This window comes from Nicotiana tabacum, chromosome 11, assembly GCF_000715075.1.
Source record: "Nicotiana tabacum cultivar K326 chromosome 11, ASM71507v2, whole genome shotgun sequence".
NCBI classification, from domain to species: domain Eukaryota; kingdom Viridiplantae; phylum Streptophyta; class Magnoliopsida; order Solanales; family Solanaceae; genus Nicotiana; species Nicotiana tabacum.
The window spans coordinates 131,068,084-131,212,262 of record NC_134090.1 but is presented as its reverse complement, the minus strand read 5'-3'; the positions used below and the strand labels follow the sequence as shown (position 1 = coordinate 131,212,262).

The window sequence follows — 144,179 nt, the reverse complement described above, 5'->3', positions numbered from 1 at the left end:
CCTTAGGTCTGCCTATAAGAAGATCTTTTTATAATTCTATAGGGCAGAGAGGAGAGCATAAAAGAAGTATCAAAACGGCTGAAACATTTTCTTCTGAAAATACAGATTTCAGAGCATCAATATCTTCACATATGTTTCTAAAAATACACACAGTGATATAGATATTGAGGGTTGAAACACACTAGAAAAGGGGACTTCGAATTACTTTCTGATTTTCCTCTTAGTACTTCAAGGGTGGTCATGAGGATTCCTGGGTTTTCAAGCTGAAAATAGCTGGTTTTGAAGTTATTCTTTGTTCGATTATCACTGTTGTTCTATTGTTGATCTCCTGCTATTGTTCCTTCAGCTGATTTCAGAATTTTCTTTTTCTTCTATTGCTGTATCCAGGTATCATCATTGAGCCATGAAATGACAATTGAAGTTTTGATTGTTTGGTTTAAGATGAACCTTCAGATCATCTTCTTGTTTTGATAACTGTTAGTTGTTAGGTGTTGTAACTATTTGCTTCAATTTAGACTAAGGGTTTTATTTTTTTCTAGTATGTTTCTCGAGGTTTAAATCAGTACCAATGTGTTAGCTGTAATTTGTTGGGACTGCTACAGAAACTGTGGATTGTATATTATAAGTATGTGTATTACCAATTGAGTCACGTTGAGTCTAACACTATTAGATTAATTACATGTTTAAGCTTATAGTAGTATATGAATGAGCTCAAGAAATAAGACTTTGTTGGTTTGATCTAGTGATAAGTAGTAGACATCTCCATTTTTACTGTTTTTTTATATCTTGTCTTTAAGGCTGTTTTGAGTATGCTTTTCACTATGTCTGCATCTCATTTCTGTCATTAGTTTAATTCTCATTTGTGAACATCTGATTTTTCATGTATTGGGTTAAAGTCAGATGATGAAACCTTTTGTTAGTCCTGTTAGAGTTTGTTTAGTTATGGGATGACTCTCAACCCAACGTTGGGCTTACTTGGAAGGCCAGGAAATGACTATATAATGTCATTAGCCCATTTCTTGAGCTGCTTGCTGTGAGAGTCACTTGAATAGCATGGTATTATGATCTATCTCTCTTCTTTTACATTCTGAAGTCTAAGTTCAAACATTTTCAAAAGTGTGGTCAATGGTCAATTATCCAAATCATGATTATTCTTTTGAATTGCCATTATGGTTGAAACGTTCATAGGGTTGATCATAATGCCTCATTAAACAGTTTAAGATTAACTTTATGTCACTGTTGACCTAGTAACAAATTGGGAAGGTTGCAAAATAAAATGTTCATCATGTGTGATTTTGTAGAACTTGTGCAAAATGACGTTATGGGCCTCATGGGCTGCATGTTGAGTGGCTCTCCTCAGAAGTGACCAGGCCTGTCAATGGACTAAATAAGGCTGCTTGGTCCAGTCTAGGTTTCGCCTGCTCCAGGCCCATTTGCACTCCTTCTGGTTCTGTCTCTAGGGCTTAGTTTTCCATTTTATTTCAGTAATCTGGTCACCTGAATCCTATTAGCTTAAGGACTTGTCCGCTGGTTTTTTTATATCTAATCGCCCAATGTGTCACCTCATGCATGATTATATTAGATTAAACTTTCCCACCACTAATAGTTATATTAAGTTCAAACCATTTGTAAGTAAAAACATAGTTAGATCTTTTAAAATTAAATTAATCGTGGCTTTCTCTAAAATAGATTGAGGTGTGTCATCTTGATTAAAATCGCACATGTCCCTCACAAATATTATAATTTAGATACTAAAAAATGAATTTCGTAGATTTCTTTAGGAGCGTTAATTAAATATTTATGATGGCTACGGGTATGGCTCTCGTGACATAGTTGTGATTTGTAATTACTAAAACCCGGGTGTACATTTCATGTGACCCGATTCTAATTTCCAACAACGTTAAATAGAATGTGTCGTGAACCACGGGTGCATGTCATGTAGCGTGGCTCACGATGTGTTTTAAATAACCTTGAAATAATTTCTTAAATAATTAAAAGTGGTTTATAAAGTTAAAAATACACAATTGGTTTAAGACGTATAAAATCAAATAATTATGTCAATATTAACAGTTGAGCGACCGTGATAAAACCACGGAACCCGGGAATGTCTAACACCTACTCTCGAGTTAACATAATTCCTTACCTGGATTTCTGTGTTTGCGGACTGTAAAATAGAAGCAATCTTTCCTCTATTCGGGATTTAAACTGGTGACCTGGGACACCATAAATTATCCCAAGTAGCGACTCTGAATATTAAATAATAATCCCTTTTTGATTGCCACTTTAATTGGAAAAAGTCCCTTATATACCGCCTTCTGGGGGTGTGCAAAAGGAGGTGTGACAGCTCTGGCGATTCTGCTGGGGACAAGAACCTAGAACCTATGGTTCAGGGTTCAGAATTCGAGCTTAGATAACTGTTATAGTTGACTTTTATTTATTATCTGATTTTTTTATGTTTGAGCCTATTGTGTTAATTGCCTCTTTTTACCGCTTTGATAGTGTTTGGACTGTATATAAATTGTTACGAAGCACTCCTCTCTCTGAGTCTTCTAAATCAACTTGAATGGGTGCCCTTCTTGTAGCTTCTCTTCTTTTAGAGTCATATCCCAATTTTAGAACGAGGTTCGGACAAGTTGCAAAGCCGGTGAAGCTTCTGTATTCCCGACACACTGCCCTCCCCCCCTCCCCGGCTCGAGCTGTCTGCTCGGGTTGCCAGGTATAGAACAAATAAACCCAGGTTTTTAAACATAGTATAACATAGCTTCATGCTGGATCCCTAGTAGGAACGCTTGTTTGTATCACGTGCATTTGACTTTGGAGACTCAACACAGGGGTTGGGTCCATCTAGGACAAGTGTACCTGAAATCAAAAGACCATCATGATGCATTTTTACTTGCTACTTGCACATTTATTTGACTCGGATTGCATGTTCACTGGCTTCTAAGAATAGGGAAAATTTGGGAAAACCAAATTGAGGTAAGAGAGAGGAAATTGCCCGCTTGTGAAAATAACTTGGTGTCCAAATATCCCGAAACTCTACCGAAATTTCCGGAAAAAAGGGTAAAAGCTATTTCAAAATGTTTATATTTTTTTTTGTGTCAAAATTGACCGAACTATGCAAGTTTGATTCTCACCGTATGTGGGATACGTAGGAAATCCTCATCGGGTCCAACTCCATTTTTGCAAAAATAACCCAAAAATATGAAGTGTCGCTATTTTGTCATAAATAAATTAGGTAATGTCGTTCTTGTCCAAAATAGCCAAAATGACCCAAAAAGGGCACATGAAGGCCGCTTTTGCAAGAATAGCTACCTAAGGTCCTATTTCAAATTTTTGGTTGATTAGCAAACACAACCCTAAAATCTTCTTTCCTGAGGTGCTGAAGGGCTGTGTTCGCAAAGGTGTTTTGTTTTAAATGGCAATTTTTGAAAATTGATAATTTTCTCTTGAGTCAATGTAAATCATGGTGTTTTAATCGATCACTTTAAATAAATCTTCACTTGAAAATGAACCTTTCACAGTCCTCGAGGAAATCCCGTTAGAACTCCATATGTGGTGGAATGATTTAGGGGAAGTCATCATAGATACTGTGATAACAGCTTTGGGCGGCCTTGTTGGTCTTCTGAAGATTAAGCCAAGGACAGATATAATTGAGGCTGTGATACCCTTTTGGGACCTAGCGCATAATGTATTCTATTTTGCTGATTTTGAGCTAACCCCTACGCTTGAGGAAATAGCAGGCTACGCTTGTTTTAGTGGGAATCTCAGAAATCAATACCCAGTGGCACCTAGAACAGTGACTCCTCATAAGTTTCTAACTCTTCTAAGCATCAATCGGGAAGTTAAAGACGGAAATTTGGCTGAGGGATTTTGCACATTCTACTTCTTGTATCGACGTTACGGGAATCCCCACGGTTTTGAGACTCCAGATACCGATCTAACTAATTCAGGAAACAAAGATAAATGGGAAGCTCGGCGGGGACTGGCTTTTATAGTGTCATTCCTAGGCATTTTAATTTGCCCAAAAAAGGATGGAAACATAGAGTTGGGGCTTGTGGGAATAGCCGACTTCATGACTAAAAAGGCTAATGTCAACATTGTACCTATGATCCTAGCGGAGATTTATTAAGCTCTAACTGTTTTCCAAGAAGGAGGAAAGTTTTTTGAGGGATGCAATATGCTTCTACAACTCTGGATGGAGGAACACCTTTGACACCGTTTGGGGTACATGAACTGTGTTATGACCGTTCTTACATACATTGTAGAACATGAAAACTGGTTGGAGGGCCATGAGTTTCTAGAAGGTACGGAAGCATGGTTCGCCCATTTGATCTCCCTCACTGCAAGCAAAATTGAGTGGACATTCGGGTGGCTCTCGGTCAGTGAAGTCATTTACATGTCGGTTGAAGTATGTTTTCTTTTATTAATGGGTCTCCGGAGCATTCAACCTTATGCCCCACGCCAGGATCTACGTCAGCTAGGCAGGTACCAGAATATCCTGCATGATGAGGATTTGAGTCGACAGGTCATCACACTAGGACCAAAAGCTGCTTTCCCGGAAGAAAAGGTGCACCGAATTTGGCATCAATGTAGTTTCCTAGAGCCAAAGACTCAGGTACGGGATCTGTCCAAAGGCGTGTTGGAGCCTAGATACACAACTTGGAACGGTAAAAGGTCTCAAATCCATCAAGAGCCCAAATGGCCTGCGAAAAGGCCCAACATGAGATCTTAAATGAGCAATGGGATTGGTTGGCAAAAGAGACAAGCTACAGAGCCACAACAAGCAAATTGGAGGGGCAAATATGAGATCTTAAATTTGACAAAAGTGTACAAGCCGCCACTGATGAAGGGGAGAAGAAGAAATTTGGCCCAAGGAAACAAGGCCCTTCGAGCCAGATCCAAAAAATGAAGATAGCTGCTGAGAATCAAGAAAGAAGCCGAAAGGATAAAAGACTCATAAATGGTCTTAGGAGGAAAATAGTTGAGTACGAGGATGATTTGAAACAATCTAAGGGTAATTCTGGTGAGAGCCCGGACACAGTTAGCGAAATATGTAGAGGGACGAGCAGAGTTTGTACGACAATTAAAAAGGAAATATAAGGGAGAAGCCACCAACTTGAAGAAAAAACTAACTACCCTCGAGAACGAGATGGCAAAACAAACAAAGAGCTTCAATGTAGAAAGAGAACACTGCTACGCCCTGATGTATCAGCTAGAAAAAGACCTGCAGCAGCTTCAAGAGCAAAATCATATAGCCGAACAAGTTGTGGGGGCTAGATCTCAGTATATCGGACGGTTGCTACAAGAGAATAGTATTATCAGAGAAAGGGTTAGGAGGATTGCGGACTATATTGTGATGAAGTGCAAAGAATGTGAAGACATGACCAGGTCCATGTTGTTCGCTTCCGTTATGATTTTTGTCCGACAAATCATGGATGACCTATTTCTCCTTCTAGAAGATATGGCACATAGGCCCGCGCGAGACTAACTGATGTCCCGCGGGCCCTAGGAGCAGTAATTGAGGCACTTATGTATTCATGATTTTTATTCGAGTCTATATTTTCATCTTTCTTCCGGAGTTTGTTAGTCCATTATTGAATTTGTATTTTCATTTTTCTTTTGGAGTCTGTTAGTCCACCTTTCGAGTCTGTTAGTTTTTATGATTAACTCTATAGGAGAAGTCGTTGTAATCAGGATGTTTTGCTTTTATTTTTATTGTATGAAAAATTGAAAACCCAAAAATGTATCTTTCTTTTATTTTACAATTATCCCCTGAACTATGTAATGATCTGATTCATGCGGCGTCATGATACATAGGCAATCCCCATAGGATTCGATCATAACCCTAATAATAAAGGAAAAAGTGAAAACAAAGAGAGAGAAAAAAAAGAAGGAAATAAAAGAAAGGAAAATTGAGTAAAGGAAATAAGGCAAAACAAGTGAAAAATAAAAGGGAGGCAACAAAACAAGTGGGAAAGGCCAATAGTGATCAAAGAAGGATTGGAGTAAAAAGAAAAGAAAAAAAAGAGAAGAGAGAAGAGAAAGCGCAAAATACGAAGAGTTAGTTAAAAGCCGGGATGATGCATGCAGCCGTTCAAATGCACGATAGAAGCTTTATGTATGCGGTGAAATCAGGGGGATCTATTTCCCGCCTTTAAGGTATATTCGGAAAATCATGTCAGCACCTCGAGGCTGTGGGATCACGATCGAGCTCCCTATCTTGAGGATCATCCGTGATTTTGCAGAGACTCCGAGGTTAAGGGGACTATCCGCGACCCAGAAAAGGTTACGAAGATTGGGGACTCCCGAGGCAAACAACTAGATTCAATAGGCACTAGTACCATACCTAGCCATCCCATCCCCGTTTCTTTACATTCAATACACCCTATACTATATGGTATTCCCTCTCCTATATAAGGGGAATCCATGTTTTTTTAAGCGACTGATGTTGCTCTATATCTCCACAAGTGCAATAATCTCTCTCTCTCTCTCTCTCTCTCTCTTTTCTTTCTAACTTGTTCGTCTCACTAGCCCGAGGCCACCTCGTTCTTCACCGTACGCCTTAGTATTGGCCATAAAGAGCCTTGATTAATTATATCATCAACTGTTATCCCATCCCCGACTATACCCGATAGCTCGAGCTCGACCCCGACGTCGACCCCGAGGTCCTTCATTGATCAGACCTATACCTGTGCAGCAGGCCCTACGGTTCAATTACTATCTTGTTTTAGTTACCTTTTCATCATTAGATTCCATATTATTAGCATCAACTTCTCTAACAACTAGCTCAGGAATAGGTCACGTATTTTTAGAATCCCATTCACAAATTTAATTGTTGTTACCATTTTCGCCTCCAGTCTGAGGGATTTCTCCCTATCTCGAGCACCCCATAATGGGGCCTCGCAACGGAGCAGTTCGGCTTTGAGCTTGTCAAAAACAAGAGAAAGAAAGCCAGGTAAACAAAGGGAAAAGAGAGGAGCGCAGAGCCAGAGCATCCTTGTAGCGGCCGAAACTCACCATAAGGCCAAAGCAACATCCGATGATGCGCCAACTCTAGAAGACTTTCGGTCAGCCGAATCGCTTCCCCTCAACCACTGCGAAGAAGGCGCCTCATGGCAGGCCTTCTCGCACCCCGGTGCATCTTTCCTTTTTCCGGTGTTCCTTAGCCCCCAGGCCAACGATCTCTCCCCCTCCCTCGAGGGACTGGACCTCACTTCGAAGAGACTCCCGACACCTGCAACAGATAAATCAGATGAGCCAGCAAGAAGGAAGCCTCCCTTTAGGGGAGCAAGACACCAGACACCTACAATGATGCTTCGCTTTCCATCTCCCTTTTGATAGATCTCGCTAGTAACGCCTATTGTAAGACAAGCAAGTTCGACTAAATCAAGGATCTCGCTGGGAAACCAATGAGTGTCTATAGCAAAAAACTGAAAGACACTGTTACGGGGTCAACCCCATTCTGAGTTAAAAGACAACTCAAAGGAAGCACTTACGTGTGAGGTTCCATCTCTCAAGGAACAACAAAAATTCTCCGAGGATAACATCGATCGTCCGGATTCAAACAAACTGATTCATCCATCCACGGTCCTCATCATCCTCGCCGCTGATCACGGGATCTCGGGTGGATCTACATTGAAGAGCTATCTGCCCCCGATAGAGCAATGGCCGATACAGCCTCACAAGGTGGCTGAGGGTGAATTCTATCCAGACCTTGTCAGCAAAATATCTCATCGACTACACTATTCTCCAAAGAAAGGGATGAACCTACGCCAACGTTACTTGATATTTCCTGTAGAAATCAAACACGACCCGGTCTGGGGAACCCGACGCAAGAACATGAATATACACACTCAAGAACCCCTCAACATATGTCATGATACTCTCGTCGGGGAAGGTGCTCGCAAAATAATGCCTTCCCCCTATCCGCATTCTTTCCTGATCATCTCTAGGTTTAACTCCCTCACTGATGAAATAATTCTCGACGCATGCTCTCGATGGCTTGGAACGTTGGGAGGTCTCGTCGATGTGACAGCCTTCTGTGAGGCAGGGCGACCCGAATCACGCTCTCCCGATACCGAGGGCGAGCCGCTGGTACCAACCAACAACGAAGCACAGTAGGGATTCCGCTACATCCGAGGATCAGTCGTTGAAGCGGCGGCCATGATTATAGCAGAATAAGGGGAAGAATATGAGAATCTAGGAAAAAACTTTCTAAAACAGGGGAGTGGAAGGACTCACACAAAGAACCAGGGTCTGCAGAGGAGATAGGCTTATCCAAATACTACAAAATCATCGCTTGAAGAGTGGATGAGCAAATATATAGAGGCTAAGAGACAACTGCTTGTTTGCACAAGAGGGCTAATTAATTCTTGCCGTATTAACATCACACTCCTTGGGGAGTGCACTGGCAGAATCATTCCATGCTCCCACATAACTCATAAAATCGAAGGACCTCGAGAGATCCCCGACGTCATAGATATTTGTTCGGGAGGAACTAGATCCCATCTTGAGATGTGGCTAGTCTCAGCGCCCCTGGTCTGCCCCACGAAAAGGCCTCGAAGGGCCTGCGCCGAAACATAATAACAAAGAAGCAAAGAGAAATACTGACTGCGTAAAAGCTCCTTTTTATACATTGGCAAAGAGAGAAAACATCTTTACACTATTTGTTTCCCAGGGAGGGGACATGTGAAGCAAAGAGAAAGGCATACAAAAAAGGGCTCAGAGACTACTCCTCGCCACTATCATCTTCACCCCTATCAGGGGTGATCAATAGAGCCAGTCTTCCTTCCACCACACGAGCCTCCTCCAGATCGGCAGAGAGATCGAAGCCTCTGATCTCGCGTTCTTCAAGGGTCTCCCTTTTCGCCTCCGCTTTGGCGTGCTCGACAGCTCAAATTAGTCTCTGCTCAGCTGCCGTAGACATGTCGCGAACCATTGTATGTGCCTTTGTCGCATCTTCCTTATAAGCGGCAACATCTCGTTCGACCTCAGACTTAGCCGTGGCCAAAGTAACAATCTCCCTACGAGCATTCGTGAGAAGGTCCCGGGATGTCGCCAATTCCCCAACCACAGTTTCATTTCGCTGTTTCAGCCTAGAGACCTCCGCTTTCAACTGACTAATCTGCGAGTTACACTGCACGACCTACTAAGAAGGGCAAATCGACGAATACATGAATCCAGAACATGTGTGAATACGAGGTATAAGGGTGGCCATGGGTAAGGCATAATACCTTAGTAGCAAGAGAGGCCTTCTCCTGGAGCGCCGCCTCCAAGGCAGTTTGATCTGTCTCCGTGGGCGCAATGGGCCTCCAAGTCCTGCAGCTTCGAAACAACATTATTACGCTCCTTCTTGTGGCAGAAAGGTTCCCCTCGGAGCTGAAGAATGCTTGGTCATACATCTTCTTACACTGCGGCACAATGATAAAGTTAAGAAAGACGACTGATAATGCCCGAGAACGAAAAAGAATACGCAAGGGAAAACTATCACCTATTGCATGGAATTCTCCACCGCTTTAACGACGCCGAAAATATCAAGATCGTCCCTGTTGATCACGCCGTCAAAAATATTGGCAATAAAATCTCCTCCTTTTGGAGGAGTCGCGGTTGTGACACCGACCATCCTTTCGGCATCCCTCAGCTCTCCTGACGAAATCGGAAAGCTCGAAAAGAGGTCGTTCGGTCCGTCGATTTCTCGAACTAGCGACCCACGCTCCTGAAAGGCCCTGAGCTCCGGACCCTCAGGAATGAGGCCAATGGTCCTCCTAGTAGAAGCTGTATCAGCGTTCTCTTCAAGGACCCTCTGCTCACCAGCCCGGCCGGAACCAACCGTCCCGGATTCAGCAACCTCCGATTGGGGCGCTTGCAAATCTCTCGCACTGGACTTTGTTCTCCTCCTCAACAGACTTCCATCATCTTACTCCCCCTCGACGTCAGGATTCGATCCGGAGGTTATAGTAGCAGTCCTATCAGGTCGGGCAACGACTTCCATGCTCCTCCTTTTCTTGTTCGTATCAGGCTCCAAGGCCTCTTCTTCACCAATACGGGGTGACCTCATCTACATGTTCTCACCAAGGCCTGCACCAGCACAATAACCGCGATACGGTTTTTCTAGGGGCTTGGAAGGAAACATAAAATGCGAAGCACAAGCGGTAATGGAACCTCATCGTGGTTCTTGGTCACCCAACACTCCTTAGCCATGAAGGTCCAAGACCAAATGCGGTACGGGAAACTTTCGTCCAAATGCCTAATCCATCTCGACAAATTTGGGACCACCTCTAGATGCCAAGTAGCGGATGGAGAAAGCACAAAAAGATTATTATGTTGAATGAAAGAGTATTTGAGAAGTGGTTAAAGGGAAATTTGCTTAAGTCGATCGTTCCACTACTCTAGAAAGGGCATCGTCCAGGCTGGGAGGATATCCGAGGTCCTCACTCAGACAAACCTGCTCATCCATCCTCGGTCCTTCCACTCATCAACGCTCGTAAAGAAAGACTTTTTGGACCGATGTCGAAGCTTGATTGAGCCTCAATACAGCCGAGGGGGGTACAGTCTGATGAAATGGCTAAGGGTGAAAACATCACCTCTAACCCCTTCGGCGAAATGCCTATGCATTAGCACTATCCTCCAAAATGATGGGTAGATCTGACTGAGGGTCAACTGATATCAGGCGCAAAAGTTAAGAATGACCGGGTCGATCTCCAAGGGGGGAGATTCGACAGATTTATTAGGGCCCAGGGTAAATGGGTAAGTGTATATGTAAAGGAAGGCAGCCTTGAAGTCGGTAATGCTATTGTTGGGGCCAGGAATCTGTACCTCCACTACCTTAATCCATTGTCAGTCCTTCCTCACTTTGCTAACATTGGTCATGACGCTAACATATTGAGACACGTGCTTACACTGACCCGGTGTAGATGAGGGAGTCTCGATGTCGAAATCCTGCGACGTGTCAAGGTCAGAAGGAGTTTATTGCTCTAAAGTGGGAATCGATTTGTTTTCCCCCTCAGGTAATCGGGATGACAATGCAGCATCGTTCCGTCGGGGGATCGTCCTGGAAGTCCTAGCCATGAAAAATGATAAAAACCATTATGTGAGAAGAGGGAAGGATGTCAACTAGCAAAATTTTGATTCGCGGGCTTGCAAGAAAGGTGAAGCTAGGAAGTATCTAGCAATCGATGCATTTATAGGAATCACTGGGGAAGCAGAAGAGATGAACCTATGGCAGTTCGTGGGTTTCTCGATTACCGCATCAAACGGCGGCCCTGCACGGTTATCTGGGGCATGGAATATAATGCCCTTAGACGGTGGACATCATGGTAATAATGACATTGAGACGACGATTCAATATTGTTTCCTATTACTTCATTCTAGGAAACGCAGAGACTATATGTATGCGGTGAAATCAGGGGGATCTATTTCCCGCCTTTAAGGTATATTCAGAAAATCATGTCAGGACCTCGAGGCTGTGGGATCACAATCGAGCTCCCTATATCAAGGATTATCCGCGATTCTGCGGAGACTCCGAGGTTAAGGGGACTGTCCGTGACCCAACAAAGGTTACGAAGATAGGGGACTCCCGAGGAAAACAGCTAGAGTCAATAGGCACTAGTACCATGACTATCCGTCCCATCCCCATGTCTTTACATTCAATACGCCATGTACTATATTGTATTCCCTCTCCTATATAAGGGGAATCCATGCCTCTTTGTAAGCGACTGATGTTGCTGTATTTCTCCACAGGTGCAATGATATCCCCCCCTCTCTCTCTTTTCTTTCTAACTTGTTCGTTCTCACTGGCCCAAGACAACCTCGTTCTTCATCATACGCCTTAGTATTGGTAATAAAAATCCGTGTTTAATTATATCATTAACTATTATCCCATCCCCGACTATCCCCGATAGCTCGAGCTCGACCCCGACGTTGACCCCTAGGTCCTTCATCCATCAGACCTATACCCGAACAGCAGGCCCTACGGTTCAATTACTATCTCATTTTAGTTAACCTTTCATCATTAGATTCCATATTATTAGCATCAACTGCTCTAACAACTAACTCGGGAATAGATCACATATTTTTAGAATCCATTCACAAATTTAATTGTTGTTACCATTTTTACGGTAAACACCTTAACTATCTAGGTGCATTGCATCCCAAATGTGCAGTTGCTTATCTGTTAAATTTTTAACACTGATAAGGTGGTTAGTTTGTGTGGCATTCTGGCAACTCAACAGTATAATACCAGGTCAAAAGACAAGTTTATAATGATTGGCCAAGAATTGGATGGAAACATTATTGATCCACCGAGGGAGGTGGAGGAAACTGAATCCGATCTGAAAGAGGAGTTGCATAAGTTGAAACACCAAATGGTAAAGATATACCAGGCGTGGATGAAAGGGCATCCCCCACCATCATACCCTGCCAACCCTACTTTCATCCCACCGCTAGATCAGTCCCAAGAACCTCCCACTATAGATTTATCCCTACAACATGCACCAAACTTCACCCCATACCACCACTACTATGGCACCACCTCCCAAACCATACAAGCTCCACCAGCCAAAACAACACCATACCCTCCTCCAGCAGCTACCCCCGTTTTCGTAACACCTCCACTAGCTACACTCCATCCATCTTCTAGTGAGCCATTATTCCAGAACCAAGATAATTAGTATTACCCCTTAGAGCCTACTTTCAATGCCCTAGATCATTACTTATACACTCCTTGTTTCGACCTTCCCGTTGAGACTGTGAAACCACTTAAAACCCCGGAACAAGAGGAGGTGTTTAGGAAGGTGAGAAGCCTGGAACAATCGTTTAGATACATGCAAAGGTTAGGGGGTCAAGTAAGTGTAGCCTAAAAAGACCTGTGTTTGTTCCTTGACGTACAGCTACCTGTTGGGTTCAAAATGCCCAAATTTGATTTGTATGATGGGCACGAAGATCCCATGGCCCACTTAAGGGGATTCTGTAGTAAAATGAGAGGAGCTGGTGGGAAAGATGAGCTGTTAATGGAGTACTTTAGCCAGAGTCTGAGTGGTGCGACACTAAAGTGGTACACTCGTCAGGATCACATCAGATGGTACACCTAGGATGATTTGGCCCAGGCATTTGCTCGTCATTTCCAATAAAACATTGAGATTGTTCCAGATCGTTCGTCTTTGACGAAGATTGAGAAGAAGCCTAATTAAAGTTTTTAGGAATACAGATTCTGCTGGAGAGAACAGGCAGCAAGGGTTAACCCTCCAATAGAGGAGAACGAAATGGTGGAAAACTTTCTTCAGGCCTTGGAGCCTATTACTTTGGTCATCTGATTTCGGCCATAGGTAAGTCTTTTAATGAAGTAGTAAAAATAGGAGGAATGGTAGAGGAAGGGCTCAAATAAAGCAAGATCATGAGCTACTCTGCCATCAAAGAAACTACACAAGCAATCCAGAATGGCACCGGAGGCGTACTTGGGAAAAAGAAGAAAGAGTATGTCGCTATAGTCATTTCGGGATCATGGCACGGTCCAGGGGATTCTCCAACCCACTATACCCAACCTCGACCCCAACTTCAGGCCTATACCCCAACTCCATATAGCCTACCCCAGCACTACTTCCCACTACCAGAGCCTCAATACTCAGTCAGGCCACCCCAATATCATGTCCATCATGCACAGTCATATGCTCAACCCCCTCCTCACCTTCAATGGCGTGCACCAGCCCCACAAAACCCTTACCCACCTCCACAAACATACTGAAACCCCACTGGTCCAAATTTTTGAGCCAAGCCAGAGTTGATGAATAAAAGGTTGCAGCGGAAGAAAATCTTCACCCCGCTTGGGGAATCTTATACTAGCTTATTTCAAAGATTGAGGCAGTTGGATATTCCGAGGCCAATTGAGTCAAAACTACCAAACCCCCCTCCAAAGAACCTAGATTATTCTCTCGGGTGTGAGTACTGTTCTGATACCACGGGGCACGACATGGAAAAATTTTGGCATCTGAAGAACACCATCCAAGAGCTCATTGATACGAACTAGATCGTGGTCCAGAGCATAGAAGCACACAATATCAACTAGAACCCATTGCTGGCCCATGCTGAAGAATATATGATTGAGATAGTTCACAAAGATGGGAAGCCCAAGAAGCCTTCATAATCTGTCACGATTATCTGGTCTAGTAAAAGTAAGCCAGTCAAGGACCCGGTAGTCACAAAAGCAACCTCTCTGATAGCTGAAGGATTGATGGACAAGTTGAGTATGCCAAATGATAAGTCAGTTATGGTAGTTGAAAAGAGGTCCCCAAGTGATGTTATAGCAAAACAAGAAAAGCCAAAGGTGATCATGATGGGGGTCGCAAGTAAAATAGTCATAATTGTAGAGGGTGCTCGTACAAACCCTATCATTATCAAACCTGTGACTGAACTGCTAGTAGCTGACACCAAGAGTGTCACATGGAACTATGAGTGAGTGATAGTGACCTATAAGGGGTAACATGTGAAAGAAGAAGTTAACAAGGCCCAGGGATTAACTCGTTCGGGAAGATGCTTTTCCCCAGAAGAGTTAAGGAAAGCTAAAACATCTGAGATAATCTAGTTCTAGTGAAGAAACCGGTCACTGAAGAAGAAGCGGAGGAGTTTTTGAGAAAAATGAAGGTACAAGATTACTCTATCATAGAACAGTTGAGAAAGACTCCTTCTCAGATTTCCTTGTTATCATTGTTGGTGCATTTAGATGAACATCACCGGGCCCTGATGAAGATTCCAAGAAAAGCTCATGTCCCCGACAAAATCTCTGTGAACCATCTAGAGAAGATTGCCAATAAGATATTTGAGTCTAACTGGATCACATTTTCTGATGATGATTTTCCTCTGGAGGGTACAAAACACAATCAAGCCCTCTATCTCACAGTGAAATGCGACGAGTCTGTGGTCACCAGGGTGTTAGTTGATAATGGTTCTAGTGGAAACATCTGCCCTCTCTCTACTCTGAACAAGTTAAAAGTTGATGATGAGAGGATTTACAAAAACAACATATGCGTCTGAGGTTTTGACGGAGGAGGAAAAGACTCTGTCGACGACATCATGCTAGAGTTGACAATAAGACTAGTCGAATTCACCATGGCGTTCCAAGTACTGGATGTGGTTGTTTCTTACAATTTGTTGTTGGGTAGTCCTTGGATACATGTTGACAAGGCGGTCCCGTCCTTTTTACATCAGATGGTAAAGTTCGAATGGGATAGACAAGAAATCATCGTGCATGGTGATGAGAATTTATCCGCTTTCAATGATACCCCCGTCCCATTTACTGAAGCTGAAGAAGATAAGGGGTCGTGGGTTTATCAAGTGTCTGAAGTGGTTTTAGTTGAAAATATTCCGGAAGGGGAATACATTCTGGGCCAAAAGTTAGCTTCTGCAATTGTCATGGTGGCAATCGAGATGTTGAAAAATTGTTTTATTCCCAGCAAGGGTCTGGGTGCATCTCTACAAGGTATCGTGTAGCTAGTGTCCTTGAGTGAAAATCTGGGCACATTTGGTCTGGGTTCAAGCCTATAGGGGATGATGTGAAGAAGGCTCGAAAGCTGAAAAACAAGGCATGATCGCTCCCTAAGCTAATCCTAGGTCTCTCCAGTTCTTTCTTTAAGGCAAGAGTTATGAAGCATCTAGTGACAACAGTTCCAAGGCCTATGGTTGAATTTGATGAGGAACTGGTTAAAAGGTTCCAGAGTCTGTTTGATGAAGTGAACATGGTAGAAACTAGGGAAGGTTCCAGCAAAGCAGATGTGCAGTTTGTAGGGCCAAAAGTTAAGATTAACAATTGGGATGCCAATCATCTCCATACCGGGAAGGAGTTTTGGTAGTTTTTTGTTTTCTTTTCAGTTTATCTAGATTATTCCAGGGTTGTAATTCAGATTTTATTTTCCGTCTATTTTGATGTACAAACCCTTCTATCCTTTATTTTAATGAAATGCAATTTCCCTTTTCCATTACTCCTGATAGTGTCATTTTCTTTTCTTTCTTTGTACAGTTCTTTTTATGATGGTTTCAATGACATTACATGCATGAGGAATCTTTAGTCCAGTCTTAAAAGCCAATCTAACTTTGAAATAATAATCCAAGAAATAAAGTGTGATGACGAAATAGAATATGATGAAGATGAAGCATTTGATGAAATTAGTAAAGAGATAAGTTACTTTGAAGAGAAACCCAAGCCTAATTTGAATGAAATTAAAGCAATCAACTTAGGGGATCCAAATAACATCAGGGAAACCAAGATAAGTGTACACTTGGAAACACAAATCAGGGAGGAAATAATCAAACTGTTGTTTGAATATAAAGACATTTTTGCATGGTCATACGATGACATGCCGGGTCTAAGCACTGACTTGGTGGTTCACAAATTGCCCACTACCTAGCATTCCCTCCCGTCAAGTAGAAGTTGAGAAAGTTCAAAACTAACATGAATGTGAAGATCAAGGAGGAACTCACAAAGCAGTTGAACGCAAAGGTCATTTGAGTCACGCGATACCCCACTTGGTTAGCTAATGTTGTGCCAGTGCCAAAGAAGGAAGGCAAGACCAGGGTGTACGTTGATTACCGCGATCTCAATAAAGCAAGTCCAAAGGATAATGTTCCATTGCCAAATATCCATATTTTGATTGAAAACTGTGCCATGCATGACATCGGTTCTTTTGTGGATTGCTATGCGGGGTACCACCAGATCTTAAAGGATGAGGAGAATGTAGAATAGACAGCATTCATAACACCATGGGGGACTTATTGCTACTGGGTAATGCCATTTTGTTTGAAAAACGTTGTGGAAACTTACATGAGGGCAATGAATAGTGTGTTACATGACATGATACACAAGGAGATTGATGTTTATGTGGATGATGTGATCGTAAAGTCAAAGAAATACGCCGTCCATGTCGGAGAATTGAGAAAGTTTTTCCAAAGGCTCCGCAGGTACAATCTTAAGCTCAACCTTGCCAAGTGTGCATTTGGTGTTCCATCTGGAAAACTATTGGGATTCATAGTTAGTCGTCGAGGCATTGAGTTGGACCCGTCAAAAATCAAAGCTATCCAAGAATTGCCACCTACAAGGAACAAGACTGAGGTGATGCGTCTTCTCGAGCGTTTGAACGATATTAGCAGGTTTATTGTTCAACTCACAACAACTTGTGAGCCCATCTTTAAGCTACTGAAGAAGGATGCTATGGTCAAATGGACTGACGAGTGCCAGGAGGCGTTTGATAAGATCAAGGGGTACTTGTCAAACCTACCCGTGTTAGTCCCACCGGAACCCGAGAGGCTTTTAATTCTTTATTTTATAGTCTTGGACAATTCGTTTGGCTGTGTATTGGGTCAACAAGACATCACTAGCAGGAAGGAGCAAACCATCTATTATCTCAGCAAGAAGTTCACATCCTATGAGGTTAAGTATACTCCCCTTGAGAGGACATGTTATGCCCTGACTTGTGTGGCACAAATGTTGAAGCATTATCTGTCGTCTTACACTACATACCTCATTTCTCACCTGGATCCTCTAAAGTATATCTTTCAGAAGCCCATGCCTACAAAGAGACTCGTGAAGTTGCAAATTTTGCTCACAGAGTTTGACATTATCTATGTGACTCAGACTGTGATGAAAGCCTAAGCATTGGCCGATCATTTGGCTGAGAACCCGGTCGACGAAGAGTATGAAACTTTGAGAACTTATTTTCCCAATGAAGAGGTGATGCATATTGACGAGGTGGAGTAGGTTGAAAAACCAGGTTGGAAACATTTCTTTGATGGAGCTGCTAATATGAAAGGTGTCGAAATAGGGGTCGTGCTTATTTCTCTAATAGTGAATCACTACCCTGTTACGACCCAGCTTCGTTTCTATTGTACCAACAACATGGCTGAGTATGAGGCATGCATTTTCGGTTTGAGGTTAGCTATAGATATGATAGTTCAGGAAGTCTTGGTCTTGGGAGACTCGGATCTTTTGGTGTACCATATTCAAGGATAATGGGAGACTCGGGATCTAAAGCTCATATCGTATCAGAAATGTTTGCATGATCTTTGTTAATGTTTCCGATCAATGTAATTCAGGCATATTCCAAGGATCCATAATGCGGTTGTCGAGGCTTTGGCTACCTTGGTGTCAATGTTGCACCATTCGGAAAAAGCTTACGGTAACCCTCTGCATATACAAGTTTGTGATCAGCATGCCTATTGTAATATGGTTAAGGAAGAACTTGATGGTGAACCTTGGTTCCATGATATCAAGGAATACATCAGGATGGGGGTATATCTAGTACAAGCCACAGGTGATCAAAAGAGAACAATTCGGCATTTGGCTAGCGGATTTTTCTTGAAAGAGGGAGTTTTGTACAAAAGAACTACAGATCTTGGGCTACTGAGGTGCATAGATGCTAAACAAGCCACGACTACATTGGCAGAAGTGAATTCCGGGATTTGCGGTCCACATATGAGTGGTTATGTTCTGGCAAAGAAAATTCTTTGAGCAGGATATTATTGGCTAACCATGGAACGAGATTGCATTAGCTTTGTCCACAAGTGTCATCAATGCCAGGTGCATGGAGACTTGATTCATTCTCCGCCATCTGAGTTGCCAACAATGTCCGCAACGTGGCCCTTTGTTGCTTGGGGCATGTATGTCATTGGACCAATTGAGCCTGTGGCATCAAACGACACATGTTCATTCTGGTGGCCATTGATTATTTCACTAAGTCGGTTGAAGCTAAGACTTTCAAATATTTAACCAAGAAGGCGGTGGTCGATTTTGTTCATTCAAATATTATTTGTCAGTACATAATCCCAAAGGTGATCATCACAGATAATGGTGCTAATCTTAAAAGTCATTTGATGAAATAAGTATGTCAACAGTTTAATATTACGGATTAGAATTCCACTCCGTATCACCCCAAGGCGAATGGAGCTGTCGAGACAGCCAACAAGAACATAAAGAAGATACTTCGGAAAATGGTGCAAGGTTCCAGGCAATGGCATGCGAAGTTGCCTTTTGCTTTGCTAGGTTATCGCACTACTGTTCACACTTCAGTACGCACAACTCCTTATTTGTTGGTATATGGTACTGAAGCAGTGATACCCGCGGAAGTTGAAATTCCATCTCTTCGGATTATTGCTGAAGCTGAATTTGATGATGATGAGTGGGTCAAAAACCGTTTTGAGCAATTGAGTTTGATTGACGAGAAAAGACTGGCAACAGTGTGTTATGGATAGTTGTATCAAAAGAGAATGGCAAGAGAATACAACAAGAAGGTGCATCCCCGAAAATTTGAAGTGGGTCAGCAAGTATTGGAATGCATCCTCCCACATCAGGCTGAAGCAAAAGGCAAGTTTGCCCCAAATTGGCAAGGGTCGTTCATCGTAACGAGAGTGTTGTCCAATGGTGCTTCGTATTTAATAGATATGAAGGCAAATGTGCAGATATGGCTATCAATTCTGATACAGTCAAAATATATTATGTATCATTCCTTTGTTTTAAATTGTGTTTGTTTGTACTTGACATGTTTTTGAAGATTGGAATGAAGAAGGTATTTTATTTTGCTATCTAAACACTTTACCCTTTGTTACCCCTTTGAGCCTTATTTATTTTCTTTCATATCAGTAGTAAATTTTAGAAACACGGACACAAAAGGTGAATAAAGAAGGAAAGGAGGAAAAGATAAGAGAAAAAGAGAAAGAAAAGAATGAAAAAGAGTGAAAAAAAGACGAAGAAGAAAAAAAAGAAAAGAAAAAAAAGAGAGAAAGAAAGAGAAAAGAGAAAAGTAACAACAATAAAGCAATTCCTATTACATGAACTAAGTTCGACCTGATTCCTTTTAAGGATACGTAGGTAGCCTCACGGTTCGGTCCCACCAAAATAAAAAATTCAAAAGCCCCCAAGCAAAGAAACTGGGGCAGAAGTTGTGGTTTTGTAAAAGTTCTGATTCCAAAAGATGTAATTGTAAACCGATTCAAGTTGTTTTGAGCCTTTATCCTTTCTTTCTAACCCCATCCAAAATCCCACTTTATGGTCCAAAGAAAGATCTTCCGAGTAATATTTGAGAATGCCAAGTCGAGTGAGATAGAGGTATGATTCACATCAGGGGAAACACTCCGTGCTACAAGAGGGAAAGTGGATAAATGAGAGAGTCCTATTGGTGAAAACCCTCACGGCACCCTAAGGCGACGGAAAGATGAGAGAAATCAAAATGAGAGAGTCTTATTGGTGAAAACCTTCACGGGCACTGTAAGGCGACAGCGAGTTGAGAGATGAACAAATGATAGAGGTTTGTTGGGGAAAATCCTTCAGGGCACCGCAAGCCGAACAAGGTCAGTGACTTGGCGAAGAGATTGGGATATGGATCATTGGTGCTAGATTCCTCACTCATACAAGTCTCTTTTCCTTTTATCCCTCAAACAGTCATCATGTTTCGAGTTTTCTTCTTTATTCCTAATTCTCAAATTCATTGCATTTCTTTTCTTTTGGGTTACTTATCTAAGGCTTTACCAATGTCAGCCTTGTTTAAGCAAGTAAAGAAGGATTCCAAAGCTTACTACCAATTTCCAAATTGCACAAAGCAAAGTGCGGCCAAAGCACACCAGAAATAGCACAATGCAAAAATGGAAAATAATATGTTAGTGAAAGTTCTATCGGTCAAATGGTTTGGGAATTTTATGGAAGATACAGAGGTTCAGGTAGGAAGGACAGAAATGTAAACAAGCGGGTTCAGTGTAGAGCACTCGGGTCATTCAGGGTCATGTGGTTGAAATTCAGTCATAAAGGCAAACAATTCTTGGCTAGTTCAAGGCAACCAGTCAAAACAAAGCATGACAGTGAAAGGGCCATCTTCAGCAAGAATGCCGCAAACTAACCACCACATTTTCAAACAGATAAAATTTTCTTTGATTGAAACAGGGGCAGGAAATTTCATTTATTCCGGAGGAATCCTCCGTGGGGAATATTCAGGACCCTCCTAGATAATGGGATTTAGTTTAAAATTTTTAAGACCCTCCTAGATAATGGGATTTAATTTTAAAAGTTCTCAGGACCCTCCTGGATAATGGGATTTAGTTTAAAAATTTTCAGGCCCTCCTGGATAATGGGATTTTAGTTTAAAATTCTTAGAGATTTTGGGTAACATGATTCGATTAACACGCACCGATGTGCCCAGTTACCAAACTGGGGCAGAAAAGTTTCTTTGTTTGTCTGTTTTGTTTCCTACCTAGAGAACAGAGGAATACAGTTCAAGTTTTTGGCAATCAGGCTCCCACCTGGAGAACAAGGGAATACAGTTCGAGTTTTGGCAATCAGGCGCCCACCTGGAGAACAAGGGAATACAATTCGAGTTTTGGAAATCAGACGCCCACCTGGAGAACAAGGGAATACAGTTCAAATTTCGGCAATCAGACGCCCACCTGGAGAACAAGGGAATACAGTTCAAGTTTTGGCAATCAGGCGCCCACCTGGAGAATAAGGGAATACAGTTCAAGTTCTGGCAATCAGGAGCCCACTTGGAGAACAAGGGAATACAGTTCAAGTTTTGGGAATCAGGCGCCCACCTGGAGAACAAGGGAATACAATTAAAGTTTTCGCAATCAGGCGCCCACCTGGAGAACAAGGGAATACAATTCATGTTTTGGCAATCAGGCGCCCACCTGGAGAACAAGGGAATACAATTCAAGTTTTTGTAATCAGGCGCCAGCTTGGAAAAACAAGGGAATATAGTTCAAGTTTTTGCACTCAGGCGCCCGCCTAGAGAACAAGGGAATACAGTTCAAGTTTTGATAATCAGGCGCCCACATGGAGAATAAGGGAATACAATTCAAGTTTTGGCAATCAGGCTCCCACCTGGAGACCAAGGGAATACAATTCAAGTTTTGGTAATCAGGCGCCCACCTGGAGAACAAGGGAATGCAGTTCATGTTTCAATAATCAGGCACTCACCTGGAAAACAAGGGAACCCATTTCAGAATTCAATTTGCGTTAGCAACAACAGAAATTTGCCTAGAGAGTACAGGTCAATAGTTCAAGTCGCACAACAAAAGGTGTAGAAGCAGCAAGACCAAGTTGAAGATGGTAGATAGGATTCTTGTAATTTATAAATCATAGCTTAGCCTAGCTTCTTTTTATTTTGCCTTGGTGTAATAAGGGGTTCAGCAAGCAGTAGCAGCAGCATCAACAGTGAAATCACAGCTTCCCGGTAGTCCCAGCTACCAAACTTCCTGGCTACACTGACATGATTCCTTTATAGCCGAGGATATATAGCAAACCTCGGAAGCAAGATGCGGCCAAAGATTTCAAAAATGCTTCCCACGGAGTAGTCAATCGGGCAAAAATCCCTCGTATCCGCTCAGTTTATCTCTTCACGAAAACTCTTCATATTTCCAAGCAAAGAGGGGCAGCTGTGAGTACGTGATTTTTTCCCTATAGGAATTAATCCCATAAAATCTAAGAAGAATAAATTTCTCCTATTTTTTTGCATTTTTATAGGCTTTTGTGAGAATTTGTATTGATTGTTTGCATTTTTGCACGTTTGAGTTTTATTAAAATCTTGAAAAAATACAAAAACAATACCATGCATTGCATTGAGGTTGTGTTTTTATATTTTAGGATTAATTAGTTAATTAATTTTTGCATGAAAAATATTGAAAATTACAAATGGCCTATTTTACATTTTTCTTCTACCTTTTAAATGCTAGATTATTGATTTTCTTTTTGATTGATGATTTAGGAAATTTTATAATTTTAGGAAAATTGGTTGGTGTTATAATTTAGGTTAAATTAAGATTTTAATTAAAGAAAAATAAAAGACAAAAAAAGAAAATGGAATTGAAGAGTTTGATTTTAAACCCAATTTGGGCTAATTAAGCTGAAGCCCTAACAATTTTCTTGCCCAGATCTGCCCCAGCCCAACCCTGTTAACCTGGTCCAGTCTGCGGTATAACCAAAACGACGTCGTTTGGCGTCCTTTAATCCTGACCCTTCATCCCTGATAATATAACGGACCGGAACTTCCCTTCCATTTCCTATATAACTTTCCTAACAACCCCCATACCCTAGAGACCCCCCTCACTCTTCATCTCCCCGTCTCTAGCTTCCTAACCCTAGCCGCCCCAAAATCCTCTAAACTCACCGGCCGGTGGAGCGACTTCGATCGACCCCAAACTTACACCCTATAACCACCAAGTCTCCCCAAACTCAAAACCCTTGGCAATTTCCCCAAAAAACCTTTGGAATTCGTCGAATCTGGGACCTAGATTTGACCTAATTTCGGAATTGGGATTTTGTTGAAGTTTTCTGCTTGTCGTGACTCGAAATTTGCCCTGATAGATCATTCTTAACTAGAGTGTTCATTAGGGTCAGCTTCAAGATTCGTCGAAGCATCTCGAGCCTGGCAATGTCTTCCATCCCTTCTTCTCTTGGTCATTTATGTTCTCCAGCTTTTGGGTCAGTTGTTCATCTCTGTTTTCATTTTGTCTTCGTCTCCTCTGTTCATTCTTTGTATTTCTTTCTTTCCTGCTCAATTGATTTCTATTTGACAAGCAGGCTGCTTTTGTTTTTGTTTAAATATTTAATTGTTAAAACATTTTTAGCATATTCTAGTTCATGGTCAATTACAACTCGCATCGATTAATTCAGTTTCGATTGTTTATTGAATCGGCTAGTCTTAAGGTTTTACTTTTGTTAAATCCATTTAATTTTGATGCTTAACATTCTCTTGGGTTGTTGGTTCGTTCCTGTTTGGACAAGAGAGGCCCATTGGTTTCTTTTGGGTTCTAGGTCAGTGTTGAGGAGTAAAATACAGGGGTGTCAAGGGATGTCTTGGGTATTTGAGGATTGGGGAATATTTTCTGTTATGGGAGAAGCTTTTAGAGGATAAGGGTAGACTTGCATGTTAAGAGATATGGAAGGGCTCAAATATTTTAAGGGGATAGGGGTAAAATAACTAAGAAAAACAGGGGTGGCTAGGAGAATTGAATAGAAAGAATCTTCCCTACCAATCTAGGAAGATGCTAGGAAGGTGGGAATTGGGAGGTTTAATAAATAAGATTGAATATATGGCCTGAATTGAACAAAAAGAAAATTGGGATGGGGTAATAGTGAATAAACAAATCAAGTAATGTTGCCCTAAGGTCTGCCTATAAGAAGATCTTTTTATTATTCTATAGGGCAGAGAGAAGAGCATAAAAGACGTAACAAAACAGCTGATACATTTTCTTCTAAAAATACATATTTCAGAGCATCAATATCTGCACAAATGTTTATGAAAATACACACACTGATATATATTTTAAGGGTTGAAACACACTAGAAAAGGGGACTTTGAATTACTTTCTGATTTTCCTCTTAGAACTTCAAGGGTGGTCGTGAGGATTCTTGGGTTTTCAAGCTGAAAATAACTGGTTTTGAAGTTGTTCTTTGTTCGATTATCACTGTTCTTCTATTGATGATCTCCTGCTATTGTTCCTTCAGCTAACTTCAGAATTTTCTTTTTCTTCTATTGTTGTATCCAGGTATCATCATTGAGCCGTGAAATGACAATTGAAGTTTTGATATGTTTGGCTTAAGATGGAGCTTCATATCATCTTCTTGTTTTGATAACTGTTATTTGTTGGGTATTGTAACTATTTGCTTCAATTAAGACTAAGGGTTCTATTTTTTTCTAGTATGTTTGTCGAGGTTTAAATCAGTACCAATGTGCCAGCTGTAATTTTTTGGGACTGCTGTGGAAACTATGGAGTGTATATTTTAAGTATGTGTATTAACAATTGACTCACTTTGAGTTTGACACTATTAAATTAATTACATGTTTAAGCTTAGGGTAGTATATGAATGAGCTCAAGGATTGAGCCTTTGTTTGTTTGATCTCGTGATAGGCAGTAGGCATCTCTATTTTTACTGTTTTTTTATATCTTGTCTTTAAGGCTATTTTGAGTATGCTTTTCACTATGTCTGCATCTCATTATTGTCATTTGTTTAATTTTCATTTCTGAACGTCTGATTTTTCATGTATTGGGTTAAAGTCTGGTGATGAACCCTTTTGTTAGTCATGTTTGAGTTTGTCTAGTTCTGGTCTGACTCTCAACCCAGCGTTGAGCTCACTTGGAAGCCCAGGAAATGACTATATAATGTCATTAGCCCATTTCTTGGGCTGCTTGCTGTGAGAGTCACTTGAATAGCATGGTATTATGATCTATCTCTGTTTTTTTACATTATGAAGTCTAAGTTCAAGCATTTTCAAAAGTTTTATCCATGGTCAATTATCTAAATCATGATTATTCTTTAGAATTGCCATTATGGTTGAAACGCTCATAGGAATGATCTTAATGCCTCATTAGACATTTTAGGATTAACTTTATGTCACTCTTGACCTAGTAACAAATTGGGAAGGCTATAAATTAAAATGTTCATCATGTGTGATTTTTTAGAACTTGTGCAAAATGACGTTACGGGCCTCATGGGCTGCATGTTGAGTGGACCTCCTCAAAAGTGGCCAGGCCTGTCAATTGACTAAATAAGGATGCTTGGTCTATTCTAGGTTTCGCCTCCTCCAGGCCCATTTGCACTCCTTCTGGTTCTGTCTCTATGGCCCAGTTTTCCATTTCATTTCAGCAATCTGGTCACCTGAATCCTATTAGCTTAAGGACTTGCCCGCTGGTTTTTTTATATCTAATCACCCAATGTGTTATCTTATGGATGCTTGTATTAGATTAAACTTTCCTACCCCTAATAGTTATATTAAATTCAAACTATTTGTAAGTAAAAACATAGTTAGATCTTTTAAAATTAAATTAAGCGTGCTTTTCTCTAAAATAGATTGAGGTGTGCCATCTTGATTAAAATCGCACATGGCCCTCACAAATATTATAATTTAGATACTAAAAAATGATTTTCGTTGTTTTCTTTAGGCGCGTTAATTAGATAATTATCATGGCTACGGGTACGGCTCCAGTGAGGTAGTTGTAACTTGTAATTAGTAAAACCCGGGTATACATTTCATGTGACCCGATTCTAATTTCCAACGAGGTTAAATAGAACGTGTCGTGAACCAAGGGTAAATTTCATATAGCGTGGCTCACAATGTGTTTAAATAACCTTGAAATAATTCCTTAAATACTTAAAAGCGGTTTATAGAGTTAAAAATACATAATAGGTTTAAAACGTATAAAATCACATAATGAGGCCAATATTAACAGTTGAGCAACCGTGCTAAAACCACAGAACCCGGAAATTCCTAACACCTTCACCCAGGTTAACAGAATTCCTTACCCGGATTTCTGTGTTTGCGGACTGTAAAACAGAGTCAATCTTTCCTCGATTCGGGATTTAAACCGGTGACTTGGGACACAATAAATTATCCCATGTGGTGACTCTGAATCTTAAATAATAATCTCGTTTCAATTATCACTTTAATTGGAAAAATTCCCTTATATACCATCTTCGCGTAGTGTGAAAACGGAGGTGTGATAGTATTTATCACTTAGTTCGGGTTCAGGATGTGGATTTGTAGTCGCCAACCATTCAGTCCATCCCTGTGGTGAATGAGTTTCCTGCTGAGCTTCCGGGTGAGTTTGCCATTGACCTACTACTGGATACTCATCCAATATCTATTCCTCCCTATAGAATGGCCCTCGCAGAGCTGAAAAAGTTGAAGGAACAATTAAAGGACATACTTGAAAAAGGCTTTATCAGACCTAGTACGTCACCGTGGGGAGCACCTGTGTTGTTTGTGAGGAAGAAAGATGGTTCCTTATGAATGTATATTGAATATAGGCAGTTGAATAAGGTGACGATCAAGAATAAGTACTCGCTCCCGAGAATTGATGATTTATTTGATCAGTTGCATGGTGCCAAGTATTTTTCGAAGATAGACTTGAGGTCCGAGTACCATCAGGTAAGAGTTAAGGATGAAGATATTCCGAAGACAGCATTCAAGACTAGATATGGGCACTTTGAGTTTTGGGTTATGTCGTTCGGTCTGACCAATGCCCCAGTAGTATTTATGGATTTGATGAACCGTGTGTTTAGGCCTTTTTTAGATCTGTTCGTAATTGTATTTATCAACGATATATTGGTGTGTTCTCGTTCAGAGGATAAGCATGTTGATCATCTGCGTATTGTGCTCAGAGTTATAAAAGAAGGGATATTGTATGCAAAATTTTCTAAATGTGAATTCTTGTTGAACTCTGTACCTTTTATTGGGCATGTTATTTTGGGTGAAGGTATTCGGGTGGATACACAAAAGATTGAGGCAGTAAAGACTTGGCCTAGACCCACAACACCGACGGAGGTACATAGCTTTCTCGGTTTGGTAGGTTATTATAGGAGATTTGTGGAAGGATTTTCTTCCCTTTCGGAACCTTTAACAAAGTTGACTCAGAAGGGAGAAAAGTTTCAATGGACTGATGCTTGTGAACGGAGTTTCCAGACATTAAAGTACATATTAACTTCAGCACCGGTTCTAATGCTCATAGAAGGGACTAATGGTTATGTTATCTTTTGCGACGCTTCAGACATTGGATTGGGTTGTGTGCTGATGCAACATGGTAAGGTTGTGGCTTATGATTCTAGACAACTAAGAAAGCACGAGAAGAACTACCTGACCCACGATTTAAAGTTAGCTGCGGTGATTCATGCACTAAAGATGTGGAAGCACTACTTGTATGGCATTCATGTTGATATCTATATGGACCATAGGATCCTCCAGTATGTTTTCAAGCAAAAGAAATTGAATCTTCATCAAAGGATATGGTTGGAGCTACTTAAAGACTATGACATTGATATTTTATACCATATGGGGAAGGCGAATGTAGTAGCCGATGCCCTTAGCTGTAGATCTATGGGTAGCCTGTCATATTTACAGCCAGAAAAGAGGGGATAGCTCATGAGGTTCATCAGCTAGCTAGTCTTGGAGTTTGGTTACTCCACTCAGGTGATATTGGAATTACTCTTCAGGATACGACAATATCCTCTTTAGTAACTGAAGTAAAGGAATGCCAGTACAAGGATCATATGTTAGTTCATTATAGGGATACCACCATTCAGAAGTAGAAGACGCCATTTGAAATTACAGAAAGTGGGGTCCTTAGATATCAAAGACGGTTATGTGTGCCTAATGTTGCATTGCTGCATCGACAGATTATGGGAGAAACTCACTATTCTCGTTATTCTATCTATCTAGGAGCAACAAAGATGTATCATGATATCAGGGAAGTGTACTGGTGGGATGGAATGAAAAAGTATATAGTAGAGTTTGTTGCTCAGTGTCCTAACTGTCTGCAGGTTAAAATTGAGCATCAAAAACCCGGTGGATTATTGCAGGCTATGGAGATTCCTACTTGGAAATGGGAAATAATCAATATGGACTTCGTCATAGGCTTACCTAATACCCAGTGTAAGCTCTATTCGATATGGGTGATTGTTGATAGTCTTACAAAGTCAACCCATTTTCTTCCCGTTAGAACTACATATTCCTCAAAGGATTATGCGAGGCTTTATATCAAGGAGATAGTACAACTTCATGGTGTCCCTGTGTCTATTATCTCATATAAAGGAGCTCAATTTACAGCTAACTTCTGGAGGTCCTTCCAAAAAGAATTGGAGACTAAAGTAAGTCTTAGTACAACATTTCATCCCAGACAGACGGACAAGATGAGCGTACTATTCAGACACTGGAGGATATGTTACGAGCTTGTGTAATAGACTTCAAAGGTAGTTGGGATGACCATCTGCTGCTTATTAAGTTCTCATATAATAATAGTTACCATTCTAGTATTTGGATGTCTCCATACAAAGCTCTTTACGGACGAAAGTATAGGTCCCCTATAGGGTGGTTTGATGTTGGAGAATCTGGATTACATGATCCAGACCTGGTTCAGCGAGCCATAGAAAAAGTAAAGTTGATTCGAGATTGACTATTGGCAGCTCAAAGTCATCAAAAGTCATATTCCGACGTGCGACGACGAGATTTAGAGTTCGGGGTTGATGATTGGGTATTCTTAAAGGTGTCACCTATGAAGGGTGTGATGAGGTTTAGCAAGAAAGCAAAACTTAGCCCAAGGTATATTGGTCCTTATAAGATCATTCAGAGAGTGTTCCAAGTAGCTTATAAGTTAGAACTGCCCTTGGAATTGGAGTTTGTCCATCCGTTTTTCACGTATATATATTATAGAAGCACATTAGCGATCCTACCCGAGTGGTGCTCACGAATGATGTACATATTACAGAAGACTTATCATACGAGGAAGTTCCGGATGTCATCCTAGACTGACAAATTCGCAAGCTGCAGAATAAGGAGGTAGCCTCCGTGAAAGTACTTTGGAGAAACAACAATATGGAAGAAATGACGTGGAAGGCCGAGGAAAACATGAAGTCTAGATATCCCTACCTATTTCCTTACCCTTGTGTTGGCTATTATTGTTGGTCATGTGAGGCCATTGTCGTTATTCATAATTATGGTCATGTGTGTCGTTGGGTATTAAGCTTCTACGGGGAGAGTTGGTAGTGGTGTTGTTACATAGGTAACCTTGCCAAAGTTATATAAATCACGGGGAGCTGAACATTCGAGGATGAATGTTTCTAAGGGGAGAGGGATGTTACATCTCGCGTTTTCGTACGTTAAAATTTTGTTTTCAGTTAACCAACGTGGGCTCGGGGATGAGATTATCTTGAGGTTAACGTATTTACACTATTTGTAACAAGCGATAAATAAGTGTCATGAAGGATAAAGGGTACACGGATTAAAGAAAATGAGTTTTGTTGAAAGTGGCCAATTTGGTGTGGGAAATTCTTCTTCAATACCAGCTTCCCTGCTGCGAACTGTCTTGGTTTGACCCTTTTGTTGAAAGCTCTGGACATTCTATTTTGATACAGTTGGCCGTGACATACTGCGTTCATTCTCTTTCCATCAATAAGGGCCAACTGTTCATAGCAAATTCTTATCTATTCCGCATTGCTGAGTTCAGCTTTCTGTATGACTCTTAAAGAAGGAATCTCTACCTCGGCTGGGAAGACAACCTCGGTATCATAAACCAGCATGTAAGGGGTTGCCTCGGTTCATGTGCGAACTGTGGTGCGCTACCCTAACAGAGCAAAGGGTAACTTCTCATGCCATTGTTTGTGCTTCTCTACCATTTTCCTTAGTATCTTCTAAATGTTTTTGTTGGCGGCTTCTATGACTCCATTTATCTGAGGTCTATAGGCGGTGTAATTCTTGTGCTTGATTTTGAAAGTTTCACATATAGCTTTCATCAGATCACTGTTGAGGTTTGCGGCATTGTCAGTAATAATGGACTCAGGAACTCCGAATTGGCAAACAATACGATCCACTTAACAAAATCTGCGACGACTTTCTTGGTTACAACTTTGTAAGATGCAGTTTCTACCCATTTTGTGAAGTAATCAATGGCTACCAGAATAAACCGGTGTCCGTTTGAAGTCGCGGGCTCAATCGGACCAATAACATCCATTCGCCAGGCGGCGGATGGCCAAGGTAAGCTTGTTGCATTAAGCTCATTTGGTTGAACTCTTATCATGTCGCATGCCCTTGACATTGAAAGCATTTGCTGACATACCGAATACAATTCGCCTCCATGGTCATCCAAAAGTAACCTGCCCCGAGTATCTTCTTGGCTAGAATGAAACCATTCATGTACGGGCCACATGTCCCAGCATGCACATCCTCAAGTAGCTTAGAAGCTTCCTTTGCGTTGACACACCTTAGCAAACTCAAATCTGTAGTTTTTCTATACAATTTCCCTCCGGTGTGGAATAAGTGATTTGACAACCTTCAGAGCGTGCGTTTCTGAATGTGATTTGCGTGCTTCGGATATTCTTCCTTTGATTAGTACTCCTTGATTTCATTGAACCAAAGCTTTCCATCTGCTTCTTTCTCTACATGAGCACAATATGCCGGCTGAGTATGGATCCTCGCCGTAATAGGATCAATATAGTTCTTATCTGGATGATGTATCATTGAACTCATCTGAATTTTGGGCATGTGTTGGAATGCTATCTTCGTGAACCTCCTTTTCAATTCTTGCACATGGTGCAGATATGGCATTATCTTGGAATTCTTGGTAGCCCATTCTCCTTGCACCTGGTGCACAAGAAAATCTGAATCGCCGATCACCAACAACTTCTGAACGTTCATGTCGACTGCCATGTTGAGCCCTAGAATGCAGGCATCATATTCTGCCATATTGTTGGTGCAGGGAAATCTTAGTTTGGCAGATACCGGATAATGCTGACCCATTTTTGATACCAAGACTGCTCTAATGCCTACTCCCTTGAAATTTTTGGCTCTGTCAAAGAACATCCTCTAACCCTCATATGCTTCCGTAATGTCTTCTCCTACGAATGATACTTCTTCATCAGGAAAATATGTTTTCAAGGGTTCGTATTCTCCTCCCACCGGATTTTCAGCGAGGTGATCTGCCAATGCTTGTCCCTTGACTGCCTTTTGAGTTACATAGACGATGTCAAACTCACTCAGTAGTACCTGCCATTTAGCCAACTTTTCCGTAGGCATGGTCTTCTGAAATATATACTTCAGAGGATCCATCCTGGATATGAGGTATGTAGTGTAGGCATAGAAATAATGCCTCAACTTCTGGGCTGTCCAGGTCAAAACACAACAAGTGCGTTCAAGCAGAGAATACCGTGCTTCATAAGGTGTGAATTTCATACTCAGGTAATATATGGCTTGCTCCTTTCTTCTTGTCTCATCATGTTGTCCCAAAACACATCTGAAGGCTCCATCTAACACAAATAGATAAAGTAGCAAAGGACGTCCTGGTTCTGGCTGGACCAGAACTAGCGGTGTAGACAGGTATTCCTTGATCTTGTCAAAAGCTTTCTGACAATCCTCGGACCAATATGTATCAGCATCTTTCCTCAGCATCTTGAAGATTGGTTCACATATTACCGTGGACTGTGCTATGAATCAACTGATGTAGTTGAGCCGTCCTAGGAAGCTCATCATGTCCTTTTTGCTTTTGGGTGGTGGTAACTCCTAAATAGTTTTGTATTTATTCGGATCTAGCTCGATCCCTTGGTGACTGACAATGAATCCCAATAACTTTCCTGCAATATCCCTGAATGCATACTTTGCGGGGTTCAACTTCAAATTGTACCTCCTAAGCCTGTAGAAGAATTTCCTCAAGTCTGCTATGTGATCTGCGACCCTCTTAGATTTGATAATGACGCCTTCTACATATACTTCTATTTCTTTGTGTATCATATCATGAAAGATAGTTGTCATGGCCTTAATGTAAGTGGCCCCTGCAATCTTTACACTGAACAACATCGTCTTGTAATAGTATACACCCCAAGGCATAATAAAAATTGTCTTCTCGGCATCTTCTTCCTCCATCCGGATATGATGATAACCTACGAAGCACTCTACAAAGGATTAGAGTTCATGCTTGGAGTAGTTATCGATCAGGATGTGTATATTTGGCAGGGGGAAGTCGTCTTTGGGACTTGCTCTATTTAAATCCCGATAATCAACACATACCCTGGCCTTCCCGTCCTTCTTGGGAACTGGCACAATGTTGGCTAACCAGGTTGGGTATTCAACCACCATGATAACTTTGGCTTTGATCTGCTTGGTAATTTATTCCATGATTTTCAAACTCATGTCTAGTTTGAATTTTCTGAGTTTCTGCTTGACTGGCGGGCACGTGGGATTGGTAGGCAACTTGTGAGATAATATAGATGTGCTCAAACCAGTCATATCGTCATACGACCATGCGAAGATATCCTCATATTCCTTTAGAAAACGGATGTACTCTTCCTTTTCTATTGGTGACAAGTGAATGCTGATTCGGGTCTGTTTGACGGTCTCGACGTCTCCCAAATTTACTTCTTCTATTTTGTCCAAGTTGGATTTAGGCATGTTCTCAAAATTCTCAACTTCTCTAACGATTTCCCTGGGTGTCTCATCTTCTTCCTCTGAGTCACTATTCTCATGCCGCGTTGCCTCATTACATGTCACAGTCACTGGTTCATCAAGAAAAGTAATAACAATATTGTAGAAGGGAAAAGTGTAAAATAGCAATGAATAATGATAAAGAATAAATGCGTTTAATTAAAAGTAAGAAAATTGTTCAAACAAAGCTTGGCTCAGTGGATCGAGCATTTATTTTGAAACAAAGAAATATTAAAAAAAAATTGCTGAGACATTTAAATGCCTAGAATGGCTATGAATTCTGCCAAGCTACCCAGGGACTCGGCGGGCTCGGGATGGTATGGCGGTCCAGTTTCTGAGAACAGCTCCCTTTGCCACAGTCTGAATGGAGAGGCCTTCTTCCTCCTCCTCCTCCTCCTCCTCCTCCTCAATTATGGCACTGCAGTCCATATCCTCATTTTCCAAGAACAGGTCTTTCAGCCCAGCTAGTGCTTCTTCTTCAGCATTTCCCCGTATTGTGTCCGCCTGATGGAAAGCTTGTTACAAACGGGGTACCAGTTGCTCAAGAGGGTAATACGGTCTACGCCATGGAGGCGACCACTCCCTGTATTCTTGCCATGTATACTAGTATCTGATCCCAAAGGTGGTACCATGATTTTTCAGCCGTATCAGCTTGGTGATACCCTGGAGGTTCTTTCCCAACCCTTTGCCGGGTTCATATCCGGACCATGCTAGTATGATTTCTATTTTATTGCTCCACCACTTATCTTTCTCGACGGCATTGACCCATTCAATGTGATGATAGGTTTCCCCTCCTAGCCTCCTTCTATGTCAAATGGCCATGATGGTTTGACTAGTGTAGATGGGGTTACTCCCGTCTCCATGAATTATTACCTCCTGACAGTTACATTTTAATTTTACGACTTGATGTATTGTGGAGGGCACGGCTCCAGCAGCATGGATCCACGGGCAGCCCAAAAAAAGATTATATGAGGCTGCTATGTCAAGCACTTGGAATTCAACGTCGAACCAAGTTGGCCCCATCTGCAAGCAATGGTTGATCTCCCCAATCGTGGCCCTCCAGGACCTATCGAAATCTTTCACATTCATGTTTTCAGTTCGTATTTCCTGGAAACCTTTGTCCAACATTTTCAAGGTATCCAGTGGACAAATATTCAACCTAGAACCTCCATCAACCAAGACCCTAGCAATGAACTTGTCTTCAAATTGTACTGTAATGTGCAAAGCTCGATTGTGATTCAGACCTTCGGGCGACAATTTATCTTCGTGGAAGATAATCTTATGGCTCTCCAACACCTGACCGACCATGTTGGCCGTTTATCCATCGGTGATATTATTGGGTACATAAGCCTCGCTCTGTACTTTCATCAAGGTGTTCCTGTGTACCTCTGAATTCGGTAATAGTGACAGGACAGATATCTAAGCAAGGACTTTGTTTAGGTGATCAACAATAGAATACTCTTTCGCCTGTACACTCCGCCATAGGTTATACAGCCCGGTCTCAATGACAGGTTGCCTAGCAGTGGCATCCTTACTTGAACCTCCCACTATTTTAGTCGTCCCTTTTCGTCGAGCCTCGGCGACATAATCCCAGGGTATTTCTTTTGAGTTGAATAGGGGTGTGGTTGATACCGTTACAGTAAAAGGTGTGACCACTTCTACTTCAAATGGAGCGGAGGTGGCTACGGGCGGAGTTACTTCCACCTCCAATGGAGCTGATGTAGTGACCTCAACATCAATAGCTGTCTAGGTCTAAACCATGATAGGAGTAAGTGTAACTGCAACCTTAAAGTCATCGCCTTCTCATATAAGCCCGATTGACCTCTCAGGGTCCCATTCCTCATTTGTTTCTATAACATGTACACCGTCACCCCTATGATCAGAGAGGGAATTGTTGCGTACATTAGGTGTGGCTTCCTTTGCTTGTATGACCTTATTGTCAATGAGTGTCTGGATCTTATCCTTCAATTTTCGGCACTCAACAATGGTGTGCCCTTTCATACCGGAGTGGTATGCACAGGTTTTGTTCGGATTGACCCATTGGGATGGATTTTCTAGTGTCACAGCGGGAATAAGAGTGACGCAACCTGTGGCCTTTAACCTTTTATACAAATGGTCGATAGGCTCAGCGATGGCGGTGTATTGTCTAGGTGGCGTACGGTCAAAGTTGGGTCTTTGTCTTGGATAATTTTGGCGAGTTGGTGGTGATTGGAAATGGGATGGTTGGGAATTGTAGGTATGATGGACAGCGGCTGGTTGGGAATATCTAGGAGATGAAGGTTGATATGTAGGTGGCAACGCTTGATATGTGGGCGGAGGTGTTTGATATGTGGGTAGAGGTATTTGGTATGTGGGTGGGGGTGTTTGGTGTACAAATGGAGATTTTGGACCGTAAGCCACCATTACTGTTCCAACCCCTTTATTCTTTAACATGTCACCTAATTGGAGTGCCTTATTCGTGGCTTATAGTGCCTTAAAATTTGTTACCATCCCGCTTTTGATTCCTTCCTCGATCCTTTCCCCGAGCTTGATGATATCCGAGAATTTGTGATTTTCGATGACCATCAGTCTCTCATATTATTGTGGATCTTGTGCTCTGATAAAGAATTTATTCATCTGTTCTTCATCCAAAGCGTCCTAACTTTGATGGCTTCCGACCTCCAACGAGTAGCATATTCGCAGAAAGTCTCAGTAGGTTTCTTCTTGAGATTCTGAATGTAGAACACATCCGGTGCATTCTCCGTGTTGAACTTGAATCAGTCCATAAAATCCGATGTTGTGCTTACCCAATTGGACCATTTCTTGGGATTATGGCTGATATACCAAGACAAATCATCCCCAGTAAGGCTCCTCATAAAAAGCTTCATTCGAATTTTTTCATCTTTTCCATCCCTGGCAAGCTTGTCACAGTAGGTCCTTAGGTGAACCCTGGGATCACCTGTACCGTCGAACATTTCAAACTTGGGAGGTTTGTACCCTTATGGAAATTCTACATCAGGCTGTATACACAGATCTTCATAGTCTAAATCCTCTATTCCTCTGTCGCCTTCAACACCTTGAACTCGGCTTGTTAATTTCTGGAGTTCTTCAACCATGTTCTTAATGAGGAAGTCCTTTTCGGAGGGTTCTGGTGCACAGGAGATTGGCTGGGTAGAATGCGGTATAGTTTCCACGTATATGGGGTTGCTTTGATGGGTTCCAGGGACTTGAGTATAGTTGTGGTCATTGGTGGAGTTTTGTGGATCAGGAATGAGTGGTGGTGTATTTTGGGGAGTGTGATAAGTTGTGGAGTTGGTATCGGCAATGGATTGATATTTTGTGGTGGAGTTGGTATCGACAATGGATTGATATTTTGTGGTGAAGATGCATATTGATTTGGTATGGAAGGATTTTGCGGCTGTTAGTTTTATGTGTTCTGAGGAGGTGTTGGATTCTTTGTGTTTTGTTGGTGGATATCAGGGACATTGAAGGTGAGTGACAAGTTTGCCAAATTGCGGACCTGCTCAAGTTCTCCTTGCATTTCTAGTATCTTTTGTTCAAGTGTCAAAACCAGGTCATTCGGGGCCGGAGTACTACGACCGTCGGAAGTCTCTACGTTCTCACCGTTTTCCTTTCGTATTCAACTTAAGTCGCCCATATTTGCTTTCCCTCTGATTTTTGTGTTGCTTGAAGGAAGAGGAGGTGAAGGGCCTCTAGATCTGGTATGATATGCTGACGAGCCCAGTATGGATGAACCGACCTATGGGGATTGGAATAATAATAAAAATAAACAAAAATAAAAAGGTAACAAGTTATTGAGGATCCTGAAATGTTTGCAGTATTTAAACCATATTGCGAAATATGAACTTGTATCCTTATTCGGGAGCCTCGTTGTGCCCGAGGTAGGCCTAGCGACAAATAAATTTGGAGAACTTCAAATGCCAATAAATGCCTCATTTCATAATATAAAAGTAGACGAATCCAAAATAGATGCTAACTTTATGAAAAACAAGTCACTACTGGCCCTTGGTCTTATTAAATTTAAGAAAAGCAAGTAAATCTAGTCTATTTGGTCCTAGAAGGACCTTCTCCAGATTCGATATTTCGAACTCCATCAAGCGAATCTCCCAGCTCGCGCAGTCCCAGCAGCAAGTAGGCTCGGGCCAGATGTCCTCCCCCGGCTCCTTCAGCATTCTGATAGTTTTCAATCTTTTTTATGACTTTTCCCTATAGCTCCTCTATTCCTCGCTCCAAGTATTCTAGTTTCCTGTTGGAAGTGACTGCCATCTCTTTCCATTCCTCGATCAACCTCACGTTCCTCTCATGTATCTCCCGATACTCATTCTTAGAGTCGTGGACTCTCTTGCAGAGCATGTTGTATTTGACTTGGGCTTCAGCTTCCTCGTCTATGATTTTGTTCCTTCGGCCAGTCCCTGGTGTCACCGTTCCTTTCAGATTGTCCTCCAACCATGCAGGGTAGAGAGGCTGCCACCCTGTGTGATATCTGTCCGGCTCAATAGTGCTCTTTTCCACAATGATTTTTCAGTGCCACATGTACTAAGCCTGACACTTGTAAGGTATATCATCGTCTTGTAAATCTGCCCTGAAATGACTCATCTTGACGACCCTTAGTACAACCTGTTTTCTACCTACTTGCCTGATAACTCGCATAGGTACATATGGATATATCCCTCTTAACCCGATCAATACCAAATGCAGAGCATCCCTGGACCTGATAATGAACTCGTCCGTTGGAAACCATTTAACCATCCACTACACATGTCCCTCGGTCAGATTGTTGAAACACTTTACCCATTTACTGGCACTTTCCGGCTTAGCAAATCTGTCCGGAATATAGGTCATCTGCTTAGGGTGATGGAAATAAATGTGGTTGTTCCAAGCCCTTCGTGAAATTTTTTGGTGATAGCGACCCTTTTGGAGATGCTCCAACAACCATAACTGCAACAATAAATTGCAACCCTTGAAATGCTGACCCCTCTCTGAAAGCGCTTCAGGGCCCTGTAGATATTAGCTATGATCATGGGGACTATGGTATATGTTTGTCCATTAATCCCCTCTATTAGAGTTTTGGCGACCATGGCCAACCTAGTGTGGATTCTTCCATTTTCATTGGGAACACTATCATCCCTAGAAAGCACACAACGAACACGAACACTCTGTGGTGGATGTGACCCAGTGAAGTGAGGGAAATCTCATCATGATAAGTGCAGAAAGACTTTCTATGGCCATACCTCTTGTAGAGATATTCGAAAGGTATGTAGGAATCCTTCAAGAACACTAGGTCGACATTCTTTATCAGCCCCATCATCTTCAAAAATCCTCTGCTCGTACGGTTTTCCGGCACCCAAACCCCAAGACTGTCCTAAGTCAACCCTGCAAGTCTTCATATTTCCTCTAGAAGCAGTGTCATTTCTATGTCACCAAAACGGAACACAACTCTTTCACTATCCTAGAATAGGGTAACAACCTCGATCAATTTGTTGTTTGGTTCAATATCTAGCAAGGATGGCAAGTTACCCAGGTACTTTTTCATATGGTTCTTGTCAGTTGAGGAAAGATCTTCCTACCAATCTAGCAACAATGGAGAGATATTGCTAACCATACCGAATCTGGGGACCTCGTGCCTCATTTTTGCAAAACAAAAAAGTTAGGCCTTACCCCCACCAGACTCGACTATTTTATACATTTATGATCAGCATATACGCATTTAGTCCTTCAAATTAATGCATAGAACGTGGTTGCATCCGTTGGGATTATGGAAAACCCGATGGACTTTGGATAAGGCTTATCTAAAAGGATCATTATGTGGACAACATAACTGACTCGACTAGGTTTCACCATGATGCATGCACAATTTAAACAGAGTAAGGATTCTATGGGGTTTTAGACTAGTACCCTCAAGCGGACAACTTGACGGGAAAGGCACGGAACCGTCGACTGCATCGCTGATCGATGGTTTTACCGAAAATAAGCCTTTCCGAATGTAAGGGTTATAAATAGGAAGAGTGCAACCACTCATTAAAGCGTTTCTATGGGATTTGATACGCAAGAGTGGAATATGATGTGGAGCATGATTTATGCAGCAGTTAATAACATGTAGGCATGTATTTTTATGTAGGAAGAAATAAATACAGCATTTAAATAATTGAAAAGACATTTACAGAAAACGAAAAACAAAGAGACAAGTCAGTTTCAGGGATAAAAAATCATAAATGCTTAAAATAAGTAGACAGTGGAATTCAAATAAGGGAGAAGGTACGGAATAAAACATGCTTGGACTAATTCATAAGAAGATAAGTTTGTTATGGTAAGAGCCTAAAGGTATCCCCAGCAGAGTTGCCATGCTGTCGCACCCCCTTTTTTCCCTCCCCTGTTTGATAGGGGAAAGGCCCGGGTTTCGACATTCACGGGGTGTAATGACTCATTTCCTTTTGGTAATTAGGTATTTGAAGAGTCGCCACCTAACAGATTATGGTGCGTTAGGGCACCTAGAGCGATTAACTCTTGAGTTGCTTTGCATTACCAAAGATTAGGGTAAGGGCTCGAAGTAACCTCGAGGGGAAGGTGTTACGCACCCCTCTTGGTCCACAACTGTGGGTCCCGACCGAACTTATATTTACAAATTAGTCCATATAAATAGTTGAATCAAATAAGTTACAAGTAAAACACTTTAGATAATTCGAGTGACAAGATAAAGGTTTGAACAATTTTAAATAAAGAGAGAGGATTTGGTAAAGAGTGGTCCTAGGTTGTTTATCCTATAGGATCACCCCACGCAATATCTGGTAAACACTCCTCAATGAGGGACTACACGTGACATTAACGCGTAGTCATCATATCACATGTCTACTCTTCCCATCCCCTTATTGGTCATGCAAAGCAAGTGTTTGGTCATTGATTCCTATTGCGTGTTGCTACCCGCCCCTTCTTAATGGTCCCAGAGGGAGTTAGGAACTCTACCTTTAGGTAGTTCTAGATGTACCCCTAAGGTTTAGAAAGGCGAAAACTCTAAGGCGACAATCAAAACATTTAGGACTTTCACACATAATGGGAGTAAATAAGAGGCTCAAAGTTTCTTCATCAAACAAACATACAAGCAGCACGACTAAAACACAGTTAAGGTTTTTATTAATCAAAATCCTAAAGTAGGATCTCTAAGTGACTATGCAGAAACAAACCAAACTTTTATACCCAGAAGTTATAACCTAGTAGTTGCCTAGGGACATTTTTTAAAAGCTTATTAGAATCAGAAACGTTAAGCGACAGAGACAGCTTCAGGGAAATGCAGTTTTTGAAAACGCCTGAGGCTTGCCTATGTGCAGAATACTGGTATTTATAGAAACAAACAGGTTTTCGAAATAAACTCCTTTAATACCTATAGGCATTATATCTAATGAGATTGAGGCGATTTTGAAAGAACTTGTTTCAGGAAATGTTTAACACTTAATAACACCAGTTTTAAAAAAAATAAACAAGGCGTACTGAAGTTGATTTGTTAGTCTAAATTAAATTACCAAACAGAATTGCGAGTAGGGATCCCTATAGGCATGATATCTAGGCGTATTACTGATTTAAGACAATTTGCAGCAACATACAAAAAGACTTATTAGAATTGAATCGGAGTTGATTCCTATAGGCATGACATCTGACATCTATATTTGAACTTATTTAAGGCATGATTGTTTGTGACCTATAAGCATGATTTCTAGTATGACAAAATGCAGAACCTTATGAATGTGATTTCTACTTGATGCAAACGGAATTAGAAGTGAGATCTTATAGGCATGATTTCTATTAGGCAAAGCAATCAGATTCAAAAGAGCAAACCTATGAGCATGCTTTCTACTTATGCAAGCAGTCAGACTTAAAAAGATAAGGTCCTAAGAGCAGGATTTCTACTTGTATTACCCTTTAAAGTATGCATCTACCCACCCTTTACTAAATACCCCAAATATCTGTTTATAAATTATTACATGCCAATGAATGAATTACATAAGTAAAATAGAAAATCAAGAAGCTATTCTATAGAGAGCCTGCAATTAGGCCCATGTTTCCCCAAAGCCTCCAATGGTCTCATAAGCCTCAATTCCATAGACAAATCTGAGTCTAGGTGCATCAAAGTTCCCTAAGGGTCTCAAGGACCCGGGGTAGTGCTTACACCTAGACTTAGCAACCAAGAACTGAACCAGTGCAGTGTGGAAAGGCCAACCTCAGTATGGCAGAGTTTAGAGGGCTCTCAAAAGGATCCCAAGGCAGTACACATGTTAGAGGGGGCAGAACTTATTGACAAAGAGTAAAGTGAAAGTGCAAAACACAAGTTGAAAAAGGTTTATTAAAGACTTTATTAGAAAGCCTATTTTGAAAGCAATTAGTAAAGCAACAAAGATTGTTTGAAAAAGAGGTTGGAGTAGTAAACAAAGCTTAAACACCTTAAGATAGGATCACACACAGCCAGTTTACATAATCCAAATGAATTCAGTAGTCACACAGGGGTCAAGGGGTTTGGGACACATAGACATTCGGCTGCAAAAACATGACCCAACAAGGGTCTTAGGACTTGTTTAGACATGCTCAGAAACAATTGACACTAGCATAGTCACAAACTAGTCAGGAAGAACACAAACATATAGAGGGGTAATAGGGGTTTGGGGATTCATAGTATATAGAATGGTAAGTACACAACAAGTAAATACTAAATGGTAAGGCATGCTCAGAAACACACATAAGGGGAGTATACTAATTCTAAAGGAAGTGGAATAACAATAACATGCTGATAATGTAACTCAACTACAAGTTTCACAATAAAACCACAAGTAGAAGCAAACTAGAAATAAGAGAAACTGAAACAATAAGAGAAACATGTTGTTGTTGGAACATCAAATTGAAACTAAGACATACTGGTGAAGAGAAAAGTAAGCAAAATGAGCGAACAAGATAGAACAAATGATTAGCCTTGGCTTGCAGCTGGCTAACAGTAGAAAATAGCACAAGAGAGAGAGAGAGAGAGCAGAGATTTTTAGTAAGAGAGGTAGTTTTTGAACCCAAGTGTTCGTGTCTGTTAATGAAAGACTTAGGATATTTATAGTTTTGAAGATAGGCAGAAAATAATGTAACAAATAAAGGTTTAGCACAATTTTGAAAGTAATCACAATTAGAATCCAATTAATACAAGTACACCCTATTTAATCAAGGAATCACAACTTAAACGGATACCAACAGAGACAATCAAGGAAAGAAAATCAGTTGAGAAAGACTGATTTTTACCATATAAGTGGTGGTAAAAGTATAGAGCATATGATTGAGTCTAAGTACACAATATACCAATTAAGGAAAAGATTCAATAACAATGAAGTACCACATCAAATAAGGAAATGGAATCAGTCAATTTAAACATACAAGTAGAATTTTAGGGTTTTGAAAGAAAATCTTGAAATCAAACAATCAATTAAGGAAATCAGAATCAATCAAGAGGGAGTCTTGATTCTGTACTTCAACATATAAATAGAGAAGAACGATCAGGCATAGCAAACATGCAAGGTCATCCATATGGACATAAAGAAGAAAGAGATGAACAAACAAAATGAACACAATCATACAGAAGTGACATAAGTAGGCTAAAGACTTAGTAGAAAACCCATTAGAAGCATGGTGACAAACAGAAACTTAACAAAATCAAGTAGTCATGCCAACACACAGAACCAAAGCAAAGAAGATCTTAAAAAATTAGGCTTTTTAACATAGGCGAGTTAAAAAGCAGTAGGAACATAAGATCAGTCAAAATAAGCAAGGAAAGAGGTTTAATCATAAAGAGAAATTGGTTAAAACAAGTGTAGAAGAAACTCCGAGAAACCCTAATTTTAAATAAAGTAAAACGGCTTGCAGTTGAGGATCTTTCAGAAGAAGTTCGAGAATAGAGCAAAACATAGGAAGAAACAAATTTAAAGCATTAAAAATAGCACAAATCTAAGATATTCAAACGAGAATTAGGGTTTCAAAGGAAACCTAAATAGAAACGAAAGAACCTATTGTAAACTTCACAGATCGTAACATATATGGTGTGATTTTTCCCAAAATCACACCGGAGAAGCCATGAACAACAGAAACAGAAACCCTAAATCCAAATCGGCATGGACCAGGACCCTTGAAGTCCTCAGAGATGATGAGCAATGCGATGAAAGACCCATTGGAGGCTTGGGGTTGAAAGGTGGTCGTCGGAGATAACCGGAGAAGGAGGCGGCGGTTGAAGAATGATTAGGGTTAGGTTAATATAGAAGAGAGACGATAGCATTTGAAGGAGGTGGGGGTTTGGAAAATGAGTAGGGTTAGGGGGTCGATTAGGAATTAAAAAGGAAAGGGAGTGGACCGTTGATCTCCCAGATCAACGGTCAAGATTCAACCTGGTAGGTGGGTTCCGGGTTTGGGTAGGTGTTTATGGGTTTTGGATCAGTTTAATTGGGCAGGAGATTGGGCTGGGGAGGGGTCCGATTTTGGCTAAAATTGAAAGCCAAATCTGGCTATTATTTAAATAGCCACTTTCCCTGCTTTAATTTATAATAAATAATAGGTAATTTCTGAAAAATAATTTAATGTGCCAAAATGATTTAAAATACATAAGTACCAATTTTACGCATATAAAATATAATTATACCTTAAATGGGCTAACATTGCAATTATATGCAATTTAGCTTACAAAATACCAAATGTAATTAAAAAAATGCATAAAAATTATATTAGTCATATTTTGGCATAAGTATAGAAATTAAATGAATAAATTATCATAGCAATAATTTAGAAAATATTTATTGGGGATTTTATGAATAAAAGGGGAGAAAATAAATCAATTTAAATCCTTAAAATTATAAAAACCTTGTGCATGCTCATATATGCATATATATGCTAAATATATAGGGAAAAGTGAGTATCAACAATACGGTGTTTTCCCTACTCCTGGTATGTCAAGGTCATCCCTTCTTTCTTTTGGTATGGTCCAAATTATACTAAAGAAACGAGCAAATGCACAGTTTTCATAAAATACTCTATTCATAGCGATACTAGGGGTGTCCATATTCTTGATTCCCCATGAAAAATATTATTATCTTCTGCTCATGGGTCTTAGAATAATGCACAGTTGAAAAAGTTTATCTGAAAGAAATATTAAGATTATTACGTATTTTTCATGCATTTCACTCATTTATACATGGCGTTATATACGCATATATATGTAAATATATGTATATGGGATATGGGAAAAGGTTACGGCATTATATACGCACCACCACCTGATCAGCTGGTATATGTTGATGATGTTGCCCATAGTGGCCAAGACGATATGATGGGATGCCCTTAGTGGCTTGATGATATTATGTACACCCATACATATTCATAGCACAACATTTATACGAACGTTCATGACATTATAAATGTTTCAGAATTAATAAAGTTATTCAGATTTAAAGATGTGTTTCTGTATTTTATGTTTCATATATGTCTTTTACGTACTAATTTTCATGCCTTACATACTCAGTACATTTTTTGTATAGACGCCCTATTTCACGGGGCTTGCGTTCCATGCTCGTAGGTATAGGTAGGCAAGCTAACGGTCCCCCTTCTTAGTATCCCTGATCAGCGAAAGTTGGTGTGCTCCACTTCATCCGAAGCTGCTTTTGATTTGGTATGATACGTTTGTATATATATGTGTATGAGTATGATGTGGCTCAGTCCCGTATTTGTAGAGTTATGTTTCTATTAGAGGTTTGTAGACAGTATGTCTAGTTGGGTTGTATTTAGCCTTGTTGGCTTTCAGTTTTGGATGTATAGTTGTCTATTGCAGCCATGCCGGCTCACCCACTGTATTCTGCATGTATACATACATATGCCTTGATGGTAGGTTTCCTTCATGTAAGTTATTTTCGTAATGCATCAGATGTTATTCAGATTCATATCTTAGACGCATGCTTAGGGGTTTTTGACAGGTAGGACTCAGGCACCCGTCTTGGCCCATCAGTTTGGGTCATGACATATTGCACAACTAGTATCAGGTTCAATACTATCGTATCTTGATTTTGAAGAATAACATGCCTTTTGTATTATGATTAGTGTTCAGCATGCTAAGATTTCCCTGTTTCATTAAGCAGTCGTCTGATCATGAGTTTTGCTCTATTAAGTTGTTCTTTTCATTGGTTTTCTATGATGAACCTTCTATGTGTTGACTGTACTTTGATTGCTTCTTGCCTGAATCTTCTAGACGTTCATCTAAGGTTCCCTAGAATGACTCTGAATCATGTTTCATTATAGAAACTTTTCAGAATGGTTTACTATCCTATGTAGTCAAATAAGCCACTTTCAAACTTTGTCATTAGAACTATGAGTATAAATTTGCCTTATATGTGTCTTGTATGCCTTCCAATTTAGCATGATTTTGTTTATACCTTGACCGGAGTTGCTACTACTTTCACTTTTAAGAACTGAGTGTTTAAGTTGTCCAATTGATTCTATTAGTCGTTTGCTACTCGTTTGGTCAAGTTTGGCATCTATTTGGGTAAGTAAGTTAACTGTTGGGCCTGGAAGAGGGCCATATGTGTTGTTGAACTTGGTCACTGGATTCAAAGGAACTCTAGTTGTTTTCTTGTGAGCCTATGGTTTGGGCATGCTGCTTTGTCCGGGAGTTAGGCTATTGAAGGCCTTGGATATCCCCAGATTACTTTGTATTTGTCCTATGATTCCCTTAGCGGGTTTGTACTTGTTTTCGTCTATAGTTTTTCATCTTTAAGTATGTATTATTTCATTCTAGGCCTGTAACTATTTGTAAACTGAATGATGGGGAGATTAATGAAAAAGGGGGCTGGGGTATTCTAGTGCTTGTGTAAAAGGGTAGAAAAAGGGTTTATGTGTTATATTTGCTATTTCATTCAGCATGCCTTATATGTTATTTAGTTTAGTGTGTTGTACACTAATAGAAAGCATGTCTATAGTAATCGTGCACACACTTCACTTAACTTGTCAAGACATGTTGGCTCAAGTAATTGCTATTTTTATTTCCATGTGTACTACTAAATGCTTCTAGATACCATGCCTATATGATACAATAACACATGTTTTGCTAATGTCCACCTAGATACCATGTCTATAGAGTTTCAATTAATCAATCAACTACTTCTATTTCTCTTAGCACGTTGCTCCTTTAGACATCATGACTATAGGATCTCAATCAACTAATCAATAACATTGTCATTCCGTCGCATTGCCACACTTGGACGACATGCCTATAGGAGTAAAGTAAATAAAAATCAATTTTAGTTGTTAATTACTAGAAATCCTACCGATAGGACATTGTCGCCTGCCTAATAAACATGCCTATCACATCAGCACATGTAATTCGGACAGTTTTACTGCCTCCTTGCACCAACAATTTAGAAATCACGCTTGTAGAATTTGCAACGCCTTAATATGCTAAAATTCATTGTCTGTACATTGCTGGAAATCTAGAATCATCTAGAAACCCTGCCTATAGGACTTTAAGTTATGATTCTAAAATTATATATTGCCTAAATTGCCCGTGTGCATTTGTTGCTTATTTGTGATGGCTAACTTGAGCTACGTGAAGTCCTATATGTTTTGATTGTCGCCTAGTTTTGTCATTTTAAGTAACCTAAGCTGAGTCTAGAACCACCAACTAGAGGTCCAAAGTCTCATGTACCATAGGCATGGGATTGTAGTGCACACATAGGGTATGAGATGAAATAATTGCATAGCATGAGATGATAGTATGTGTCCGATGAATAATATGAGCAACCTTGTCACGACCTAAATCTCTCTCCGTAGGATGCAGTGATGGAACCTAGCCTCTAATACTAAGTAAGCCTAATAGTTGCAGAATAAATGAAATAATAATAGAAATAACGGCTAAATCTTAACAACATCAGAATATATTTAGATAAAGAAGGAAAGTTGCCGCTTGGCATATGAAAGTAAACCAAAAATTCGGGTATAGACAACTCCCAAAACCCGGTAGCCACAAGTCACAAGCTCTAACGAATTGTTCTAACAGTCTCTATACAACAACATCTAGGAAAAATAAAGAAGAAACAACATAAAAGGATAGAGGGGGACTCCGACGTCTGCGGATGCTAGCAAATATACCTTTTAGTCTCTGTAGCAGTAGCACGACTCTCTACTAATAGTAGCACTGTTGGGAGGTACCTGGATCTACATACAAAACATGTGAAGAAGAGTAGCATGAGTACACCACAACGGTACCCATTAAAGGCCAAGCCTAAGCTCGGTAGAGTAGTGACGAGGTCAGTTCAGGGCCCTACTTGGATTTAATAATTAAAGCAGTATATAGTAATATAATGAGAGATTGAGATTTTAGCAATGAGGAATATAAAAGAGGAAACTGCACAACAAATAGGGGTAAACAATAGGGGGCACTCCCGAGGTACCGCATCGTAGTCCCAAAAGTAAATACTCAATAGGGGATCTCTCGAGGTACTGCCTTGTAGTCCCAAAAGTAAATATGCAACAAGGGATCTCATGAGGTACCGCCTAGTAGTGCCAAAAGTAAATATGGAACAGGGGATCTCCGGGATACCACCTCGTAGTCCCAAAAGTAAACACACAGTTCGAAACCGATGGAACAACGAATTCACAGCAGCTAAAGACTAAACACAAAATGAAGGAAAACATGAATTCAACTAAGCATGCTGCATAGATTTCAAATAAAGCATTTAAGACACGTAGACATGTGAAATTAGACTAAACATGATAACTACACATGCAGGGATAACTCAATTAAGATATAAGAGGTTACTATTCAGCAAAAATTGGAGTTTTAACAATTCGTCCATCTGCACATTCGTCACCACACATACATGACACTTACATAAAACAAATTATCATAATAATACCAAATCCTATGGGGATTTCCCCCATACAAGGTGTGGCAAAACGCTTACCTCAAACCAAGCTCAATCAATCAATAAGAATGCCTTTTCCTCGACTTTCCGACTCTGAATGGCCTAAATCCAGCCAATAGAAATTACATACTACAAATATAACTATAAGCAACTAACCTAATTAATGAAATCAAGACTTTAACAAGAAATTAGAAAATCACCCCAAAAAGTCAACTCGGGTCCACATCTAGGAATCCAGTAGAAGTCACAAAATACGAACGCCCATTCAATCACAAGGTCACCCATACCAAAATTAGTCAAATCCGATACCAAAACCTCAATCAAAACCCCAAAATTCGGTTTAAGAACTTTTCAACTTTTTCCCCAAAATGTTTAACCCAAATACTTAATGAGACGACGAAATTAACGATGGATTAGTGGATATTAATAAAAAAACAAGTAAAGAATCCATACCCAAATGTTTCCTTTGAAAAGCTCTCCAAACCTCGCCTCAATTCGAGTCTCTATCTCAAGTTATGAAGAAAATGGCAAACCCTCGATTTTGAAATGTTTAAATCTGCCCAGGTGCTATTTAATCGCAATCGGGAAATAGCCCCGTGTACACGAAGCACAACTCAGCTGCCCAGAAATTAACCTTACTCGAAAATGGAAAACTCTTTGTGAACTCGACGCACTGGCCCTCAGACTTATGCGATCGTGAATGACACTATGCGTTCGCAATGAACAAAGTGCGTGGCCTAGCTTCTGCCTCACATAAGCATAAGCATATGGATAAGCATAGAGACACACCTAAAGTGGTGAAAATATGAGGATAAGGGATGCGCATATCATGCTTGTCTCCCAAGTCGCATCCTCGACCGGCTGACCCCTCCACTGAACCTTCACTGAAGTAATTTGATTTCACCTTAACTTCCGCACCTGCCTGTCCAAATTAGCCACTGGCTCCTCAATATAGGACAAGTCCTTGTGCAACTAGACTGAGCTACAATATAACACATAAGACGGATCACCGGGATACTTCTAGAGCATAGAAACATGGAACACTAGATGAACTTCTGCTAGGCTAGGAGGCAAGGCAAGGTCATAAGCAACCTCCCCAACTCACTGCAACACCTCGAACGGGCCAATAAATCTTCGGCTCAGCTTTCCCTTCTTACTGAACCTAATAAGACCCTTGTATATGGCAAAATCGACAGTTCTATTTTACGATCATCGAGGCATCTCGAGGATTTTCAGCGTTTGACTCCAAGGGTTCTCGGAGGTCGACTTCGAGGTACCGTAAATGAAGACCGGCCACGAGGCAGTGCAAATTATTGGTCTTGGCGGATCAAGGTGAAGTTCCTAAGGCGCGTGCATATAGCTGGCCAAGTCTAATGGACTAACCAAAAAATCGAATCAAGGCATTAAATGGTTGTACCAGCCCCATATCTTTGTAATTAATGTTTTTTGTACTATGTTGGGATTCACCCTCATATATTAAGGGATCCTTGTCATTTTGTAGAGACCTAATGCTCAATACTAAATACACAAGAACATTCTTTCTGCTCTCTAACACATTCTCTTGGTCTCATCACTTCATTTATTGCTTATATCTATTGTGTTCTATTTATTGTTTATTATTGGCCATAAAGAGCCATTATTGATTTTATTATAACTGTTTGTCTCCATCGACCACCCCTGGCGAACATCAGTCTCAACCCCGAGGCCCTGAATAAGTAATCTCGAGGCCTCGATTGACAGTGATTCGGTTTGGTTAACATCTTGTCTTAAGCTCATATCTTGATTCCAAGTACCTCACTTAGCATCTATTGCCTTAATAACTAGCATTAAATCAGATCACGTATTTTTAGAACTACAAAATCAAATTTAATTGTTATTACCATTTTCACGGTAAATAGTTTGGCGCCCACCGGGGGGCTAAATATAATAGTGATTATTTTCTTGCTGGTTTTACTACACAACACAAGTCATCTTTCACACTTTTTCTTGTCCGAGATCTTTGATTTCAGGTCAAAATGTCTGACTCGAAAAATGGAGGCAGAAACAACAATCTTGAGGACCACGGAGAAAATGGTATGGATATTCTAGGCATCGGTGTACCACCACGAAAACCTGAGAATGCAGCAGAACCAATTCCCGTGGACGCGGTCTCACGCGATGACCAACATATCGATATAAGCTCCCACACTAATAGGAGGTGCACCAAGGAGACCACCAAGAAGCTTAGAAAACCCCTGCTAGGGAAGAACGGGAATAACCTTCACGTTATTTTTGAAATATTGCAGGCACAATAGCTATCGATTGCTCAGCTGCAAAGTCACCAGAAAACTCCTAGCACGGTAGCGCCGAGGACGGCTCCCCCAGCCGAGCAGGTACCGGAGAGATCAAGCAACAACGGGTCAGAAAACGACCCCACCATCCACAACAACAAGGACCTCACCAAGAGGATCCAATCAGGCGAGAAGAAGATAGAAGCCAACGACAAAAAGGTCGAGACATACAACTCCAGGGTCGACCAAATTCTTGGCGCACCCTCGATCCTGAAAGGTGTAGATTCAAAGAAGTTCATACAAAGGCCATTCTAAGAGGAAGCGGCTCCAGAACTCATTTCAAAGAAGTTCAGAATGATAGACCTTCCGAAATACAATGGAACCTCAGACCCCTACGAGCACATTACTGCTTACACTTGTGCAGTGAAGGGCAACAACCTAAAAGACGACGAGATCGAGTCTGTCTTGATAAAAATGTTCGGGGAAACACTCTCGAAAGGGACAATGATGTGGCATCACAACCTAGCTCCTAACTCTACAGACTCATTTGCCATGCTGGCAGACTCTTTCATAAAGGCACATGCCGGTGCCATCAAAGTAGCAACAAGGAAATCCGACATCTTCAAATCAAGCAGAGGGAGAATGAGATGCTGCAAGATTTCGTATCTCGCTTTCAAATGGAACGGATAGAACTACCACTAGTCTCCGACGACTAGACAGTGCAAGCCTTCACTCAAGGTTTGAATGAACGAAGCTCGGTGGATTCGAAGCAGCTGAAACAGAACCTAGTCAAGCATCTTGATGTGACCTGGTCGGACATTCGCAACCGATACCAGTCAAAGATCAGGTTCAAAGATGACCAACTAGGAGCTCCCTCGGGCTCAGTATATTCCAGCAAGCTTTTGGAAAAAGAGCCAAAGCCAAACAAAGAAAGATACCCACCATATACTGAAGATAAAAGAAATACCCTTGAGGCATAGCATACCCCGCAATGATCGAAGGATGGACCGAGGCCAGAATCCTCGGGGACTTGTCAATAGAGCTAGGTTCAATAGGTACATAGAGCCAACGGAGGTACCTCGCCAGTCAGAATATAACTTTAATGTCGATGTATCAAACATCGTGTTTGCCATCAGTAAAATCAGAGACACCAGGTGGCCTGGCCTGTACAATCAGACCCTTCACAAAGGAACCATAACTGAGTGTGTGAATTTCACAACACGCACGGTCACAAAATCGAAGATTGTCGACAACTCCGGGAAGAGGTAGCCCAACTACTCAGCAAAGGTCATCTCCAAGAATTCCTCAGCGACCAAGCCAAAAATCAGTTCCAGAAAAGAGAGACGTTCAAAAAGAGAGAAGCAGATAAGCCGCAACACGTCATCCATACGATCTTTTGAGGTATCGGTGCCCTGCAGGAACCCACGGCTAGGAGAACAAAAACATCCCTCGACAGGGATAAGTTTTATCGAGGCTCTATCCCAGTCCCATAATGGTACACTAGTAACTTCTTTTCTTGTGGGTCCAAGTAGCTCGACCAATATTATTAGATCGAAGGTGACAGAGCAGCTCGAGCTGCTTGACCAAATTATGACTGCCTTTCGAAGTCCTCAATGGACTCAACACGGAGAACAAAACAACGAAAGGGAAAACCGCCAGACCAGTCAATGTGGCCGGTGCAACCCAAAACACCAATATCTCCATTATCAAAGGGTCTAAAGGATAAACAAATAGTGAAATAGCGACCACGAGGCATGTTCTTGGCTGTACCCAAATGAACAAAGCAGAGGACTGTACCGCGTCCTCATCACAAGCGACTAAAACATATCAGGGTTCGAAACACCGCCGACACATCCTACACTAAGGTATGACCGTCTCCTTTTTTTCTTTCAATTACATTCTACACTAACCTGAATACAGGTATCCAATTGAAACGGCCAAAGCACTTTCCAACTCGCAGGCCTTAGGTTTCAAAAAACATGTGTTTTACTTTTTTCCTTTGACCGAGATTTCATCCCAAGAATGGGTTTTACCGGTAAGGTTTTTAACGAGGCAATACACATATGCTACCTAAGGAAGTCTCAACAAGTATTCAAGGCTTCTTTTGTAATCAATCTCGAATACTGGGGAGCATTCCCCTAGAATGACACCTACTCGGAGAAGCCAAGATATACCGAATGGGGTCTCGATAGGAAAATAATGTACCAGGCCAAACGGTCGAATGAACCGTGTGCGCATAGAACAACTGGGCCCTTAACAGCAAAGGCATGTATACTTCTACCATGTAATCAAAGAATACTTACCAAAAGCATCCTGCGTTTCAAGAAAGCTCGATATGTTTTGCAAAAAATGGCCCTAGAGCCGAAAAAACGTTCTGAATACTCGCGACTAGCGTCAACAACTCAAAATAGTATGACCCCTAGGTCGGAGCTTCAAACTCGTAAGCCCTCAATGAGGCAACATCAAGATCACAAAGTGGTTCCATATCCAAAACTGTCCCGAACACTCGGGGATGGCGTAAAAAACTCAAGGCCACATGGCCTCCTGGTCGGGAACTCCGAAATCGTAAGCCCTCAATGAGGCAATACCAAGTTTACAAGTAATGGCTCCCAAGTAGAGAAATCCTCAACGACTCGGGGACTGCCATCAACTACCATCTACATCGACTTATCAAAACCCGAGGCCGTAAGAACACATGCGGGTAGCCTCGGTCTCGTATGACCTATATAAGGCAATAACAATATCTGTAAGACCTCAAGCAAGGCATAAACCATACTTGTACCAAGTATCCAAAACTATCAGACCTCCAAGGCATGTAAAACTTGTAAAACCTTACTAAAGGCATAAACTTGATCTCAATGTTAAGGCTATATATCGAACTTGTAAGACCCCTAAAAAGGCATACCCTCGATATAAACACCGAAACTACTTCACTCGGGTCTGAAAGGCTCCATCCAAACACAAATAACTACGCTCATTAGGCTGTACTAGCCAAACTAACGCAACTCGGGGATGCTCGACCATCGCTATAAAATTGCAGGCCTTCAATTACTTCGAATATACTTCGATAAGAACCGGTTAAACAGGCTACCCTCGACATAGGAAAAAGAGCTTCGACCATGTCAGCTCCTAAACACAGGCTTCGAGATACTCAACCTCCAAGCCAAACCTCCCAAGGTGCTCGATCATCGCCATATAACGACTCCCAATCGAGGTTTTTTATTAAACTGTCAAAAAGCCAGGCAAACACTATTTCAAAAAAATCCTTATCGAGGGAAAATAAAGCCTACATAAAAGGTCGCATTAACCCAAGGCGTAAGAGCCACTATCGCCAGCCCACGTAAAAGGTTGCATCGACCCAAGGCATAAGAGCCACTATCGCCAACCCACATAAAAAGTCACGTCTACCCAAAGAGTAAGAGCCACTGTTGCCAGCCCAAACAAATGGTTGTACTGACCCAACGCGTAAGAGCCTAAGGGCCAGCTTGAAGTTCAAAAACATGAGGGTCAAATGAGCTCTAGTCAATACCTGACTCAGAGACTAAACTGAAAACAGTTGAACAAATATAACTAAGAGCACAAGCATAAGAGCTTGAATGTCGACTTATACTAAAAGGTCGCATCGACCAAGCGCGCAAGAGCTTATGAGCAAGCGTAATGAGCCCCAAGGCCATACTATGTATCTAAGGATTCCTTTTTACTCAAAGACCAGTTCATCTAGCTAAAATATAGGAAAAAAGAAATACAGGAAAAACAAAACCACGAGGTTTCCTCTTTATACATACATGCGAAAAATACAAGCTCCATTTACAACGTAATCTGAAAGAACTATATACGGATATAGAAAAGAAAATCTACATCCCACTTGGGGACTATGGCCCGTTAGCCCCATCCTCGTTACCCTAGACATCGGATAGAAGGACTTTAGCATCATATTCTTCCGCCTTCGCCTGCTTTATCTCTTCCGAGAGATCAAAGCCCCTGGCATGAATTTCCTCGAGGGTTTCCCTCCGAGATTTACACCTCACATACTCGTTATTACTGCTCTCATGGTCAAGAGCCTTCCTCATCTCGATTCTAGCATTAGCAGTGCCCTTGAAATAGAACACCACTTTCTAGTCAGCCTTAGTACGGCTCATTATAGCCTCATCCTGGGCATGCACAACCTTGGCCTTCACCTACAAAAGCTCAGACTCGAGCCTTGTGATCACAATTCGCTCGGACAGAATCGTTTTCACGAGCGTTTTGGATTTGCACCACAAGGGCAGAAGCCTTAGCCAAAGCACCCTCCTTGGTTGCAACTTGGGCATCTACCTGAGCCTTCACCTCGTTAAACTCACGCTTGACCTAGCCAACATCGCCCCAGAGTTGTTCCAGCTCCTCTATATTGCTCTCTAACTGAAATATCGATATATTATTCTCCGAAAGTGAAAAGGGAAGCATACAACAACACAAAATGGAGGTTACCTATTTTTCGAGATGGCTTTCATAGTTTCGACATTGATCCACCTCGCACCGCAGGTGTGAGCACGTGATTTTGCCCTATATGAATTGCTCTTATAAAATCCCAAGAAAAATAGGTTTTTTGGTTAAATATTTGCCATTTTAGGAATATTTGTAGAATTTTCTTAATTATTTGCATTTTTTCTATCCCTCAATGTCGTTAGCGCTTACGCGCTGCAAACGGTCATGGATGAGGAGGTTAAGAGGCGCTTTTGGGAGGGCTTGGACGAAATTGTATGTAGTATTCCACCTACTGAAAGGTTATTTATTGGAGGGGATTTTAATGGCCATATTGGGGCGGCTGCTGGTAGTTATGGCAAGGTGAATGGTGGCTTTGGCCTTGGGGATAGGAACGGAGGAGGTATTTCGCTATTAGACTTCGCTAAGGCTTTCGAGCTGGTGATTGCGAACTCGACTTTCCCGAAGAGGGAGGAGCATCTGGTTACTTTTCGAAGTTCGGCGGTGAAGACTCAAATCGATTACCTTCTTCTCAAAAGGCATGATAGAGGGTTGTGCAAGGATTGCAAGGTTATCAAGGGAGAGACCCTCGCAACTTAGCATATGCTATTAGTGATGGATATCGACATTATGATGATGAGGAAGAAGAGGTATACTCATGGCCAACCGAGGATTAGATGGGGAGCTTTAACCAAGGATAAAGCCCAAGATTTGGAGGGGAGGTTATTTGCTATGGGAGCTTGAAGGAGTAGTAGAGACGCGAGCACTATGTGGTCAACGACGGCAAACTATGTGAGGGAGGTGGCGAGAGAGGTGCTAGGTGTATCGAAGGGTTTTTTGGTAGGCACCAAGGAGACTGGTGGTGGAATGGCATAGTCCAAGGTAAAGTGGAGGCGAAGAAGGTAGCGTACGCAAAGTTAACAGGGAGCACAAGCAAGGAGGAGAGGAGTGAAAATAGAGAAGGGTATAAAGTGGCTGGGAAGGAGGCAAAGTTGGCGGTCACGGAGGCTAAGAATGCAGCGTTTAGCCTTCTATACGAGGAATTAGGGGAGAAAGGCGGGGAAAGAAAGTTGTTTCGGCTGGCTAAAGCGAGGGAGAGGAAGGCCCAGGATCTGGACCAAGTAAGGTGCATCAAAGACAAGGATGGTAGAGTATTGATGGGGGAGTCCTAGATTAAGCAGAGATGGTAGACATACTTTTATAAACTCCTAATGAGGAGGGGGACCGGTATATAGCGCTAGGGGACTTGGGGAATTCGGAGAGTCTCCGAGATTTTAGGTATTGCAGGCGCATTAAGGTAGAGGAGATCATGGAGGCTTTGCATAAGATGAGTAGGGGTAGAGCGACCGGGCCAGATGAAATTCCGGTTGAGTTTTGGAAATATGTGGGTAGAGCAGGATTGGAATGGCTGACTGGGTTGTATCAATGTAATTTTTAGGACGAAGAGGATGCTGGAGGAATGAAGGTCGAGCACAGTGGTGCCGTTGTACAAGAACAAAGGTGATATCCAGTGTTGTAACAATTATAGGGGTATCAAGTTACTTAGCCATACCATGAAAGTCTGGGAGAGGGTGGTAGAGGTGAGGGTGAGGAAGACAACGTCTATGTCCGACAATCAGTTTGGGTTCATGCCGGGCCGCTCCGCTACGGAAGCTATCCACCTTATTAGGAGGTTAGTGGAACAGTACAGGGATCAGAAGAAGGATCTGCACATGGTATTTATTAACTTGGAAAAAGCATATGATAAGGTTCCTAGGGAGCTGCTCTGGAGATGTCTTGAGGCAAAGGGCGTTCCGGTAGCCTACATACGAGAGATCAAGGTCATGTATGATGGAGCTATGACTAAGCTTAGGACTGTGGGAGGCGACTCGGAGCATTTCCCGATTGTTATGGGATTACACCAAGGCTCTACGCTTAGCCCGTTGTTATTTGCCTTGGTGATGGATGCTTTGACACACCATATTAAAGGGGAGGTGCCATGGTGTATGTTACTTGCTAATGACATAGTTCTAATTGACGAGATGAGGGTCGGTATTAACGAGAGATTGGAGGTATGGAGACATACTCTCGAGTCTAAGGGTTTCAAATTGAGCAGGTCTAAGACAGAGTACCTGGAGTGCAAGTTTAGCGTTAAGTCGAGGGAAGTAGGCGGGGTCGTGAGGCTTGGTCATAGGTCATCCCCAAGAGAGATAGCTTCAAGTACCTTAGTCGATGATTCAGGGGGACGAAGAGATCAACAAGGACATCACTCACCGCATAGGGGCAAGCTGGATGAAATGGAGGCTTGCATCTGGATCCTTGTGTGACAAGAAAGTGCCACCGATACTCAAAGGTAAGTTTTATAGAGTTGTGGTTAGACCAGCCATGTTGTATGGGGCAGAGTGTTGGCCGGTTAAGAACTCCCATATCCAGAGGATGAAAATAGCAGAGATGCGGATGTTGAGGTGGATTTGCGGGCACACTAGTATAGACAAGATTAGGAATGAAGATATTCGGAGGAAGGTAGGCGTCGCCCCTGTGGATGACAATATGCGGGAAGCGAGGCTCAAATGGTTCGAGCACGTGCAAAGGAGAAGCCTTGATGCACCGGTGATGAGGTGTGAGTGGTTGACCGTGGTGGGTACGAGAAGAGGTAGAGGGAGACCTAAGAAGTATTGGGGAGAGGTAATCAGGTAGGACATGGTTCGACTGTAGATTTCCGAGGACATGGCCCTTGATAGGAAGGCCTAGAGGTCAAGCATTAGGGTTGTAGGATAGGGGTAGTAAAGCTTTCCGGTAGTAAAGCTTTCCTCTTCATACCGGGGGTGAGGCGGGGTTGTATTAGGGTTGATCTTAAATGGCTTGCAGTTTATGTTAAACCCACACTATTCTTGTTGTTTATCTTAGCCCCGAGCCTTAGATTCTGGTTACTGTTATTGCATATCATTCATCTTTTGGTTTTTATGCTTCTATTACTATTACGGTTTCTACTGGAGTTACAAATGAATTTTTTTTTCTTGTTTTTTTATTTTATTTTTGTCTTTCTGAGCCGAGGGTCTATCGGAAATAGCCTCTCTGCCCCTATCGAGGCAGGGGTAAGGTCTGCGTACACATTACCCTCCCCAGACCCCACTATGTGGGATTTTACTGGGTTGTTGTTGTTGTTATTTGCATTTTTTCTATGCATGTTTAATTTATTTAAATCACAAAAAAATACAAAAAATATTATGCATTGCATTTAGGATTTGTTTTTACATTTTTAGAATTAATCAGTAATTATTTGTTTTATAAAATTTGAAAATCACAAAAAATAACTCATTTTACATTTTTTATCTTTTAATTTTTAGTTTATTGATTTTTCTCTTTTAATTTAGAATTAAGTGGTGTTTGTAATTTTTATAATTAGTTAAATAGTTTAATTTCATATTTTTAGATAATTTAGAATTTTTAATTATTGGGATTTTTAATTAAAATAAAGGGAAAAGAAAAGGAATTAAAAGGATTTTTCAGAATTAGGTTAATTAACCAAAGACCCCAAAATTTGACCCAAACCAGTCCAAATCCTACCCAAACCCAGGCCAAAACACCAGCTAACTCGGCCCAGCCCCGTTTAACCCCAAATGACACCGTTTCATGTGGACTTGATCAGAGCCGTTGGATTTTATCAATCCAATGGTACGGAACTAAACGATCCTTCATCTTATAACTATCTGAATCGAGTCGACCCACCCCCAAAACAAACAATTCACTTTATTTCTTCCGTATCTCACCTTCACCCTAAGAAGGCCTAACCGCTCATAAATCCCACGTCACCTCCACCATAAACCACTACAGGAAATCGCCTCACGGCGGTTCCGGTGGTCCAATCGCCCCAAAAATGACACCATGAACTCCCCTTCACCTCCCTATTCCAAATCTTCACTACCTTTCCTTCGAATCATGCCCAAGCTGTTCGAATATTGGATTGAAAATCTGGCTGAAAACCCTAAATGCTCCAAACCTCACCATTTTAATACCACAGACTCCCTTCCCCTCCTCGTCTTAGATTCCCAACTAGTCCTTCCAAAATCCCCGCTTATTGGTTTGAATTTCAGATCTAAGAGTCAAACCTAGAAACCTTAATCTTCCCAAAATCGACCCCAAAGCTCCTCTGCTTCTCTTTTCTTTTAATGTTAAGGGTCCCAGAAGTCCTTTCTTTCATGGAGATCCAGTCAAAGCCATGCAAAGTCGGATCTCTTGAAAGAAAAGACTTTCGTTGGTCAAGGCGAAGACGGAATTCAAAGGTTTCTGTCGATTGTTTCTTCCAGTCACCATGGTAAGGTTCTGTCGTTTGTTTCCCCTTTCTTTTCTTCTTTCTCTTCCCCTTCTTTCTTTTTCAAATGTCGAGTCAGTTTTCCTCATAGCTTGATTTTCAGTTTTGTAAAAAATTGATTATTCTTCGGATTGTTTAGTTAGTAATTTTGTTCTAGGCTGCATTAGGTTGTTTTGGTTTCGGAATCATTCCGTTTTTTGTTCAAAGTTTCATTTATTTTGCTAATTTGGTTTAGTTCAGGGTCGACCTAGCTTATAGGATAATTAGCAGTTTCATTCATGTTTTTGAACACATTGTTCGATTAGCCTTAAGTTTGGTTTGATTCCATGTTAATCTAGGGTTTATTATGAATTGGTTTCATGTGAAGCATGTTAAATATGGTAGTTAATTCTGATTTCTTTAGATTAATTAGGGTTAATATTAGAAGTAAAAACTGTTTGCTTGATCTCTTCTTCTTCTTCATGTTTCTATTTGTTGTCTAATTGATGAAAACTTGAATTAGATTAATTAGGTTTCTTTTATCAGTGTAGTTTGGTTTTAGTGTCCTTTAGGGTTAATTAAATAAGCAATTGATCAATTGGTTAGTTTTAAGATTGAATGAAACAACATGTTTTGTTTCAGCATTAATATGGGTTTTTGATGCTTTCTAGTTTTGTTTAGCTTGATTTGGAAATTAAGGGAACCTTAGGGGTTTATTTGAATTTAAAAGTTATGATATAGTAACTAAGGGGTAAAAAGGGTTTTCTACTTAAGATAAAATTCAAAAATATCCTAGAAAAGGGTACAAATGTCCCAGTTGTTAAAAAGATGTTGGAATAATAGGACAGCTGTACCAAGGAGTGTACTATTATCCCTTAGGATAAGAAATATGCTAAAAAGATATCTTTCCCATAGGCAACCTATATATAGGCTCAATCTTTCTGAAATATACAGATTTGGATACACATTTTTATTAGTAATTTACTGAAAAGGTTCTATTTCCTCTGAAAAGTTCATACTCAAAACAACCTTGAAAAACTCCAAAAAATCTATCATTCTTTACAAGTTTTGAAACATGTTTTGAAAAGAGAAGGTTTTCTTGGTCTATTAGTTGGGGTTTTATGGTTTCGGCTTTTGTTCTAGGGTCTGATGCTTGATTATTGGGTCTGTTGAAGCTGTTTGGTTCATTGTTGCTATTTTCTGCTTCTGAGATCTCTCTATCAGTCTCATTTTCATTTTCCTATTACTTCACTTCTGTTTCAAGGTACATATGGCCATCTCCTTGTTTGATTCTTTTGTAATGTAAGTTTCATATGAATATGAGTTGTTTCCCTTTGTTTGGCATTGTTTGTATATGTTGTGAGTTTCTTTTATATGCTGAAAGTTTTTCTTTCTAAGAATGCATTTGTTTTCTTACTTCAAATGTGTGTCATAGTGTCTTGTTTCCTTCATTAGACTGTAGCACTAATTCTCTCTTGCTAGCATGCATTTATGTTTTCTTCTTGCACTTATTAAACAGTATGTTCAAAATTCTCCTGTCGCACCTCCTTTTTCCGCCCCCGCGAGAGTGCAAGGGAGTTTTCTAATTTAAGGACAGTCGAAACGGGATTTGTTTATTTATTTCAGAGTCGCCACTTAGGAGATTTAGGGTGTCCCAAGTCACCAATTTTAATCCCGAATCGAGGAAAAGAATGACTCTATTTAACAGTCTGCGCACCAGAAATCCGGATAAGGAATTCTGTTAACCCGGGAGAAGGTGTTAGGCATTCCCGAGTTCCGTGGTTCTAGCACGGTCGCTCAACTGTTATATTTGGCTTGATTATTTTGATTTGTTAAATACATTTTTATTGCATGATTTTATTGTTACCGCTTCTATTTAGATTTAAAGACCCTTCTTTGAATCGAATCACGCGTACGTATATTCGTGCTATAAATTATATTTTTAAAACATGCGGAGTTGTGTCACGCGCACGTGTACACAATGATATTGATAATATAATTATTATTTTTTTCAATTTTTTTTATTATTATAAAAATAGACTTAAGTTCGAAATTGTGCTTAAATAAAATTAAGAACGTATGTCGCTCTTGTATGATTAAATAGTGAACTGCACATCTCGGGTTATATGAAATTAATATTGATGATCTCCGAAGAATCTCTTTTTATTAAAAATTTGCTCGAAGTTGCGCGAACGCATAATCCGAATTGCCTTTAGAAGTATAATCAAGTCACGCGAACGCATCCTTAATTATGCAAATATTCTTGACAGTAATATAAATTCTCTACAAATGTTTATTGCATCCATCTATTTTTAAATGTAAGAGTCATGAGAAATCACTATTTGAGATGCCTCTAAATTCCTTGAAAAGAATTCACAATTCATTAAGTGTTGACCGCAAATTATATTTTTACGTGTGAATTATATTCCTCAAAAACCATGAGTTTAAAGAGTAAAATAAAAATAAAATAAAAATAAACAACGTGTGATTAATACTACCATTTTTATGGTAAATACAATATTTATCTACCCAAAAAGCGAATTGCGTATAAAACTTAGGAAAACAATTGATTTAATAAATGAAGTAATATTTTTTGAAGAATTTTCATTGTTATATTTGGAGCAAACGCTATTTACACATTTTTTGACTTAAAATGTTACAATCTATAAATCTCATCCTTCTTTTACACCACTTGTTTTTAGTCCGAGGTTATAATTGTTTGGTTAATTTTGCTTACGAAGATTGGGTTTGAGATAAATAAACCAATTCTTATATTCTGCCTATGCGAATATTTGCAAACACTAACTCTATATTTTGTAAAAAATCATTGACATTATTTCATATATTAAAAGAAATGAGTTGATCGCGTTCCTAAAATAACTAAGCCATTTGTTATTAAGAAAGAGAACTAATCTACCAATTGATTTAATACTATATTAACCAACTAAAACAAAACTGAAACTTAAACTAATAAAATTTAAATGAGTAGAAGACATCCTTATAATTCCAAACTTCATTTACTTGCCATGTTGAAGCTCTTCACAACATGAGTTTAAAAGATATGTACCTGATATTGGAAGCAAAAGAAAATAAAGATGAAAATCAGCAACAGTAATAACAGTGTAACAACAACAACTGCCCAGCAACAGTAACAACCCAGTAACAGACCGGTGGAGTAGTAATCCCAAAAAAACAAAAGCTTCCAGCTTTGATGAAACAACAATTAATTCTAATTTCAAACAACAAAAGAAAGCAGAATGTTTTTTCTTAGGTTTTTTTTATTTGAAAGCTTAAATATTTTTCGGAATTTTCTATCTCTTAAATGTTCAGCCCTTTTCTCTCTCTTATTTTCAGATTGTTTCTCTCTCTCGTATCTGTGTATTTTTCTCTATCTCTCTCTACTTCTGTTTTGTTCTATGTCTTCAAGACTTCACATATATAACACATCCCATAAACCTTTCAATTAATTAAAATCAATACTTTTTCTCTACCCAACCCATTATCTTTCCACTCATCCCCATTACATTAAATAAATATATCACACCACCCCATTATATTTTGTCCCCCATGCTTCATTTAAAATAATGCAAGATTCCCCCTTTAAATTAAATCTTGTCCCCCCTTTATTAAACAACTATATCACAACCCACCCCATTTCATTTTGTCCCCCATGCTTCAAATAAACAATTTCAAAATGTACAATTCCTAAACTACCCCTCACGACCTTACTGAAATTACCAAATTACCCCTGAACGTACTACAAATTTACCAAGCTACCCATCAGCTATAACACATCAATTAATCAAACTTAACCAAAATATAGACAATATGATCAATTTCTAACAATGTTCAAACAACAATATGAACACGGATGAACATCATAACAACAATATCACATGAACACGATTTTAACAACATTTCAACAACAAATCACATGAACACAAATTGAACAACAAAGAACAACTAAAATTTGATTGAACAATATTTTAGCAACAAACAATCCTATTTTCGGATTCAACAACAACAAACAATGTATGAAGATTTCTAAATTCAATCATATTGAACTTAAAATCAATTCTAACAACATTACAACCAACAATTCCAATATTAAACTTTATGAGACAAATTCAAGAAATAATCACAAATGGTAAACAAGAAATCAAGCTATACAAATTTCGGATTCAAGAACAATCAAACAAAGTATGAACATGAATTAAATCTATTTTAAACAACAAACATGATGGATTTAAACGATTAAACCAACATATTTCTCTAACACAACTAAATTCTTTAAACAAATAACAAGATCGACGAAGAAACAATTATGAACTTAAACTTGAACTTAACAATATTAACAATTTCTAACAATACATAAACACATGAAACAAATTGAAGAAATAGTTAATTAAATTTCAATTTGAATCTAACAAACATCAAACTAACAAATACTTACTTAAACAATAATACAAACATGAAATAAACATGAAAACAACTAATTAAACTTCTATTTTGAAATCTGAAAATTAATTTAACAAACAACATGAACACACTAGAAAATTATTTCAAAGATGAACAACGAACAAAACAAGGATTAAATCATTTAACGATTTTGGATCCGGAAAATATCAAACAAAATATGAACAAAAATAAAACTCAAAAACAACTAACCGGAGATGAATCAACGACGAACTTTGATTGTAAACAAATTTGTCCGAGCCTCGACCAAAGATCGAACGAAGGACGATGAAGACGAAGAGAAATGAAGCAGCCCGCAGCTGGAACGATGAAGGGAAGCAGCGACGCCGATTCAAAACAGCAGCAACTCGACCTCGTCGTGACTGGGAGGAGGAAAATGAACAGCATCACGGCAGCAGCAACATCGTGGCAGCAGCAGCGGCGACCAGAAGGAGTAGAAGAAGAAGCCGCGACAGTAGCGGCGTGGCGCAGGCAGGTTGTTTGGTCGCCGTTGGTGCTCGCGACTGTGGTCGGAGCTCGTGACTATGGTCGCGCTGGCTGGGGTTCGATGACGAGGAACGCAGCCATGGCTGCTAGAGAAGCAGTGGTCGTCCATGGATGTCGAGCTCAAGCTTGAGCTCGACGAAGAAGATGAAAGCAAACGCGGGCAGCCATGGCGCAAAAACAAAAACGACAATGGTGAAGCTTGAGGGCAGCCATGGTTATGTGGTGAAGGGGTGGTTGTGGTGGAGATGGTGAAGTAGCCATTGATGGAGCTTGTCTTTCTTGAGGAAGAAGAAGAAGAAGAAAGATAAGAAAGGGGGGGCGGTAGTTTAGTGTTTAGGTTAGGGTTTTCTTGATTTTGTTTTTGTTTTGTTTTTTTGTAAAATGTAAGACAAAGGGGTTTGGGTATTTTGGGTTATGGACTGGGTCGACCCAGTTCGAAATGGACTGGGTCGTAGGGAAGATTGGGCCATTTTTTGGGCCTGTGGCTTGAAATTGAAGAAGAGGTCCAATTCCGACTTTCTTTATATTTTCGCTCTCTTTTCTTCTTTTATTTTTCTAAAACTAAATTATAAAAATACTTAAACTATTATTAAGAACTAAATTAAGTTATAAAAGCGCAAATTAACTCCCAATAACAATTAACGCACAATTAAGTATTAATTAAGCATAAAATTGTATATTTGGACATTAAATGCTAAAAATGCAAAGGATGCCTATTTTTTGTAATTTTTAATTTTTGTAAACAAATTCAATTACTAACAATTGTAGAATTAAATCCTACATGCAAAATGCGACATATTTTTGCATTTTTTATTAATTTAGCAAATAAACATGCACAGACAAATACAAATAATTATTCAAAATATCACAAAAATTGCACACCAAAGAAAAATCATTTTATTTTTTGAATTTTCTGGGAGTAATTCTCATACAGGGCAAAAATCACATGCTTACAGCTGCCCCTCTTTGCCCGAAGACACGAAGGGTTTTCGTGCAAAGATAAAGCGAGCGATTTTTGCCCATTCGAGTACTCTGTTGAAGCATTTTTTTTGAAAAAGATTTGACCGAACCTTTGCTTCAAAGGTTTCCTACATTTCCTGGGCTAAACAGGAATCAGGTCAATGTAGTTCGGGAAACTTTGGTAGCTGGGACTACCGTTGGACTGCACTGTTACTGTTGTTGCATGCTATTACTACTGCTTACCGATCTCCTTGTTACATCGTGCTTAAAAGAAAACAAGAAGTTAAGCTATACTGCAATTTTTCTTGTTGCCTTGCTTTCTTGTCTGCTTGCATTTTTTCCGGTGCTTTTCTTCTTTTTGACACATGCACTTGAGTTTGTGCTGTGACCTCTTGTTGCAACCTTCTGTTTCCCGGTACCGGGGAATTTTATTGTTTCCTGCTGGGGATTCCTATTGTAACCCTCTGTTTTATTGTCCTCTGACTTGATCTTGAAATGTATGCCTCTGTTATCTGGGCGGGCTCCCAACTTCAATACTTGAAAATTAAAGACTTGAAATGTATGCCTCTGTTATCTGGGCGGGCTCCCAAGTTCAATGCTTGAAAATTAAAGACTGAAATGTATGCCTCTGTTCTATGGGCGGGCTCCCAACTTTAACAACAAAAATGAATGTCATTCCTCTCTTCAGGCGGGCTCCTGACTTCAACAACAACTTTGAAAATAATTCGTCATTCCTCTCTTCAGGCGGGCTCCTGACTTCCACCAATACATCGCCATTCCTTTCTTTAGGTTGGCGGGCTCCCCACATCAACAACAACATTTAAAAATAAGCGTCATTCCTCTCTTCAGGCGGGCTCCTGACTTCAACAACAACTTTGAAAATAATCGCCATTCCTCTCTTCAGGCGGGCTCCTGACTTCAACAACAACTTTTAAAAACGCCTTTCCTCTCTTCAGGCGGGCTCCTGACTTCAACCAATACATCGCCATTTCCTTTTCTTTAGGCTGGCAAGATTTCAACAACTTTTAAAAATGCCTTTCCTCTTTTCAGGCGGGCTCCTGACTTCAACAATAACCTTTTTTTAAAAATGCCTTTCCTCTCTTCAGGCGGACTCCTGACAACAACTTTGAAAATAATCGCCATTCCTCTCTTCAGGCGGGCTCCTGACTTCAACCCATACATCGCCATTCCTTTCTTTAGGTTGGCAAGATTTCAACAACTTTTAAAAACGCCTTTCCTCTCTTCAGGCGGGCTCCTGACTTCAAACCATACATCGCCATTCCTTTCTTTAGGTTGGCAAGATTTCAACAACTTTTAAAAATGCCTTTCCTCTCTTCAGGCGGGCTCCTGACAACAACTTTGAAAATAATCGACATTCCTCTCTTCAGGCGGGCTCCTGACTTCAAACCATACATCGCCATTCCTTTCTTTAGGTTGGCAAGATTTCAACAACTCTTTAAAACGCCTTTCCTCTCTTCAGGCGGGCTCCTGACAACAACTTTGAAAATAATCGCCATTCCTCTCTTCAGGCGGGCTCCTGACTTCAAACCATACATCGCCATTCCTTTCTTTAGGTTGGCAAGATTTCAACAACTCTTTAAAACGCCTTTCCTCTCTTCAGGCGGGCTCCTGACAACAACTTTGAAAATAATCGTCATTCCTCTCTTCAGGCGGGCTCCTGACTTCAAACAATACATCGCCATTCCTTTCTTTAGGTTGGCAAGATTTCAACAACTTTTAAAAATGCCTTTCCTCTCTTCAGGCGGGCTCCTGACTTCAACAACTTTAAAATAAAATCCTATTCCTCTCTTCAGGCGGGCTCCTGACTTCAACAACAACTTTGAAAATAATCGTCATTCCTCTCTTCAGGCGGGCTCCTGACTTCAACCCATACATCGCCATTCCTTTCTTTAGGTTGGCAAGATTTCAACAACTTTTAAAAAAGCCTTTCCTCTCTTCAGGCGGGCTCCTGACTTCAAACCATACATTGCCATTCCTTTCTTTAGGTTGGCAAGATTTTAACAACTTTTTTTAAAAACGCCTTTCCTCTCTTCAGGCGGGCTCCTGACTTCAACAACAACTTTGAAAATAATCGCCATTCCTCTCTTCAGGCGGGCTCCTGACTTCAACCGATAAATCGCCATTCTATTCTTCAGGGGGGCTCCTGACTTCAACCATTTTTTCAAAAGTGCCATTCCTTTCTTTGGCTGGCACGATTTTAACAACCCTTTTTTTTTTAAAAAAAATGCCTTCTTCTTTAATTCTTCATCCTCATTCTCCAGGTGGACGCCTGATTTCTTCTTAAATTCTTCGTCCTCGTTCTCCAGGTGGATGCCTGACTTCTTCTTAAATTCGTCATCCTCATTCTCCAGGTGGACGCCTGACTTCTTCTTAAATTTTTCATCCTCATTCTCCAGGTGGACGCCTGACTTCTTCTTAAATTCTTCATCCTCATTCTCCAGGTGGACGCCTGACTTCTTCTTAAATTTTTCATCCTCATTCTCCAGGTGGACGCCTGGCTTCTTCTTTTCTTTTTCTTTCGCTCTGTATTGTTCTTGCTTGCTGGGGATAATACCACTGTGGGAGTCTCCTTTCTTCCCCTCCTTCAAATTCAAATTTTTTTTTTCCAGAATTTATTTTCTCTCAACACTGCTAGGGATAAAAGTGTTATCTTCTTGGGATAACGTTGTTGAGGATAATGCTGCTGGGGAATTTTATCCCTTCAAATCGATGCTTCATTCTTCTGGAAGCTGCTGGGGATGATAATGGTTTTTTGCTTTTCTGAGCACAAATGTCATCCCTTTGTTCTGTCTGCTGGGGAACAACTTCTTTTATTAAAACTTGTTATGCTGGGGGTAAAACTGGTTCAAAGACCACTTCCCTTGGGACTGGTGCTATATTCATTTTATCCTGAATGGGTATCTGACTTCTAGAAAATTTTCCAAATGAAAGGAAAATTTTATGCCCCAGTTTGACAGTCTCTCTTATGGCCTGCATTTCTGTCATCAATGCCACTTCCTTTACCTGTTTCAATTTAAACAAAATTTGTTAGTTTAAAACGCGGTGGTTGGTTGTGATACTCCCACTGGGATGGTTTTCCCTTTTCCTTTCCTTGCTGTGCGTTCCACAACTTGTTGGGGATGATATTATTTGCTGGGGATAATCCTTTTCTGCTGGGGATATCCCTCTTCTTTCGTGGCATGGCTCGGAAACTTGCATTTTCCCGACCTTTTAGTCTCGCATGAATTTCCCAAATCATGCTTATTGTTTTTCTTGTTTTGTCGACGGGCTCTGGTCTTGAGGTTTAATAACCTTTGATTTCGGCAAGGATATCCCTCTTGACACTCATCAATCCTTTTGCTGGGGATATCTTTCTTGACACTGGCCTCGCGCTTGTTCCTTCCTGACTATATCACTTGGATGTACTAGTCAGATCTTATCTTGGAAGCTGATGGTCTACTTTGAAGTCATTTCCCACTGGTCTTGACCAAACAGACTCTACTGGGGAAATTTCTATGAAAGGAAAAGATAAAAGGGAACAGAATAAAAGACAAAGGAAAAAAATGACTCTTTAACAAAATAAACTATAAATAAAAACCTATCAAATGAAAACACTGACTCTAATGGTCATGACATGCATATGTGGCCTATCCTTCGTCATCAATCGTCTTTTAAGGTCTTCCCTTGACTATCCCCCATCTGATTCCCAATCTTATTCGACTTGTAATGCCCGAAGGGTTTTCACTATCAAGCCTCTCTCATTTTGTTTTTTCTCTCTGCTTTCATCGCCTTATGGTGTCCGTGAAGATTTTCACCGATAAGACTCTCTCATTTGTATCACTTTCCAGCTGGGGATTTGGAGTGTTGCCAGTATGACTCTCTCTGCTGGGGATTAGAGTCCTTTCTGTTGTGGAACAGAGTGTTATATTAGCCGGTGAGACTCTCATTTGTCTGACTTGGCATCTTTTGCAGACTGGTCAGAAGGTCTTTCTTTGGACCGTAATGTGGGTTTTGGATAGGCTAGAAAGAAAGGGTATTAAAGGCTCAAAAACAAAATAAATTTGGGGTTCAATATTACAACATTCGGAACCAATTTTTTTTGCTTCCCACAAGCGCAACCCTTGCCCCAGTTTCTTGCTTGGGGATTATTTATTTATAACTAATTAATTAATTAATTTTTTTTTTACTTTTTATTACACCATGCACACCATGCACACTATGCACATTGTGCACCCTATGACCGAGCCGTGAAGCACCTACGTATCCTCTTTGAGGAATCAGGTCAAACGTAGTTCCCAATTCCTCTTTTTTCATTTGACTCTCTTTTGTTTTTTTTTCATTTTTCTTTTTCTTTTTCGTTTTTTTTTTTTGATTTTTTCTTTACCTTCCAGGCTCGTATTTCCTAGTCGTTGCTATTGATTCCGAACGAGGGGTATGAAAGAAAATAAATAAGGCTCAAAAGGGGTAACGAAGGATAAAGTGTTTAGGTAGCAGAATAAAATGCCTTCGTCATTCCAGTCTTCAAAACATGTCAAGTGCAAACAACACAATTGAACATAGATTTATAGTCTCTTCCGATGGTGCTGGACTTGACAATTATGTTAAACACTTGCTTTTTTCATTTGTCATTTCTAAAGCACTGTTGGGCGACACTCTCACTCTCATGCACGACCCTCATGCCAATTTGGCGAATCTTGCATTTAACGGTTTTCTTTATGTTTTACTTGCCCCAGTTCCACATGACTCGGGCTTCAAATAATCTCAAACCGTTCTTATTTCCTTTAAATGCTTTGATCACCTTCCCAGGGTTTTATGATTAACTTTATAGACTAGGCCCGAACTGTGTACGCATGTCATGTCCCTAGAATCGGCATTGAACGAAAATGACAAAAGGACTTAAATAAAAAGATGACTGGAAATAATAAAAGACCGGCTTTTGTATTAGACTTCCGGCGAAATGGTTAGAAAAACAAACAAAACAACCAGAATAAAATCTTAACACAACATCAACGAGACTTAAACAAACTGATACGACAAAAATGGAAAGATAAGAAGGTTTGACACAAGACAATATTCGGATTACAACCCTAAGAATAATCCGGATAACAGAAATGACAACAAAATAAACCACCAACAGCTTCTCTCTTGCTAACCAAGGAACGGAGCGTCCTCCCATTTTATCAAAATTGGCATCTTAGCCATTAAGCTTTGCATTAGTATTGCCAAGACCATTATCAGCTTCCATATCATCAACCTCCGTCAACAAGTTCTCAATAGGGTTTGAGTGCTCTATGTTACTGTTATCGATCACAATCCGCCCTTCTTGGATCATTTTCTCTACTTCCCTTTTCAAATTACGACAGCTCTCAATGTTGTGCCCTATGACATTGGAGTGGTACGCGCATTGTGCTGCCGGATCAAAGTTTCTTGCATGTGGATCTGGAGTATATGCGGGGAGCGGCTCAATCAAGCCAGCATGTTTTAGCCTTTCAAACAGACTTGCATAAGATACTCCGATAGGGGTGAGAGCCTTTCCTCGTTTCAGCAACCTTTCGTTCCTAAATGCTTGATTGGGCCGGAAACCTGATCCAGGGGGCTTCCGGTAGGCTTGTGAGGGTGGATAGGCCTTCTGTGGAGCTGGGTATTTGGAAAGTGAAGCCCATCTTTGGGAACCTCGTGGAGAGAAGTAGCATTGGGGAGGGGAGTAGCGTGGACAAGTGATGGAGCTACTCGGGTAGCTAGGAAAGCTGTCATAAGTGGGTTGGGATGGAGAGTATGGGGGATGGGTAATGCCAGAGTTTGAAAAGCTTGGCGGTGGTGGGGGTGGTGCTTTCCCAGTTATCCATGCTTGATACATGTCTGCCACATGTTGTCTCAGCATTTTCACTTCTTCTATCAACCCGTTGTTCTGTTCAACCAATTGTTGTCGGTCATCAGTACCGACCCAACCTGTTCTGAGGTTCTGTGTCATTTGCTTTGCGGGGAGGAGTTACCACAACCAACCACTTTTCTATATATGAACACAGCAAAGGGAAGCCATCATGTTAGTGTCAGGGCATTTGACAGATAATCATATATTAGAGACGCAATGCACCTAAGCAGTTAAACTGTTCTATCAGAAATGCGATGCACTTGCGCTTTCTTTTATTTTTCTTTCTTCCTTTTTTTTTCTTTTTCAGTGGTGGTCGAATCTTATAGAGATTGCCTACGTATCATGACCCCGCATGAATCAGACCTTGCGTAGTTCGGACCAATAAAAGATAAACAATACCAATCATTTTTTCAATTTTCATATTAAAATAAACTGAAAAATCAAACAACCCACATATTCTAATTAAAGATTTATAACCTTAAAACAAAAAGGCCAGCTTCCTTTCCCCGTTTGACAAATGCAACCAAATGGCTATTTTTGCCAATGGGGCCTCTTCCAAATCTCACATGAATTTTGAGGTTGGGGAGGATTATTTTGACACTTTACAAACTTGTCCGTTCTTTGCGAAAATAACCTTTCGACAATTGAAAGATACTCTAAGGCTATTTCGGCAAGAACGGTTTAAGACGCGGCCAAAGCTGGCTCTGCTTATTTTGACTAAAAAAAACAAACGGTATTCACCTGACCGTTGACTTTTTTTTTTCAAATTGCAATAAAAACCAGGTGTTGCAAACACGGCCCTTCAGCACCTCGGGGGTGAAGATTATTTAAGGCTGTGTGGGTCAACTGGACCAAAAATCCTAAACGTGACCCAAAAGTGGCCGTTTATGCAAAGTCAGCCTTCCGGCGTCCCTTTTGGGAACATTCAGCTATGACTTGATAAAACAGTGTCACCCGACTTCTTTATAATAAAATTAAAATTTGACATGTTTTTTATTGGCTATTTTTTAGCAAAAGGGGAGGTTGGACACCACTCGACTTATTTATGAAAAAAAAAAATTTGACACGTTTTTTATTTATTTATTGGTTTTTGGCTATTTTAGCAAAAATGGGGTTGGACCCGATGAGGGTTGCCTACGTATCTCACATCCGGTAAGAATCAAACCCGCGTAGTTTGGGCAGGTCATGAATAAAGTAAATAAATTAATTTTAAATTATTTTTTTTTAATTTGTAAAAGAACTACTTTAAAAGAAGAAAAGAAGTATATATATATATATATATTTTTTTTTTTGGATTTTTGATTGATTTTCTTTTTGAAAGAAAGACTTCTAAGAATTCCTTTTCTTTTGATTTGAACTTTGAGAATATCAAAAGTAAAAGGAAGATATTTTTTTTTTTGTTTTTTCTTATTCTAAGAAGAAAGAAAATATTTTTTTGGAATTTTACCTTTAATAAAAGAAATGCTTTCTAAAAAAAAATATTTTTTTGAATTTTGAATTTTCTTTTCAATTTTTAAAGAAGAAGGAAAATATTTTCGAATTTGTTTTATTTTATTATATATATATATATATATTTTTAATAATTAAAAAGACTTTCTTAAAGAAAGACTTTCTAAAGAAATCAATAATGGAAAATATTTTTGGATTTTTTGTTTTGAAAATTGGGCGTCTAAAAAAAACTTTTCTAGACTTTTTGGCAGGACAAATATTTTTGCAACAAATAAAGATATATATACATTTTTTTGGAAATAAAGAAAAACTTTTTGGATTTATATATATATATATATATATATATATATTTGCAACAAATAATAAAACCACTTTCAACGCGACTCTTTTTATTTTATTATTTTGAATTTTTCAGAAACGAATAAAAAAACTATTTTAAAAGTAAGACTCTTTTTCATTGTCATTTTCAGGGGAAGACAAACTATTTTCCTTTTTATATCTTTTTTATATTTTTTTTTTAAAAAAAATAAGACAGAACAACTGACTTTTTTTTTCTCTTTTGCTTTTAATAAAACAAACTAATAAGAATTTTTTTTTTCATTTTCTCGAAATTTCGGCAGAGTTTTGACAATATTTGGGCATTGTTTTTTTTTTCAAAAATAAACAATCAATTCCCTAACCGCTATTTTTTTTTTTCAAATTCAAAATGTCATTCCTGATATTCAAAAGTTAGTGAACACACAAACCTGGATCAAATAAATGCGCAAGTAGCAGCAAGTAAGATGCATCAGGATGGTCATTTTCATTTTTGGTACACCTGTCCTAGACAGACCCAACCCCTGTGTTGAGTCTCCAAAGTCAAATGCACGTGATGCAAACAATCGCTCCTACTAGGGATCCGACATGAAGCTGAGTTATTCTAAGTGAAAAAACCTGAGGCATATTGATCTAGCCCTGGCTTACCCAAACGGACAGTTTGAGCCGAAGCGGGGGCAACGTACCGGGAGCACGAAAGTCTACCCGGCCTAGTTACTTGTCCCAACTTCGTCTTATTTGGTATGACTTTAACAGAAAGCTGGGCCACGCGCACGTGTGCACCATAAATTTAGAAGACTTAGAAAGAAGGGGGTTTCGTAGCAGTTGTATATATTCATAATTCAAATAATATTAAAGCGGTAAAAGTGTCATTTAGCACATTGGGCATATAAAAAAAATCAGATAATAAATAAAGCCAACTATAACAATTATTTTAAGCTCGAATTCTTGAACCCTGAACCAGTGGTTCTGGGTTTAAGTCCCCAGCAGAGTCGCCAGAGCTGTCGCACCTCCTTTTTCCGCCCCCGCGAGGGTGCAAGGGAGTTTTCTAATTTAAGGACAGTCGAAACGGGATTTGTTTATTTATTTCAGAGTCGCCACTTAGGAGATTTAGGGTGTCCCAAGTCACCAATTTTAATCCCGAATCGAGGAAAAGAATGACTCTATTTAACAGTCTGCGCACCAAAAATCCGGATAAGGAATTCTGTTAACCCGGGAGAAGGTGTTAGGCATTCCCGAGTTCCGTGGTTCTAGCACGGTCGCTCAACTGTTATATTTGGCTTGATTATTTTGATTTGTTAAATACATTTTTATTGCATGATTTTATTGTTACCGCTTCTATTTAGATTTAAAGACCCTTCTTTGAATCGAATCACGCGTACGTATATTCGTGCTATAAATTATATTTTTAAAACATGCGGAGTTGTGTCACGCGCACGTGTACACAATGATATTGATAATATAATTATTATTTTTTTCGAATTTTTTTTATTATTATAAAAATAGACTTAAGTTCGAAATTGTGCTTAAATAAAATTAAGAACGTCTGTCGCTCTTGTATGATTAAATAGTGAACTGCACATCTCGGGTTATATGAAATTAATATTGATGATCTCCGAAGAACCCCTTTTTATTAAAAATTTGCTCGAAGTTGCGCGAACGCATAATCCGAATCGCCTTTAGAAGTATAATCAAGTCACGCGAACGCATCCTTAATTATGCAAATATTCTTGACAGTAATATAAATTCTCTACAAATGTTTATTGCATCCATCTATTTTTAAATGTAAGAGTCATGAGAAATCACTATTTGAGATGCCTCTAAATTCCTTGAAAAGAATTCACAATTCATTAAGTGTTGACCGCAAATTATATTTTTACGTGTGAATTATATTCCTCAAAAACCATGAGTTTAAAGAGTAAAATAAAAATAAAATAAAAATAAACAACGTGTGATTAATACTACCATTTTTATGGTAAATACAATATTTATCTACCCAAAAAGCGAATTGCGTATAAAACTTAGGAAAACAATTAATTTAATAAATGAAGTAATATTTTTTGAAGAATTTTCATTGTTATATTTGGAGCAAACGCTATTTACACATTTTTACACTTAAAATGTTACAATCTATAAATCCCATCCTTCTTTTACACCACTTGTTTTTAGTCCGAGGTTATAATTGTTTGGTTAATTTTGCTTACGAAGATTGGGTTTGAGATAAATAAACCAATTCTTATATTCTGCCTATGCGAATATTTGAAAACACTAACTCTATATTTTGTAAAAAATCATTGACATTATTTCATATATTAAAAGAAATGAGTTGATCGCGTTCCTAAAATAACTAAGCCATTTGTTATTAAGAAAGAGAACTAATCTACCAATTGATTTAATACTATATTAACCAACTAAAACAAAACTGAAACTTAAACTAATAAAATTTAAATGAGTAGAAGACATCCTTATAATTCCAAACTTCATTTACTTGCCATGTTGAAGCTCTTCACAACATGAGTTTAAAAGATATGTACCTGATATTGGAAGCAAAAGAAAATGAAGATGAAAATCAGCAACAGTAACAACAGTGTAACAGCAACAACTGCCCAGCAACAGTAACAACCCAGTAACAGACCGGTGGAGTAGTAATCCCAAAAAAACAAAAGCTTCCAGCTTTGATGAAACAACAATTAATTCTAATTTCAAACAACAAAAGAAAGCAGAATGTTTTTTCTTAGGTTTTTTTTTATTTGAAAGCTTAAATATTTTTCGGAATTTTCTATCTCTTAAATGTTCAGCCCTTTTCTCTCTCTTATTTTCAGATTGTTTCTCTCTCTCGTATCTGTGTATTTTTCTCTATCTCTCTCTATTTCTGTTTTGTTCTATGTCTTCAAGACTTCACATATATAACACATCCCATAAACCTTTCAATTAATTAAAATCAATACTTTTTCTCTACCCAACCCATTATCTTTCCACTCATCCCCATTACATTAAATAAACATATTACACCACCCCATTATATTTTGTCCCCCATGCTTCATTTAAAATAATGCAAGATTCCCCCTTTAAATTAAATCTTGTCCCCCCTTTATATTAAACAACTATATCACAACCCACCCCATTTCATTTTGTCCCCCATGCTTCAAATAAACAATTTCAAAATGTACAATTCCTAAATTACCCCTCACGACCTTACTGAAATTACCAAACTACCCCTGAACGTACTACAAATTTACCAAACTACCCATCAGCTATAACACATCAATTAATCAAACTTAACCAAAATATAGACAATATGATCAATTTCTAACAATGTTCAAACAACAATATGAACACGGATGAACATCATAACAACAATATCACATGAACACGATTTTAACAACATTTCAACAACAAATCACATGAACACAAATTGAACAACAAAGAACAACTAAAATTTGATTGAACAATATTTTAGCAACAAACAATCCTATTTTCGGATTCAACAACAACAAACAAAGTATGAAGATTTCTAAATTCAATCATATTGAACTTAAAATCAATTCTAACAACATTACAACCAACAATTCCTATATTAAACTTTATGAGACAAATTCAAGAAATAATCACAAATGGTAAACAAGAAATCAAGCTATACAAATTTCGGATTCAAGAACAATCAAACAAAGTATGAACATGAATTAAATCTATTTTAAACAACAAACATGATGGATTTAAACGATTAAACCAACATATTTCTCTAACACAACTAAATTCTTTAAACAAATAACAAGATCGACGAAGAAACAATTATGAACTTAAACTTGAACTTAACAATATTAGCAATTTCTAACAATACATAAACACATGAAACAAATTGAAGAAATAGTTAATTAAATTTCAATTTGAATCTAACAAACATCAAACTAACAAATACTTACTTAAACAATAATACAAACATGAAATAAACATGAAAACAACTAATTAAACTTCTATTTTAAAATCTGAAAATTAATTTAACAAACAACATGAACACACTAGAAAATTATTTCAAAGATGAACAACGAACAAAACAAGGATTAAATCATTTAACGATTTTGGATCCGGAAAATATCAAACAAAATATGAACAAAAATAAAACTCAAAAACAACTAACCGGAGATGAATCAACGACGAACTTTGATTGTAAACAAATCTGTCTGAGCCTCGACCAAAGCTCGAACGAAGGACGACGAAGACGAAGAGAAATGAAGCAGCCCGCAGCTGGAACGATGAAGGGAAGCAGCGACGCCGATTCAAAACAGCAGCAACTCGACCTCGTCGTGACTGGGAGGAGGAAAATGAACAGCATCACGGCAGCAGCAACATCGTGGCAGCAGCAGCGGCGACCAGAAGGAGTAGAAGAAGAAGCCGCGACAGTAGCAGCGTGGCGCAGGCAGGTTGTTTGGTCGCCGTTGGTGCTCGCGACTGTGGTCGGAGCTCGTGACTATGGTCGCGCTGGCTGGGGTTCGATGACGAGGAACGCAGCCATGGCTGCTAGAGAAGCAGTGGTCGTCCATGGATGTCGAGCTCAAGCTTGAGCTCGACGAAGAAGATGAAAGCAAACGCGGGCAGCCATGGCGCAAAAACAAAAACGACAATGGTGAAGCTTGAGGGCAGCCATGGTTATGTGGTGAAGGGGTGGTTGTGGTGGAGATGGTGAAGTAGCCATTGATGGAGCTTGTCTTTCTTGAGGAAGAAGAAGAAGAAGAAAGGGGGGCGGTAGTTTAGTGTTTAGGTTAGGGTTTTCTTGATTTTGTTTTTGTTTTGTTTTTTTGTAAAATGTAAGACAAAGGGGTTTGGGTATTTTGGGTTATGGACTGGGTCGACCCAGTTCGAAATGGACTGGGTCGTAGGGAAGATTGGGCCATTTTTTGGGCCTGTGGCTTGAAATTGAAGAAGAGGTCCAATTCCGACTTTCTTTATATTTTCGCTCTCTTTTCTTCTTTTATTTTTCTAAAACTAAATTATAAAAATACTTAAACTATTATTAAGAACTAAATTAAGTTATAAAAGCGCAAATTAACTCCCAATAACAATTAACGCACAATTAAGTATTAATTAAGCATAAAATTGTATATTTGGACATTAAATGCTAAAAATGCAAACGATGCCTATTTTTTGTAATTTTTAATTTTTGTAAAACAAATTCAATTACTAACAATTGTAGAATTAAATCCTACATGCAAAATGCGACATATTTTTGTATTTTTTATTAATTTAGCAAATAAACATGCACAGACAAATACAAATAATTATTCAAAATATCACAAAAATTGCACACCAAAGAAAAATCATTTTATTTTTGAATTTTTTGGGAGTAATTCTCATATAGGGCAAAAATCACGTGCTTACAGCTGCCCCTCTTTGCCCGGAGACACGAAGGGTTTTCGTGCAAAGACAAAGCGAGCGATTTTTGCCCATCCGAGTACTCCGTTGAAGCATTTTTTGAAAAAGATTTGACCGAACCACAACTATCATGATTTTGGGCTCGGAACCTACATTGGCTCATGAGTTTAAACTTTAACATGGTTAAACCGATGAATCATAATTGTTTCTAACATTGTTGTTTATGTTTGAGTATGACAAATGTATTGAGTCAGTATAATTAAAGGTGTTTTCTGTGGATCTGACCTCTTCCTATGATCAGATTCACGAAATCCTTAGTAGAATGAAACTGATTTGGACAGTAAAAAGCTTTATTTGTGGTGTTTAAACAGCCAGCTTGTAAGAAACAACTTTGTAGCTGATCTTTTTCAAGCTGGTACTTTGGCTGTGGAGAGTCTGATGGCAAGAATCCTAGACTAGAAGACATGCTTCTTTTATTTTTTTTAGCTTTTCTTTCTTTCTTATTAGATGATAGCTGTAAAAGACAGGTAGGATAATGTTCAATAGTTTTAGAAATTTCTCTTATATAAAGTTTGGGACTAACAACTCTGTAAATGGACTGTTAATTTTGATTTAAGTTTAATTGCTAGTAAGCTTGCCATAGTAAACTTTCCTTCTGCAATGAACATGTTTAAAGGATGTATGTAAATATGAACTAGGTGGCATTCGCAAGCAGGCCCAATTGTTGGGCCATTTGAGCAAGTCTGACCTAGGCGTTTGGCCCTAGGCAATTGGATTTCACAGCTTGACCTAGTAGAATTTTTTTTATTTCATTAGTTACCAATGTACATCTGATACATCTTGCAAATTAATGTGGTAGAACTAAATTGCAAACTTGTCTTGTGTTTCGATTTTTCCTTGCAAACAATGATCTCATTTCAGCTTTCTCCACTAATACATATGTTTCGTAAAAGGTAGACAGGCCCAAATTAGAAAATATAGCCATTTGGGCCCGCCCGAAGTTGAACCCAACATGGGTTACTTGATTCGAATCCGGCAATAATGTCCTCAAGAATATATCCGAGAACTGAGTCCAAGTGAACGAAGCTGCCTCGACCGTGCTACACAACTCATAAGCACGCCAACACTGATAGGTCACTGCTCTAAACTAGAACATAGTGAAAGAAACCACACTCGACTCTACTACACCTATGGTACGGAGGATACAGTGACACTCCTCAAGAAAACCCTGATAATCCTCTGACACCAAGCCACTGAAAGTAGAAGGGTGGCACTTCTTGTACCGCTCGATGCTGAGTTGCTCCTCCTTAGATTTTGATGCCCTACCCTCAGGTCAAACTGGGGCTACCAGTTGCACTGGTATGATCTATGGAACCTGGATAACTTGAACCTGTTGCTCTATGGTGCGGGCAGCGGGAGTCTATACTCCTCCCCGACCTGAGATATGGTAGGAGCAAGTGGGATCAACCTTGCCTGAGCTAGCGTACCAAACATGCTCAGAAACTGGGCATCTGATCCGGTTGTATGTATCCTTAGCATCTGTCAGAGAATAGAAGATAGAAGTTTATAATTCCGAAGTCAACAATTTCACCCGACAAGGAATCAAAGAAGTGCAATTTACCTAACTATTTTATTGCCTCCTGAAGATAAGTACAGACATCTCCGTACCGATCCACAAGACCTTACTAAACCTTCTTGTGACTCATAACACCTATAAACCTAGATCTCTAATACCAACTTATCACAACCCAAATCATCCTTCATAAGATGTCGTGACAGCACCTAGTCTCTAAGATTAGGTAAGCCTAACAGTTACGGAATAACTGAAATGATAATAGAAATAAAGCTGGAAAACTGCCGCTCGGCATATACAAGTAAACTAACAACTCAGGTATAGACAGCTCCCAAAACCCGGTAGCTACAACTCACAACTTTAGTTTGCTTTCTTGGAGTATCTTACTTTGTTCTTTATATTGTGGTATCAGAGCATGTCCATCCTTTCGGAGGGAGGAACAATTTACTAAATATGTCTGAGTCATTTCCATCATCCTCTTCCCTGGCAAAAATGAATATGTCTCCTACCTTATATAAAACCTTGTCCAATAAATATGATTACCTCTATAAGTTGATATCCTGCCCGATGAACAAAAAGTATCCTCCACTGAACTACCCCTCATAAACCCCTACTCAGCTTTTGCCAAAAAATCATTTGCACCTTGGACCCAAATTCGTTCCTTAGTCCAACACATACTAAAAGGAGTTAAAGAATATGTTGCTGCCTCAAAACTTGACCAACATCCTATTCTTTCCACTCGAGAGGAACAATTTATCACCCTTCAAATCCCAGATGATTTTCCCAGTCAATGGAGAGATCATGGTTTTACCCATATCCATTTTGGTGTTATCCGAATCGCTTTAACATATCACGGAAGAAAAGGTCAACCTGTTGTAGCTCGATTTTCTCTTCTAGATACAAGGTACTTGGAGTACCAACATGCAAATTTGGGTACTGCAAAAGTTACCATAAATGCTGGGACTGTCTTCATAACTATGTTTCCAAATTCAACATGTCCCTTTATGATCCATACTTAACCGAAGCAATAAAAATCCAAGTCCACATCCAAAGAGCCCCTCAAGCCAAAGATTCCATCCAAGCCACTCTTCATCACCAAATGGCAGCGCGAGTCCAAAATCATACCATGGATCTTTGCCTTTCTGGAGGAGAACTTGTCAAAATTCTTCCTGATTCCTGGATCATAAATTATGAAAAGTTAAGAGAACCGGAGGAATCTCTACAATCTAGTGAACAAGCTTTTACAAAAAGAGATGACAAAACCGTTTTCATAAGCTTTGACCATTCCAATCTCAAAAAACCCAATAAAACCATCTTTTCTTGCCAAATGATTCAACCCAAAGATACAACAGATACATACCCTGAACCTGATGGAGAGTTCTTTCGAAATATACAAAGCATCATGGAAGAACGTGACTAGTGTCAAAATTTTGACAGAGAAGGAAAAAGGGCTTGGTGGTTCAAATGCCCCTTTACGGGACACTGCCCTTGGGATCTTGATAGCGACTGCCAAGACTGTTTGGAAGATCCAATTGGAGAATATGATGAACACCACCAGCGTCATTGGGAAAGGTTCGGCCTCAACAAAACCAAACCAAAATCCAAGAAAAAGGGGAAGACCACTGAAAAACAATTTCGAGCCAAATATGAAAATAAAGATCCTTCAATTGGCTCATTAAGCCATCCAGGTAAATATGAATTTCTTGTCAGTTACAAACCCCAGGAATAGCTAAAATTACCAAAAAAATTCACTCCAAGCTGGGAGGATAGTGAAACCACACCCAAACCCAAATCACCATCAGCTCATACCCTAGAATCCAAAAAGCCACCTGAACCTGAAACTTCACCAACTCAAAAAACCACAAATCCCACACAACCACAGATATTCATGCTAAATCCTTCAAGCTCCAGTCATACCCTAGATTTTCCTTCACTCCAACCTTTTGAAAAGGAGGGTATAAGCCGTGCTCCAAAAATTCCAAAGAAAAACATAGTGCTACCTACTGGAGAAAAACCCCCAACAAGTGACATCGAAGCATCAATGAAATGGCAATCAGAAAACTCCATTTACCAAAACAAGGTATTGAACAACATTGACAACACCATAAAGAACGTGTCCCATACACAAAACAAAATGATGAGCAAAGTGGAAACAATTGAGAAAAAGATGGAGCAAATATCGTCTCACTATGCCGGACTAATCAAAGCCTTAGGACTGAGGTTGGCAAATTTACAATACGAGATTTTTCCTCCAGGAACTTCACTTTTCCAATTTTTCCAACAACAACAAAAGGAGACGATTTCCATCTGAGAACAAATTCAACTTTTGAGAAATGACCACTTTGAGCCACAAAAGACCCCAGTTTTCCCCTCAAAACCTACCTTCTTCCCTGTGTCTCCACAAGCATATTCCCAACTTAAATTAGACTACACCTTTTCTACTTTTCCATCTACCTCACAAAATCCAATCACTTTCACCCAACCCTTAAAAGAAGAACATGATTTTGATATTGAAAAAATGGTTAGGGAAAGGAATTATGCTCTTGCAATGCAAAAACAAACAAAGAAAAGGCGAGACCAAGGAGAAAGTTCAAAAGGATCGGACCCCGAAAATCCGATGATTTCTGACCAGAAGGCTCCAGACCTCTATGTCTCCCAAGATACATATAAGAAGAAGATACTCTATGGTCGGAATCTCTGAATTCATCAGTCGATGAAATAATGGAAGATAACTCTTAATCAAGCAATGAATCCACAACAAACTCTTCCAAAGATGACAATCCCCCAATATTTTTAAATCAGCCAAGAGACCCAGAAGTATCTGAAGTAGATGAGGTACAAGAAAGCATGACAGATGAACCAATCCCGGAAAGAAGATATGAGCCCATAGCGTCAAAACAAGTTGGAACTAGATTCCACACTTTCACCTTAGATGATGTCAAGATTTCAAGACGACCTCAAAGGATCCAAGACTTTTATACTTGGATGGTGACCAAAAATTTGGTGGAACGAGAAAAGTATACCATCCTGTCAGAACTCACTTCACGGTTCTTAGGAATTCTCAGAGATTGGTAGAACTCACTTGAAATTCAAGACAAAAATACTTTTCTTACATCCCAAGATTTTGCCTTCAACATCAGAATCCTACATGAAGTTTTCTGCGGAGATACTGGCCAAAGACAGGAGAAAATGCGAAGACAACTCTTCGAGATGAAGTGTTCATCATTCGACAGAAATGTCATTGTCAGGCATATTCAAAAAATGGCAAAGATATACTTCAAGATCGGTGGAGACATAAATCTAAAGCAAGCCTTTGTCTCTTCCCTTTCAAAGTTGTTGGCAAGCCGAACCATGTCCATCATTGAAGAAAAATTCCAGTCTATAACAATCCCTCAAATTGGTTATATCAGGCAAGTTATTTTCGTCGCATTAGATGACATTTGTATGAAGCGCTCTGCCCTAAAACAAATTATCCAACACAATATAGCGCTTGACAAAGCATGCCGCAAATCTGACCTAATCACCGGGTCAGGATGTTCCTGCCACACATATAGGTGATGGAGAGAATTTAGAAGGTTCAAATGGCCAAGAATTCCAGACGGGAAATCAAGGTCCAAGAGACACACAAAATATTTCAGACGTAGAAGGCTAATAAATTTTCACAAGAAAAACAGATGTTTTATTTGCCACAAGATTGGACATTTTGCAAAAACTATCCCCAATCCAGTAGATCTGTCAAACTCCTTTTAGAGATTGAAGATTACACTAGCACACATCTCAGAAAAGAGGAGGACTTTGAATCCATAGTCTCTGTGGATGATGAACCTAATAAAGAAACTTTATTCTCTCTTGAAGTCTATAAAGATCAAGGAAATGATCACTACCAAATTTTAGAACTAGTGATCGATGCCCGAGAGGAGATCAACGCTCTCGTAGTCGTTCCTCAAGTAGAACTCAAGGTCTATTCATCCAAATGGGATAAACCAACTCAAGTTATTCCTTTCATCGACACCGGAGCTGCTTCCTCACTCATAAATCCTTCTGTTCTCCCTGAAGATCAATGAGTGCCGCACTTTAAGGATTTTAACACTGCATCAAATGGAATCCTGACTACCACCGTCATCACAAAACATCCAGTCACAATTGTGTTCTTTCTAGGATTGAAATACAAAACCAAGTTGATAGGGTCTGATGTACCAGGAAAAGATCTTATTGTTGGATTTGACATTTACCGACAACTTAAGGATCAACTCCAGATCAAGGCCAACGGGATAGCTTTTAAAAAGCAGCTCAAACTTTATTCTGAGATTCCAAGGCTATTCAAAATCACCAATGACGAACAAATCAAAGAGATTGAGAAAAATCTCATTGAACATTCATGTGTTGAATCCCACAAGGATTTCATGAAGAAAGGGAAAAGCCCGTTATGGAAAAACCAAGAGTTTTTTATCAATCTCCCTTCCAAGAAAAATGAAAACATCAATCCGACAAAGGCCAGTCATTCAGGCTTGAATCCAGATCATCTTCATCTTGCAAAGAAAGAATGCGAAGAACTTTTGGAATTTGATCTGATAGAGTCGTCCGATTCACAATGGGCATGCGAAGCATTTTATGTCAACAAAAGAGCTTAGCACACAAGAGGAAAACTTGGGTTAGTTATTAATTACCAGCCACTTAACCATTTCCTCCAAGATGACAAATTTCCCATCCCAAATAAACTCACTCTTTTCTCCCACTTAGCCAAGGCCAAATATTTTTCCAAGTTTGATTGAAAATCTGGATTTTGGCAATTGGTAATCCACCCTGAAGAACGACCCAAAACGGGATTTTGCATCCCCGATCATCACTTCCAATGGAAAGTCATGCCCTTCGGGTTCAAAATTGCACCCTCCTTATTCCGAAAAGCCATGATAAAAATCTTCCAACCCATCCTCCATACCTCCTTAGATTACATGGATGACATCCTGTTATTTATTGATACATTGGAAGAACATGCCAATTTGCTTCGTCAATTTGAGGCATTGGTAACACAGTATGGGATCATGCTTTCAGCAAAAAAGATGGTTCTTGCTCAAAAGGAGATCGATTTTCTAGGAATGTATTTTGTCCAAGGTGAATACAGTCCAGGACCACATATATGTCAGGAATTACTAAAATTTCCGGATACCAACCTCACAACAAAGCAGATCCAACAGTTCTTAGGTGTAATAAATTATGTAAAAGATTTCATCCCAGATATCTCTAAATATATTTCATCGCTCATAGAAATGCTCGAGAAAAATGCTCCATCATGGGGAGAGAAACAGGATGAAGCAGTCAAAAAAATAAAGGAGACATCTAAAAATATCAAGTCCCTCTACATCCCTTCAGATGGAAAGAAGATACTGCAAACTGATTCCAACAATGAATATTGGAGTGTTGTTCTATTTTAAGAAAAAGATGGCCAGAGGAAAATATGCGGATACACCGATGGAAAGTTCAAAGATGCCGAGCAACATTATCACTCCACCTTCAAAGAAATTCTTGCAGTAAAGAATGGAATCAAGAAATTCAATTTCTTCCTTATTCATATAGAATTTCTAATAGAGATGGATATGAAGGCCTTTCCAAAGATGATCAAGATAAATGCAAAAATTATTCCCAATCCTAAGCTTCTCAGATGGGCTCAATGGTTCTCTCCATACAAATTTAAAGTCAAGCACCTGAAAGGAAAGGAGACTATTCTCGCGGATTTTCTGTCTCGACTGGAAGAATTCTCAAAAAGATTTTCCCCAGCAAAATTGAAGTCAAAGCAAAAGCTAATTAGCCACATCTTTATGCTTTCAAATATACCAGGAACAAGTTAATTAAAGCCAATAGATCATCTTCCGGAGTTGTTCAACCTCATGGATCCCTTTGATCCGTCAATTATTACGGAAAGAAGAACTTATTATGAGCTCCAAGTTTTCCGGCAACATGGAGGATTCATTCTCAAGCCATATGGGGTCAATCCAGAATATCTGTTCTGCCATATATTCATAGCTCAAGCCAAGGATTTTCCACAAGAACTATTATGGTTTTTCTGGTACCTATGTCATCAGTATCATATTTTCATGGAATTCAAATGCAACGTCTTCAAGGAGTTTGATAACATTGCACCAGCCCTTAAAGTATTTTTGCTATGGTTCAAACCTAGAAGATATTGGATAAAATATTTCAACGATTCCTACAAAACAACAGTATTCATGTTCCACAGGCCAGTGAAGATTATTAATGGAAAAGTCCAGGCGCAAGAAGAGGCATCATTATTGTGGAAATTTCCCGTGTCCATTTTATCAATGGAGGAAGAATATAGCGAGGAACAAAGAATCCTTTTCCAGCAAAATAGGTGCATCCTGAGAGAGATATGGCCAAAAGATTGGGCAAGCTGGAATTATACCAACACTCATCCTCACTTGGAAAGAGTTCGGAAAGCAACAAAAGAGTATCAAACCCCATACGAAGTCATCCAAGAAAAAAGTCACTCACCACATTTCCAGATTAAAGTTGTGGATTACATCTCTCAATCCAAAGGATAAAGAACACAACGGAGAAAGACCGTCAAGTTCCAGGCATTACTACACAAGGTCATTGAAAACATTACTAGAAGACAACCCTAGAATCAATGAAGGATAATTATCTAAATCCCTACTAATCCCACCATAATCCTACATTACACACCAAAAAACCCTTAAAATCATCTACCTATGACAAGACAAATTTCCACATCTTTCCATGCTATCCGGGCCCCACTTCCAGTTGTTTTCACATGCTTCGTCACATGCAACACCCTACTTTCACATGTAGTCAAATGCTCCCTCATACTTTCACATGCTACACCATGTATATTTCGCCCCTTTCACATGTTTTCAGGAGCGTTTTAGTTGTTTTGCCTAAAGTCCTTGACATGCCAAGAAGGACCCACATGTAGATAAGTTTTCCATGTAAGATAGTTTTATTTTATCATGTAAGTTTATCTTGTAATAACCTCCTAGTCCTATATAAAGAAGGCCTTGTAGTAGTTGGAAGATCATCTTGTAACCTTTGTAAATCTTTTGTGATATATTATATATGAGAGTTTTCTAAATTTCCCTCTTGTTCTTTCTTTCGAATGGATGGAAAGGCCGGTCCATGTATGAAAATAGAGTAAGAATACTCTTTGAAAGTTAGCTTATTGTAGTACGAAAGTTTTCTGAGTTATAAACATCTAACATTGGTTATAGTACAAAAGTTTTCTAAGTTGTGTAGCTTGGCAAACTGTCCCTTATAGGTTGTTGAAGCTAGCTCCTTTGTAGGAAAACTTTTGCGACTATAAACAAATTAACTGTTTGTGTAGCTTGGAAAGCCGTCCCTTATGGGTTGTTGAAGCCAGCCCCTTTGTAGGGAAACTCTGGTAATCATAAGTCACAAGATATAGAGGAAAACCTAAGTATCTCTATACATCAGAGTCTAAGAAAGTACGAAAAGGTAAACGACATAGGAGGGAATAGAGGGGGACTCAGAGGTATGCGGACGCGGGCAGATATACCTTGAAGTATCCACAATCTCACTGCTTACTATATCGAAGCTGATAAGAAGTACCTAGATCTGCACACAAAACATATGTAGAAGAGTAGCATGAATACACCACAACGGTACCCAGTAAGTGCCAAGCCTAACCTCGATCGAGTAGTGACGATGTCAGGTCATGGCCCTACTTGGATTTAATAATTAAAGAAGAATATATAGTAATATAATGAAAGACTGAGAAATTAGCAACGACAAATACAGAAGAGGAAACTACACAACAAATAGGGGTAAACAACAGGGGGTACTCCTGAGGTACCGCCTCATAGTCCCAAAAATAAATACTCAACAAGGGATCTCTAGAGGTACCGCCTCGTAGTCCCAAAAGTAAATAAGCAACATGGAATCTCCCGAGGTACTGCCTCGTAGTTCCAAAAGTAAATATGTAATAGAGGATCTCCCGAGTACCTCATCGTAGTCCCAAAAGTAAACACACAGTTCGAAACCTATGGAACAACAAATTCACAGCAAAAAATCCTACAGTTAAAGACAAAACACAAAATCAAGGAATAACAGGAATTCAACTATGCATGCCGCACAGTTTTAAATAAAGCATTTGAGACATACAAAATTAGGCTAAACATGATAATTACACATGCGGGGATAACTCAATTAAGATATAACAGGTTAATGCTCAATAAAAATAGGAGTATTAACAATTAGCTCGTGTACGCACTGGTAACCTCGCGTACACAACACTCAGATAACACAGATTATCACAACACTACCAAATCCTAAGGGGATTTCCCATACTACCAAATCCTTTCCTCAACTTTCCGACTCCGAATAGTCGAAATATAGCCAAAAACAATTAAATAGTATAAATATAACTATAAGAAACTAATCTGATTAATGAAATCAAGAATTAGAAAATTGCCCAAAAACAATTAACCACCCATACCAAAATTACTAAAATCTGATACCAAAACCTCAAAATTCGGTTTAAGAACTTTTGAAAATTTTCCCCAAATTTCTCAACCCAAATCCTTAATAAATGATGAATTAATGATGGATTAGTGGATATTAATCAGAAACAAGTCAAGAATTATTACCCTAATGTTTCCTCTAAAAATCCCTTAAAATCTCGCCTCAATCCGAGCTCTCTATCTTAAGTTATGAAGAAAATGGCAAACCCTCTATTTTCAAATATTTAAATCTGCCCAGGTGCTCCATGGTCGCGACAGCAGAAATAGCCTTGCGATCGCGAAGCACAACTCAGCTGCCCCAGAAAGTAGCCATATGGGAACGCGGAAAGCTCCACGATAACGCGACACACTTGCCCTCACACTTATGCGATCGCGAACAACACCACACATTCGCGATGAACAAAGCATGTGGCCCAAATTCTGCCTTATAAAAACTACGCGAACGCGATCTTGGCCACGCGTTTGCGAAGCACCACTCCATACAACTACGCATTCGCATTCACATACGCCTGCTCACGAATGTGATGAACAAATACCTCCACTGCCCAGCTTATCCTACGTGATTTCGAACCATCCCACGCAATCGCGTATAAGGAAACTAGATCACAGATACCAGAAAAACTTCAGCAACCTTCTAAGTCTAATTTCCAATCCGTTAACCATCTGAAATCCACCCGAGGCCGCCGCGACCTCAACCAAACCTACAAACAAGTCCTAAATCATCATACAATCTTATTCGAACCCTCAAATAACGTCAAACAACTCTAAAAATACGAATCACAACCCAATTGAGGCTTAATGAACTTTGGAAATACCAACTCCTACAAACGATGTAGAAACCTATCAAAACACGTCTGATTGACCATTAATTTTGCACACAAGTCACATTTGACATTAAGGTCCTATTCCAACTTCCAGAATCGGAATCTGACCCCAATATCAAAAAGTCCACTCCCGGTCAAACTTCTAAAAAATCCAACTTTCGCCATTTCAAACCTAATTTAGTTACGAACTTCTAAATCATAATCTGGACACGTTGCTAAGTCCAAAATCACCCTACGAAACTAACGGAACTGACAAAACTCCATTCCGAGGTCGTCTTCACATAATTCCAAATACGGTCAAATTTCTAGAACTTAAACTTCCATTTTAGGGACTAATTGTCCCATTTCACTCCAAAACCAAAAACAAATCCTCCCGGCAAGTCACATAAGCATAAAATGAAACAAAAGAAATAGTAGGTTGGGGATCGGGGCTAATAACCTCAAAGCGACCAACCGGATCGTTATAAACCCTTACCTTAAGGGAGTTACAAAGTATTATTTATGTTGCACGGGGTGATCTTTTAAACTAAGGAAACATAGGACCCCCCTTTGTTTATGTACTTGTTATTTACACTTAGTCATTTAACATAGACCAATGTAGGTGTATCTTGGTAGTCATTAAGATTTGTACCGATTCTCATATCTTTTAATAAGACACCATAACTTCTGAATTTCCCTTTTATTTATTTGACCACCTACCCTAATTATATAATCCACATAGTCTAAACTTCGGCCTGGACCCAGTGTTTTGTACCTCGAAGAGTGCCGAACAGTTTCTCTTTGAGGTAATTTACGCCTTACCCGTTATTTGGTAGCATTAACTAGTCAAATAGAGTTATTTGCAAATAGGTGCCCTAATGCACCTTAAAACTATTAGGTGGCGACTCTTGTTTTTTAATACTTTTCTTTAGAAGAGTTGTCACACGTCAAAACTCGCTTTCCTAAGAAAATGGGGCGCGACAGCATGGCGACTCTGCTGGAGAAATACTTAGGCTTTTACCAAAATGAACTTGACTTATGTGGATTACTTTCTTTTATTATTTTTTATTTGTTTTAAACTACTATTACATGCACATCCCTTTGCTTATTCTCCTTTATATGTTTTAAACTGCTATTACATACACATCCCTTCCCTTATTCTCATTTATTTGCTATTGCATGTAAGACTGCTATATTATGACTCTCTCATCCCTATTTCCCTACCAGCTTCGTTACTTTCTCGCACATTTTCATGAGTTAAACTGACTTCTTTCTTTTGTCTTTCTTTTGTCTTTCTTTTCTTTTCCCTACTTTTTATGTACACTTTTGCTATTTTATTTACTGCCTTTACATACTTTTATCATGCGAATACTTAGCAATGTGTTATTATTTCTGCATAAAACATGATCCGCATCATACTCCACTCGTGCCAATTATCAACATAAAAGCGCTTGATGAGTGTTCGCGCTTTCCTAAAATCATCCCTTTTTAAATCGAAAAGGCTTATTGTGGTAGACTAGTCGATCAGCGGTGCAGTCGACGGTCCCGTGCCTTTCCCTCTGAAGTTGTCCACTTGGGAGTACTAGTCTAGATCTCTTGAAGCGTTGTTAACGTAACTATGCGCTAAGATGAACCTTGTCCAAAATCCGGCGGGATTTTCATAATCTCAGTGGATACTATCATATTGTGTGCATTACTTGGAGAAAATGTACGAATGTGTAGATCATTATTGCATAATTAGTCAAATCTGGAGGGGGAAAAGGCTAACCTTTATTTATTTATTTATAGAAAATGAAACACGAAATCCCCAGGTTCGATATGGTCCAAAACATCGCTCCTTTGCTACTTGATTGGTGGAAAGACCTTGAACCTTGCAACAAAAATTATGTGAGTAGAGCACTTGCTGACCTGCCATCTTTGATGAACATTCGACCAAATAGGGAGCTAATTAAGGCCGCCACCATGTTGTGGGATGAGAAAAGAGCTATTTTCTGATTTGGAAAAATAGAAATGACTCATCTCCTAGAAGAAATAGAAGGTTTCGTCAAGTTACTATGGGATAGTCCGGGATTACTAGTACTAGAGAATCACACTCCCTGCGGCTTCCTGAAAATGTTGGGTTTTAAGAAGAATAATGAATTGCGTTGTCTAAAGAAATCATACATCCCTTTTGAGTTTCTTTACTAGTGTTCTGGGAATAACAAGTCATATCGTCTTGACCATGATAAACTAGACATTACTTCCTTGGGATGGGTGTACCGCCGGGTTTATGCGTTCGTTGCTTGCTTCTTGGGGTTGTTAATATTTCCTATGAAAGCAGTAAGGATTCATACTCCCTTAGCCATGGTTTACAAGACCTTAATGGATGGAATCGAGGGACAAAATTACATTATCATCCCCATGATCTTAGCTGAGATGTACCACGCTCTAGATCGGTGCAAGCAGGGATTCGGACACTTTGTGAGATGTAATCTATTTCTACAAGTCTGGCTGCTGGAACACTTTCATAGAGGAGAGTACCGTCAAGAGATTCTACGAAATCCATTGAATGACTACATATCCAACCATCACCCAAAGAAAGTGACGTTTATTCCAGACAGGTTTGCAAAGCCTAAAACTGCTGTAGGTTGGGTGCGTTTCTTCAGCAATCTGACAGACGAGCAAAAATTGGATGTTCGAATGTTTTCCTAGTAGTGAGTTCATCATCAGGTCAAGGGGGACTACTCACTTGGTACTAATCGGGTTGCGAGGCATCTATCCTTACTCTCCTATAAGGGTAATGAAATAAGCTTGAAGAAAGCAAGTCATACCTCGGGTTTCCAATATGGTCCAACACAAGACAGATTTCAAGGGAGATGTCGTTCCGTTCAAGCTCGACGTGCAACACATGTGGAACCAAAAGCTCATAGTGGAAGGAGAAACTCTTAAGCTAGATAGGTATCACGCTGGTCATATGTACTACTATCTATCATGGCTGGAAGACGACGTAGGGGGGACGTTAAGCCAAGGGTCAATCTGAAGGATAGGTTCATAGATGAAGTGGCTGAGGCACAAGTTAAGTACAAGAGGCTATGCACAAGGGTGTTTGAGTCTGAAGCTAAACATTTAGAGCAGCACGATGTGAACATGGAGGCGATAAGGGAATGGAAGGGGATTACCACTAAGTCAATAGAAAGATTGGAATACTTGGAACAATGGCTGATGGAGATAGAAGGGAAGATTTGAAAGAGACTCTCGGATTGTCAAGGCATAGATGACGATGAAGGAGGAAATCTTGCAAAATCATACTTACTAGTGTATATGCTCGATCTGGGAAACCTAATTGATGGGGTCAAAAGAGCCAAGCATGGAGAAAACCCTTCAAGGACTAAGTAAATTAGGAGATAATGTTTTAGCTTAGATTTGATTTCGATGTAATGAGGTTTCATTCCATTAGTGACTTTATTATTATTGTCGATTTAGTAAACGTTTGTTTTGGCTCATTTTCGCATTAATGAAATGAAGCAAACATTGGCACCAATTTTCTCCAAGTCTATGTGTTGCTTAGGCCTACCTTAGGCACAATGAGGTCCCCAAATTAGGATGCATATTATTGCATGACTTTGTGAAACATGCTTAAATATTGCGAACACTCTTTTTATTTCACCTTACTGACTTGGTTTACTTTTGCTTTTTATTTGTTCTGGATTACTCCCATTCCCAAAGGTTGGTTCGTGCATACTGGTATCATCAACATACCACACTAGATCTAGAGGTCCTCCACATCCTCCTCCTCCACCTAGCGGCCTGAAAAGCAAAGGCAAGGGCAAAGGGAAAATGGTTTATTTAAGTGGTATTAGCAAAGAAAATGTTGATGTGGCGGAAAATGTTGAAACTTCATATGGAAGAAGTACTCCGGGGCAGAATGAGTTGGTCTTATGTTTGGAGCAAAAAATCCTGGAACTATAGGGCGAGCTTGAGCAAGTCCAAAATCTGTAAAACCTCTCCATTTCTCTCAATGCTCCCGACATCAACTAGCAAAACCAGACTACCCATAACCAAACACCAGCACAAAACGGACAAAATAAGAATCCCCCACCCATAGTTCCGAATTCTCCCACGCAAAACCAGTATCATAATACCTCACCTCCCCAGAACCTTAACCCGCCACTAGTGCCAAACCCTCAACAACACCACTATCATCCGACTCAATACCCGCAAACCACCACTTATCACACTCCCCAAAATGCACCATAACCTACTCCTGATCTCCAAAACTCAACCAATGACCACCCATATACCTATGTTCCAGGTACTGATCAATACAATCTAATATGTGTGGAAACCTTACCATACCCCACAGCAAACCCAATACATACCCAAACTAACTGATAAGGACCTGCTCATTAGAAATATAGCGGAGGAACTCAAGTAGCTCAAAGGGGGAGTCTAGAGTGTTGAAGTTGGGAAAGGCGTTGAAGGTCTAAATTACGAGGACATGTGTATTCAACCGAATGTGGAACTGCCAGAGGGTTAGAAACCTACCAAGTTCCAAATGTTCGATGGTATTGGTGATATGAAGGTGCATCTGAGAACATAATGCGACAAGCTTGTAGGAGTGGTTAAGAATGAACAAATCTGTATGAAACTATTCATACAAAGTCTTAAAGGAGATGCCTTATCATGGTATATCAGTCAAAACTCAAAGAGTGGGCAAATTGGGTGAGTATGGCATCAGAATTCATGAATAAATTTAGGTTCAATGCAGAGAATGTGCCAGACATTTTCTATTCAAAACCTTAAGAAGAAGCCGAACTGAATCCATCCGCGAGTATGCTACTTGCTGGATGTTACACCCCATATTTTCGTACAGGGAAGTGTTGATACCCAATTTTTTCCTATATGTTTTCAATATGCACAATACCTTCAAAATAGAATATGTATGCATATCTAGGCATGTCCAAGAGTTTTATTATTTTTCCATAATTTTAAAGGTTTTAAATTAACTTATTTCCTCCCTTTTTATCCATAAGATCCCCAATAATTATTTCCAAAATTATTATTTTGATAGTTCTTCTATTGGATTTCTATATCTATTCCAAATATGGCTAAAGTAATTTTTTACATATTTTATAATTATATTTAGTATTTTAAAGCTAAATTGCACATAATTGCAATATTAGACCTTTTTAGATTTAATTATGTTTTATACACATAAAATTGGATCCTGTATTTTTAATTTGTTATTTATGCATTATAAATCATTTTAACCCTTTAAATTAGTTTTCAAAAACTATTTACTATTTTTATAAATTAAATAGGGAAAAATAGCTATTTAAAATATAGCCAAATTGGCTTTCAATTGTAGCCCAAATCAAACCCCAATTCCCCAGCCCAATATAAATTTAAAACCAACCCTAACCCAATTTAAATCCTACCCGACCCAGACCTTCTTCTCATCCTGGTCGTTGATCTCTAAGATCAACGACCCCTATTTCCTCTTACCCTTTTTAACCTGAACGACCCCCTAACCTAATTCATTTCTTACCAAACCCCGCCCTAGAATCCCCTTTCCTATCAAATTCTCTCTGAGACCTAAATCTAACTCGAGCAGCCGCCACCCAAACCAGCCCTAATCCCCTTCGATCCTCACTCAATCCATGGATTCTCATGGTTGTTTGAGATGTATACTTGTCTCCTACGTCACCTAGTTGCCCGTTTTTGTGATTTCGTGGAAAGATCTCGAAGAGATCTAGTCCAAATCTTGTTCAACTTCTAGCCATGGTTTTTATGCTACTTTCCGGCCATCCATTGCTATTCGAGTAAGATCCATGGCCTTTTCGGCTAAAACCGGTAACGATATAATACTTTCTCATCTTTTTGGGTTCTCTGAAACCCTAACCCTTGAGATTTTACACTTTTCTTTAGATCTAAGTATATCCATGAGTTTTTAACCGATCTTTCTCCATCTTTACTATTTTACGAAACCCTAAAGTCGTTATTGTTCGATTCTTCTCAGATCTTTCTATATCTGAGGTGATTCGAGTATTGTTAGGCGTTTCCCTTCAATAACCTCCTGTTTTAACCGACTATTTAGATTTTTTTAAACTATGGTTCATTATGATTTGTTTTTCAAAAGGTTTTCTGACTTTTAAGTACTTAATCGACTCTCCTTTTATCTTTGTGACTGACTTTTACCAGAGTGTTCACACCTTAGTTGATATTTCAATTTTTTCTAACCTTTGCCTCAATTTTGGGTACTTTCTATGTTACCAGTCATATTACTTTGCCCTATTTCTGGGACTTAAACGTTTTCTTTGTCAAAACCCTTATTCTATGATTTTTTGCCCTAATTAATCTCTATTAGGGTTCGCCTCGATTTTCCAGCTAATTTCTGTATTTCTGTGAAGTTTGCTTAGCCTATTTCTTATTTATGGGAATTGATATCTCTTTCCAGAGATCAGTATTATTTTTGAAATTTTGGTTGCCTGGTTTTTTCTGTTAAAGATTTTTATGCACGAACTTTATTTGTTTCGTTATTTGTAATCTTAATTGTTCACACTTGCCTTACCTATCCGTCAGCATGATTTTGTAATTTTTACATTTACTCTGTGTGATTGGGATTCTTGCCTTAATTAAACTCTCTTGTTATTACCATTAATCAATTACCCCTAATTAAGGGGTCTATTCCCGACTCCCTTATGTTAATTGGTTCTGTGACTAGTTGATTGATCCTTAATTGATTGAACTCTGATTCTCTTTACCTTATTATACCTACTCATAAAGTGCTATATATACGCTCTTGTTTTACCTCTCAGCAAAAACACAGTTCAGAATGCACACACACACACACACAAACTCTTTCTTCTTTCTCTACTACTTGTGCTACTGCTTGTCTACCCGGTTGAAAGCCAAGGCTAGGCTGTGGAACTCTACTGGCTTTACATTCTGCACTTTGTTTTCCTTAACTGGTATGTTCCTAGTTCAATTCTAAAACTCAACTTCATGTGTTCCATGCATATACACCCTTGCTTGTTAGTGTACTAGTTCTTCAATTTGTTATTATGTTTTGCTGTTATTAAGCATGTCTAAATTCTGACCTTATGTGTAATCATCATATCAGACTTTGCTTAGTTTTTGATACTTGTCCAGCATGTTTGCTAAGTTCCCTTACCCTTTCCCTTAACTGGTATAACCATGTAGTCACTTTGTCTTTTGGTGCATTCTATTTGCCCTAATAGTATGTCAAATTTTGTTCAACAAAACTTTTGTCTTCAACATGATCCTGTTGTATTCTTCCCCATGTTTTAAATATCTGTTATCACGACTGATTTGCTCAGTAGACTCAAAGTTGTTCTGTATGCTTGTTGTGTTAGATGCTTTCCCTATCTATGTGGTTTCAAACCTATATGTCCCCGATCCCCTCAATTCCCTGCTTGTGAATGTTGAAATGATCCTATTCTTTGAATTTGACTTGGGTGTGCTGGTTTGTCCTAAGTTGTTATTACTCCTATTCACTCTTTTTCAAAACTGGGTTTTACTAAGGCAAACTCTTCAGTTGTTTTGTAAACTTATTTCAAACATGCTCTTCAAAACTATTTTTCAACTCAACTCTTTTAAATCTATGTCAAGCACTCTCACATATACTCTTAGACTACTAGTTCTACCCCTTTTGTGTGAGCCTTAACTTGGGACCCTAGAGCTCCCTCTAAACTTGGACACATAAGAGCTGGCTTTTCCACATTGCACCTACTCTATCTTGACTATGAAAATATGGGTATGAGCAATACCCCGGATCCCTTGAGGTCCTTAGGGAACTCTGACACACCCAGATATGAGAAAGGCTACGGAACAATCTTGGCACTTGGGGTGATTGATTATGTAACTCAGAGAGAAAGTCCTAATAAGGCTTCCTATAGTGTAACTTCTTATTTTCATTATGTAATTCATTTCAATGTTGGTCTGTAATAACTTGTTGTAAATTAGTATTTGGGTTGGCTAGTGAAAAGGATGGGGTAAATATGCATGCTATAGTTGTTAAAGGGTAGAAAACATGTTATTAGGTTTATGTTCCTAATTGCGCAATAGAAATCATACTTAGGGTTCATACATACATTAGAAATCATGCTCTTAGGTCTCTCGTTTATTGTTTCAGCACATTCACCCTTACAAATTCATATGCTAAAATCTGCTAATAATTGGCCCTTTATTATTATGTTCTATGCTGCCATGTGCACTTAGAAATCCTGCTATAGGAATTTTGCATCATGAGTTTTATACATGCATCTTAGATACCATGTTTTAGGATCTCATCCATACTTGCATTCACACTTAGTGTAATCCACTGATTATAAAAGAGGTAAAAACAGCTTCACACTTGATTATCCTGTTTAAAATAATTGGTCACAATCTCTGCATTCGCATCAACTAGAACAACATGCTCTTAGGGTAAAATAATTTTCAAATAGTCTTTTAATAACTCGGAATAACTGTTGCACACTACTTTACGCCTTGGCAAGCCTTAGGTAATTGCCTAAATAAAAAACAGAATTGTCCTTGTTTAATTGGCGCTATTCGGACTTCTTTTCTGAGTAATGTAATAAATCTGGTTCTGTTGTTATCACTTAGATACCATGCATTTAAATGCATACCTTAATTGTGTATAAGTCATGCTATCTATGTGCATTATTTGTGGAGGTATACCTGAGCTTTCTACTTGCTTTTGCCTTTTCCCCCTAAATGCAGTCCTATATGTTCTTGTTTTTTCACTTAGTATTTTGCCTTTAAACTTAAGAGTCTGCCTAGAACCCCCCTCTTATAGGATAGGAGTCACAAATTCCTCCGGGGCTGATAAGAAGGGACGAGTAATAGCATGCAATAGGAGTCGAGGCCAACCTTCGCTTTAATTACATTCACGAGGCGGGAAAGGGTAGACATGGTATGATGACCGATGCGTTAATACCACGTGTATCCCCTCTCTGAGGAGTTTCATACCGGGTATTACATTGATGTAATCCATATTACAAACAAACCTAGGACGCCCCCTTTACATTCATAAGCATACTTTAGATTGTAATTCTTTTCAAAATTTCGCCTTTCGCTAATTGTTTTCAAATACTTGTGTATTTAAACTCAAGTCCCCTACTTTTTGAGCCACACTTGTTTATTTGCTAATTGCACAAATTCACAAAAATTGTCTGGCCGGGAACCACACTAATGGATCCTGAGGGGTGCCTAACACCTTCCCCTTAGGATAATTTCAAGCCCTTGCCCTATCTCTGGTTACCAAATATAGTTGTAGATGAACCCTATAGGTTCCCTAATGCACCTTAAAATTGTTAGGTGGCGACTCTTCAAAAATGCAAACCCCTTTCCCAAAAGGAATGAGTTGTCCCAACAAAATGACACGAACCCGATTTTTCCGAAAGGAAAAAATGGGGTGCGACAGCATGGCGACTTTGCTGGGGATATTTAGGGTTTTTTCATTTCATACTGTTTTTGTGAATTTGTACCCTCCCTATGTGTAATTATTTGTTTAATTCCTTTAAGCGTTTAATTTCCTCTTCAAAAGTAAAACTGACATACCTTTCTTGTTTTATTCCTTTTAATTATTGCATAATCATGATCAACATCATACTCCACTTGTGCCAAACAAATACTATAGCAATTCTTGATGAGTGGTTGCGCCCTTCTTATATCATTACCCCCTAAATTTGGAAAGGCTTATTTGCTGCAAAACTAGTCGATCAGCGGTCCAGTCGACAATTCTGTGCCTGCCCCCTTGAGTTGTCTGCTCAAGGGCACCAGTCTACAGTTCTGTGCTTAAATTGCGCATGCATCATGGTCAAAACTAGCCGGTTTAGTTATGCTGTCCACATAATGATCCTTTAAGATAGCGTTGTCCAAAGTCCACTAGGTTTCCCTACAACCCAAACGGACCTCATCACGTTCTGTGCATTTATTTGGAGAACTAAATGCTTCATGCTAATTGTTAATGTTAAATAGTCGAGTCTGGTGGGGGTAAGGGCCTAACCTTGTTTGTCTTGAGAAAATATGAGGCACGAAGTCCCCAGATTCGGTATGGTCACCAATATCCACCCAAGATTGGTAAGTTGGTGGGAAGATTTACATTCTAGTGACAAAACCCTCGTTAGAAAATATCTGGGTAATGTACCTTCCCTCCTGGAGATCCAGCCTAACAACTTGATAATAGAAGCTGCTACCTTTTTTTGGGATTGTGAAAGGGCCGTGTTCCGCTTTAGGGACATCGAAATGACACCTTTGCAAGAAGAGATATGAGGACTGGTCGGTCTAGTATGGGAAACTTCGGGTTTGCTGATGCTTGAGAACTGCACGGGCAAGGGTTTACTTAAAATGACGGGTTTGAAGAAGAATGCAGAATTGGTATGCCTGAAGGAATCGTACATCCCTTTTTACTACTTGTATGAAAGCTACGGTCACAGCAAATCCTACCGTACCTACCCTGACGAGTTTGTCATTACGTCCTTGGGACATATTCAGCGTAGGGTATTCGTCTTCATGTTTTGCTTCCTGTGTCTGATCATGTTTCCAATGAAGAAAGGGAGAACCCATACTAGGATGGCTATGGTAACCAAGACCCTAATAGAAGAGATTGGCGGGCAGACATTCAGTATTATGCCCATGTTAATCGCAGACATATACCGAGCCCTAGAGAAGTGTCAACGAGGAGCGAGACACTTTGAAGGCTGCAATCTACTACTTTAGCTTTGGCTAATGGAACATCTCCAAAAGGGTGAATACCGACAAGAAATTCAGTAAAGGGCCTGGGATGATCACATCGCTTTCCACCATCCAAAGCGAATGAATTACATCCCCGACATGTTCGCTCAGCCTGAGAATGCCAAAGGATGGGTTGAGATCTTTTATAATCTAACTGAAGAACATGTTCAATGGAAGTTCGAGCGGTTTCCAATAGAGGAGTTCATCGCCCGATCCAGAGATGCACCTTTCCTGATACTGATTAGTCTAAGAGGAACATATCCTTACGTCCCTTTTCGAGTTATGAGGCAAGAAGGTAGGAAGCAAGTCATACCCAGGGTCGATAAGATGAGCCATTTCCGAGCTGACTTCCAAAATGATGATAGTTCCTACAAGTGCCATATCCAACACATGTGGCACTACAAGATCATAATGGGGAAAAACACCATCGAGCCAGACAAATATCATGTCGATTGTACTCCTTATTCAGGTTGGTTGGAAGACAATTGGGATGGTTTGGGCCAGCTAGGGTTCGTTCGAGGTCACAGAATAATAGATGAAAAGGCCGAGGCGCAAGTCAAGTACAGCCAGCTGCGGCGAAAGAATCCGTGAATGCGAGAGCGAACAACGCAAGATACAAGAGTCCAACAAGAAGTTGATTGAGGAATGGAAAGACATAGCTATCAGTGCCAACAAAAGGCTAGGATACTTGGAGCGAGGCATAGTAGAACTAGAGGGAAAATTTCTCAAAAGGGTTGAAGAATGTCAAAAAACTGAAGGGACCGAAGGTGGACATCTAGCCAGAGCATACCTGTTTCTAGGACTTCGTGAAATGGGGAAGTTGTTCAAAGGAGCCAGAGATGCCGAGTCTGGGGAAGGTCCTTCTGGGACCAAATAGATAGGAATTCACTTTTTCGCTTATTGAATGTAATAAGGCCAATTGCCATTAGTGACTTTTATTTCTTGCTTATTTAGTGTCGTTTTGGGACTCGCCTATCTTTATCAATGAAATGAGGCATTTAGCATTCAAATTTCTCCAAATCTATTTGTCTCTAGGACTAACTCGGGCACAAAGAGGTTCCCAAATTAGGACACTATTTACATTCCCGCACTATGTGTTTAAATATTGCGATATTTTTTATAATCCTCACTGACTTGATCACCTTTTGTTTTTATTATTCCCCTCCCCGCCCAAAGGTTAGTTTGTGCACTCTGGCATCATCATCTTATTTCACAAGATTCAGGGGCCCTCTACCCACTCCTCCTCTTAGTCCTATTAAAGGCAAGAACAAAGGCAAAATGGAAGATTTAAACAACATTAGGAAGGAGAACACAAATAAACGGGTTGAGGCCACTGATGGCCAGGGTATTCGGGTTCCTATCGAGAATGTGTCACAACTTGAATAGAAATTGCTAAAATTCCAGGAAGAGCTCGATCAGGTTCGAAATCTGGCAAACCTATCATTTTCCTTTAACGCCCCAGATATCAACTTCCCCAACACACAAAACCCTACACCTCCTTAAAACATCCCCAAACAGCAAAATCATCCCGCTCCTCACCATCACATTTCTCCCCCAAAGAACAAATGTAACACTCGCCATACCCGAAACAATACTCCACTACTGATCCTAGAACCTCATAACTCCACAAACAACCATTTCCACACCCATACACCGAGCCACCATAACACTCCTATCTACGTGGAGACCATGCCACACCCCACCCAAACTATCTCATGCACACCTGAGTCTGATGAAAATGATCTGCTTATTAGGAACTTAGTCGAGGAACTTAAGAAATTGAGCAGTCGGATTTAGGGTGTTGAAGGAAGCAAAGGAATTGAGGGGCTAAATTATGAGGATCTTTGCATACATCTTGATGTCGAACTGCCTGAGGGGTACAAACCTCCTAAGTTCGAAATGTTTGATGGTACGGGTGATCCAAGGGTCCATCTGAGGACATATTGCAACAAGCTGGTTGGAGTAGGGAAGGATGAAAGAATCAGCACAAAGATGCTCATGAGGAGTTTGAAAGGAGATGCATTATCTTGGTACATAAGCCAAGATCCCAAGAAGTAGTCAAGCTGGGTTGGCATGGCATCTGACTTTATGGACCGATTCAAGTTTAATACAGAGAACGCACTAGACGTGTTCTATATCCAGAATTTGAAGAAGAATCCCAGGGAGATGTTTCACGAGTATGCTACTCGTCGGAGGTCTGAAGCTGCTAAGGTCAGACCCGCCTTAGAAGAGGAGAAAATGAACAAGTTCTTTGTCCGGGCACAGGACCCATAGTACTATGAACGGCTGATGATGAATGAGAACCACAAGTTCTCCGACATTATCAATTTAGGTAAAAGAATTGAAGAAGGTATTAAAAGTGGTATCGTTACAAATTTCGAAGCCTTGCAAGCTACAAATAAGGCTTTACAGTCCGGTGGTGTGTCCAAGAAAAGGGACGTAGGGGCCGTGATGGTTGCACAAAAGACCAAGTCTCCCCTCAAATACTAAACTTGCCCAACACCTCCACTCACATACCATCCAACTCCAAATTACCAAGCACCCTCACCCTCGTACCAAGCTCCGCTACCAACTTATCAATAATCTCCACCTCCTACATATCAACCAACTTCACCCAGATACTCCTAACCCGCTCATGTCTACCAAACTTATATTGCTCAACAATCCCATTATCAATCACCCCTTGCATGCCAAAATTTTCCTAGACCCCGACCTAATTTTGATCGCAGACCTCCAAAATAATATACAGCCATTGTTGAACGCATCGACCAGCTGTATGAAAGGCTCAAAGCTGCTAGTTATGTCACCCCCATTACTGCTGCAACCCTTGAGAATCCTTCCCAGTGGGTTAACCCAAACAAATCCTGTACATACCACTTCAGCATGAAAGGGCACACCATCGATGAATGTCGCTCCTTGAAAGACAAGATACAGTCTTTGATTGATAACAAGATCATTATGGCAAAGGAACCCGCTCCAAACGTCCGTAACAACCCTCTGCCAGACCATAAAGGTAGAGGTATCCATATGATTGAAGTAGAAGATGACTGGGATCCCGAGGGATCAATCGGGTTGATTGCAGAAGCTGATGACCCAAATAAACTGACAATTACTCTCAATCCAATCATAGTTCATATCCAGTCATTTGAGAACGCTGAGGTGAATATGTCTATACCTCTTGAGTTTGAAGCAGCGCCACCCGCAAAGATACCGGTACCAATTAAGTTTGAATTTGTGTCTCCGGCAAATGCAGCTGTACCATTTGAGGTTGCAGTCTTGCCACCCAAGGCACATATTCCGTTCGAAGTGAGGATAGCAGTGCCAATCCCAGTGGAAATGTCAACCATGTCACCCTTCTATACAAATGTTATACCCTAGGACTATACAGCCGAGGCAAGAAGGAAAGGCAAGGTCAGGATTGAAGAAACTATCATAACACAGGGTATGACAAGAACTAGTAGAGTCTATACCCCTGAACATCTAGTTGAATCAAGCAAGCAGGCCTCCAATCGACCACCCCTCAATGAGACAGGTCCGGACGACCTTTGGAGGAAAATACAGGCCAAGGAATAATTCGGTCATCGACCAATTAAACAAGATGCTAACACAAATATCCATTCTCTCTTTGCTGCAAAATTCTGAGACGCACAAGAATCTGTTAAAGGTGCTAAATAAAGCATACGTACCAAGTAACATCACTAGTAAGGAAGTGGCTAATATGGTAGGACAAGTGCTGGAATGCCATAAGATCAGGTTCCATGAGGACGAGCTGCCACCTGAAGGGCTAGGGCACAACAAAGCCATGCACATCACCGTGCAGTGCGAATATTATTTCATCACCAAAATCCTGATCGATGGAGGTTCCAGTCTTAACATTTGTCCGCTGGTAACACTCAAGAAGTTAGGTAAAGGGCTACATGAGATAAAGGATGGAGCAATCAATGTTAAAGCCTTCAATGGTTCTCAGAGGTCCACCATTGTTCAGATTATTCTATGCTTGTAAATGGGACCAACCTGGTTAGAGGTCGATTTCAAGGTGATAGATGTACCAGCATCTTACAATTTATTGCTGGGGCGACCATGGATTCATACTGCTACGGACATAGCATCAACGCTGCATCAGGCAGTAAAGTTCATATGGAATCACCAGGAAGTGATCATTCACGGCGACGGTAGCAACCATATATACAGTCCCCAAACCATTATGGCGATCGAGGGAAGAATGAAGCTGGGTGGAGAAACTTACCACCACATTGAACGGGTCAATGATGTCGACAAAGGCAAATGGTGGGATAGGAAAATCGAGAGTATACTGAATTGGAGTAGGTACGAACCTGGCAAAGGGCTCGGCAAGAACCTCCAAGGAATCTCTAAACCCATAAAACTCATGAAACATGGCACTACTTTTGGTCTGGGATATGAATACACCTGGGAAGAATTCAACAACTGGTCGCCACCATGGCGCGGTCCTTACTATCCACTAGAGCAGCTAGTACCGCATCTGGAGCAGACTTTCCAACAGGCTGATGTCACAACCCTGGTTCATCCTCCATGAACCATCGTGACGGCACCTAGTCTCTACGACTAAGTAAGCCTAATTTTCAAAAGAAAACTAAAACTTGTGGAAGTAAACAATTTAAAACGGAAATAAAGCAGTAATAGTGTATAAATATGCCGTTCGGCATACACCATGTTTAACTCTCAATACCAAACATAAATCCAAGACCTGGAAACCCATGAATCACAAGCTAAGAAAAAAGAAATACTTCATAGCTCTATCTCCGGAATTTCTAATAAAGGACAGAAAAGTACAGAAGGACTAAATAATAAAGGCAGGAATAGAAAGGGACTCCTTAGTCTGCGGACGAGGCAAATATACCTCGAAGTCTCTAAGAAGTCGCCTTCCTCAACGATAGTAGGCCAGATCAGCGGTACTTGGATCTACACATGAAAAACATGCACAGAAGGGGCATGAGTACACCATAACGGTACTTAGTAGGTGCCAAGCCTAACCTCGGTTGGGTAGTGACGAGGAAGGTCAGGGCCCTACTGAGGTTAAATACAATATGAGGGTTAACAGTGTGGAATAAAACAGTATAAATAAGTGCAACAGTAAGAAATAACAAAGAATTGACAGAACAAAAACAACTAGAACAGAGACAAAATAAGCCATAGAAAGAAAAACAGCTCAACAAAGAGATAGCAACTAGGGCACCTTCCTGGATACCGTCCTGTAGTCCCAATTACAACTGTCCAGTGGATTTCCTGGGATACCGTCTTGTAGTTCATCATATAAGTGTCCATTGGATCTCCCGGGATACCGTCCCGTAGTCCATCATATATATGTCTGAAGGATCTCCCAGGATCCCGTCCCGGAGTCCAACTATCAATGCTCGGGGATCTACCGGAATCCCGATCTGTAGTCCCAAATGTAAATACCTAATACTGGGGAAATCTACCGGGTGCATTCCCGTAGTTCCATATAACTGTGCAGGGGGATCTACCGGGAATCTAACCCGTAGTCCCAAAGTAAACAAACAAGGGGGAGCTATCGGAATCCCACATCCGTAGTCCAAAAATAAATACACAGCGGCAGCAGGAAGATAAACAGAAATAGCAAAATTCATATTAAGGCAATAAGTGATTCTAGCCTAGCATGCTGCACATATTTCAAGTAAGGCAGCTTAAACCAAATGAAGCAATTAAGTCACTTAGACATGCTTTCCTAATCTAACAACAGGCTTAATAGTGTAAGTAATAGAAATAGGACAGGAAACATACTAGTAATTCCTTAAGAAAATCGGATTTCCAACAATTAGCTAAGTACACACTCGTCACCTTACGTATAAGGAATTTCAATTACCAAATATACCAATCTGAAGGGGAAGGTCCCCCACACAAGGTTAGACAAGCCACTTACCTCGAACCGGCTCAAAATCAACCCAACACCACGTCTTTGCCACGAGTACTCCACTCTAAAGGGCCCAAATCTATTCAATTCGATTGCATAATGTAAATAACACTTCATGTAACTGATTCTACAATTAAATTCTAAGCTAATACGCGAAATTATGTAAAATAACCAAAACGTCCCTCGGGCCCACGTCTCGCAATCGGGTAAAATTTACATTTTCAGAATCCTCATACCCTCACGAGTCTAACCATACCAAAATTATCCAATTATAATACCATTTGGTCATTGAAATCATCATTTTACATTTTTGAAAGATTTCACAAGTTTTCTTCCCAAATTTCATCCTAAATCACGAATTAAATGATGGATTCATGTACTCTAGCTAAATCTGAGTTAGAATCACTTACCCCGATGAATTTCTTGAAAAACCTTCGAAATATAACCAACATCCGAGCTCTCTAGGTCAAAATATGAAATAAAACCCAAAACCTCATATTTATAGGGCACCCCCCTGGATTTCCACCTCTGCGGACCTCACAAAACGACCGCGGTAAGCACAAAACCAGTGCAGTCCACACAAAAACGATTACGGCCGCACAGGTTTTGACTGTAGTGACAAGCTTTAGTATTTTGCCCATAACATTCGCTACAGATGTCCAAATTGTAATTTCTTTACCTAGCTAGAAACAAGACACGAAGGACTACAACTTTTGTTTTTGAATCATCCCAAAGTTCATTGTAGATCAAAAGATATGAGCTTCCAAAATATGACCAGTAAAATTTTCCACACTGGGGACCGCACCGCATTTTGTGCGGCCGTACAGCCCCCACCGCGGACGCACTCGACTTTGTACGAACCGCACTGGTAGGTTCTGAGGCTTGCAACCCTTCTGGACCTGCAACAGCTATGATTTTCGGCCTAAAACATCCCGGAACCTACCCAGAACTAACCCGAGTCCTCGGGACCTTAAACTAATTGTGCCAACACATCCCATGGCATCGTTCAAACTTGTTCAAAACTTCGGAATGCTCACAACAACATCAAATCACCAATTTAACATAGGATTCAAACCTAAGAACTATTAACTTATGCTTTCGATCAAAAAGTCTATCAAATTTTGTTCGAACGACCTGAAATTTTGCAAGCACGTCACATTCAAGACTACGAAGCTACTCCAGTTTTCGGAATTCCATTCCGACCCTTAGATAAAAATCTTACTATCGGACCGGAAACTTCAAAAATTCGACTCTCGCCATTTCAAGCCTAAATTAGTTACAGACCTCCAAAATACAATCCAATCACACCCCTAAACCCGAAATCACTCAATGGAGCTAACGAAACTGTCAGATTTCCATTCCGAGGTCGTCTTCATACTGTTCCGACTGCGGTCAACTTTCCAACACTTAAGCTCTCATTTAGGGACCAAGTGTCCCAAAACTCCTGAAACTCAAAACCGAACATCCCGACAACTCTCATTAGCGAAAATAAACTTGGGGAAAACAGTTAATAGGGGATCAATGCGTTAATTCTTAAGACGAACGGCCGGGTTGTCACATTCTCCTACACTTAAACATTTGTTCGTCCTCAAATGAGCATAGAGACATACCTAAAGTAGTGAAAAGATGAGTGTAACGGCTGCACATATCCTTCTCGATCTCCTAGGTCACCCCCCCAACCAGTTGGCCTCGCCACTGAACATTTACCCAAGCAATGTTCTTTGACCCCAGCTTTCTAATATACCTGTCCAATATTGCCATTAGCTCCTTAACATAAGATAGATCCTTGTCCAACTGGACTGAACTGAAATCCAACACGTGTGACGGATCGCCGTGATACTTCTGGAGCATTGAAATGTGAAATACCAGATGAACTCCTGCCAAGCTGGGAGGTAAGGCAAGCTCATGAGCAACCACCCCAACACGCCTCAATATCTCAAAAGGGCCAATAAACCTCAGACTCAACTTCCCTTTCTTCGTGAATCTCATAACATCCTTCATAGGCGAAACTCGAAGCAGAACCCGCTCTCTAACCATATGGGAAACATCACGAACCTTCCGGTCTACATAACACTTCTGTCTAGACTGGGCTGTACGGATTCTATCCTGAATCACTTTAACCTTCTCCAAAGCATCCTGAACCAAATCTGTGTCTAATAGTCTGGCCTCACCCAGCTCAAACCAACCCACCGGAGATCTGCACCGCCTACCATATAAAGCCTCATACAGTGCCATCTGAATGCTGGACTGATAGCTGTTGTTGTAAGCAAACTCCACCAATGGCAAAAACTGATCCCAAGACACTCCAAACTCAATAACACTCACACGGAGCATATCCTCAAGAATCTGAATAGTATGCTCGGACTATCCGTCCTTCTGAGGGTGAAAGGTGGTACTGAACTCTACCCGGGCACCTAACTCCTATAGAATGGCTCTCCAGAACTGTGATGTGAACTGGGTACCTCTATCCGAAATGATGAAAATTGGAATACTATGCAGACGAACAATCTCCCGGATATAAATCTCCGCCAACCGCTCCGAAGAATAAGTAGTACAAACAGGAATGAAATGAGCGGACTTGGTCAGCCGATCCACAATCACCCAAATAGCATCAAACTTCTTCAAAGTCCGTGGGAGCCTAACTACAAAGTCCATGGTGATCCGCTCCCACTTACACTCCAGAATCTCTATCTGCTAAAGCAACCCACCCGGTCTCTGGTGCTCATACTTCACCTGCTAATAGTTGAGACACCGAGCTATGAATCCAACTATATCTTTCTTCATTCGCCTACACCAATAGTGCTACCTCAAATCCTGATACATGTTCGCGGCACCCGGATGAATGGAATACCGCGAGCTATGTGCCTACTCCAGAATCAACTCCCGAAGCTCCTCAACATTGGGTACACAAATCCGACCCTGCATCCTCAATACCCCATCCTCACCAATAGTCACCTCCCTAGCATCACCGTGGTAAACCTTGTCCTTGAGGACAAGCAAATGAGGGTCATCATACTGCCTCTCCCTAATACGATCAAATAAGGAAGACCGAGAAACCATGCAAGCTAGAACCTGATTGGGCTCTGAAAGATCCAATCTCACAAACTGGCTGGCTAAGGCCTGAATATCCATCGCCATAGTCCTCTCTAATGTTGGTAAATAAGCCAAACTCCCCAAACTCTCTACCCGGTGACTCAAAGCATCAACCACTATATTGGCCTTGCCTAGATGATACAAAATAGCGATATCATAATCCTTCAGCAACTCTAACCACCTCATCTGGCACAAATTTAGATCCTTTTTTCTTGAACAAGTGCTGCAAGCTCCGATGGTCAGTATAAATCTCACAGGGAACCCCGTATAAATAATGGCGCCAAATCTTTAGGGCGTGAACAATGGCATCTATATCAAGGTCGTGAACATGGTAGTTCTTCTCATGTATCTTCAACTATCTAATGCATAGGAAATCACACTACCGTCCTGCATCAACACCGCTTCGAGGCCAACCCTCAAGGCATCACAATATATAGGACCCCGAACCTGTAAGCAGTATCAAAATTGGGGTTGTGGTCAAAGTTGTCTTGAGCTTCTGAAAGCTTGCCTCACACTCCTCCGTCCATTGAAATGGAGCACCCTTCTGGGTTAACCTGGTCATAGGGGCTGCAATCGATGCAAACCCCTCCATAAAACAACGGTAGTAACCTACCAAACCAAGGAAACTGCGTATCTCTATAGCTGAGGATGGTCTGGGCCAAATCTGTATGGCCTCTAACTTCTTCGGATCCACCTGAATACCCTCACTCGATACCACGTAGCTAGACCATGCCACTGAATCCAACCAAAACTCACACTTCATGAATTTAGCATATAACTTCTTCTCTCTCAAAGTCTGGAGCACAGTCCTAAGGTACTGCTCATGATCTTCTCGACTCCAAGAATACACTAGAATATCATCAATAAATAAAATGATGAACGAGTTAAGATACAGCCAAAACATACTGTGCATCAAATGCATAAAGGCTGTTGGGGCATTAGTTAGCCCAAATGACATAACTAGGAACTCGTAATGAACATACCGAGTCCTGAAAGCAGTCTTCGAGATATTTGGCTCCCGAATCTTCAACTGATGGTAACCTGAGCGCAAATCAATCGTAAAAAATACCTGTGCGCCCTGAAGCTGGTCAAACAGATCATCAATACGAGGCAAAGGATAACGGTTCTTCACTGTAACCTTGTTCAACTGGCGATAATCAATACATATACACATGGAACCATCCTTTTTCTTCACAAACAAGATATGAGCACCCCAAGGTGAAACACTAGGCCGAATAAAACCCTTATCAAGCAATTCATGTAACTGATCCTTCAACTCCTTCAACTCAGGAGGAGCCATATGATACGGAGGGATAGAAATGAGCTGAGTGCCCGGCAACAGATCAATGCCAAAATCAATATCTCTATCAGACGGCATGCTTGGAAGATTAGCTGGATATACATCGGGAAAATCCCGTACTAGTGGAATTGAACTCTCACATAAGCTAAATATGTGTCACACCCCTTCTCAACCATACGCTGAGCTTTAAGAAAAGAAATAACTCTACTGGGGGTGTAATCTAAGGTACCTCTCCACTCAACACGTGGTAAACCTGGCATAGCCAGTGTCACAATTTTGGCGTGACAATCAAGAATAGTTATAATGGGGCAACAACTAGTCCATGCCCAAGATAATATCAAAATCAACCATGTTGAGTAATAATAGATTGGCTCTGGTCTCAAAACTAGTAAGAGCAACAAAACATGACCGATAAATGCGGTCCACAATAAGAGAATCTCCCACAAGAGTAGAAACATAAACATGGGAACTCAAAGAATCCCGAGGTATACCCAAATGCGGAGCAAAATAAGAAAAGACATAAGAATAAATAGAGCTTGGATAAGTAGAGAAAAATAGGTACGGGAAGGAAGGGCATAGTATCTGTCCTGGCCTCCCCCTCTAGGGTGACCTATACCTCCCCGACCTCCACCTCTAGCTAGCTGAGCAGGTGGGGAAGCAACTGGAGCTGTAATCATAGCCTGAGAACTCTACGGGGCTCGCTGTGGCTGAGAAGTTTGTGGAGGTGCACTCTTCTCAAGTCTAGGGTAATCCCTCACCACATGGAATATGTCACTACACTCAAAACAAGCTCTTGGAGGATGTGGTAGTGGGAACTATGCGGTACGGGTACCCCAAGACCCCTGAACACCTAAAACACTGTGCGAAATCTGAGATGCACACTGAGCTGGCTAACCCACAAATACTTTACCATGCCATACTCCTCCTCTAAAATAAGGACCAGTGGGTCTCTCCAGTCTACGAGGTATCATTACTTCCCTATACTCTTTCTCCTAACCTCGTCTGTCCTCTACTCGGCGAGAGGTCCTCACCGCCCGCTAAACTAGGACCACAAGTTTTGTCGCCATGACACCTAGAACTTGAACAATGGAAACTCACTGCTCTGGAGTGGGGGTGGTGGAAGTCTAGGTCCCTTCCCTGATCTGTGAAGTAGTTGGTACAACCTGAATTAACCCCGCCTGAACTAACATACCAAACATGCTCGGAACTGTGCAAATGTCTCCTGAAAGGCTGGAGCAGTAGTAGCAGTAGGCGCATCCGATGCCTGGGCTCTAATTGGAACTACTGGTGGCTCCTCGGTGGTAGCTCGTGCGGGTGATCTTGCTTCATAGCATGCACGCGCGCGTCCTCAGCCTCTACCCCGACCCCGACTTCTAGCGACTCTCGCAGGGGCGTGGGTGCCTGATCATTTCAGGTAGCGCGTGTCCTCACCATCGGTAAGAGAATAGAAGATAGAAGTTCAGAATTTGTGATGTTAAAAATCTCGCACGGCATAGAAATCAAATGAAGTGGACTTTTCCTAACGGTTACATAGCCTCTCGTAGATAAGTACAAACGTCTCTGTACTAATAAGTGAGACTCTAATAACCGACTTGTGATCCATGATCCTATGAACCTAGAGCTCTGATACCAACTTGTCACGACCCCGGTTCGCCCTCCATGAACCATCATGACGGCACCTAGTCTATACGACTAGGTAAGCCTTATTTGCGAAAGAAAACTAAAACTTGCGGAAGTAAACAATTTAAAACAGAAACAAAGCAGTAACAGTGTATAAATATGCCACTCGGCATACACCATATTTAACTCTCAATACCAAACATAAATCCAAGACCTGGAAACCCATGAATCACAAGCTAAGAAAAAAGAAATACTGCATAGCTCTATCTCTAGAATTTCTAATAAAGGACAGAAAAGTACAGAAGGGCTAAATACTAAAGGCAGGAATAGAAAGGGACTCCTTGGTCTGCGGACGAGGAAGATGTACCTCGGAGTCTCTAAGAAGTCTCCTTCCTCAACGATAGTAGGCCATATCAGCGGTACTTGGATCTACACATAAAAAACATGCACAAAAGGGGCATGAGTACACCATAACGGTACTTAGTAGGTGCCAAGCCTAACCTCGGTTGGGTAGTGACGAGGAAGGTCAGGGCCCTACTGAGGTTAAATAAAATATGAGGGTTAACATTATGGAATAAATTAGTATAAATAAAGGCAACAGTAAGAAATAACATAGAAATGACAGTACAACAACAACTAGAACAGAGACAAAACAAGCCACAGAAAGAAAAACAGCTCAACACAGAGATAACAACCGGGGCACCTTCCAGGATACCATCCTGTAGTCCCAATTACAACTGTCCAATGGATCTCCCGGGATACCGTCCCGTAGTCCATCATATAACTATCTATTGGATCTCACGGGATATCGTCCCATAGTCCATCATATATATGTCTGAAGGATCTCCCGGGATCCCGTCCCGTAGTCCAACTATCAATGCATGGGGATCTATCGGAATCCCGATCCGTAGTCCCAAATGTAAATACCCAGTATTGGGGAATCAACCGGGTGCATTCCCATAGTTCCATATAATTGTGCAGGGGGGTCTACCAGGAATCTAACCAGTAGTCCCAAAGTAAATGTGCACGGGGATCTACCGGAAATCTAACCCGTAGTCCCAAAGTAAACAGATAAGGGGGAGCTAACAGAATCCCACATCCGTAGTCCCAAAATAAATACACAACGGCAGTAGGAAGATAAACAGAAATAGCAAAATTCATATTAAGGCAATAAGTTATTCTAGCCTAGTATGTTGCGCATAATTCAAGTAATGCAGATTAAACAAAATGAAGCAATTAAGTCACTTAGACATGCTTTCCTAAGCTAACAACAGGATTAATAGTGTATGTAATAGAAACATGAAAGGAAACATACTAGTAATTGCTTAAGAAAATCGGATTTCCAACAATTAGCACAAGTACACACTCGTCACCTTACGTACAAGGCATTTCAATTACCAAATATACCAAACCTAAGGGGAAGGTCCCCCCCACAAGGTTAGACAAGACACTTACCTCGAACCGGCTCAAAATCAACCCAACACCTTACGTCAAATTTACATTTTCAGAATCCTCATACCCTCATGAGTCTAACAATACCAAAATTATCCAATTCCGATACCCATTTGGTCCCTCAAATCATCATTTTACATTTTTGAAATATTTCAAAAGTTTTCTTCCCAAATTCCATCCAAAATCACGAATTCAATGATGGATTCATGTACTCTAGCCAAATCTGAGTTAGAATCACTTACCCCAATGAATTTTTTGAAAACTCTTCGAAACATCACCAAAATCCGAGCTCTCTCGGTCAAAATTTGAAATAAAAACCAAAACTTCGTATTTATTGAGTACCCCACAGATTTCCATCTCTACGAACCGCACGAAAACGACCGCAGTCCGCACAAAACCAGTGCGGTCCGCACAAAAACGACTGCGGCCGCACATGTTTTGACTGCAGTGACATGCTTTATAATTTTAGCTATAACTTTCGCTACAGATCTCCAAATTGTGATATCCTTATCTATCTGGAAACTAGACACAAAGGGCTACAACTTTGGTTTTTGAATCATCCCAAAATTCCTTGTAGATCAAAAGATATGAACTTCCAAAGTAGGACTAGTAAAATTTTCCTCACCGCGGACCACACTGCATTTTGTGCGGCCGCACAACCCCCACCGCGGATGCATTGGACTTTGTGCGGACCGCACTGGTGGGTTCCGGGGCTTGCAACCCTTCTGGACCTGCAATAGTATGATTTTTCGGCCTAAAACATCCTGGAACTAACCCGAGTCCCCGGGACTTCAAACCAATTGTGCCAACACATCCCATGACATCGTTCTAACTTGTTCAAAACTTCGGAACGCTCACAACAACATCAAATCACCAATTTAACATAGTATTAAAGCCTAAGAACTCCAAGAACTCTTAACTTATGCTTTTGATCAAAAATTCTATCAATTCTCATCCGAACGACCTAAAATTTTGCAAGCACATTACTTTCAACACTACGGAGCTACTCCAGATTTCGGAATTCCATTCCGACCCTTAGATCAAAATCTAACTATCGGACCGGAAACTTAAAAAATTCGACTCTCGCCATTTCAAGCCTGAATTAGCTACAGACCTCCAAAACTCAATCCGATCACGCCCCTAAACCCAAAATCACCCAACGGAGCTAACGGAACCGTCAGATTTCAATTCTGAGGTCGTATTCACATTGTTCCAACTGCGGTCAACTTTCCAACACTTAAGCTCTCATTTAGGGACTAAGTGTCCCAAAACTCCCCAAAACTCAAAACCGAACATCCTGGCAACTCACATTAACAAAAATAAACTTAGGGAAAGCAGTTAATAGGGGATCAGGGCGTTAATTCTTAAGATGACTGTCCAGGTCGTCACATCTAACATTATTTATGAGCCAGATGAAGAAGAAGCGGTTGCAACAGTGAAGAACTTGTTTATAGGAAATAGTGATATGGACTGTTGCATTATTCTCGAGGAGGAGAGGGAGGAAGGCCCTTCCATGCAAGCTGTGAGCTGAGGAGTACATCTCAAGAATTGGACCATCAGGACAACCAAAGCCCGACGTGCCTCGGGGTAGCAAGTCTAAATCAAGCATTATTCACTGTTTTATTTACTAAATGATTTTCTTTTCGCATTCTTCAACCTCCGCAATAAGATCTTCGATGTTCAAAATAGTTATTCAATCTATCAAAAGCATGTTTGATTTCTCTTATGAATTAATATTTATTGCTATTATTTTTTCTCCTTACTTAGCCTATACAGCATTACTATTACTTGTCTTGATGATCCAATGACTTTGACATACAATGAGACAACGCAACAAACGGACATGGATTCAGAGAAAGATGACATACCTGGCGAGATTGTCAAAGAAGTTGAGAACTTTGAGAATAGACCTAAGTCCAACCTGGACGAGACCGAAATTGTCAACCTGGGAGACGTAGAAAACTTCAAGGAAACACGAATCAGCATTTACCTATCGCCATCAGAAAAGAAAGAATATACGGAATTCCTGAAAGAGTATGAGGACATATTCGCCTGGTCGTATGATGACATGACTGGTCTATGTATGTCCATTGTGGCTCACAAACTGCAAACCGATCCAATGTGTCCACCGGTAAAAGCAAAAGCTCAGAAAGTTCAAGCTTGATATGAGTTTAAAAATCAAGGAAGAAGTCAATAAGAAGATCAAAGCTAAGTTTCTCAGGGTAGTAGAATACCCGACATGGTTAGCCAACATAGTGCCAATTCCAAAGAAGGATGAGAAGGTTAGAGACTGTGTCGACAACCGGAATCTCAATCGGGCAAGTTCGAAAGACGACTTCCCTTTACCAAATATACATATCCTGATTGAAAATTGTGCCAAACATGAGTTACAGTCATTCGTATATTGCTTCGCTGGGTATCATCAGATCTGGATGGGTGAGGAAGATGCTGAGAAAACAACTTTAATTACACCGTGGGGAGTATACTGTTACAAGATGATGCCATTCGGCCTGAAGAATACATGAGCCACCTATATGAGGGACATGACTACCATTTTTCCATGATATAATACACAAGGAGATAGAGGTATATGTAGATGATGTTATTATCAAATCCAAGAAGGCCGATGACCACATAGAAGATCTGAGGAAGTTCTTCAATAGATTGCGTTAGTACAACCTAAAACTAAACCCCGCAAAGTGTGCATTTGGGGTTCCCCCTGGGAAATTGCTTGGGTTTATCGTGAGTTATCGAGGAATAGAACCGGATCCATCAAAATTCAAAGCCATTCAAGAACTACCACCGCTAAAGAACAAGAAAGATGTGATGAGTTTCTTGGGGAGGCTTAACCACATCAACTGATTCATAGCACAGTCTATAGTTATCTGTGAGCCAATCTTTAAGATGTTGAAAAAGGACACCGCTACCAAATGGACCGAGGACTTCCAGAAGGCATTCGATAGAATCAAGAAGTACCTATCAACACCACCAGTATTAGTTCTGCCTGAGCCAGGTAGACCCTTATTACTCTACCTTGCAGTGTTGGATGGAGCTTTCGGCTACGTTCTGGGGTAGCATGATGAAATGGGGAGGAAGGAACAATCCATTTATTATCTCAGCAAGAAGTTCACCCCGTACGAGGCCCGGTATTCTCTATTAGAATGCACCTGCTGCGCTTTGACTTGGGTAGCTCAGAAGCTGAGACTTTACTTCTGCACCTATACTACATATCTCATATCAAGGATGGATCCTTTGAAGTACATCTTCCAGAAGCCCATGCCCATTGGCAAGCTAGACAAGTGGCAAATCCTATTGAGTGAGTTCAACATTGTTTACGTAACTCAGAAAGCGGTCAAGGGACAGGCACTGGCAGACCACCTTGCCGAAAACCCCATGGATGGAGGATACAAACCCCTGAAAACATATTTTCCTGATGAAGAGGTATCATTCATAGGAGAAGACATTGCAGAATCCTATGATAGTTGGGTAATGTTCTTCAATGGACCACTAAACTTCAAAGGAGTTGGCATAGGAGCAATCCTAATATCAGAAACCGGTCAGCATTATCCAGTGTCTGCCAAACTTAGATTCCCATGCACCAACAATATGGTCGAGTATGAAACCTGCATCTTAGGATTCAAAATGGCCATTGACATGAACGTTCAGGAGCTACTAGTGATTGGAGATTCAGACTTACTTATATATCAGGTACGAGGAGAATGGACAACCAAGAACTCCAAGATACTCCATTATCTGCATCACGTACAGGCATTGAGAAAAAGGTTCTCGAAGATGGAAATCCAGCATGTTCCCAGAATCCAGAATAAGTTCATTGATGCATTAGCTACCCTATCATCTATGATACAGCATCCCGACAAGAATTTCATTGATCCCATTCCGGTGAAAATCCATAAGCAACCAGCTTACTGTGCTCATGTTGAAGAGGAAACAGACGGAAAGCCTTGGTTTCATGATATCAAGGAATATTTGGCAAAAGGAGAGTACCCAGAACTTGCAAATCCTACTCAGAAACACACACTTTAGAGATTATTACTTTCACAGCGGAGGAATCCTATATAGAAGGACTCCTGATTTAGGATTATTAAGATGTGTCGACGCAAAGGAAGCATCCAGGCTACTAGAGGAAATTCATGCTGGGATCTGCCGTCCACATATGAACAATTTTGTCTTAGCAAAATAGATATTCCGGGCTGGTTACTTTTGGATGACTATGGAAATAGACTGCATCCAGTATGTCCGAAAATTCCACCGCTGTCAGATACATGCAGATATGATAAAGGTACCTCCAAGAGAGCTTAACACAACAACCTCATAGTGGCCATTCGCCGCCTAGGGAATGGACGTTATTGGACCATTTGGGCCTGCTGCATCCAACGGACATAGGTTTATCCTAGTAGCCATCGACTATTTCACCAAATAGGTCAAAGCAGCATCTTAGAAAGAAGTGACTTAGAAAGTCGTGGCAGACTATGTCCGCGACCGCATTGTTTGTCGATTCGGAATTCTAGAATCAATCATTACAATTAATGGCTCCAACCTCAATAGCGACTTGATGAAAGCTATGTGCGAAACTTTTAAGATCAAACACAAGAATTCCACAGCCTACAGGCCTCAGATGAATGGAGCTATGGAAGCCACCAATAAAAATATCAAGAAGATATTGAGGAAAATGATAAAGAATCACAAACAGTGGTACGAGAAGCTATCATTTGCACTTCTTGGGTATCGTACCACATTCCGCACATCAACTGGGGCAACCCCCTACGTGCTAGTTTACGGTATTGAGGTTGTCATTCCCACTAAGGTAGAAATTCCTTCCCTAAGGATCATACAAAAAGCTGAGCTCGATGACCCAGAGTGGGTAAAAAGCCCTTATGAGCAACTAGCCCTTATAGACGGAAAGAGAATGAATGCAGTCTGCTATGGTCAACTCTATCAGAACAGAATGTTCAGAGCCTTCAACAAAAGAGTCAAGCCAAGATAGTTCGCACTAGGACAACTGGTGTTAAAGAAAAAATTTCCGTATCAAGATGAAGCCAAAGGGAAGTTGTCTCCCAAATGGCAGGGTCCATACATAGCCCACCAGGTTTTGACAGGAGGAGCCATCATACTTACAGAAATGGACGGAGAAGTCTGGCCAAAGCCGATCAATTCAGATGTAGTCAAGCATTACTATGTGTAATCTTTATGTTTTCCTTATATGATATAAATTGAACTATGCCTTACGTGATTCCTATTTAAGAGGGATACATAGCATCCCTATAGGTTCGGTCACAATTCAATAAATATTTCATTCCCCCCTACCGCAATTGGAAACTAGGGCAGAATTTTGAGGAGGACCTTCAAAATTCCGAAGTAATTTAAGCCAATCATCGCACGAGCAGCAGTAAGAAACATCAACCCATAAAACTGGAGCAAAATTTTGATGAGGGCCCTCAAATTTCCATAGCAGGAGAGATTGCAATATTCTGAACTACGTCACAGTCGTCGGTTCATCTAAAAGCCTTTTTTAATTATACATTTATGTCATACTTTTACAAAATCATGCATGATTGTTATTGAAACTGCTTTGTTTTGCAATGCTACCCCAATGATACAGACAATATCACCAGATCAAAGCCGAACGGGTCAAGCAAAGCCAGCGGGGATGCGAACTAACCTCCCCCTTACAAAACTCACAATTTTTATTTGGATGCAGGCACTAGGATTTTGAAATCATTAGACATACTGTACGTCCACGGGACAAGCATTGTTTAAAATACGATTCTCAGAACTGTTGCACTTACCAACATTTGCTATCAGCACACATAAGTAATTCTCCGTAGTCAGAATGCTCCTAGTAATCACAATGCTGCAATATGCTATCAGCTAAGAAAACTCTACTATCATTTGTTATTTTATTTCTTGCATAAGGCTACCATTCTACCTTCCGAGACTAAACTCTGTCTCTATCTACATTTACATTGCATAAGGATACCATTCTGCCTTCCTAGGTTATGTTTTACCTCCGTCTGCATTCGCATATTTGCATAAGGCTACCACTCTGCCTTCCGAGACTAAACCCTATCTCCATCTGCATTTATGCATATGGCTACCATTCTGCCTTCCGAGACTAAACGCTATCTCCATCTGCATTTGCATTGCATAAGCCTACCATTCTGCCTTCCGAGGTTAAGCTCTACCTCCATCTGCATTCACATCTTTGTATAAGCCACCATTTTGTCTTCTGAGACTAAACGTTGTGTCCATCTGCATCTACATTGTATAAGGGTACTATTCTACCTTCCAATCTTGCATAATGATACTAATCTGCCTTCCAAGACTAAACGATGTCTCCATCTGCGTCTGCATTGCATAAGGCTATCATTCTGCCTTCCGAGGCTAAGCTCTGCCTCTAATTTCTTCAAAACTAAGTGCTATCTCAAGCACTATTCATCTCATTTTTCTTACGGGCTAAGATCTACCCTTCAATTCGCAAGAATAAGCTCTATCTTATCCACATCATATTACTACATCCTTCATGGGCTGAAATATCGCCAACCCATCCAAAGGCATCATCATTTGGAGGCACCATCTTCATAGCCCGAGAACACCATGTCATGGCCTGAGTATCTCTTACGATATTTTGCATATCATTATTCAAATGCGTCATGGTTCGGAGACACCATCCTCATAGCCCGAGAATATTATTTCATGGCCTGCGAATCCTATATCAAACAACCCATGGCCCAGGATATCATGGTCTGACGACTCCATTCCTAACCATCCGAAGACAACATTTATGGTCCAACAGGAACTTGCATCATGTTTCAATTTACACACAATATATGCTTGTATTGCTTATTTGCAGGTAATCTGGCAAGCAACGGCTAACCTAGCAGGAGCAGTCCTGCTACAGTTCTCCTAACCATTCCCGTAAATCGTCCACTCACCCAAGCCTAGATGTTGCGTCCGTTCTTGAAATATCTTCATCGGCATATTCCGCAGGTGAATCTTGAACTACATACGACATGATTCATATGAAACCAGGGATATGTAGGAAGCTCAGAAGCCAAGTTGCGGCCTAATCCTTTTTAAACCGTTTCGCTCGGTCAAAATTGGTCATCATATCTTTACCCGACAACTCTTTCATCCTTCCCGGGTAAAGAGGGGCAGCTGTTGATACCCAATTTTCCCTATATGTTCTAAATATGCAAAATACCTTTAAAATAGCATATGTATGCATATATAATCATGTCCAAGGGTTTTATTATTTTTCCATAATTTTAAAGTTTTTAAATTGACGCATTTCCTCCCTTTTATCCATAAGATCCCCAATAATTATTTCCAAAATTGTTATTTTGATAATTATTCTATTGAATTTCTATATCTTTGCCAAAATATGGCTAAAGTAATTTTTACATATTTTTATAATTATATTTAATATTTTAAAGCTAAATTGCACATAATTGCAATACAAGCCCTTTTCAGATTTAATTATGTTTTATACGCATAAAATTGGATCCTGTATTTTAAATTTGTTAGTTATGTACTATAAATCATTTTATCCCTTTAAATTAGTTTTCAGAAATGATTTACTATTTTTATAAATTAAATAGGGAAAATGGCTATTTAAAATATAGCCAATTTGTCTTTCAATTGTAGCCCAAATCAAACCCCAATTCCCCAGCCCAATTTCAATTTAACACCGACCCTAACCCAATTTAAATTCTACCCGACCCAGACCCCCTTCTCATCCTGGTCGTTGATCTCTAAGATCAACAACCCCTATTTCCTCTTACCTTTTTAACCTGAACGACCCCCTAACCTAATTCATTTCTTACCAAATCGCCGCCCTAGAATCTCCTTTCCTCTCCAATTCTCTCTAAGACCTAAATCTAACTCGAGTCATCGCCACCCAAACCAGCCTAATCCCCTTCGATCTTCACTCAATCCATGGATTCTCATGGCTGTTTGAGACGTATACTTGTCTCATATATCTCCTGGTTGCTTGTTTTTGTGATTTTGTGGAAAGATCTCAAAGATATCTAGTCCATATCTTGTTCAACTTCTAGTCATGGACTTTTATGCTACTTTCCGGCCATCCATTGCTATTCGAGTAAGATCCATGGCCTTTCCGGCTAAAACCGGTAACGATATAACACTTTCTCATCTTTTTTGGTTCTCTGAAACCCTAACCCTTGAGATTTTACACTTTTCTTTAGATATAAGTATATCCATGAGTTTTTAACCGATCTTTCTCCATCTTTACTATTTTACGAAACCCTAAAGTCGCTATTGTTCGATTCTTCTTAGATCTTTCTTGATCTGAGGTGATTCGAGTATTGTAAGGCGTTTCCCTTCAAAAATCTCTTGTTTTAACCGACTATTCCGATTTTCTAAACTAGGGTTCATTACGAGTTGTTTTTCAAAAGGTTTTTTGACTTTTAAGTACTTAATCTCCTCTCCTTTTATCTTCGTGACTGACTTTTACAGAGTGTTCAAACCTTAGTTGATATTTTGATTTTTCTAACCTTTGCCTCGATTTTGGGTACATTCTATGTTACCAGTCATATTACTTTGCCCTATTTCTGGGACTTAAACATTTTCTTTGTCAAATCCCTTATTCTACGATTTTTTGCCCTAATTAATCTCTATTAGGTTTCGCCTCGGTTTTCTAGCTAATTTCTGTATTTCTGTGAAGTTTGCGTAGCCTATTTCCTATTTATGGGAGTTGATATCTCTTTCCAGAAATCAGTATTTTTTTTGAAATTTTGGTTGTCTGGTTTGTTCTTTAAAGAATTGTATGCATGAACTTTATTTGTTACCTTGTTTGTAATCTTAATTGATCACACTTGCCTTAACTATCCGTCAGTATGATTTTGTGATTTTTACTGATCTTTTACTTTGTATGATTGGGATTCTTGCCTTAATTAAACTCTCTTGTTATTACTGTTAATCAATTACCCCTAATTAAGGGGTCTATTCCGACTCCCTTATGTTAATTGGTTCTGTGATTGGTTGATTGATCCTTAATTGATTGAACTCTGATTCTCTTTACCTTATTATCCCTACTCCTAAAGTGCTATATATACACTCTTGTTTTACCTCTCAGAAAAAACACAGTTCAGAATACACACTCAAACACACTCAAACTCTCTCTTCTTTCTCTACTACTTGTGCTACTGCTTGTCTAGCCGGCTGAAAGCCAAGGCTAGGCTGTGGAACTCTACTGGTATGATCCTAGTTCAATTCTGAAACTCAACTTCATGTGTTCCATGGTTATACACCCTTGTTTGTTACTGTACTAGTTCTTCAATTTGTTCCTATGTTTTGTTGTTACTAAGCATGTCTAAATTCTGACCTTATGTGTAATCATCATATCAGACTTTGCTTAATTTTTGATACTTGTCCAGCATGTTCACTTAGTTCCCTTACCCCTTCCCTTAACTGGTATAACCATATAGTCACTTAGTCTTCTGGTGCATTCTATTGGCCTTAATAGTATGTGAAAGTTTGTTCAACAAAACTCTTGTCTTCAACATGATCCTGTTGCATTCTTCCCCATGTTTTAAATATCTGTTATCACGGCTGATTTGCTCAGTAGGCTCAAAGTTGTTCTATATGTTTGTTGTGTCAAATGTTTTCCCTATCTATGTGGTTTCAAACCTATATGTCCCCAATCCCCTCACTTCCCTGCTTGTGAAAGTTAAAATGATCCTATTCTTTGATTTTGACTTGGGTGTGCTAATTTGTCCTAAGTTGTTGTTACTCTTATTCACTCCTCCTTTCAAAATTGGTTTTCACCAAGGCAAACTCTTCGGTTCTTTTGCAAACTTATTTCAAACATGCTGTTCAAAATTGTTTTCCAACTCAACTCTTTTAAATTTATGTCAAGCACTCTCACATATACTCTTAGACTACTAGGGTATACCCCTTTTGTGTTAGCCTTGCCTTGGGACCCTAGAGCTCCCTCTGAACTTGGACACATAAGAGCTTGCCTTTTCACACTGCACCTACTCTATCTTGACTATGAAAATCTTGGTATGAGCACTGCACGGGATCCCTTGAGGTCCTTAGGGAACTCTGACACACCCAGGTATGAGAAAGGCTATGGAACAATCTTGGTACTTGGGGTGATTGATTACGTAACTCAGAGAGGAAGTCCTAATCATGCTTCCTATAGTGTAACTTCTTGTTTTCATTATGTAATTCATTTCAATGTTGGTCTGTAATAACTTGTTGTAAATAAGTATTGGGGTTGGCTAGTGAAAAGGGATGGGGTAAACATGCATGATATAGTTGTTAAAGGGTAGAAAACATGTTATTAGGTTTATTCTCCTAATTGCGCAATAGAAATCATGCTTAGGGTTCATACATGCATTAGAAATCATGCTCTTATGTCTCATGTTTATTGTTTCAACACATGTACCCTTACAAAATCATATGCTAAAATCTGCTAATAATTAGCCCTTTACTGTTATGTTCTACGCTACCATGTGCATTTAGAAATCATGCTCTAGGAATTGTGCATCATGAGTTTTATACATGCATCTTAGATACCATATTTTAGGATCTCATTCGTACTTCCATTCACACTTAGTGCTACTGATTCTAAAAGAGGTAAAAATAGCTTCACACTTGATTATCCTGTTTAAAATAACTACTAATAATCTCTGCATTCGTATCAACTAGAATAGCATGCTTTTAGGGTAAAATAATTTCCAAACAGTCTTTTAATAACTCAGAATAACTGCTGCACACTACTTTACGTCGAGGCAAGCCTTAGGTAATTGCCTAAATAAAAAACAAAATTGTCCTTGTTTAACTGCCAGTATGTCAAAATCAGCAGGCAAGCCTGATTCAGACTTCTTTTTTGAGTCATGTAATAAATCTGGTTCTGCTGTTATAACTTAGATACCATGCATTTAAATTCAGACCTTAATTTTGTATAAGCCATGCTGTCTATGTGCATTATTTGTGGAGGTATACCTTAGCCTTCTACTTGCTTTTGCCTTTTCCCCCTAAATGCAGTCCTATATGTTCTTGTTTGTCGCTTAGTATTTTTCCTTTAAACCTGAGAATCTGCCTAGAACTCCCCCCCACTCTTATAGGATAGGAGTCCCAGATTCCACCGGGACTAACAAGTAATAACATGTAATAGGAGTCAAGACCAACCTTCGATTTAAATACCTCGACAGGGGGGGGGGGGAAGGGTAGATATGGATATGATGACCGGTGCGCTAATACCACGTGTATCCCCTCTTTTGAGGAGTGTCATATCGGGTATTGCATTGATGTGATCCATATTATAAACAAACCTATGACACCCCCTTTACATTCATAAGCATACTTTAGACTATAATTCTTTTCAAAATTTTGCCCTTCGCTAATTGTTTTCAAACACTTGTGTATTTAAACTCAAATCCCCTACTATTTTATCCATACTTGTTTATTTGCTAATTGCACAAATTCACAAAAATTGTATCGCCGGGAACCACACTAGTGGATCCTAAGGGGTGCCTAACACCTTCCCCTTAGGATAATTTCAAGCCCTTGACCTATCTCTGATTACCAAACATAGTTGTAGATGAACCCTATAGGTGCCGTAACGCACCTTAAAATCATTAGGTGACGACCCTTCAAAAATGCAAACCTCTTTCCCAAAAGGAATGAGTTGTCCCAACAAAATGTCACGAACCCGATTCCGCGAAGGAAAAAGGGGGCGCGACTGGAAGTACGCCACAAGTAAATTGACATAAGTTCGGGAATGAGATTTATTTTGGAATTATAAATATCACGCTATTTCAAACAAGCGATAATTATATTTGTGAATGTGAGAAGGTAAGCAAATCGAAAAATTGAGTTTCGTCAAGGTTTTGCATTTTGGGATAATATACGGCCTGATCTAAAATACCTGGTATTTTATGAACTAGTACCATACAAGGTACCACATGGCCATGATAGTAAGGTATATTAAGTGTATTAAAAGTGAGTATCATTTTATGTAATTCGAGATAATTCTTAATTATGTGGGTAATTGGTTAACTATTGGTTAATGGGAGATTAACCATTTAATTAAGAAATATTTCGATATAACCAACCCTCCCCACGTGGCAGCACACCCAAATCCCCATGTATGACTCTTAAGTTAAATAGAAATGGGGCAAGATTTGAGAATTGGATAAAGTCTTTAACGTGAATCATATACCAATGAAGGAAAAAGAGACCATTATGTCTTAAAGACATAAATAACCATCTCCATTTTTAATAAAGTGAGATTTCAAAACATCAAATATAACTTCCATAAAATAATGTTACAAAGGTAACGTGAATTCTGTACCAAAAATTCATACGAAACTATTTATCATAATAGCAGTGGGATTTTGCTATTCTAAGGGAGTACGGTGCAATCTTTCTCAAGAATGTCATACGGATTCTCCCTACTTCGATTCGCCGTTACGTTTTTGTTGCAACTGATATATGTTAGAGGCATGGTCAGGATAATCGGCTCAGGTATGTTAAGGCTATACCTTCTTTCTTTTTGGCATGATCTATATGACATGAACGAAACGAGTAAATGCATAACTTCTATAAATGACTCTATTCATAGAAATAATAGTGATGCTTATGTTCTTGCTTCCCCATGTATCATATTATTCAATCATATGTTCACGGATCTCAAAAATATGTAAGGTGGTAAAGTTTATTTCATGATATTAATTAGAGAAATGATGGTCTTATGACGTACCGAGAGATTTTATGAACATATTTCATATGCATTTCATCCATTTATACATGCACATTGATCCATGACCAGATGACATCATATATATATATATATATATATATATATATATATATATATATATATATATATATATATATATATATATATATATATATATATATATATATATATATATATATATATATATATATATATATATATATATATATATATATATATATATATATATATATGGGAAAGGTTATGGCGTTATATACGCACCACCACCTGATCAGCTGGTATAAGTTGATGATTTTTCCCATAGAGGCCGAGATGATATAATAGGATACCCTCAGAGGCTTGATGATGTTATGAATACATGTACCTATGCACGACATGACATTCATACGCATATGCATGACACTATAATTATTTCATGAATTACAGAGTTATCCAAACTTACAGGTTGAGTCATTTACTCTATATTTCTTCCATGTCTATTATGTACTTATTTATGTGCCTTATATACTCGGTACATTATTCATACTAACGTCCCTTTTTGCCTAGAGACACTACGTTTCATGCCTGCAGGTCCCGATAGACTGGCCGAGAGCCCTCCAAGTAGCCTATCAGCTCAGCGGAAGATATTGGTGCGCTCTATTTATTTCGGAGTTGCTTGTTTGGTTAGTATGACTTAGACGTGTATTGTTTGATATGGCGGGACTCTGTCCCGACCTTTATGAAAAGTATGTATTCTTAGAGGCGTGTAGATAGATGTCATGTACGTAAAAGCTTGTATGGCCTTGTTGGCCTATGTTCAGTATACGAGTGGTTATTTTAGCCTTATAGGTTTGTTTGTCTTATGTATAAGTTGGTATCACATATTGTATTCTACTTATCTCATGATAGTCTCTCTGGCTCACTTATCTATGATAGTGTGATAAAAATGATACGTTACGTAGGTACTCGGTTGAGTAAGGTACCGGGTGCCCGTCGCGAGCCATCGGTTTGGGTCATGACAAAAGTAGTATCAGAGCAGTTATGCCCTAGAGAGTCTACACGCCATGTCTAGTAGAGTCTTGTTTATGGGTGTGTGGTGCACCACACTTATAAGCAGGAAGCTATAGGGCATTTAGGACTGTCACTCTTTCTTCTTACTCTAGATCATATGATGGAGCTCAGTTGTAAGAACTCAATTTCCTAAACTCTATCTTACTCGTAATACAACGATGCCTACATTCAGAAACATGATTGGTAAAAGATATAGCTGTGGAAGTGTTGAGTTAGAGGAACTCGGTTTTGCATCATGCTTATGATGAGTAAATGTAAGGTCTTCAACAGATCATGTGTTTACTAAAAGGTGTAAGCTTCTTGATAAGAAGCCCTAAGGCATGAATATCCATCCACCCATATGGTAAAAAGCAACGAGAGAATCAAAAGGTACATGTTTCAACAAGTACAAGAAACAAGGTGAAAAAGGGTACGAGGTATCCAGTTAGTAAGGTTGAATATTATCTACAATTCGGGAAGAGAGATATAAGCATTTTGAGTTATCTTCAACAGCAATAGTTGTATGTACAATTGACCACACCCATCTTGGTCATGCCCTATAGGAGCTGATGGATATGGTTTAAGAGAAGGACAGGATATCAGGATCCGACTAGGGTTAGAGTAACCCAAAATTGTGAATGGATTATTTACGTTAGTTGACATTTTCAAAGTATATTATAGAGGTGCTAATAGACCTCCTTGTGAGACACCTAGATGGTGCTCTCTAAAATAGTACAACTAGATATGAGTGCTACAAAGATAGCCACTGAAAGCCTGGAAAGGATAAATATTATCTTAGTATGGCTCCCGTCCCTAGTAGAGAGATAATGTTAGGCAACCCGAAGAGCCAATGGATGGAGCAAAGGGGAGCTAAAAAGAATATCTTGTTGAAGTTTTCAGAATAAAGTGATAGACAGAAATATTAGAATGAAATTAAAATAGAGCTAATGAAGCATTAAGAGTAAGATGTGATACATGGATGAAAATGGTAGGTCAAAAAGATGATAGTATTACAGAGTCTATAGTCAAGTGAAGGAAAAGACGAGAAGTGACAGGCCTTGAGACAACAAAAAGAGTATTGGCCATAAAGTCATATCCTCACTTAAAGAAATAAGTTCGTGACTCCAACGTAACTACCAGAAGGAAAAGTTAGACCCTAGAATAATAGAAATCAGTATGGGCTATTGAACAAGATAAACTAAACATGAATTAGGGACTGAGTGATTGAATAATAGTCGACGTCATAAGAGTTTCAGATTTCATTCCGGCAATAATAGAATGGACAATAGAAGAAGAATCATAAGAAATTCAGAGAATGGTCATTCAGGAAGATGCTTCCTTATAGCAAGCAATGTGAGCAAAGTAAAGCTTAAGGGACTATGTGTGCCAGTTACACTAAATGCCACCCGCGCGAGTAAGGAATTTGTCACGACCTAAAATCGATGGACCGCGACGGGCACCCGGTACCTTACTCAACCGAGTACCAACATAACATATCATTTCATGTTATACTATTATAAATAATTGAGCCGGAGAGGCTGCTGTGAAGTAGCTAGTATACAACTTGTAATACCAATCTATACATAAGACATATGGGACTATAAGCCCAAAATAACCACTCGTACCCTGAATATAGGCCGACATGGCCATATAATATGTTACGTACATGACATCTATCTACAAGCCTCAAAGAATACGAAATTTTCATAAAGGTCGGGACAGAGTCTTACTATACCAAACAATACATGTCTAAATCATACTAACGAAACAAGCAACGACGAAGCAACTGGAGCGCACCAACATTTTTCGATGAGCTGATAGCCTACTTGGAGGGCCCTCGACTTGCGGGCATGAAATGCAACATCCCCAAGCAAAAGAGACGTCAGTACAAATAATTTACTGAGTATGTAAGGGAAAAAAATAAGTACATAACAGACATGGCGGAAATAGAGTAAATGACTCCACTTGTAAGTCTGAATAACTTTGTAAATCATGAAATAATTATAGTATCATGCATATGCGTATGTATTTCATGGCGTGCATAGCTACAGGACTTTATAACATCATCAGCCTCTGAAGGCATCCCATCATATCATCTTGGTCACTGTGGGAAAAATCATCAACGTATACCAGCTGATCAGGTGATGGTGCATATATAATTCCATATCCTTTTCCATATCCCATATACATATATATACATATATAACGCCATCTACTCATGGTTCAATGTACATGAATGCAATGCATGAAAAGTATGTTAATAAAATCTTTTGGAATGTCAAAAGACCATTTTGCCTTTGAGTAATATCATAAAGTAAACTCCTTTCAGCCTTCATATTTTTTTGAGACCCATGAACCGATGATAAAATATTATGACACATGGAAATTAAAGAACATAAATTTCTCTAATAATTTCATTTATGGAATTTGTACATTTGCACGTTTCGTTTGCATCGTATGGATCCTTCCAAAAGAAAGAAGGGATAGCCTTAACATACCTGAACTGATTCTCTTTTTGCGAAAACACGTAACGGAGGACCGAAGAAGGGAAGAATCCGTATAATATTCTTGAGAAAGATTGCACCGTGCTCCCTTAGAATTTGTAAAATCCCCCGCTGCTAAATATTAAGTAGTCTTGTATGAGATTTGATTGTAGCAAATCACATATACAATTTGTATGAGATTACACACGGTCTTGACAATATACTAGTTCCAACCTTGTCAAATTTGGCTTAATTTTGTGCTAAAATGATGCTTGTATCTTTTAGTCTTAAGGGGGAGTAAGCAAGCATTAGCTTGCTATGCTAAAATGAAGATTTGTATGCAAATCTCCTTCAGAAAACCAAAGAAGGGGTGAACTATTTAATGGACACCTTGCTACATAACACATGAGTCACAAACCACTTAATGGACACCTTGCTACAATAATACATGAGCCATTTAATGTATTTTCATGTGGCTGCCACATTTTTTTGCCTTTGTCTTTATCCAATGACTTCAATTAATCCACCACTAATTATTAATTAACTAGGTAATGTCCTTTTACCCAGTAAAAACCAATTACCTGCATAATTAAAAATTATTCCCACTTTCTTAAAATATTACTCACTTTACATATACCTTATACACCTTACTATCATAGTCATGTGGTACCTTGTATAGTACTACTCCATAAATACTGAGTATTTTAGCTCGGGCCGTATTTTATCCGAAAATACCAAATTTCAATGACATTCATTTTCTTCGACTTGCTTCCCCTCTCACCTTCACAAATTTATTCATCACTTACAATCCTTATAATCTCCAAATAATTTTCCTTGGACTGATGTCAATTACCTTATGAAAAATTCAACGTATAATACTACAGGGTGCAACATCGTCGTAACTTAATACTGTGAAACGTAACATCACCATAATGTAATATTGTTGGGTTCAACATTGTCTTAACTTAATACTGCGAAGCGTAACATCACCGTAATGTATTACTGCAGGACGTAACATCATCGTAATATATTACTGCAGAGGGTAACATCATTGTAATATATTACTGTAGAGCATAACATCATCGTAATATAATACTGCGGGACGTAATTTCAACGTAATATTGCATGGAGTAACATCATTCCACCCTTTGGAAAATTCGTCCTCGAATGATGAGTGATGCTCTTATCATTTTCATATCTTATAGCCCGTGTGAATACCTTAATGCTCTCCTTGTCATTTAGGTAATTGCTCTGTGAAGAAATCCAAAGTCTATGGTATTCCCCCCTTTAGTCTTTTTGCTCATATCATGACTTGTGGTCGAAATCTTTCTAATCTCGCAACTGCTGCTACCTCCTGTCATGCAGCCTGTATGACCCTGGCTTTGTAAATGCGCTTATGCGATTCATCTTTCCTTTGTCCTTTTAGCTTTTAGTCAATCTCTAGGCCTTACTTTGTAAACATATACACGGCTTAATAGGATGCCTCTCTGGGCATCTATAGGTGTCATGAAGTTCTTTGCTCAATACTTTGTAGAACTTGCGAATATGGCCATATCTTATTACATAGATCTGGCCATCCATTCGTATTGTTTTACTGCATCTACATGGGTCATGCTATACCGTAATTTTTTTTTACTTCAATTTTTCATTATTGAGGTATGCTTACCAAACTCCATGTTACTTTTATTGCCTATCCTTTAGGTATAAATCTCAGTCCTTTAATGCTCCTTCATTACCGTTCGTCTTAAGAATCATGGCCTAGTCTCATGTCATACTTTGGAACTTGTATCTGTCCAATTTTGATTCACCTCAGTGTTGATCTACAATCCTCCACTTGAAGGCTTGAAACTTCTCACTTAATACATTGCAGCTAGGGCTTACGTTACATTGAGGAATATTTGAAATGATTTCCATAATAGTATTTCGTAGTGTCTCAATGTGATTCACCTTATGAGGTATCCTAATCTCGTGCCATTAACAAAATCATTTCTCCTTCTCTTTTTTTTTTCAAATCATTATTCAAACGAAGGTCCAAATGTAATTCTTTATCTACCACAATTACACCCTCATCTCTTTTAAATTACATTAGTCTTAAACTCCTTTGAGTTCGTTCAGGCTATATTGTGCTTTCTATGACTTAGAGAAACCATTAGCTCGCTTGTTTTCATGGGTTTAATCCTGAGGACTTATCCATTCTCATCACCTTCTCACTCGCTCTTTCGTATCCTTACTCTTTCCTTCCTAAAACCTTGTAGCTTTGCCATACTTAAGCTTGCGACCTACCCATATTTATTTATATTACTCGCAACCTTCCTTCAACTTGCTTGTATCATAGGTTTACTTATGTCACTCTGGAACATCAAGCAAGACATCACATCATCTCTAGCTCTTTTTTACTGTCTTAATTAGCCTCCTCGATACCTAGAAACCATAGGCTATGAGATATGCCACTAACGATGCCGCTATCATTCCTGGATATTGAATCCATGTGCTTCTAGCCTTCTATCCGAAGTATGGACTATTCACAACTTTTTGCATTTGAGTATCTCATACGTTTTTCACCTTTACCTTACTTAAAATCTCGCATAATATCTTATGTCTCTTTCATAACCTCCCTTCCACATAGGTATGATTCACACCACAACTTGAAGCTCTATTATAATATTATAATCCGGTGGGAGTTTCATACTGACTTCTTATGAGGTTGTTACTCTTTTTTTTAACTGGATTTATCATAGAGCCGTTATAGGTTATGGTTGTTGTACTATCTCTCTCGTACCTCTAATTTTAAGGGAGATCCTGCAATGTTCTCGATTACGATCTTTCTAATTTTTTTGGGTCCAATAATCAAACTCCTGATTTCCTTGGGTGATGTAACTCTTTTTTTTCCTCCTTTTTCTAATCGTCCTTTACATCGGCTTAATCTATCTTCCGATATGTGGTTCCTGGTAATAGTTATTCTGTTTAGCCTTTCATGGGCACTGAGTAATATGCATGATACAATCCTTTAATAATTTAATCCTTTGTTTTATTACCTGGGCTCAATTCTTTCTTTTAATGTATACTAAAATCTTCTATGGCTGTATATGTTGTATGTATAAACTCCTAACCCTTAAGGCATTCATAAAGTAACCAACTCTGGATCATTGATCGAATAATTTCTTTCGTTCCGTCTTAGCTTTATTTCAACGTAAGCTATTACTTTTCCTAGTTTATTCTACCCCTTATTGCGTCCATACTTAGCTTATCTTAGTGCCCGCACATGCCAGAGTTTCCGTGCAACTCATATGATCTCGAATATTACTTTTAATTTTACTTCCCGTTCATTAGCCATGGCAGGTGCCACTTTCCTTTGGAGTGCTTACAATGTTGTTATGATACTGCTGTTACACGAACATTTCCTCTTTAGGTCGTTGTGCCTAAGTTGAAGCCTTCTTCCTTATTTCCTCAGTTAGTCTTTCGTTGTAGTACTTAGGGAGAACCCTTGACCCATGTAAAGTTGTGAGCTTATTATAGACCTTTTGATGTCCTTCCTTATCTATAATTATCTGTAATTGCTTACCTCCATGCCCTTGTGCTTGTAGGGTTGCTTCTGAACTTGCATTTGATAGCCTTCCCAGTAGCACTTTCTTTTATCCCCGTAACACTCATACAATACCTTTAACTACCCCGACTCATATTTGAATATATCTCAAGTATTATAGTGACATTACTGCGAGGCTGAATTCTCCATGGTGGGGTTTACTACATTCATCTTACATGATCTGCTGATTGACCCGTAACTTCTTATCTGGTCATGACTAGGCTATTCCTGAATCAACTACTAATTACTCGTCGGCCCATTTACATATCCATATTTTGAGTAATCTTTCTTGGGTTTGAAGTCGTGCTTACATAACGTTCTGGAATCATAGCATATCTATAACATTTGGATAAGTGCAACCTTATCCCTTTCTCATTTTTATTGCATTCTTCCTTTGTCATTTCATATTCCCTTTTTAGGGGAGCACTAAGACTTGGAGCTATGACAGTCTGGCTATAGATGTTTTTCCTCTTCATCTTTGGCGTCCTTTCACATTTTCAATGATCCTTACTCGCCTTGCGGTAATCTTTTCTACCCAGGATAAGAAAAATCCCTCACTCGTGATGGTTGCACTTAGTGCAACTGGCACATACAGTCTCTTAAGCTTAACTTTGCTCACAGTGCTTACTTTAGGGAAACGTCTCCCTGAATGACCATTCTCTGAAATCATCATGGATCTTCTTCTGTTGTCCATTCTATTACTTCCGGAACACAATCTAAAATTCTCATGATGCTGATTATTATCAAATCACTCAGTTCCTCATTCATGTTGAGTTTATCTTGTTCACCTCCATATTGATTTCCCTTACTCTGGTGTCTAACTTTCCTTTTTGTTAATCACGTTAGAGTCGCAAACTTATTTCTCGATATGAGGATGTGACAGTATGGCCTATATTCTTTTGTTGTCTTAAGGCCCATCACCCCTCATCTCTTTCTTCATTTGACTATAGATTCTATAATACTGTCATCTTTTTGACATGTCGATGTCATCCAGGTATCACATCTTACTCTTAATGCTTCATTAGCTCTCTTCTTATTTCCTGCTAACATTTTTGTTTATCACTTTATTCTAAAACTTTCAACAAGATATTCTTTCTCTTTTAGATCTCCTTGTTTCATTCATCGGCTCTTCGGGTTGCTCAAACCCCTCGCTCTACTAAGAACGAGAGTCATACTAAGGTAATATTTCCCTTCCAAACTTTCAGTGCCTATCTTCATAATTTTTTTGATCACACTAGTATTCTCATCTAATTATAATATTCTAGAGTGCACCACATAGGTGTCTCACAAGAAGATCTATTAGCACCTTTGTAATATTCTTCGAAAATGCTAGCTAACGCAAACCATCCATTCCTTATTTTTGGTTACTCTAACTCTAGTCAGATCTTACTATCCTGTCATTCTTTTAAACCATATCCATTAGCTCCTATAAGGCATGACTGAGATAGGTGTGGCCGATTCTACATACATCTGTTACTATTAAAGGTAAGTCACAATGCTTATACTTTTCTAGCGGAGTTGAAAATATCGATAATCTTCATTAACTGGGTACCTCGTACCCTTCTCATCTTACTCTTTTTTCTTGTTGAAGCTTGTATCTATCTTCTGAATCTCTAACTGCCTTTCACCATAGAGGTGGATAAATATTCTTGCCTTAAGGCTTCTTATCAAGAAGCTTACACGTAAGGTACACACATGTTCTAGTGAAGACCTCACATTTCCATCATATAAATGATGCAAATTCGAGTTCCTCTAATTCAACACATCCACAGCTATATCTCTTATCGATCATTTTTCTAAACGTAGGCATTGTCTTATTATGAATAGAATAGAATTTCGGAACTTGAATTCTTATAAGTGAGCTCTACCACATGATCTAGAGTAAGAAGAAAGAGTGACAATCCTAAATGCCCTGTAGCCTCCTGCTTATAAGTATGGTGCACGACACACCCATAAACAAGACTTTACTAGACACGGCTTATAGAATCCCTAGGAAAGAACTGCTCTAATACTACTTTTGTCATGACCCAAATCGATGGACCGCGACGGGCACCCGGTACCTTACTCAACCGAGTACCAACATAATGTATCTTTTCATGTCATACTATCATAATAATTGAGTCAGAGAGGCTGCTGTGAAATAGGTAGAATATAACATGTAATATCAATCTATACATAAGACATACGGGCCTACAAGCCCAAAATAACCACTCGTACCCTGAATATAGGCTGACCAGGCCATACAATATCTTACGTACATGACATCTGTCTACAAGCCTCGAAGAATACGAAATTTTCATAAAGGTGGGGACAGAGACCCGCCATACCAAATAATACACGTCTAAATCATGCTAACCAAACAAGCAACTCCGAAGCAAATTGAGCGCACCAACATCTTCTGCTGAGCTGATAGCCTAATTGGAGGGCTCTCGACCTGTCTATCAGGACCTGCGGGCATGAAACGCAGTATCCCCAGGTAAAAGGGATTTTAGTACGAATAATGTAATAAGTATGTAGGGTACAAAAATAAGTACATAACAGACATAGAAGAAATATAGAGTAAATAACTCCACCTATAAGTCTGAATAACTTTGTAAATCATGACATCATTATAGTATCATGCATATGCGTATGTATGTCATGTTGTGCATTTGAATACATACCCATATATGCGTATATAACGCCGTTTGAATCATATTTCAGCCACTGTGGGCAACAACATCATCATATACCAGCTGACCAGGTGGTGGTGCGTATATAACGCCATAACCTTTTCCCATATCCCATATACATATATTTACATATATACGCGTATATAACGTCATCTGGTCATGGGTCAGTGCACATGAATGCAGTGCATAAAAAGTACGTCAATAAAATTATTTGGAATGTCATAAGACCATTTTGCCTCTGAGTAATATCATAAAGTAAACTCTTTTCAACTTTCATATTTTTTGAAGACCCATGAACAGATGATAAAATATTATGACACATGGGAATTCAAGAACATAGATTTCTCTAATACTTCGATGAATAGAGTCATTTGTGGAATTTGTGCATTTGTACGTTTCGTTTGCATCGTATAGATCATGCCAAAAGAAAGAAGGGATAGCCTTAACATACCTGAACTGATTCTCTTGTTGCGAAACACGTAACGGAGGACCGAAGTAGGGAAGAATCCCTATAATATTCTTGAGAAAGATTGCACCGTGCTCCCTTAAAAGTTGTAAAATCCCCCGTTGTTAAATATTAAGTAGTCTTGTATGAGATTTGATTGTAGCAAATAACATTTACAATTTGTATGAGATTACACACGGTCTTGACAGTATACTAGTTCCAATCTTTGTCAAATTTGGCTTAATTTTGTGCTAAAACGATACTTGTATCTTTTAGTCTTAAGGGGGAGTAAGAAAGCACTAGCTTGTTGTGCTAAAATGAAGATTTGTATGCAAATCTCCTTCAGAAGACTAAAGAAGGGGTGAATTATTTCATGGACACCTTGCTACATAACACATGAGTCACAAACCACTTAATGGACACCTTGCTATAATAATACATGAGTCATTTAATGTATTGTCATGTGGCTGCCACGTTTTTTTTTTGCCTTTGTTTTTGTCCAAAGACTTCAATTAATCCACGACTAATTATTAATAAACTAGGTAATGCACCATTACCTAGTAATTAACCAATTACTCGCATAATTAAAAATTATTCCCACTTTCTTAAAATACTACTCACTTTTCACATACCTTATACACCTTATTATCATAGTCATGTGGTACCTTGTATGGTACTAGTCCATAAATACTGGATATTTTAGATCGGGCCGTATTTTATCCCAAAATACCAAATTTCAACGAAATTCATTTTCTTCGACTTGCTTCCCCTCTCACCTTCACGAATTTATTCATCACTTACAATCCTTATAATCTCCAAATAATCTTTTCTTTGGACTGATGTCAATTACCTTATGAAAAATTCAACGTACAATATTACAGGGTGCAACATCGTCGTAACTTAATACTGCGAAGCGTAACATCACTGTAATGCACTTACTATCTTAACTTAATATTGCGAAGCGTAACGTATTACTACATGATGTAACATAATCATAATATATTACTGGAGAGGGTAACATCATCGTAATATATTACTGCAGAGCATAACATCGTTGTAATATAATACTACGGGATGTAATATCGACGTAATATTACGGGGCGTAACATCATTTCCTTACCCTTGGTACAGAAGGAATACTGCAAGTCAAGTAAGGGTCATCGATAGTGTGAGAAGACGCCAATGATGAAGAGGTAAAACATCTATAGGTAGATCGTCGTAGCACTAAATATTAATACTTCCCTAAATGGGAGAATATGGAGTGATGTGGAATTAAATCAGAATTAAGTGGTTCTAGTAATTATGGAATGGTAAAAGAAGAATGCGATAAAATGAAAAAGGGATGAGATAGCACTTACTCAAAAGGCTACAGATATGCTACGATACAAACACGACGTCAAGGAGAGGAAGTAAGGGTTCCTACCCGAGATGCCATAGATTAATAAGGAGCCTGTGCGAGAGGTAAGTTAAGACAAAATAAATAACCCAAGAAAGATTACGCGGAATACTGATATAAGAATGGGCCAACGAGTAGTTAGTAGTTAATTTAGGAAGTGCCTAGTTATGGCTAGATTAAAGTATACAGACAAATCAATAGATCATGCAAGATAAACAAATCGAACCCCAACATGGGGGATTCAGTCTCTCAAATATGACATTGTGACCCTTCGGAAATATTCAGATAGGAGTTGGGGTAGTTAAAGGTGTCATATGAATGTTATGGAAATAAAAGAGATTGCCACTAGGAAGATAGTCAAAATATCAGTTACGCAACACTACAAGCACAAGGGCGCGGAGGTAAGAACTACGGATAATTATAAGCGTGTACGAACATCAAGAATTCAATCGGGTATGTGATGTAATAAACTGCAACTTTACAAGAGTCAAGAAGGTCTTCCCTAAGTACTAATATAAAAGACTAGCTGAGTAAATGAGGAATAAGTCTTCAACCAAAGCACAGCAACTTAAAGAGGAAATGGGTTTATAACAACAGTCCCACTACAAAATTGTATGCACTACAAAAAAAAGTGACACCTACCATGGCTAACAAGCGGTGAGTAAAACCAAAAGTAATATTCGAGACCGTATGAGTTGCACAAAAATTTCGGCATATGTGAGAACTAATATAAGCTAAGTATGCACACAACAAGGGGGAAAACCAAGAAAAGCAATTGCTTACGTTTGAAGAAAGCTGAAATGAATTATCAGCCATAGAGACTTCGGTATAAGTTAAAAGAAGGAATTGGGTCCATGTCATAGACAAAGGATGGAATCATTAGAAGATGTATCATGATTTTCCATAGCATCCATGAAAGGTTAAAGTAACAACTAATTGCCATAAGCCACAGATCGGAAGATAGCTTAAGCCTACATAAAGGCTAATCAGAAGGAAGAAGAAACTGAAGTGTTACATCAACTAAGTAAATTAGGAGTCTGCTTATTGGACCTAGAAAGTTATAGACATCATGATTGAGAACATTACAGAATCACTCTTAATATCAGATGTACAAGAGAGATAGTGCATGTATGAGGAAAAATCATAGGGTCTAATTTCTTGCTATCAAGTCACTTCAGGAGAGCTTTTCGAGACCCCGAGGACGCGAAGCTGTGACCGAGTTCCCCCCCTTAGAGCTCGTCGAGGTCCGACTTAAAGAGGATATAGATTGAGGCTAGAGTAAAATGGGGAATTCCCAAGGCACACGGCTAATTCTGACAAAGCCAGCCTATCCAGAGCCTGAATCGAGGCGTCCCATCTAGCTGCCCCATCTCCATGCCTTTACAATTAATATATTTTGTACCATGACAGGATCCCCTTCCTATATAAAGGGGATCCTCATCTCTTTGTAAGGAGTTGTTGTTTCTCCAACTATTCTACACAAGATCAGTAACAATTCTCTCTTTCTCTCTCTCTCTTTTCTCTCTAACTTACTCGCTCGAAACTACCTCTTTCATTTATTGCTTTCATACTTATTCATTTATTGCTTGGTATTCGCCATAAAGAGCCTCATTTAATCATATCCTAACTATTAGTCCCTTCCCGGTTACCCCCGATAGCTCGAGCCCGATCCCAGGCATCGACCTCGAGGCCCTTCACCGGCTAGCCCGAGGCCCGGACAACTACCCCTCAGTTTGAACACAGCTCCCTTCTAGCTCGTGTTTTATCTTTTATCTTTGCATATCTAGCATCAACTACTCTAACAACTAGCATAATAAATAGATCACGTATTTTTAGAGTCCCATCAACAAATTTAATTGTTATTATCATTTTCATGGTAAACAATTTGGCGCCCACCGTGGGGCTAAAAATAATAGTGATTATTTTGTTTCTAGTTTCGTTACATGACACAAGTTATCTATCACACTTTTTCTTATCCAAGACCTTCGATTTCAGGCCAAAATGTCTAGCTCGGTAACCACAGAGAAAACGGTGTGGTTATTCCAGTCGTTGGCGCGCCACCCCAGAACCCCGATAACGCACCTAGACCAATTCTAGCGGATTCGGATTCGCAAGTCGACGAAACCTCATACACTGACATGAGCATAAAACGTGGCGACCAACAGGAAGCCCAAAAAACCCAGATCGGGAAGAACAGAGAGTTAGTCTTCATGTTATTTTCGAAATGTTGCAGGCGCAACAGTTGGATATCACTCAGTTGCAAAGCAACACGAAGACTCCTAGCATAGTAGCACCGGAAACTATCCCCCTAGCCGAACAGGTACAAGAGAGGTCAAGCAACAACGAATCGATAGTCGACCCTGCCATCGTGAAAATGCTCGAAGACCTCACCAAAAGGATCGAGTCAGGCGAGAAAATGATAGCAGCTAACAACAAGAAAGTCGAAACCTATCACTTCAGAATCGACCAAATCCCGGGCGCATTCCCGGGACTTAAGGGTGTAGAATCAAAGAAGTTCATACAATGACCGTTCTTAGAGGAAGTGGCTTCAAAACCCGTTCTAAAGAATTTTGGAATGTCGGAACTCTAAAAATACAACGGGACCTCAAATTCCAACAAGCATGTCACTGCCTATACGTGCGCGGTAAAGGGAAATGATATAAAAGACGACGAGATCGAGTCCATCTTACTGAGGAAGTTCAGGGAAACGCCCTCAAAGGGGGCCATGATGTGGCATCGCAACCTAGCTCCCAACCCCATAGATTCATTTTCCATACTGGCAGATTCCTTAATAAAGGCACACACCGGTGCCATCGAAGTAGCAACAAGAAAGTCCGACGTATTTATGATTAAGCAAAGGGAGAATGAAATGCTGCGAAAATTCATATCCCGTTTCTAAATGGAACAAATAGAACTACCCCTGGTCTCCGACGACTGGCCTGTACAGGCCTTCACTCAAGGCTTGAATGAACGAAGCTCGGTGGCTTCAAGACAGTTGAAATAGAACTTGATCGAGTATCCAGCTACGACCTGGTTAGACGCCCACAACTAGTGCCAATCGCAAATTAGGGTCGAGGATGTCTAGCTGGGAGCCCCCTTGGGCTAAATGTACCCGAGTAGGCTCCTGTCAAAGAACCAAAACTAAACAAAGAAAGATACCAGCTGTACGACGAAGACAAGAAGAATGCCCTGAGACGCAACCTACCTCACAATGGTTGGAGAATGGATCGAGAACAATATCCTCGAGGGCTCATCAACAAAGCCGGGTTCGAAAGAGACACGAGGCCAACGGAGGCACCTCGCCTACCAGAATATAACTTCAATGTCACTATATTGGACATCGTGTTCATGATCAGCAAAACCAGGGACACTAAATGGTTCAGGCCTATCCAGACGGATCCTTCCCTGAGGAATCACAACTTGGTATGTGAACTTCATAATATACACAACCATAGGACCAAATATTGCCACCAACTCTGCAAGGAAACAGCCAAGCTACCCAATAAAAGTCACCGCCGAGGATTTTTGAGCAATCTAGCTCAAGTTAAGTTTCGAGAAAGAAAGGTGGCCAAGAAGAACGAATTAAATGGGCCACGACATATTACCATGATATTGGAGGAGCGAGGAACTAGTGAAGAAGAGGACAAAAATATCGATCACCAGAGAAAAACAGACCCAGGGATACGTACCTAAAGATGCCCTCTCATTCGTCAAGGAAGGCTCCAAAACATCGCCCCAACCTCATAACAACGCATTGCTAACCTTCTTCCTCATTTGTTTATTACAAATAAAACATGTGCTTGTGAATTCAGGTGGCTCGACCAATATTATCGGGTCGAGGGTGATAGAGCAGCTCAGACTGCCAGGCCAAATCATGCCCGCCTCTCAAATCCTTGGCGGATTCAACACGACGATCGAAAGAACGAGAGGAGAGACCATTCTCTCAGTCAGCATGGCCGTCGCAGACCGAAACGCCAAGTTCCATGTCATCAAAGGAGACGCTAGGGATAAACTCCTTGTTCGGACGGCCACGGACGCACCGCGTGAAGGCGGTACCGTCCCCTCTTCGCCAAATGATAAAATCCCAGCAAAGGACGGAATTAAAACTGTCAATGGCGAGCAACACGCGACAAGGGAAGTGTTCGCGTTACGTAACGTAGCGCCGGCACCAATATCTCCACTCTCGAAAGAATCAAAGGGTAATCAAACTATGTCTTCAGCTAAGCCCAAGTAAACACAGCGGAGGACCATACAGCGTCCTCGCTCCAAACAACAGGGACATATCAGGTCTCGGAACATCGCCTGTGCACCCTATGATAAGGTAAGACCACCTCCCTCTTTTGTTATTTTACACTAACCCATATATAGGCGCTAGATCAGGGCAGTCGAAAGTGTTAACTCAAATAACAAAAGATCTATTTAATATAGCAACAAAAACTGTAAGACCTCAACATGCATGAAAAAACTATAAGACCTCAAAAGGCATGAAAAATTGTTAGACCTCAACAGGCATAAAAAACTGTAAGACCTCAACAGGCATGAAAAATCTATAAGACCTCAATAGGCATGAAAATTTTGTAAGACCTTACTATAGGCATAAAGCTCGATCCCGAAGTTTAGGCTATATGTCGCATTTGTAAGACTCCCGAAATGGCATACCCTCAATGTAGACGCCTAAACTACCACACTCGGGATCAAAAATGACTCCGGCCAAACACAAATGACTATGGTCAATATGGCTACACCAGCCAAATTAACGTGACTCGGGGACACCAGACCGACGCTATAAAATCACAGGACATTAATTTGAATATACTTTGAAAAGAATCGTAAGAGGAAAACAAAGCCTATATATGCCCAAGGGCAAAAGCGTAAGAGCTATTGTCACCAGCCAAACGGGCCTTAGGGCCACACACTAAAAGGTTGCAACAAGCCTCAAGGCCATTGTCGCCAGCTTAAAATTTGAAAGCTTTAAGGTCAAAGTGAGCTCGAGTTGTAACCCGATTTGGAGACCGGATCCAAAATAGTTAACTATACATGCCTACGGGGATAGCGTAAGAGCCATTGTCGCCAGCTTCATGAGCCTCAAGGCCATATACATAAAAGGTCGCATGAGCCTGCGAAAATACAGAACTTAAGGGTCAAGTGAGCTCGAGTCGTAACCCGGCTCGGAGACTGGACCCAAAATAGTTAAAATATAAATTCCCAAGGGCAAGGCATAAGAGCCATTGTCGCCCGCTCATGCAAACACAAAAGCTTGAAGGTTGAATAGGCTCGAGCCGAGGCCCGACTCGGAGACTGAACCCAAAACATTTTGGAAAAAGCATAAGAGCTCTAATGCCAGCCTACACTAAAGGCCGCACCAACCGAACGCGTAAGAGCCCTCGAGCCTACCTGATGAGCCCCGAAGATATATCACGAATCTAAGGATTCTCATCAACTCTGAACCAGTCCACCTAGTCAAAAGCAAAGCAGAAAGGGGTACATAAGGAATGAACGCTTCAAGTTTTCTTGTATTTGCATACACGAAAAAGTGTACTCTCCATCTACAAACACGCTTTGAAAAATCACATGCAAGATGGAAAAGTCTACGATCCGCCCCTGAGGGCTACGGCCTACCAGCCTCATCCTCGCTCTCCATAGCGTCAGACAGAAGTGACCGAGCATCACGCTTGTCCGCCCTCGCTCGAGCCAGCTCTTTCGAGAAAACGAAACCCCTAGCACCGACCTCTTCAAGTACCCTTCTTCGGGATTTGCAATGAACATATTTCTCGATCCTCTCTTCACGATCGAGGGCCCTCTTCAACTCGTCTTGGGAATCAGTAGCGTACTTCAAATGAATCACTATCTCCTGATTAGCCTTAGTCCGGCTCAATGCTTCTTCAGCCCGAGCATCAACGATCTCAACACTGACCTTTGAAAGTTCAAACTCGAGCTTCGTGATCATATTCGCTTGAACTGAAGAGTTGTCACGAGCCAAGCGGAGTTGGGCCTCAAAGGCAGGAACTTTTGCCAAGGAACCCTTCTCCTCTAAATCTTGAGCATGCACCTGAGCTCTTAGCTCGCCACAGTCATTCCTAACTCGGTCGGCTTCACCCCTAAGGTGCTTTAGAGCCTCCATCTTTTTTTGCGACTGAGATAGGAAAAAGGTTAACCCAAAAGGTTAAAAAGAGTAATGCATACCATGAGAAATTACCTACTCCATCAAATAGCTCTCATAATTCGAGCTCTGGTACGCCTCATATCACCATTGCATCAACTCAACTTCTTTCTCCTCGCAAAGGAGCCTAAGGGGCCTACCCTTATCTAGAGCTTTTCGGAGCCTAGCCCCATGACGGAGCAGCTCATACCTAAGCCTGTCAAAGGCCTGCAAAAGAAGAACTCGATAAGGAAGGGAAGACATGAGATGTGGAAGGCCTGCGCAAAACTCACTATAAAGTAAAGCCGACGGAATTGGAGACTTCGGGTACAGCAGGCTTGGGCGATGTTTTCTCCTCAAAGACTCGGACCCGTTTCGCCCTGCTGAGAGATCCATCGCACTGCAAGTGCATATCCCGTTTATCACTATCTCCCTTTGGCTCGGAAGCTAGCAACTCCTCCTCCTCTCCGGAAGAACGCAACCTCGCCCTTGGAGACCCTCTGATACCTACGACAACAAGATTAGTGCATGAAAAAGGGAAATGCCTTCCCAAATGCACGAAGGATAAGGTAAAAGCAGTGTAAGTATGTACCATGGTGTTTTGCTTCCCATCTACTCCGGGACACAGTTCACTACCTACGCTCGTCACAAGTCAAATTGGTCACTAGCTTTCGGACCCAGCCGGGTAGATCGGGAACTTCGCCCGGCACCCATGAAGTTACTACAAAAAAAAAAAGAAACGCGATTACTAAACTAGCTTTCAGCATGAGCAACTCTGAGAAAGCACGAGATGCTCCACTCACCCGTGTAATTCTATTTCTCGTGGAATGGAATAAGTTCCACGGGGATAACGTCAATCGTCCAAACCTGAACAAATCGACTAATCCACTCTCGATCTCCACCTTTCT

At 39.9% G+C, this 144,179-nt stretch overlaps 1 protein-coding gene across 1 annotated transcript; it reads left to right on the top strand.

Annotated features, from left to right (window-relative positions):
- Nucleotides 1-54,801: 54,801 nt before the first annotated feature.
- LOC142166015 (uncharacterized) lies at nucleotides 54,802-56,077 on the top strand. Its single transcript, XM_075224414.1, has 4 exons — nucleotides 54,802-55,014; nucleotides 55,122-55,223; nucleotides 55,329-55,694; nucleotides 56,012-56,077. The coding sequence occupies exons 1-4, from the start codon at nucleotides 54,802-54,804 to the stop codon at nucleotides 56,075-56,077; spliced, it is 747 nt and encodes a 248-aa protein (XP_075080515.1).
- The last annotated feature ends 88,102 nt before the right edge of the window (nucleotides 56,078-144,179 follow it).

Coding starts and splice junctions, on each gene's coding strand:
- LOC142166015 (XM_075224414.1), top strand. CDS start 54,802: ATGGATGAGGAGGTTAAGAGGCGCTTTTGGGAGGGCTTGGACGAAATT. Junction 55,015..55,121: donor TCGCTAAGGCTTTCGAGCTG/GTGATTGCGAAC, acceptor AAGGCATGATAG/AGGGTTGTGCAAGGATTGCA. Junction 55,224..55,328: donor ATGATGATGAGGAAGAAGAG/GTATACTCATGG, acceptor AAGGAGTAGTAG/AGACGCGAGCACTATGTGGT.